Source organism: Dromiciops gliroides, chromosome X (assembly GCF_019393635.1).
Source record: "Dromiciops gliroides isolate mDroGli1 chromosome X, mDroGli1.pri, whole genome shotgun sequence".
Classification (NCBI taxonomy): domain Eukaryota; kingdom Metazoa; phylum Chordata; class Mammalia; order Microbiotheria; family Microbiotheriidae; genus Dromiciops; species Dromiciops gliroides.
This window is the reverse complement of record NC_057867.1, coordinates 5,429,753-5,555,890: the sequence shown is the minus strand read 5'-3', so window position 1 is coordinate 5,555,890 and position 126,138 is coordinate 5,429,753. Positions and strand designations below refer to the sequence as shown.

General features: G+C 50.4%; 2 protein-coding genes across 11 annotated transcripts; one reads left to right on the top strand and one right to left on the bottom strand.

Annotated features, from left to right (window-relative positions):
* The first annotated feature begins 9,271 nt into the window (after positions 1–9,271).
* On the top strand, positions 9,272–34,714 carry CAPN6 (calpain 6). The gene is made up of 13 exons (XM_043974397.1): positions 9,272–9,386; positions 16,899–17,078; positions 22,995–23,126; positions 23,740–23,948; positions 24,487–24,679; positions 25,576–25,769; positions 26,445–26,522; positions 28,476–28,671; positions 32,131–32,253; positions 32,342–32,544; positions 32,860–32,981; positions 34,231–34,367; positions 34,482–34,714. Exons 2-13 carry the CDS (start codon positions 16,914–16,916, stop codon positions 34,662–34,664), a joined length of 1,935 nt encoding a protein of 644 aa, XP_043830332.1. The 5' UTR covers positions 9,272–9,386; positions 16,899–16,913; the 3' UTR covers positions 34,665–34,714.
* A 9,306-nt stretch (positions 34,715–44,020) lies between these two features.
* On the bottom strand, positions 44,021–123,550 carry PAK3 (p21 (RAC1) activated kinase 3). 10 transcript variants are annotated; one of them, XM_043974070.1, is made up of 19 exons: positions 123,354–123,550; positions 81,932–82,135; positions 71,593–71,693; positions 66,750–66,788; positions 66,497–66,601; positions 65,808–65,961; positions 63,699–63,736; positions 62,344–62,415; positions 60,507–60,641; positions 59,194–59,356; positions 58,558–58,581; positions 57,840–57,903; positions 55,302–55,350; positions 55,026–55,138; positions 53,137–53,254; positions 52,759–52,858; positions 51,506–51,702; positions 49,891–50,028; positions 44,021–47,691 (listed from the first exon to the last, which is right to left on the bottom strand). In XM_043974070.1, the coding sequence occupies exons 2-19, from the start codon at positions 82,104–82,106 to the stop codon at positions 47,602–47,604; spliced, it is 1,875 nt and encodes a 624-aa protein (XP_043830005.1). In that variant the 5' UTR covers positions 82,107–82,135; positions 123,354–123,550; the 3' UTR covers positions 44,021–47,601. The 10 variants fall into 10 exon arrangements, with proteins under 10 accessions (XP_043830005.1, XP_043829998.1, XP_043829997.1 ...); XM_043974063.1 differs by having other exon boundaries at positions 62,344–62,412; positions 123,354–123,480; XM_043974062.1 differs by lacking the exon at positions 123,354–123,550 and adding an exon at positions 84,484–84,604.
* Between the last annotated feature and the right edge of the window lie 2,588 nt (positions 123,551–126,138).

Genomic DNA, 126,138 nt, shown 5'->3' with positions numbered 1-126,138 from the left:
CTCTTTGTGCTTTTAGCCTCCTCCCTATACCTGCAAGGTTCTGTATAGTCCCATCAACCATGTTCTCTCTGTGGTCCTGTCCTCTATCCACTCTTCTTCCTGTGACTGCCCACTCTCTCTGGACCCCCATTCTCTGGGCCCTGCTTTCTCTGCACCCCAGCTTCCCCCTCTCTCTCCATCTACCCCATTCTCTCTGTGCCTTCAATTTTGGGTACTGACCACATCATATGCACTCTCTACTGTACCCACATTCTCTTTGCTTCTGGGTTCTCTTTGTACCCTGTGACTACCACTCTCTCTGAGCCCCCACTAGATTCTCTGGGCTGTCACTCTCTGTATCCACTACTTGCTGTCCCTCCCTCCCTTTATGTCCCCCTGTGGCTCACACGCCCCCTCTCTCTGGATCCCTACTCTGCACACATCCCTCTCTTTGTCCTCCCTGCCCCCATTCTCTCTGCATTGCCCTCATTACCATGACCCTCTCTGAGTTCCCCTCCTAGAGGAGCCCTCTGCTTGCCTGTGTCTCTTCTCGGGCTTTGGACTTGGAAGCCTCTAAGGCTAGTCCTGGACTCCTTCCTCTCTGTCTGCCTCCCTCTCAGTCACCCAGGAGCACTTCTGCTCCCTGGGGTCCTGGTGAAGGTGCCCCCTCCTTCTCTTCTCCCTGACCCCGGGATCTGGTACAGGTGCACACCTGTATGGCTCTATCTCACCAATACTTCCTCCTGGTCAAAGAACCAGGTCAAAGGTCCCTTGAGGACCTGTAATATGCACCTGCCTCCTTGGCAGTCAGGAAGGCTGGCCTAAGACCTCCTCGGACAAACCTGCAGGCCTCAGCCTCCCCCAGCTCACAACCAGAGAGAGGTCTAGGGATGGCTGGGAAAGGCCCAGAGCTGGAGATAGCAACATGAGATGGTCCCCCTAAGCCTTCCCTCCAGGCTTCTAACAGAAGGTTCCAGTGCAAGGACCATGAGGAGTAGCTGCAGAGTGCATTGCACACTCTTGTTACAATTCCTGCCCCTGTGTCTTCCTGTTCCCAGCCCAACTGGGCAGAAGGAGGAATGGCTTAAGCCAGAACTCAAAATCCCAGCTGCTGCAGCAGCACGAGGTCCAATGTGACCTGTGACCTCTTCTTAAACTCCTTCCGGCATCCTTCTCTGGCCCAGCACTGCCTGGCTATCCACCCCCAAGCATCTGAGCTCAGCATCTCCCAGGCTCAAGACTGGCCCTTCGGAGGCCGTTCTCTGCTTGGAGAGCCCTGGAGAGCATAGCATTCCCACCAGGGCCAAGAGCACCGGGCCGTTTGTGATCCAGGGGACACCAGGGGTTCAGGAGAGCCTGGGCAGAATAGAATCCCTTCCCTGGCCAAAACAGGTCATCTTCTCCCCATGCTTCACAACTCCCAAATTAGAGGGCCTGTGAGGCATCTGATGGTCCCCTGCCACACCCTGCCTCGCCCCAGACACCCCAACATACACACACACGCACACACACACACGGGGGCGCAGACATCTGCCCCCCTTTCCTCCGCCACAATTTTCTCTGTTTACTCATCCTCATTCTCATCCAGCTAGCTCAGGAACAGCCTCTTCCTTCCCTGTCGGCCCTTGGGCCTGCGCACATCCCTCCTGGCTGACCAGGCCGGTCCACCATTTTGTGGAACAGAGAAGTGTGCAAACAGCTGAACAGAAAGCCCATCCATGGATCCTTACCATCTTCTCACAGCCCCTTGGTCTTTTTCAATTTGCTCATAGTTAACAAAGCTGCAATATGATATACCTGAGAGCCCATAGTGTGTATTTGATTGTCATTTGGGGGGGGGGAGGGAGGGGGGGCAGGGAACAGAGGGAGGGGATTGGGTTGGGGGATGAGGTTTAAAGTTTAGCTGGCATACTTTAAGCCATCTGTACAGAGCCACATTGCGGGTGGGGCGGGGTGGGAGGGGCACGCCAAGTGTAAGAATTGAGTTGTATTTAGGGTTCAATAGGATTTGGGGGTTGATTGCAATGCAAAAAGTATTTAACAAAGTACACTTTGTATAAAGACATTAATTTAAAAATTAATTAAATTAAGACTACTTGTAGGCCCACAGTCTCCGAGCCGGCCATGTGTGGCCGGTGGAGAGGCAAGTCGAGGGGCCTGCCCTTTTGTATGCCTCTCCTGTGTCCGTTTGTGTCATCAAGGGAGGTGGGCAAGCAGGAGATGGTGGTACCAAGATGGCGTGCTCTTGCCCTGTCTCAAATGGCAGCTCGAAGATGGTGACCCCAGCTTCCCTGGAAGCAGCTGCTTCATGGGGGGGCCACAAAGCCACGTTCTGGATGTCTCGCATGTGGCGAGGTCTTTGAAGCATTCTGGTCACCTCCTCCTTGCACCAGTCAGCTTGTACAGAAACCGTCTCTGTGGCCATTTTAAAGGGGGTGGGTGGGTGGAATTAAGGGCAGTAGGGAGCCCCAGCACCATTAGAGATACTGGGGCTGTAAAGTTAGTGTTAGAGACTGTAGCTTTGGAGAGTCAGTGCATGGTACCATACATCTCATTCCTCAGCGACCTTGTTGGTGACTTCTGAAAAAGAAGTCTTCTCTTTTTCTCTTGTCCCTCTCCCCTCCTCCCCCTTCCTTAGCCCCAGGCTGTCTCTGGCCATAAATTACGGATCTGAGATCAATCTATGTGGGCAAAAAAAGAAAACAAAACAAAAGATCGTCCTCACTGCCATTGGACTCTTCACCAGGAACCCTGGGATTGATGGTAAAACCTTGGGCGAGCTGAGCCACCTTTCACCTTTTGATAAGATTGGAGGACTGTGCGTGGTCCCCGGATGTCATCGCTCTCAGCCTCCCCGCCAGACTGTGAGGGGCCCTGGGGGGACATCAGAGCTTCCAGACCTTTCCAACAGCTTCAGAGGATCAGCTTGGCCTCAGGTTCTTCACCGCTAGGTATTAGGAAAGCAGATGGATGCCGACAACAAGGACCTTGGGGGTGGGGGGTGGGGGGCCTGCTAGCTCTATACCAAACAGAACTGCAACTGGATGCAGATTTGCTTTCAAACATAGCCATTAGGAGGGGCTGATCCTCGCTTTGGGCCCCCCCCACTTCTCTCTACAGAAGACCCCTGGGACTGGTCACTTTCTGCTTCCTGTGGCCAAAGGCCTCTGTCTCTCTGTTTCACTAGAGGATGAGGGGTGTTTGGGGCCGGGGGCCTTCAAGGTCTAGAGTAGCTCCCTCCATCCAGTCAATGTTGTGTTCAGATGCCTGTGGCCAAAAGGTAAACTTGAAGACCGACCAACATGGCGTCTTCTACCCTGAAAGAACAGCCAGACGTTGCTCGGATGCGGGCTTTTGCTCACGATGTCTGTTCCTCCTCGTTTTCTCATTTCCGTGTACATTGGCAAGGTGTGTGTAATGTCATTTTCCAAAAATAAAACTTGGTTTCCAGAGTTCTGGCTGATCCCCCCCTTTTTCATCACTGGGGCCATCCTGGGGGCTGGAGAGTCTAACCCTTCCCCCCTCCATGGAGGAAGATGCTGAAGGCCGGTGAATACTGTGCCCCCCACTGAGCAAGGTGCTATGTTTGGCAGCCCCTGGGCTCCAGGTGTGCCCAGTGAGAGCTGGGCAGAGATTCAATGGCTGTCTCTTTCCGTGGTTAAGACGCTGACTCCCCACCAGGGCCAGTCTTAGCCACGGCAAGATTTGAAGGCTCTGAGAAGGCCCCCTCTGCTCCCAATCCTTCCTCTAACCTCCCCAGTTGCTGGCTGGGAGTTGCAATGCCCTTCCACAGAGCCAGGGCCTCCCTTCCCAAGGGAACACTCTCGTTTAAGCCCTAGATGCCCCTAAGTTGGAGAGAGAGCCCAGGCCAACACCGCTGCTCCCTCATGTTGAGAGGGAGGGAGAGAGGGAGGGAGGGAGGGACTGACAGAAGAGCCTGGCCTTGGAACTAGAGGAGGTATTTTTTTTAGGGGGGAGAGAGGATGGAGGGAACTTGCTGCGTGATTGCTCAGTACCTGAACCTGGGGCCAGGGAGAGGGAAGGGACCCAGACAAACCCCAAGGACATTGTCATTTTTCTAAAAGCTGGGACAGAGCAGTTGAGTGGCCCTGAATTCTGCCTTGGTAAACAGGGGGGCTGCCTTGTACTCCCTGGAAGCGGCAAGGACTGCCATGGTTTGTTCCTCTAGGCCCAAGGTTTTGTCCCAGGGGCCCCAGGATCAGAGAAGATGGGTTAACGATGGGAGGGATCCTCCCTGGATCATGACTGATGAAAGCAGATGACAGGCAAGGTCGTTTGGGAGTCCGAGGACCTGGCTTTGAAGCCTGCCTCCACTGTTAGCTCACTGGGCACTCGGGGCTCCTCTGTCTGTGCCTCTGTTTCTCCCTCTGTCAAATGAGAGGGTTGGACTCAGTGACCTCCAAGGTTCCTTCTAGGTCTGACCTCTTTGATGGATGTCCAACCCACTCACCTAGACCAGAGCCTCCCCGAGCCTCCCCCTGTCTCCCTGGGCCTCCCTGTCTCCTGCCTCCTGCCTCCTCTCCAATCTGTCCTGATAGGGGGTGGAGAAGAGGAAGCTTACTGCCCTGCTCAATGCCCCCATCCCAGAGCAGAGCTCCCCATGGCCTCCCACAGCAAATGAGAGCTGCCAGCCAGAGGCCCCAGGCAGGGAGCTGGATTCTCTTCCTCTTGATCCAGAGGCTGCCTAATTCACTTCTTTGAAGGGCTGCATTGGTGCCATTGATGTTTTTAACCTAAATGTAGGCTGTCTGGGCTGTGAGGCATAGCCCAGTAACCTACACAATTTCTAAGCCTCACTAGAACTACCATCTACTCATGCAGTGAAAAAGGCAGAGGGGCTGCCTCAGGTGCCCCCCTTGCCCAGCATGAAAGAGCAAACTCCAGCCAGGCCCCCAGCCCGGCCCCTGTCCCCCCACATGGCCTTTGGGACCAAGAGCACAGAGGCAGCCAAGCTCCCTTGGGCCCCCTGGCTGACATGGCTTCCCAGGGCCTGGGCCCAGGCCTCAAGAGAAAGAAACCCCTGGCTGCAGCAGCAGGGAAGAGCTGACCAGAAGCTGCTCTCTGCCCACTCCCCTTTTTCTCCCTCTCCTGGGGGCCTGCACAAGCTGCTCTGGGGCTGAGGCCTGGAGCTAGCAGAAGAAGGAGAAGCCCAAGAGAGGGAAGAAGAGTGGGAAGAAGGCCCTCCAGAGCAAACACCCTGATTTTGCAGACAGCTGAGTGACACCCAGCATGCTTAGGGGCCTCACAGTCACATAGACTTAGGTCACACAGAAGTCTCCCTCTTCCTTGCCCCCAGGGGCAGGGGGTCCTTTGCTTAGGTTTACGGGAGCCACAGACAAGCCTCGTGGAAGGGAGAAAGGCACACACCAGTGGAGGAGGCCTCAGGCTGGGAGTGGAAAGAGGGGGACTCACAAAGGTGGGAAAGAGGAGAGGAAGGTGGGAGGGAGGCTCATATATTTTGAGCTGAAAGGGACCTTGGAGGTCGTTTAATTCAATCCCTTCATGTTACAGATAAGAACACAAATAGTTGAAATGACTTGACTAAGGTCACACTGATACTAAGTGTCAGAGTCAGGAATACTCAGAGAGAGGGGCAGCTAGGTGGCACAGTGGATAAAGCACCGGCTTTGGATTCAGGAGGACCTGAGTTCAAATCCGACCTCAGACACTTGACACTTACTAGCTGTGTGACTCTGGGCAAATCATTTAACTCCAACTGCCTCACCAAAAAAAAAAAAGAAAAGAAAAGAAAAGAGAAATACTCAGAGAGAATAAAGAAGGGAAGGGAAGAGGGAAGGAGGAGGGGAGGTCAGGAGAGCTCAAAGGAAGGAGAGAGGAAGAGATGGGGTGGGGCTGAAAGGAGGGGTAAGGGAAGGGTCCCTGGCAATGTCTCCTTTGGAAGCCAACACTTACTAGTCTGGCATGGGCCTTTGAGGTCCCCTAGCATTGGTAGGTTCATAGGATCAGAACACCCTTGTTCAGAGCTGGAAGGGACCTCAGAGTCCAGCTAACATTTTACAGATGAGGAAACTGAGTCAAGGGAAGTGAAAGGATTTTGTTGTTGTTTAGTTGATCAGTCATGTCAGAGATACTGGAGTGATTGGCCACTTCCTTCTCCAGGTCTTTTTACAGATGAGGAAACTGAGGCAAGGGACTTGCTTGCAGTTATTAAGTATAAAAGGTGGGAATTGAACTCAAGTCCTCAGACTCCTATAAATCTGCTCTGCCTTCACACAATCATGGAATCTCAGGGCTGGGTTGGGAGCGCAACCCTATTTAGTCCAACCTATACTTGGACAAGAATCCCTTAGGAATCCTTAAGGGATGACCACCCAACTTCCACTTGGAGACCCCCAGGGAATGAGGGAAAGCTGACTGCATCCCAAGGTAGTCCAGTCCACTCCTGGGTCCCTCTGGGTTTCTGACACTAGGCCTAAATCTGTCTCTTTGAGGGGCAGCTAAGTGGTGCAGTGGATAGAGCACTGGCCCTGGATTCAGGAGGACCTGAGTTCAAATCCAGCCTCAGACACTTAACACTTACTAGCTGTGTGGCCCTGGGCAAGTCAATTAACCCTCATTGCCCCACAAAAAATAGATAGATAGATAGATAGATAAATAGATAAATGAGTGAATGAGTAAATGAATCAATGAATCAATGAATAGATAGATAGATAGGTAAATAAATAAAAATAAAATATTTGGGGGCAGCTAGGTGGCACAGTAGATAAAGCACTGGCCCTGGATTCAGGAGGACCTGAGTTCAAATCTGGCCTCAGACACTTGACACTTACTAGCTGTGTGAACCTGGGCAAGTCACTTAACCCTCATTAACCTGCCAAAAAAAATTTTTTTTTAATCTGTCTCTTTGCCATGCTTCTCCTCCACCCCACCTCCACCCCAGAACTCCTAGTCCTGCCCTCTGGGGCCAAGCACGAGGCTAACCCCACATGACAGTCCTCAAAAACTTGAAGACCATGGGCAGGTCCCCCCTGAGTCTTTCCCAGGCTCCCCAGTCACAATCCATCATCTGATCACAAGACCACACAAGGGGCAGCCAGGTGGCACAGTAGCCCTGGAGTCAGGGGGACCTGAGTTCAAATCCAGCCTCAGACACTTAACACTTACTAGCTGTGTGACCCTAGGCAAGTCACTTAATCTCAATTGTCCCGCAAAAAAACCAAACAAACAAAAAAACCCAAGACCACACAAAAATCAACTAAAGGCATGGGGACCCCCAACCAGGGACTCATCCAAGGTCATTCAGGCCAGGTGTGGAACAGTCTGGTGTGGGACCTGGATTCCAGGACCAGCTCTACTGCTGACTTCTGGTATAGCCTGGGGAAGATCCCTCCCCATTTCAAGGCCTCAGTTTCCCTCTTTGTACATTGAAAGGGATGGGTGAGATAGTCTTTGAGCCCTTCAGGTCTGAGGTCCAGCTAACTGGTCACTACACTGCCACCTAGTGAAAAGAGACCTTACTGTCCCTAGTGGCCAAATGCCAACAGTCCTTTGAAGCAATTGGAGGACTGAGTGGGCAAGGGGCTTTGGTCCCAGTCCCTTCCAGGCCACATGAGCTTGGCTCAGAGGGTCTGCAATCAGGGCTCAACCTGAGCTAGCAAAGCGCGATTTGAACTCTGGTCTTCTGCCTTGAAACCTCCTACTCTTTCCCGTTTACCATGCAGACATTCCAGACAAGACTATGTTGTCTAGGGAATTGACAGCAAGCCAGGAAAAGATCCCCAGCTGAAGGAATGAGGGAAATCAACCCAATTCCAGACCACATGGCCCAAAGATTCCCAAGGTGCTCTGTCTCTCTGTCTCTCTGTCTCTGTCTGTCTCTGTCTCTCTCTGACTCTGTCTCTATGTCTGTCTTTCTGTCTCTGTCTCTCTGTCTCTCTCTGTTTCCATCTATCTCTGTCTGTCTCTGTCTGTCTCTCTGTCTCTCTGTCTCTCACTCTCTGTCTCTGTCTGTCTCTGTGTCTCTGTCTCTTTCTCTCTCTGTCTCTGTCTGTCTCTGTGTCTCTGTCTCTGTCTCTCTCTGTCTCTGTCTTTCTCTCTCTGTCTCTGTCTGTCTCTGTGTCTCTGTCTCTGTCTCTGTCTGTCTCTGTCTTTCTCTCTGTCTCTCTGTCTCTGTCTCTCTCTGTGTCTCTCTCTCCCCGCCCCCCCACCAGCCTAGCTTAACCCATGATTCCCCTCAGGACCTCAGAAATGAATCCTTCCTTCTCTCTCAGACCATCCCTGGGCCCCTTTCGGTATTTGCCCAATCCTTGTCTTGCTTTCAGCCACTGAGGACGCCTTCTGAGGACTTGGTGGCCTGGTAGGCTGTGGGGCCTCTTTTCCTCTCATCCCAACCAAGAGCCCAAATTGAGTCCACAAACAGGTAAATAAGACAGGGCTCTTAGCCCCCAGACCCAAGGGATGCAACCTGACACCACCAAAGGTCCTCGAGTCCTTGTCATAGGAGGAACACTTAGAGAAGAGACTGGAAATGTTGAGCCTGGAGAAGAGAAGACTCCCTTCTTATCCTATCCTGTGCTCCCATGGCAAAGGACGGGAGAAATCCCCATTGGTCCCTGTCTTTCTTTCTTGAAAAGAAGCATGCCCCAAGCTAGAGTAGGAAGAGCTAGCTGTTTAGCTTATCTCTGCCCCCATACTAGCAGCAGGGCCTCAGTTTCTGAGACCAACTCCTAGGGCCACCCTATCACCAACCACCATTCTCTCCTATCATGAGCTTTAGAGTGTGATGGTCCCATGCAGTCCAATGCCCCCCATTCTCATTTTATAGATTTATAAAGCAGGTCCAGAGGACAAGGGGATTGGAGCCCCTCACTAGCTGTATGACCCTGGACAAGTCACTTCTCTCTGAACCTCAGTTTCCTGCTCTGTAATATGGGGATACTAATGGCTGTCACACCAACCTCCTCAAGTCATTGGGAGGCTGACATTAGGATTTTATTTGTTATGTGAATGCCAGTTATCACTCTTTCTTTCTTCCTGCCTTTTCTTTCTTTCCTTCTTTCTTTCTTTTTCTTTCTCTCTTTCTATCTCTTTTTCTTGCTCTCTTAGCAGATCTCAGTCCCCAAAGCAGCTGGCCCAGCCCTGCCCCCAGCCAGGGGGGCATCCCAGTTGGCCCAATGTCAAGAATGCAAGGAGGCAGGGACACGGGAACACGGGAACGCCTTCCCCCTCTCCCTTATGACTCAAGATCAATTCCTGGCTGCCTGCGCTGGACAACGTTCCCAAAGTTGCTGAGCAGAGCTTCCCCCTGCACTGAGAGCTTGGTACAGCCCAAAGAGTTGTCAAGCTCACAGCAGCAATCCCTGCCTCAACGGGGGAAGTTTCCTGTGACTTTGCAGACTGTCCAGACCAGAGGGTTCCGAAACCAGGTAAGTCCTGAGGACCCTGGGCAAAGGGCTCTCCCCATGCCATCCCGGCTCTCCAGGGAAGTGCCAGGCTCAGATGGTAGTCAGGCAGCTGCTGGTTGGACAGGGCAAGGCTGGACAGCATTGCTGAGATCGGCACCGCTGCTAGGACCAGCCGAAAGAAGCCAATCTCTGGACTGTGCTTCTGTGGCAGACAGGTAGTGAGGGTGATCTCTGGGCCCCAGGCCAGCCGCTGGTCAATACTGCAGCGCGCTGCCAAGGGCTAGGAGGCGGGAGGCACTCCAGGGTCAAGTCCCTACTCTGCAATTGACCGTTTGGGCGACTAGAACCAAATGAAGAGATTCCATTAGCTGGCTCCTCCTGGCTCTCCATCTAGGAGCCTGTGGAGGTTTCCTCTGGGGGAGCGAGCAGACAAGAAGATGCCTCCACAGGCTCTTAGGAGCAGGGACTTGAAGCTGGCAGGGACCCAGGCAGTCCAACTCCCTCAGTTTGCAGGTGAGGAAACTGAGGCCCAGAGAGAGGAAGTGATTTGCCCAAGGGCGCCCCGGTGGTAAGCAGCAGAACCCCGGGGATGGAAGCTAGATTCAACACTCCCCGATGCATTAAGAGAGAGGCAGGGAACTTGCAGCCCCATCAACTGCCTCTCCTGAGTAGCCTGTGGCCGTGCTCCTGAGAACTAGGGAGCCCCAACAAACGCGACTGGATCCTCCCCGCCTCCCCCCCCACACCTCCCAGGGCCACCTCATCGCCACCTTCCGTGCGCTCCCAGCACGAGGTTTAGAGGGTGAAGGACCCGTAGAAATCCCATCGGGTCCAATGCCCCCATTCTTATTGTATAGATTCCTAAAGCAGGTCCAGAGAGAACAAGGGAATTGGAGCCTCCTACATTCCGATTCCAAAGCCGGCGGCGGCAGCGACGGCAGCGGCGGGGCTCCCTGATTCCCAAGTGTGAGCTCGCTCTGTCTCTCTCTGTCTCTCTGTCTCTCTCTCTCTCTGTTTTTGTCTGTCTCTCTGTTTTTGTCTCTGTCTGTTTCTGTCTTTCTCTGTTTCTATCTCTGTCTCTCTGTCTCTCTATCTCTGTTTTTGTCTCTCTCTCTCTGTTTTTGTCTGTCTCTGTTTCTGTTTCTATCTCTGTCTCTCTCTCTGTCCCTGTCTCTATCTCTCTCTCTGCTTCTCTCTGTCTCTCTCTCTGTTTCTCTCAGTCTTTCTGTTTCTATCTCTCTGTCTCTCTCTGTCCCTGTCTCCATCTCTGTCTCTCTGTTTCTCTCTGTCTCTCTTTGTGTCTCTGTAGCCCTCTCTCTGCTTCTCTCTGTCTCTTTCTCTATCTCTGTCTCTGTTTCTCTATCTCTGTCTCTGTTTCTCTGTCTCTCTCTCTGTTTTTGTCTGTCTCTCTGTTTCTCTGTCTTTCTGTTTCTATCTCTGTCTCTCTCTGTTCCTGTCTCTATCTCTCTGTCTCTGTTTCTCTCTGTCTCTCTGCTTCTCTCTGTCTCTATCTCTCTCTGTCTCTCTCTGTTTCTCTGTCTCTGTCTCTCTGTTTTTGTCTGTCTCTCTGTTTCTCTCTGTCTTTCTCTGTTTCTATCTCTCTGTCTCTCTCTGTGTTCCTGTTTCTATCTCTCTGTCTCTCTCTGTCTCTGTCTCTCTGCTTCTGTCTTTACCTCTCTCTGTCTCTGTCTCTCTGTTTCTCTGTCTCTCTCTATGTCTGTCTCTCTGTCTCTGTCTCTCTCTCTGGTTTTTGTCTCTGTTTCTCTATCTTTCTCTGTTTCTATCTCTCTGTCTCTCTCTCTCTGTGTTCCTGTCTCTATCTCTCTGTCTCTATGTCTCTCTGTTTCTGTCTATCTGTCTCTCTCTTTGTGTCTTTGTCTCTGTCTCTATCTCTGTCTCTGTCTCTCTCTGTTTCTCTGTCTCTGTCTCTGTCTCTGTCTCTCTGTATGTCTCTCTCTGTTTTTGTCTGTCTCTGTCTTTCTCTGTTTCTATCTCTCTGTCTTTCTCTGTGTCCCTGTCTCTATCTCTCTGTCTTTCTATATATCCCTCTCTTTGTGTCTCTGTCTCTCTGCTTCTCTCTGTCTCTCTCTCTCTCTGTCTCTGTCTCTCTCCCTCTGTCTCTGTCTCTGTCTCTCTCTATGTCTCTCTGTCTGTCTGTGTGTCTCTGTTTTTGTCTGTCTCTGTCTCTCTCTGTCTTTCTCTGTGTCCCTGTCTCTATCTCTCTGTCTCTCTCTCTGTCTCCATCTCTGTCTCTGTCTCTGTCTCTTTCTCTGTCTCTCTCTCTCTCTCTCTCTCTCTCTCTCTCTCTCTGTCCCTCTCTCTCTCTCTCTGTCCCTCTCTCTCTCTCTCTCCCATCTTCATCTTGTGCTGCTGCTGCCAGGGCTGGACTCCTGCTCCCTACTGAGTGTCCCCCTCTGCATCCAAGACACCCCAGCCCACTCTCCCCATCCCTAACCAGCTGGGAAGTGCAGAGCCGAGCAGAGCTCGCGGCATGGCAGGAGCTCAGGGCTTAGGAGGTAGCATCTAGAAGCTAAGGTCCCAGAGAAGTCAGGAATCCGGGATCTCCTTAGTGTCTGGTGTTTGGGAAGTGTGTCAAAACATGCTTCAGGAGAAAGAGCTTTGGCCCCAGAGCCAGGCGCCCTGGGTTCCACTCCTGGCCCTGCCAACATTCCTCTCTGTGCCTCAGTTTCTCCATCTCTAAACGAGGGGGCGGGCCTCTCTCTAGGGCTCAGTCATGCCTGCCTGGAGCCTCAGCCTCTCTTCCCTCCCGCCTCTATTTCCATCCCGGAGAAAGCCAAAATTGGGCAGAGGGATCTCAGTGGCTTCAAGCTCTGGTCACAGCATAGGGCTTGTCGCCCTTCCGTTCCCCTAGTTCAGTGCCCAGGCAGCCGGCTCCCTAGGCAGGCCCCCCATAGGAGCTTTGAGGCATCTCGGGGGGTGCGCTCCACTCCCACCCCCCGTCCCCCACCCCCCAAGGACCTTGTGTTCCAAGGACCAAGGTCTCTTTTCGAGGTCTCTTCCTCCCCTCCTCTTCCCCCCCTCCCATTTGTTTTCTCTGTCATGGCTTTGAGGGCCCTGTAGGGGCTATTCTCCCCAGCTAGATTCCCAGTTGGGGGAGTGGCACGATTAACCCCTGGGGGCAATCAACTCCCCTTAGGAAAAGCCTTGGGTCCAACGGAACCTCTCTGGGCCATTCCTGGAGGGGAAAGCAAGGAAACTATGAAAGAGAACATCTAGGAATGCTTTCGAGGAGAGAGAAACCACCCCCAGAGGAAGGCGGGTGAGCCCTGGATGGCACACTGGGGACTTGATTCCAGTCCCAGCTCTGCCACACCCTAGCTGTGTGACCTGGGCAAGTCCCATCCCCCTCTAGGGGCCTCAGTTTCCTCATCTGTAAAATGAGATGTGAAGAAAGCCCCTTGCAGCTCTAAACTCTATGAAGCCCCATCAGGCCCTCAGCTTACAGATGAAGAAACTGAGGCGCAAGGAGGGGAAGTCCTTTATTCAAGAGCTCACAGATTTAGAGAAAACATCTGGTCCAGTCCCTTCCTTTTTTACCCAGGGGAAGCACAAGAGGCCCCAAATCAGCCAGTTACCAAGTGGCTGAGGCCACATTCTGAGCCAAACCCTCTGACCTCCATTGTCTGTGGTCCCTTGGGCTCCCACACTATCAAGAAGCCCAGCCTCGCCTGGTTTTGGCAGGGACTGAGGCCAATGCTGGGGCTCCCTCTGGGATGGGTAGGCACTGGGCTCCACATGCAGCACATGGGACACACACAGCACACACGCAGCACACACGCAGCACACACGCAGCACATGGGACATATACACCGCACACAGGACACACACACGCTACATGTACACCACACACACTACACAGACACACCCCATGTAGGATACACACACACATAGTATACACACACCACGCACCACAGACACACACACACACACATACACACTCCACACCACATCACACACGTATACACTTGTTTTTTGTTTTATTTTGTTTTGTTTTGTTTTGTTTTGGGCAGGCAATGGGGGTTAAGTGACTTGCCCAGGGTCACACAGCTAGTAAGTGTCAAGTGTCTGAGGCCAGATTTGAACTCATGTCCTCCTGAATCCAGGGCCGGTGCTTTACCCACTGCGCCACCTAGCTGCCCCCCCCCCCCCCCGTATATACTTGTATCCCAGCTCAGTGGTGTGAAGAAACAAGCATCTGTGTCGAAGAGCTAGCTCAGCAGGAGAAGTGGGGAAGCAGGGCAGCCATCAACCAGCTGGCAGCAGAGGGAAGGCTTTTTTTTTTTTCAGGGCAATGAGGGTTAAGTGACTTGCCCAGGGTCACACAACTAGTGTCAAGCGTCTAAGGCTGGATTTGAACTCAGGTCCTCCTGAGTCCAAGGCCAGTGCTTTATCTACTGCACCACCTAGCTGCCCTCAGAGGGAAGGCTTTTGAAGCCCCTCTGGAGTCCCGGCTAGAGGGCTTTTCCCAGGGGTCAACACGGTGTAGCTCCAGAGTCATCTTCCCAGCAGCCTCTTGAGCTCCCTCAAAGTGCTGGGTCTTGGCAACATTGCCAAGTAAAAGAAGGGCCTGGTTAGCCCGAAGGGTCAGGATAAGGAGTGTTGGAGGCAATCGGCTCTTCTGCTTGTACTGGGTCAGCAGTGGTAAATATAATCTGGTTTCCCCCACAAGTCATTAAGCACCCTTCCATAATGATCATCAGCTTGCCCCAAGCATCTCCCTGAGACTATAAATTGTAGAGAAGGTACCTGGCACATAGTAAGCGCTTAATAAATGTTTGCTGAGATTGAACGAGACTGTTTCTACTTTTTGGCTGGTTTTTTTCGTTTTTGAGGTTTTCCCCTTGTACTCTGATTCTTCTTTCACAGCATGACTAATGCAGAAATATGTCTGATGTGATTGTACATATATAACCTCTATCAGATTGCTTTCTGTCTTGGGAAGGGGGGAGGAAAGGGAGGGAGGGAGAAAAATTTGAAACTTAAAAACCCTATGAAAACAAATGTTGAAAACTATCTTTACATGTAACTGGAAAAGAATAAAATACTTAAAAATAATAATAAATGTTTGCTGAATGAATGAACATGCTTTAAATGCAATATTATTATCCCTGTTCTTTAAAGAAACTGAGGCAAACACATTAAGTGACTTGCCCAGGGTCATGCAGCTAGGAAGTATCTGAGGCCAGATTTTGAATTCAGGTCTGCCAGACTACAGGTCTGGTGCTCTCTCCACTCTGCCGCACCAGGCAAAGCAAGGGGTTGGAAGGATCTGTTACCCCTCCTCCCCCATCATGTCATGTTGGGGGGGGGGGGCGGAATTAGGTCAGAGAGATTAGGAAGGAGGAAGGGCAGGGAGGGGTGGGACCTATATGTCCCCTGCCCCCTTCATGGTTGGCTCTGGCTAGTCCCCAAGCCTCAAGAGTGGAGTCAAGGGAGAGAGGCCATGTGGTCTGGTGCTGGTCACTGGCCATATCTCGGAGACCAGCTCAGAGATAACTCACTTCAGCTACGTTGGAACCAGGTGAGAAGGCTTGGAACGGGACTTTGGGTGAGTGGCTAGAGGCTTTCTAACCCTTCTTTTATGGAGAGTTGCCACTAATAATCTATGCATTAGCAGTTATCTAAGAATATAAATTCAACAATACACATGAGAAAATCATAGACTTGCATCTACCCTTCCTATGTGTCTAGTGCATGAAGATTTGACAGGTTTGCCAGAAATGGGTCTCAGTACAAGTCTCAATCTGAACCAATATTGAGATCATCCAGCAAATATGAATAGTAGCTGGAATGATCTGCTTATTGGAAAATCTCATGCCTAATAGAGAAGGTTCACTCATTCAAATGGCTGCCCTTGACACATGGTAATTTAGCAGGAAGACCATTGCCCATTTCTATCAGCTCCGAAAGGATTTATAGCAATATTAAGTAAAACTAAGCTCTCTATTAGCAAGCTTGTCTCAACATTAAGCAGTTTCTGGACAAGGATATATATCCCTGAATTTATATTACCATGTTGTGAGCCCACATAATGGGAGACATTCCTAGGGAATGTGTAAATTTCACCTGATTGTGTGTCCAGTGGGGATGAATGACCATTGGCAGCCTATTTTTGGGAAGCGAGCACTGGCTCCAAAGAGCCTTATTATCACTCCAAAGCTGTTTAAAAATAAGACACCTTGCAGACTGACATCCTCAAAAGTTGTGAAAGAGCTTCCCTAATAACTGTGGGCCAGTTGTTTACGCAGAACAGTTCCATACTCTATGGGCCAGCCATATAGGAATTCTGGAGTCCATGAGATAGACAGTGGCTGTGCTTGCATGCCTAAAACATAAGACTCCATCTTCCCTACAATTTGCTCATTTCGTTTTCATGCCCTCCCTCTTATTGGGAAAAAAGGATTGCTCGACTGACCTTGGCGGGCTAGTTCTAGCCATCTGTCCTGCTCTTTTTGTGTGTGTTTTTTTGCGGGGCAATGGGGGTTAAGTGACTTGCCCAGGGTCACACAGCTAGTAAGTGTCAAGTGTCTGAGGCTGGATTTGAACTCAGATCCTCCTGAATCCAGGGCCGGTGCTTTATCCACTTCGCCAGCTGGCTGCCCCTCTCCTACTCTTTTGAGGCTAATTGCTAGTCTGTTTCTAACTAGCACATGCACAGTCATTCAGAAGATGCCCTTTACGCTCATCTGTTAAATGGGGATGAATAATATCTCTACTATGGGAGATGTAGCTTCCCATGTAAATGGAAGGACTGTGCCCCATCACAGCTCCCGACCAGCACTGGCCTGACATGCATTTGAGGCTGCCTGATAATAGCTGACCAGCATTTCTGTAGCACTTTAGAGGCATCTCAAATGAGCTTCTGAAGAGCTCTGTGAGTTAACCACCTCCCCTGCTGGGTTTTTTTTTTTAGTGAGGCAATTGGGGTTAAGTGACTTGCCCAGGGTCACACAGCTAGTAAGTGTTAAGTGTCTGAGGCCGGATTTGAACTCAGGTACTCCTGACTCCAGGGCCAGTGCTCTATCCATTGCGCCATCTAGCTGCCCCCCCCCCGCTTTTTTTTTAACCTGGTCCTATGATTTTTCCCACAAAGTCCCTCTACCAGTGCACATCGACACCTGCTCTGAAACTTTGAGTCTTAGAGGACTGTCCAGGGCACTCAGAGGTAAAAATGAATTTTCCAGGGGCAGCTAGGTGGTGCAGTGGGTAGAGCACTGGCCCTGGAGTCATGAGGACCTGAGTTCCAATCCGGCCTCAGACACTTAACACTTACTAGCTGTGTGACCCTGGGCAAGTCACTTAACCCCCATTGCCTCACCAAAAACAAACAAACAAAAAAACACATAAAATGAATCATCCAAGGTCACACAGCCAAGTATACACCAGGAGATGAGTTAGCATCTCTTCAGCCCAGTATTGTATGAGTCTTGTGTGTCCTGGCTTCCAGCATCTTCTGTTCAGTCTCAGCCCAGCCTACTCACTAAGTGTCTGCACATGTTGCTTTCTTTCTAGCTAGAAATCAAAGTCATGCTTGCTGTGGTGAAGCCTTTTAAAGGCCAGAAGTACCATGATATCAAGCAGGAGTGCCTTCGAGAGCGCCGGCTCTTCGAGGACCCAGAATTCCTCGCTGGGAATGAGTCTCTCTTCTTCAGTCGCCGCCTGCCAGGCCCAGTGGAATGGAAGCGTCCCAAGGTAATCATTCAGAGAAGGTGGCATGTTAGCGAGCCGCAGCTAACAACCTGTGGCCAGGAGGTGCCAAGGTCAGGCCGTGGCAAAGATAGGAAAGAAAAGAAGCTACTTCTGCTTTGCCAGGAGACAGGGTCGTAGTCCCCAAAATGAATTTCTGTTCACTGCCCAGTCCTCAAAGAGCTTACTTCTAGTGGAGGGAGGGGGTGATCAAGCAATGGGGTCCTGTTAAAAATGGCTGTCAGGAGGGGGCAGCTAGATGGCGCTGCAGTGGATAAACACAGGCCCGGGAGTCAGGAGGACCTGAGTTCAAATCTGCCCTCAGACACTTGACACTTACTAGCTGTGTGACCCTGGGCGAGGCACTTAACCCTCATTGCCCCGAAAAAAAAATGGCTGACAGGAAACCCAACCCCCCCCCTTTCTGGAGATACAAATACATGATCATTGACCTTGAAACTCCAAGGACCGGAACAAAGATGACGGCAGAGCCTGGACCAAATCCACTTGGCCCCTTGGCCCCTTTAATTCAGTAACACTTAGGGTCTCAGTATGGGAGAATGTACAGAGGACCAATCTTTGGATCCTGGCTACAACTGTGGGCCTCACTTTTCTCCTCTGTCAAATAAGGGCATTGGGCCCAATGACTTCTGGGGTCCCTTCTAGCTTTTTTATGAGATCTGATGAGATAGGATCCAAGCTGATGAGAGAAGTCAGCACCAAAAAGAAATAAGTGGATGGACTGGTAGAAATTTCCAGGGGGCCACCACCTCGAGTTGACGCCATTGGAGGGTTGGCTGAAGAAGCTGCCACCCTCCCCAGGGAATCCCCAGCCTAGGGAGAGAGATGACAAGAGCCCAAGATTCCACAAGCTAGAGCACAGTCCTGGGCCAGAGGGCCAAAAAACATTGGTGACTTATTGGTGGCAATGACAATAGCAATGATGGGCGGTAGTGTGGTGTTCATGGGACCAGCCTTTTAAGTCCTTTGCATACAGTATCTCACCAACACCTGGTGCTGACTACATTGCCTGAGAGAAAGGCCAGAGAGGGAGATATAGGCAATGCCCCTAGGGGGCAGCTAGGTGGTGCAGTGGATTAAGCACTGGCCCTGGATTCAGGAGGACTTGAGTTCAAATATGGCCTCAGACACTTGATACTTACTAGCCGTGTGACTCTGGGCAAGTCACTTAACCCTCATTGCCCCACAAAAAAAAATCCTACCCCTGACCTCCCTGGAAGTCCAAAGGGAAAAAATGGAGACTTTATTGCCCAGGTGGCCAGCACATGCGCAGGGACAGTGAAGAGTAGATGTAATGAGTGATAGGGCCTTGGGGAGGGGGCAGGGCCAGGTTCCCCCCAGAGGTGAGGGCCCAGCTTCAGGGCAGGGCAGCCTTGGCCCAAAGGGGACAGAATGTGGCCTTGCTTCCTAGTAGGGCAGTGGGTCTACAGGGCTTGCTTCCCTTGGCCACGCCCCCATCCAGCCCTGACTTCCCCAGGACCCCAGGGGCTGAGAAGAGATGAGTAAGTGCTTGGCTCCCACACTGCTGCTGGCTCTGCTCAGTGTCTAGGGGGCCCAGGCAGGAGCTCTGCTAACCCAGGTCAAGGCTGAGTTAAAGCACATTGCTTAAGCCTGGGCCCAGATGTGAAAGGCGCAGACCCAGGCCCAGGCTCCCCTCCTGACTGCCTGCAGCTGGGCCCAGGGATCAGTGGGGGCTGCTGCCCTCTGGCACAGACCAGGCAGGGGACAGTCATGGCCAATCAGAGCTCTCCCTGGGGGACTGTGGTGTGATGAGAGATTCAGGCTCCCCCCAAGACTTTGGGGCCCAAAGCTATTCTTTGTCCTGGGGTCAGAGTGCAAGTCCCCAACTAGGAGGGACTGCAGAAGCCATGGAATCTGACTCTCTCATTTCACAGAGGAGGAAACTGAGGCAACCCTGAGAGGGCAAGAGATTTATCCAGGTCACCCAGCTAGCTCAGAAGTCCCTAGGAGTAGGGCCCTTTTCACTCTACCTTTACTGGGAATGCAGAGGCCAGAGCCCAGGCCCCAGCAAGGTAGCTGATGGCTCTCTGAGGCTGTCCTTAGGGCTGGCCAGGGCCCACCTCTCTCCACAAAACGTGAGCCACAGGGGGGCGGCTAGGTGGCGCAGTGGATAAAGCACCGGCCCTGGATTCAGGAGTACCTGAGTTCAAATCTAGACTCAGACACTTGACACTTACTAGCTGTGTGACCCTGGGCAAGTCACTTAACCCCCATTGCCTGTAAAAACAACAACAAAAAAAACCCAAAAAACAAAACGTGAGCCACAAAGAATCCATTCCCCCAAGCAAAAGCAGAGCCTGCTTCCCAGCCCTTCCTCTGCTCCCCCTCCTTCTTCCAAACCCCTCCCTCTATCTTGGCATCATCACCCAGAGGCAAAGAGGACTTTGGCATCCTGTCAGGGGTCCAAAAGTCCCCACCACCTTCCACCAACAGACACTGGTGACTCATCAGCACCTCCGCTCAGGGCCCCATACCTAGTGAGTGTTCGTGGGGGGGGGGGCGGATTGGACCCAGGCCTTCTGGTTCCAAGGCTGACATTCCATCCACTACACCATGCTGCCGCTCATTTGAACAACAATAATACTAACAACAGGAAGCAGTGAGAATGAGAGGCATAATATTAATAACAATAATGCTTGAGGGCTGCCTGCATTGAAATGTTTGGAGCTTGGCTTGGCCCCCACGTCCTTGGACACTGCTGAAGGCTGAGGCCTAGGGGCCCTGGACAGGGCGAGGCTCTGCTGAAGAGGCCGACTCCAAGGCCAGGCCAGGCCAGGCCAGACCAGAGGGAGAACACTCATTTCAGGGAGGAGCAGGGAAGAGAACATTTTGGAGTTGAGGGGGGATGCAAAGAGCTACTTTCTCTGCTTAGCTAATAGGTCATCTTGTTTCCCTCCCTCTCCCCCTCCCCACTACGAACTCCAAGAGGACAGGGATCCTGACTAGCTTAACTTTGGTTAAGCACACAGTGGGTGCTTTACATATATATATATATATATATAATATCATATTTTTAACATTAATCAGACAAGAGAATAATAATAATAATAATAATTTTAACATTTCCATAACTTTACAAATATTATCTCATTTGATCCTCACCAACAACCCTAGGAGGTAGCCGTTATTATGATCCTCATTTTACAGATGAGGAAACTGAGACAGACAACAGTTCAGTGACTTGTCATGGGGTTCACAGCTAGTAAGGCAAGATTTGAATTTGTTTTCCTGAATGAATGAATGACCCAGTCTGTCATGGTCTGTCACAGAATGAATTCCCACAGAGGCCTCCTGCTCTCATCTGAACCCCTTTCCTGCTGCTTCCTGTGTCCCCTCTCTCAGACAGGCCCCATGCTAATGCTCCTAGAGATCAGAGGATTCAGATTCAGATCCCAGACATCAGGCCTTCATTTGAGAGAGAAGAAAACCAAGGGCCAGAGAGGGAAAGGCCTTGGCCAAGGCCCCATCATGGGAAGTTTGCAGCTCCCTGACTCAGATGCATTCTGCCCCATTCACCTGGAAGGAAGTTGGAAGGGAATGTGAACTGGGGACTTCTTGAAGGCATGAATCATGGAGAGGGAGTCCAGGAGGGGAAGAGAGAGTCTCCCCTAGGGAGGAACAGCTGGTTGCCTTAGAAAATGAGGGGGAAGGGGATGGAGCCAAGATGGCAGAGAAAAGACAGTGACTTCCCTAGATCTCTCTCCAGACCCCTCCAAATAGCTTCAAATAATGCCAGAAGAAAATGAGGGGGATTGGCCTTGATGAGCTCTAAAAACCCAAGCTCCTTCCCCTGCTGAGCCTTAGTTTCCCCATATGTAAAAACAAGGGGCTAGAGTCAGACCTCTAATGTCCTTTCCAGTTCTGAAATCCTATCATTCTCCACCTCTCTCAACTGGATGGGAGCCTCACTTCCAAGAGAAAAGGTCACATTCTCAGTCTGGGATCTCATCACTCCCACCCAAGTGGGACCAAACCCACAGGGTTGGCAGAGCCCCAGACTCTGGGTGTCCTCCCTCCTTCCCCTATCAGCTACTTCTTGAACGTTGCCTCAGGTTTGGCCCCAGATGCTGTTTACAGGCTCTGGGCTGGGGCTACCAGTGCCCATCCTCTTCATGGCTCTGGGCATAGAAGAACTCTGTGGTGTGAGTGGGCAAGTGGGTATGTGTGAGAGTGCAGAGGTGGAAGCACATGTGTGTGTGTATGAATGTGCATGTGGATGAGTGAGTAGGGACAGATTGAGCGTGAGTGACTGGGTGTGAAAATATCTGTGTGTGTGTGTGCATGAATGTGGGGGAGTGTACAGGGGTCCTCAAACGGCCCTTCTAGTTCTTATTTTATGATTCTCTAACCCAATGAGCCTATGTGAGTGTGTGAGAGAGAGAGACAGAGACCATTCAATACAAGAGTCAGTGCCAGGGTCCGACTCAAGAACAGAGATTGACTGAGCTCCCTGGCAGCGCCCAAGCTCCCACCCAGGGCCCCTTCTGCTCAGCCCTTGAAAACAGTGATGGGATGAGAAAGATCACCTGGATGGAAGGGAGGCAGACACATGGTTGAGTGTATCTGTGCCTAGCTGCCTGTGAGAAGAGGCTCAAGGCTCCATCAGGGAAGCTCCCTCCCAAACCCAGCCCCTGTCTGTCTACCCTCACTTCCTCAAGCCAGGCCAAGCCACCTGCCGATAATGGCCGAGGCTGGGCCTGTTCCCAGAAGGGCCTTCCAGGGCAAGTCTGGCCCCCGTCTGAGCCCCAGCTCCTGCCTCTCTCAAACAGAATCCCAGAATGTCAGCCCCGGAAAGACTCACGGGGTCATTAAGTCCAGCACCCTTGTTTTCCCAATCAGCAAAGTGAAGCCTCCCAACACTCTCCCCTGGCCCACTGACCACTTCTGCCCCCCAGTGGTCCCTGGAACGCCTCTCACTTCTATTCTGAGGCTATCTCCAGAAGAGAGTGGCCAGGCCAGCCCAGTGGCCCCAGTTTTCTGTCTAAAGGAGGGCTTGGCTCAGTCTGCTCACTAATATACTTTTGGATTCTTGTAACTTCCCGCCATCCCCGGAAGCCATTTGACAAACAGTCTGGCTCTGGAGCACCACAGCTGGGCCAGCATAACTGGCAGGCTCGAAGGGCCTCCCTTCCGTAGCCCTGACTAACCGAGCCATGGAAATATATGAGGGTGATCTGTGTCCCTTGACCCCCAGTCTGGGAAGGTGGGTGGCCCCCAGTGAAATGACCCATCTGTGTTCTGGGGCCCTGATGCTCTGCTGTCAAGAGCCACCCACTGTCAAAGGCCACCCGCCACCGAAGGCCACCCGCCACCAAGGGCCACATGCTGCCACTGCCTACTGCCCACTGCCACCGCCTGCCCCCACCACATTCCTCCCCAAGCCCACACAGAAGCATAGCCAAAAAGACCAGAAGAAGAGAAGGGAGGAAGGAGGAAAAGGTAGAGGCAGTGGCCCCACTTGATCCTTTGAAAAATTTAGCCACCGAGGGGCCATTTTGTGTCCTGGGTGGCATTAGCTATTTACCCACTTCCCACAACTTGTGCCCTGCCCCCATCCACCTAGCCAGCTATGCAGCCTCAGAAGCAAGAATGTGGGCCTAGGGTTCATAACTGACCGCTGGGTGCCCTTGGGCAAGTCTGTTCCCCAGGCCTCAGTTTCCCCAGGTGAACTCTCTAACTCATCTTGTTGCTCCCCCACTCACACACGCTCATTTCCTCCTCCATTCACTCATTCACACTCATGCAGCCACTCACTCATGAAGCTACTCATCTGTTTCCTCATTCACTTCCTCCCTCCTCTGCACACTTCTGAAGGCGTGAAAGGAGGTGAGGGAGGCTCGCTGCCTCTCCTGCCCCCTCACAGAGCTGCTTTTGTTCTAGGACATCTGCGACAACCCACACCTGTTTGTGGGGGGGATCAGCTCCCATGACTTACATCAAGGGAAGCTGGGAAATTGCTGGTTCGTAGCAGCCTGCTCTTGTCTGGCCCTCCAAGAATGTCTCTGGAAAAAGGTAATTAAGAGCCTTGGCCATGGAACGGCATGCACATGTTGTCAGAGCCCCTTCCAGCCCATGATGGGCTTTGCCCCGTGATGGGGACCAGCTGCTCTCTTGCTCTCGCCAAGGCCGAAGCCAAGGGGTCCAGGAGGAGGCTGCATCCACACTGTCCCCAGGGGGGCTGGGAGGAGAAACTGGGAGAGAAGTTGGGGGAGTGCCACAGCCCAGAGGCTGAGGGGCAGACTAATCTAGAGCCCTCGGCACATATATGGTAGTGAGTTAAGGAAAAAATGAGCCAGTGAATAAGCGAAGAAATGAGTAAGTGAATGAATGGGTGAGCCAGTAAGGGGCCTAGATGCACAGGGACCCTTGCAGCCATGGGCCTGTCTCTGTCCTCGGGTGCCCAGCAGTACCAGTGCTCAGGATTATGTCCTCACGTTCGGCACAGCCCTTCCCTGTCTCTGGCTGGGAGTCATTTCTTGGCATCCTGGTCAGTGGTGCCTGGGGCCACAGCCAAGGCAGCCCAAGGATGGCTATGGTGCCCAGGGGTGGCTGTAGTCTCCTCACAGGTATATTGGCATGACAGGAGGGGTACCAGCTGTTGTTTTTGCCAATCTTTTGTGCCCAGGTGATTCCTGAGGCGAAGGAACAGGACTGGGACTCCCGAAAGCCTGAGAAATATGCCGGAATATTCCACTTCCGCTTCTGGCATTTTGGCGACTGGACTGATGTGGTGATTGATGACCGTCTGCCCACCATCAATGGGGAGCTGATCTTCTGCCACTCCAATGTTCCCAATGAATTCTGGAGTGCCCTGCTAGAGAAGGCCTACGCCAAGTAAGCCCTTCTGGGAGGCTAGACAGGGGAGAGCAGAGGCTGAGGAGGCTTGCCAAGCACATGGGAGCCCCCCTGTACCCTAGGTTTCATTCTTGCTCAAACACCTGCATGTGAGCAGAAGCTGGGCAGGAGCTAAGACACAAACTTCCAGATGTTCAGCACTGACCTCTCCCCGGGTCCCTAATGCCTTCATTGTATGCAAGGGGAAACTGAGGCTCAATCAGGGCAAGACGCTCTATGTCATAGACCATGTGAGCTGGAAAGAGCCCTCAGATAGCATGGGGTTCCATCCCTCAACAAACAAAGGACAAGGCAGAGGGCAGACAGGGTTTAGCAGCTTGAACTGTGCTGGGAGTGCCACAGCCTGGGCTATCCTATAAGGATGTGGGGTCTGGCCTCTGAGGCCTCCAATTCACACATCCTGGCACCTTAGGGCACAATTACCCAGGCCTCCCTGTGGAGGAAGGGGCCTGTCACCAATCAATCGTCTCCTTTCCTCTGCTTGTGTCTCCCCTCGGCCTCCAACTTCTGCTCCCAGGCTGGCTGGCTGTTACGAGGCTCTGGACGGTGGGAGTACCGCAGACGCCATCACAGACTTCACTGGAGCCGTGTCGGAATCCATCGACCTGAGGAAGGGCAACTACGGCAAGCACCTCCTGGAGCAGACCAAACTCTTTGAGGACCTGCTCAAGGCCCACAATCGAGGGGGCCTCATCAGCTGCTCCATCCTGGTACATTGTTCCACGGGCACTGCCAGGCACGGATGACCTCCAGTCCTGGCCTGCTTCGATGAATGTGTGCATGAGTGAATGACCACAAGGACCCAAATAGGGAAGGGGCAGCTGGTCAATCGGTGGGACCTTGTTCTTGCCAAATGTGGCCTCCTAGGAATGCCAGGATGAGGGGCAGGGCTGACCCCAGCCAGGGCCTGGGCATCAAGGGTGCTGCGCCAGGCTCACCCACCCCTAGATCCACTGAGATAAGTCTGGCCACCACCCCCTTCCTTGGCACAAGGTAAGCAGCGGCATAAGGCTGGCCTGAAAGCCAGATGTTTGCTCGTGCCAGGCTTCTGGATGCAGCCCAGACCCAGAGCAGTGACCATCCCAGAATGAGACTGACCAGCCCAGAAGAGCCATTCTTTCTCTCAGATTCTGGCCCCTCCTGTGAGGAGGCATCCCAGAGCCCTTTGGGAAGGTTTCCGTATAGCAAGCCTAGCTCGGCCTGGGACCTCTATTCTCCAGGCTTCCCTGGTCCCAGCAGAGGCTCCTGCCCTACCACCATGACACAACAGAGGTGCTGGATAGAGAATAGAGATCAGAGCGGGAGGGGTGTGTGTGTGTGTGTGTGTGTGTGAGCATGAGCATGTCTGTATGTGCATGTGTGTGAGCATGTGTGTGAGCATGTGTGTGTATATAAGCAAGTGTTTGAGCGTGTGTGGGTGTGAGTGTGATCGTCTGTGTCTGTGGGTGTGAGTGTGATCGTATGTGGGTGTGAGTGTGATCGTGTGTGTGTGTGTGTGTGTGTGTGTGTGTGGTGGGGTGGGGTGGGGGAGGTGGTCAGGGATGGAGGGCGGACTGTCAGGATGAGGCCTAACTCCCTGTGCCCTTCTGGGTTCTCTGGCTTGTAGCCTGACATTGCCAGTGAGCGTCAAGGGACCACGGAGCAGGGCCTTGTGAGAGGCCACGCATACTCAGTCACTGATATCCGCAAGCTGCGTCTTGGAGAGCGACTCCTGGCTTTCTTCAAGGCTGAAAAGCTGTTCATGATCCGGATGAGGAACCCATGGGGAAAGCGGGAGTGGACCGGGCCCTGGAGTGACAGGTGAGCCTCTGCCCAGAGCCCTCTGCCCTGGGCCTCCATGTGGCCCCAGACAGTCAAATTGCTCCCGTTTCTCCACCATTTTCCACATTACACTCTCCTCACAACACCCCTAGGATCCATTTACAAAAAAGGTTAACTGAGGCCCAGAGAAGTGATATGATTTGCCCACAGTCACACTGCTAGCACTTGACTCCAGTGCTCTTTCTCAACCTCTTCAGCTTGACTCCCAAAGCGGCCCATGAAGTACCCTAGGCCCATCATTTCTTCCCCTGGTGACTATGGACTCCCTGAGAGCAGAAGCTCTAGTTGACCTACGTTCTCATCCCCTCCTAGGCCCAGGGTCAATGCCTTGGGTTCCACAGGGTCTCACTTGCACTCTGTGGAATTCAAAACAGGTCCATCATCTGAAAAAGGAACTACATGCTCACTGGGGCTCCCTCCAGCACTGAAAACTGAGGCTCCATTTTGAGGGAAGCTGTCAGGTCCAGCATCCTCAGTGTTATGTCCTAAGGCCCCTTCTGGCTCTGACATTCTAGGTGGTAAGGCATGGAGACAGCCAGGTCCCTTTGCGAGAAATGCATCAGGCCTTCCTGGGGATGAGTGGGCCCATCCCCTCTGCCATGGGCTGATGCCAGAGCCCCCACAAACCTAATCCCTCCATTCTCTGTCCTTCAGCTCTGAGGAGTGGCAAAGAGTGAGTGAAGTGGAGAGGAAGAACATGGGACTCAATGTGACGGATGATGGAGAGTTCTGGTGAGGAATGGGGCCTTCCGGAAGGCAACAACATGGCTCAGTGGACAGAGCTCTGGGCCTAGAGTCAGGAAGACCTGAGTTCGAATTCAACCTCAGATACTTACTAGCTGTGTGACCCTGGGCAAGTCACCTAACCTCTGTTTGGTGGCTCTGTGTGCCTCAAGTCTCCCCCTGACTCCAGTCCATCAACCATCAAAACACAGGTCAACCCCTTACTCAATAAACTTCAGTGGCTCCCTATTGCTTTCAAGATCAAATCAAAATGCTCTGTTTGGCATTCAAAGTCCTTCATAACCCGGCCCCCTCCTCCCTTTCCAGTCTTCTTGCACCTCCCTCCCTGACACATACTCTTCAATCCAGGGATCTCTACATGTTTCTAGTCTCCACACCTTTGCACTGGCTGTGTCCCAGGCCTGAAAGGTTCTCCCTTCTCATCTTTGCCCCTTATTTTCCTTGACTTCCTTCAAATCTCCCCACTGCTAGTGCCTTCCACTCTGAGATTACCTTTCATCTGTTTATATATATATATATATATATATATATATATATATCTTGTATATGTCTAATTGTCTGTATGTTGTTTCTGCTATTGGGCTGTGAACTCCTTGAAATAGAAACTGGTTTTGCCTTTCCTTGTATCCTCAGGGCTTAGCACAGTGTCTGACACATAGTAGGTGCTTAATAAATGCTCATTGAATGACTGACTGACTGGGGTAGGTGCTCTTTTTATCCTTCTTTTTAAGATGAAGAAGCCAAGGCAAAGAGGGTAAATGACTTGCCCAGGATCACACAGCTAGGGTGTATCTGAGGAACAATTTGAACTTGGGACTTTCTGACTCCCAGCCCCACCTCTAGCCACTATCCTACATTTCTGTGGAGCTTAGAGATGTTCCCTCACTTGATCTTGCCATACCGCAGTGTGCCAGACATAGGGATTTGCTGATGGTACCGTAGCTAGTGGGCATCTGAGGTAGGACTCAAGCCCAAGGCTTCCTGACTCAGAGTCCAGGACCCTCTAGCCATTGTACTCTGTGCCACTCAGGGAAAACCTTCTGGCCAAGTTCAGAAAGGAGGGCTCTGAAAGGTGGGCAGGAAGCAGCCTGTGATGGGCCTTAGAAAGGAGTATCTTCAATCCCAAGGCTGTGGGTAGGGGGTTGGGGTGCCTTCTCAGGATTGGTGGGATCAGGGAAGACTGGGGAAAGACTGGAGGCAAGGTCAGCAGTCGGGCCCAGGAGAGTGGGGATGATGGCATCAGCTCTGAGGCCAAGGTAGAAGGAAAAGCTGAGGTCCCCAGGCCCTATCCCAGACCCCAGAACCACTAAACTGTCCTAGCCCCCTCAAGGCACCCCTAGACAGGAAGTGGGTAAGGATTACTATTCTAGACACAGCACCCTCTGAGTGCCTGTGGTCCAAGCTCATCCCCTTACAGAGGATGAGGCTGAGTCCCAGCATGGAGAAGGGCCTGGGCCCAAGGTCACAGAGCCAGTGAATGCCAGGGTGTGCACCCAAGGCACTTCCTCCTACCTCCTGCTAGTGGATGCTGATTTAGCCTTAGGGCCATCCCCCACAGCTCAGCAAAGGAAAGAGTGTTAGATTGGAAGTCAAAGGGCTTGGGTTGTAATCCCCACTCTCTCTGATGCCATAAGACAAGCCCCTTCCCATCCCTAGGCCTCAGTTTCTTTCTCTATAAAATGAACTAGTCATGCTGGGTACTTCTAATGGTCTATCTTGGCTCTAGAGAATAAATAAGGAAATGCATGTCACTGGTCCATAAAAGTGGAGCACTATGGGTATAGAATGAGGCATGCATTCTTTAAGTGGGTGGCAACAGGAGCTGATTGGACTAGACAGTTTGTAAGATCCCTCCCAGGCCTAAATCCTCTGGTGCTCTGATTTGCTGAGCCGCTGAGCCAGCCAGCATCATCACTCCCATCCCACGGCTCTCCCCCTTAGGATGGCCTTTGATGACTGGTGCAACAATTTCACCGATGTGGACGTCTGCCGCAATCTGAACACCTCCATCTTCAGCATCCATAAGACCTGGGAGAAGGCCACCGTGCGAGGGGCTTGGCTGCACGATGAGGACCCTCTGATCAATCGTGCTGGAGGCTGCTTCAACAACCGTGCTACTTTCCTGCAGAACCCCCAGGTTGGAGCCCCTTGCCTAACCCAGCATCATGGCCCCCTTCTCGGGCCCTCAGCCATCCTGACAGGCATAATGGGCACACCCTTCCTCTTCTGTGTGGCCCCCGGTGGCCTTTACGGTGGGCTGCCCTCCTTTGCTCTCTGCTCTCGGGCCTGCTTCAGGCAGCCTGGGGACAGGGGGATCACTTGGAAAGACCCACTGCTATTCCACTTGGGCTGACCAAGGAGTCTTATAGAAAATAGTCAGTTGTATCCCAGGACCTTGCAAGTTCTAAAGCAGAATGTCATACTTCTAAGGCTAGGCCAACCACCTAGGGGCCTGGACACTTTCATGCCCAAAACTCCAGTGTATTTGCAGGCTGGTTTTCTATATTCCAGTGACCTGATGGAGTAAAGCCTCTTAAGTGGGGTGCCACTTTACCTGGAGGTATTCACATTCCAGTGGAGAAAGATCTAGGGGGTCCCAGTGGACCACAAGCTCAATATGAGCCAATCGTATGACCACAACAGCCAAAAAACAAATGTGATGTGAAGCTATGTTGTAAGAGGCAGGGTGTCCAGAATGGGGAAGGGGCAGGCTCACCATCCTCTGCCTCACCAGGTTCCCCATGAAGTGCTACAGTCAACTCTGAGGAAGGCCATGACAGAGGTAGAGGAGATTCAGAGGAGTATGACCAGGATGGAGAGGGGACCAGAGACCAAGCCCTGGGGTGGGGGGTGGGGCATTGCTGCTTAGCACCAGCCCATGGAGGAGGGATTGGGTCCAGGGACAGAACCAGGAGCCACAGTGGAAGAGGGGAGGACAGGTAAATGGTAGGAAAGCCAATTAACAGCAGTCCAATGGCCTGCCTTGTGATGGTGGCCAAGCTAAGCTCATGGCTGGGTAGCTTTCCACTCTCTAAAATGGACGGAGGGCAGGAGCGGCCTGTTCTGAGCTCAGAGAACTCAGAGCTGGAAGAGCCTTTGTTTGCCAAAGAAGGAAACCAAAGCCCAGGGAAGGGAAGCAGCTTGGCCCAGGTGACACACGTAGCCCATGAAGGGGCCCCTCCCCCACTCCCGGCTGCCTCTGTACCCTGAGCAGCTGCACACATAGATCTAGCAGGGACTGACGCAGCCAAGAAGGCCCCGGCCAAGCTGGGATCAGCCCATCAGACCCCTTGGAGTACAGGCTGTCCACAAAGGCCCTTCTGCCTGCCCTCTACTCCCCCACACACATACCAGAGGGAGCAGAGAAGATAGAGGCCAGGTGACATGGCCCTAGTGGCATCCTCCAGCTTGCGCTGAGGCAGCTGGGGCCTTTGAAATGCAGTCAGCTCCCTCCAGAGCTCATTGGCGGGCCCAGGACTTGGGGGCAGCAGAGCCCAAAGAAGAGATGCTGGCTAGCTTCGAGGATCCCAAGGGGTGACATGGGGAGGAGAGGTTAGACTCTGTTAGGCCCCAGCAGGCTGAGCCAGGAGCAAGGGGGGAGGGGTGGGGGGAAGAGGCAGCTCTGGGAAGGACACCAGGAAGAACTTGCTAATGGTGAAAGCTGGCCTCAAGTGGGAGAGGCTCCCCATGCTGGGAGGTCCTTAAGCAGAGGCTGGTAAAGGGGGATTCTTGGGTGGGGCCTAGCTGACTTAGACTCTGAAATGCTGTGACTGTGTCGTTGTGAATGTGTTCATCAAGGCATATATGTAGCCGTGTGTATGAGTGTCCTAGGCTGTGGGCGTCTGTGTGCATCTGTGTGTATGCACCTGTGTGTGTGTGTGTGTGCGCGCGCGCACGCGCACATGCACACGTGCCTGTCCTTGTAGGTCCTGGGGACAGAGAGGAGTAGACAGCTCATTTTCCAGCAGGCAGGGTGCAGGGGTGGAGGGGCAGGACACAAAGCATCCTGGAAGGATGATCTAGGCCGGATACCCCCCTCCCCAACCCCCTGCTTGGTTTGTTTACAAACTGCCCCCTGATCTTTTCCCACGTTTTTGAAACTAGCCCAAGAGACTGTGGCTCTACTCCGGTTCCCTTCATCTCAACCTTTCTCTCCCCTCTTTCCCCCTTGGGAGGTCTCAAATCTGCTCCTGCCTTGGCATTGTTTGCCCACTCAACCTACTAACACCCAGCAGGCCTGTCTGCTTGTCCCCTGTCCAAGAGCCATCTTCACCATTATGCATTTCAAGTTGGCTGTGGACCTTGGCAGAGGGCCTGGCCCTCTCTGAACCTCCATGCTCTTCTCACTAAAAAGAATGCTTTGGACTGGATGCTCTTGGGAGGAACTCTCAGCTCTGACACTCTTTGTTCTAAAGATTTGGCCCTCTCTGGAAAACAAGGGGTTCCCACTAAATAATCTCTGAGATTCCTACAGCTCTGACAGTTTTTGTTCTAAACAATCTTCCTATCTCTGGGCCTCAGTTTCCCCCTGCTCCCATCAAATGTCATTGGCAACAGCTGGAGAGGAGGGGCTATGGGGATAACTGATCATCTTTGGCTCTTCCTCCCATCCCTTCGGTTCCAGGAGTGCCCATCGGAAAGCACAGTGCCCTGGGCTCTGGGAATGCTTGGGCTGCTGGAGATATATGGCCTCTGGCTGTCTTTGCCATCTTGGCCTATACATAGGATTGGCCCACTTGGCCACAGCTAGGCAAGCTGGCTATCCAAGAGCACCACACTAGGTTTTTCCTAAGAGAAATCAGGTTTGGACTGGTTCTGTTTGCCAGGAAGCCCCTGCCATCCATGCAGGCAGTCTGAGCCAGTAAGCCCTTCCTGGTCCTGTGGGTATGGACTGATGTCCTCCCCCCAATACCTTGCCATTGGCATAAGGGCACCCCAGGCTCTAGCAACTCCTTGCAAGCTAGACAGGCCTTGAGTGCAGGCCAAATGATGGGCCATCTGCCCACTGGCCAAGAGCCAGCCTGACTCAGTTTGGAGAGGCTTGTGGCTAGAGGACCCTAAGGGGGCCACCTTTTTCAGCCACTGTGACTCACAGACACCATCTGATGAGCTAACTGATTTCCTTGGGGTCCTGTGATCTCTGCCTGTTTTCCTGTTCTCCTGGGGCCAGAGCAGAGTGGGGGGAGAGGGCGTGATAACACTCTCCTCTCACCGTGGCCCAGTGTTTAACCGGAGATTCCACAGCCAGTTCGCTGGCGTTGAGAGCCTGCCTGGCCCCAAATCTAAACCACAGAATGTCAGACTGGGAGGGACTTTAGAGGCCATATTGTCCAAACTCTTCCCATGACAGAGGAAGAAACCGAGGCCCGGGAAGGAGAAAGAGATGATTGCCCACTCCCATAGGTCCACTGAGGCCCACTGGTCCCAGAGCACTTTGCTCCCAGCAAGCCCTGTGAGAGAAGGGTAGCCCCGAGAGAGAAAGTGCCTGGCCCAGGGACACACAGGAAGTCAGCTGAGGAGCTGCCCCTGTGCCAGGCCGCTTTGGACTTGGCTCGGCAACCACTGACCAAGGTGCCTCTTCTTCATCTCCCCTTAGTACGTCTTCAACGTCAATAAGGAAGAGGACAAAGTTCTCATCTCCCTGCAGCAGCGTGACCAGCGTCCTTACCGCAAGGATGGCAGAGGAGACAACTACATCATTGGCTTTGAGATCTTCCGGGTAAGGGCGCCTGGGGCCCTCCCTCAGCCAGGCTTCTTTCCCCGTTCCTGTGCGCACTGGGCCTGACGCTTTCTGTCCCTCTCCCCAGGTGGAGCTCAATCGCGAGTACCGTCTCCATCAGCTGCAGGTCCAGGAGAGGGTGGCAGGCTCCACCTATGTGGACACGCGCACCGTGTTTCTGAGAACCATCTTGAAGAAGGGCCGTTACGTCATCATCCCCACCCTGTTCCAGCCCGGAGACATCAGCGAGTTCATGCTAAGACTGTTCACCGACGTGCCCTCGGAGCTCAGGTGCCCTTCCAACCCCCTTGGTCCAACCCTAAGGCCCAGAGACAGTAAGTAAGTGGGCAGAGGAGGACGCAAAGCCAGGGCATGAGCCTCTGAAAATGAGAGGGGTGGTAGAAGAGCCACGGGAGAGATGGGAGCTCAGGTCCAGAGCCAGGGAATGTCCCCTTCCTGAGCCTCAGTAAAAGGGCAGGATTCGATGACTTCAGCAGTCCCTTGGAGCTCGGAGCTTGGAGCTGCCAGTCTAGGAGATCAGGCCTTGCAAAGGCCAGTGAGCCTCAGAGTGGCAAGATTTTAACCCGGCTTCTCATTCCCTTGTAGGGAGCTCGCTCTGGACAAGCCCGAGCTCGGGTGTGAGAGCTTTCTGTGCGGCTATCCCCAGCGTGTCACCCAGCTGAGCATTCACAGCGTGGAGGGACTAGCTAGACAGAGTGGCTCAAGAAGTACGGGGTGACGGGCAACGGGGCGGTGGGCAACAGGGTGGCAGGCAACACGGGCCCTGGGGATGGCCTTTGAATTGGGGCCCCGTTCTGCCAGCAGCCTGGGCAGGAGCAGGGTTTGGTCATTGGCCCCAGGCCTCAGCAGCAGAGGAAGGGGGTGGGGGTGGGGGGCAGCATCAGAGAGGAGGCTATACTGGCCTGCATGTGGTAGCTTTGCTTCTTAATGATAGTGGCAGCTGACTTCTGCAGAGCATCCCAAAAAGGTATCCTTTATCACATTTGAATCTCACAAAAGCCCAGTGACATAGGTGCTACAAGATTATACCCATTTCCTGGATGAGAAAACTGAGGGTCCAAAAGGTTAAATGACTTGAGCATGGTCTCAAAGCGAGTATGTGTCAGAGGCAGGATTAGAACCCAGATCTTTATTATATCCCATCTGCCTCCTACTTAGGAACTCTATGAACCTGGGTAAGTCAGAGCCTGTTTCTTCCTCTGTACAATGAGGGGGTTGGGTTAGAGTGTCTCAACAATTCCTTCCAGCTCTGGCAGTCTAGGAATCTGGGGCCAGGCTGGGGAGGGGAGGAAGCAGTTGGCATCAGAAGCCATGGGTAGGTGGGTGGCTGGATGGCTGACCAGCAGTGCCCTGCCTCTGGCCGAGATCCAGCCAAGGGCAGCACCCACTTTTGGGAGGTTGGGCTCTCTGCCCAGCCTTTGCCTCAAGGCCTCTGGAGCAGCTGCCAATAACTGTGGCTGGAGCTGCTGCTGTCTGTCCCCAGCTCCCTGGGGACCGTGCACAATGGCCACCAGCGGCAGCTGCCCACGTGCTGCCCAGGGCTAGCAGCTCCTTCCCTGCCAACAAGCGACTCCTTCTAGCCAGGCTGCTGCCAGCAGCTGGGGCAGCTTTGTTCTGGCTTGTGCCCAAGAATGGGAAAGTCCGGGGCCCATGGAGGGCCCAATGTGAACCTATGGGAAGTGGGGACTGCAGGGAAGCTTACGGTGTCACCAAAACGTCCTGATCTGACACTCTGATGTTACGATGGAGAACACTGAGGCCCAGAGAGGGAGAGGGCCTTGGCCAAATCACACAGCAAGTTCATGGCAAAACTAAAACTCAAATGCAGGCTTGCGGCCAGAGCTGGGGCATAGACAAGGCCAGAGGCCAAAGTAGGGAGGTGCCCCCCCACTATGGCTGCCCCCCCCCAGTGATACCAGGCCCCAGGACAGACAGATCACATGAGCTTTGTTTCAGGTGCTAACCCCTACCTCATCATCAAGTGTGGGAAGGAAAGCGTCTGCACTCCCGTCCAGAAAGAAACCATCGATGCCATTTTTGATGCCCAGGCTATATTCTACCGCAAGAATATCAAAGAGCCCATCATAGTACAGGTGAGAAGGGAGGGCAGGGGCGGCAGCCAAGGCATCCCATCATGCCCGAGTGCCCCGTGACAGAACGAGGTCCAAGCGCCAAGGCCTCACATGCCTCCATCCTCACGCCTTCAGGTCTGGAGCAAAAACCTCCTGTGTGACCGATTCCTGGGGCAAGTGACCCTGGTAGGGGAGCCCAGCGACTCCCGGGAGCTGAGGACCCTCCAGCTTCGGGATAAGGGTGCTCCAGATGCCCCACCTGTGAGTGGGCACCTCAGCCTCAAGGTGGTGTCCACCGATGACCTCTTGGAGCTCTGAAAGCCTGGCCCCAGCCTCCCTCTGGCATCTTCCCAGGCAGAGTCTTTGGTTTTCTCTGTGCAGGGCCAGGGGGAGGAGAGATAGGGTGGGGAGACGGGGGAGGGAGAGGGGGGAGGGGGGAGGGGAGAAGACTCCAGGCTGCTTCTGCTCAGCTGGGCTGGAGAGATGAGCAGGTGATAACCCACCTGAGCCACGCTTGCTGATCAGCCCCAAATCTTTTGAAAAGCCCCCAGTGCCAAGCAGCCCACCTGGCCTTGTCCTGGTGATTGTGGCAGCTACCAGGGCAGGGCGGGCCTGGGCCACCCCATGAGCTTGGGGGCTGGGCAAAGCGCTTACACCCGTACTAACAAAGCTAGCTTTGAAACCGCCTTGCAAGGTAGTGAACCAGGGAGTACTACTGTGGCCATTCACTGGAAGAAAGAAAAGGGTGGCCCTCGTGCCAAGGCACCGTGGACCGCAGATGGCAGGAGTTCCTCCAAGGCTTGGGGGGCACATAGGAAGGAGGGGGATGGGAAATAATAGTAATAACTGACATTTACATAGGGCTTACACTGCACAGTGACAGGGCTTATCACTACCCCCATGTCATCACCATTTCACAGATGAGGCTGCTGAGGCCTAGAAAGGCCCTCGCCAGGCCTCGCCAGGCCTTCCTGGCTCCCACTTGGGTCCTCTGGCCTCTGGGGCGGCTGTCACCCAGGAGCTGATCCCAGTTGGGTCTCACTAGAGTAGTAATCTTTCAGCTGGTCTTTGGAGGCAATACTGGGAGGCAGGAAAGAGGCTGGAACCGGGAGTCTGGAGGCCACCTATTTTCTGTGTGACATCAGGCAAGTCATTAGTTGGGAGGCAAACACTGGTCCCAGAGTAGGAAGCCCTGGGGTAAATCTGGCTTTCTCATATCTGACCAGCGGCAAGGGCCCAGTTCTTTCCCCTCTGGGGACCTCAGTTTCACACCTCCGTGAAATGGTTTAGACCCCATGACTGAGCTCCAGCATCCCTTGAGTGAGAAAAGTGGAGGCACAAGCAGCGATGCCCAGAGATCACCTGGGCAGTATAGAAGGCAGGCATTGCCACAGAGAGGGCAAGCTGGCACTGCTGGGCCCAAAGCCATGCCAAGTGGGTCACCTGGGAAGGGGGGGTTGCCCTGTCTTTGCAAAATAGCTTTAATCTCTCTTTGTCTTGCAGGCCTGGGTTGTAGAAGGGGAGGGGGAACAATGGGGACCAGTCACTGGCAGCAGTTGGGATGGGTATATAGGGTCTGCTATCTAGTCCTGCATTGCCCAGTGTCCATCCATCACACACCACGTGCCCTGGGCTCTGAGGCTTTGGAGACACAAGGGTCAACGTGGAAGGCAGCCCAGCTGGACCGTCCCTTGTCCTGCCATCCCTGCTCCCCTCTTCCTTCTCAACCCCAGGCAATGCTTCCCCACACTATCCTGCTCTGCTTTCAATAAAAACCTATGAATTCACTCATTTTGCTCTGTCAATGAACACTAATTAAGCGCCACTTCCCACATCAAGAATCTGGCCCTTTATTTGGTTTTGCGCTTCTGGGGATGGGGGAAAGGGGAAAGGAAAAGCTAGTCCTTGAGCCTGGGGGCAGAAGGGGACATGAAGTAAGCATTTAAGAAATGTGTCTAGAGCAGCTGGGTGGCACAGTGGATAGAGCACCGGCCCTGGAGTCAGGAGGACCTGAGTTCAAATCCGGCCTCAGACCCTTGACACTTACTAGCTGTGTGACCCTGGGTAAGTCACTTAACCCCAACTGCCTCACCAAAAAAAAAAAAAAAAAAAAAAGAAATGCATCTAAGAACAGGAATTTGGACCTCTTTGCAGAATGCCGCCCCCCCCCAAGCTTCTCCAGGCTAAACAGCCCTAATTACTTCAACATGGACTCCAGACCCTTACCCACTCTGGTCGCTTTCTTCCTCCAAATGTGGCCCCCAGAACTGAGCACCATCAACCAACCAGTAAATGCTTGTGCCAGGCACTGTGCCACTGGGGATCCAGAGACCATGGTCTGACCAGAGCAGAAGATGAAGGGAGTATTTGTCTTTCCCCAAGTATCATTCTCCACCTCCATGCCTTTGTCCGTGAGCTTCTGCAGTTGTGAGCCACTACCAGATGCACACAACTGAGCCATGCCAATTCCTGTTCCCCTCTTTGGAGGCAGGACCTTAGATGGTGGCCACAGAAAGGAGGGGGACAGATGAGGTAACTGAGTCATACAGGAAAGAAGGGAGGGAACTGTGACAGGACCTCAGATCCATATTGAGTATCCTTTCCACTGCCTCCCACATCCCTCCCCACCTTGGCCATTGGCCAAAGGGACAAACCATTCCCACCAGGCAGAGGCCTTACATGATGCCTGCTTTGGATAAGGGCCCGTTACGGCCGGCCGAGTCGAGGCATTCAGTCGGCCCAGACCCTATGAGCAAGGAGGAATAAGTGAATGGGCAGAGATGGATTGGGGCCCCAAAATGAAGAAGCTTCCCAACAGTTTAAGTGTTAAAAAGTGGAATGGGAGGATTTGAAATGGAGTGAGCCCCTCAACTGCCAAAAGTGTCTGTTAGGGGCCACTGAGGACTAGCCAATCTCAGTGATTTTGTACAAAGGGCAAGTGCAGAAAGGCCCCCAAACCCAAGCTGGGCCTCAGCCTCCACTGGTTCGAGGACTAAGCAAACTGGGCAAAGCTCTGCTGGGAAATAGCGGGCTTGGAGCAGGTGATCCCCAGGGACCCTTCCAACTCAGCCATTCCATAAGCCTGCCTTTGATTTTTTTCAACAATTTAAAAAAATAATTTGATTTTTCAGTGAGTGGGTAGGGATGCAACTCCCTGATTTGGCCTGAAGATGGCAGTGTTGTCACGCACCTGAGAGCCCTGCGGTGGGGGAAGAGCAGCAGGCTGGTTCTTGGTCTCTGGCAGCCACCCCCACCCCAGTAGCCACGGGCTCAGCACCCCTCGGCTGTGGGCAGACTCTCTCGGGCCTCCCTCCCCCAACCCCCAGCCCACTGAATTTCTGGAGGGCAGTGCGCGTACAGGACCTTGGAGAAGGTCACAGGATACTGACTGGGGAAAAGAGTTCTTGCTTATTACCCTTGCTGGGCTTTCAGGGCCTATCTGTGCTGGCCTCCCCCTCCAGCCTTCCAACCCTCCCCGCTCTGGGCCTCCTATGGCCTTCTCTCCCTTCCAGTTCTCCGAAGCAGAGACACCTAGTGTGTGTGTGTGTGTGTGTGTGTGTGTGTCTCTCGGGGAAAGGTACATATAACCCCTCAGCTGACCACAATTCCCTACCCCACCCCCTCCTCGAGGGGCTGCCCTGGAAAGAATTCTGGATTTAGAGGGAGGAGACCTGAGGCAGCTGGCTGGCTGGCATGGTAGGGAGAGTGTGAACCTGGAATCAGGAAGACCTGGGGTCATATTGCCTCTTAAGTTCCCCCCCCCATTAGTTTACCTTAGTTTCTTCATCTGTAAAGTGATAACACTAGCATGGGGTTGTTGGAAGAATTCAGCTGAGATGATCTGTGTAATGTGCTTCAGCAGCTTTAAAACCTCATAGAAAGGCTAGCTAATTATCATAAACAGACAATTTCAATAACATAAAAATAAAGATGGGAGGGTTGCCATCGGTCAAGGATTCTAGAGAAGAAATTCAATTCAACAAACATTTGTTAAGTCATTTCTTTAGGGACCAAAGATACAAATGCAGAAATTAACCAATCAATGCCTGCCCTGAAGGAGTTTACATTGGCTGGAGTGGGGAGGTGATGCAACATGTAGGTAGATGAGTAATTTAGTGTCTTTCTGGGATACCTGCCCACCTCTACCTCTCCCCCTCCCCATCTCACACTCACAGTAGGGTCCTCAAGAGGACCATTACCCCAGGTTCAAAGTTCTCACCAGCCCCCAACTGGTACCATCTGCAGTCAGCCAGAGGTCACAATTAGCTCAAAGTCAAGGAATTGACTGGAATGGCATAGTAAAAACAGTAGCCAACATCTCCCCCCATCAACCTTGAGTGTGCTTTACCACAAACACATACAGCATCAGTGAGAAGAGTGGACACACAGCACTCACAAGTGGAAACACACGGGTGGGGAACACGTGGCCAAGGTCTGGGTGAGCAGTCACAACTCACTTCTGACTGCAGAGCTCAAGGGCCACTAATTTTGGCCTCTGCTCCACTGGTTGATGGTAAATGAATGTGACCGTGTGAACCCTGCTGGTTCCTGTGCCACTGAACGTCACTCTGATGCAGGGTGTTTGTTCTGTTCCCACCTCTACCTTTGAGCTCATCTGACATCCTCACCTAGAGTGCTGGGATCCACTTTCAGAATGGACTGGGGCCTATTCCCTGGGATCAGCAGGAGTCTCAGGCCTCCTTGGGCCTATCAGATCTGAGTTCCAGTGGACAGACTCGGACTCCTGGCCTCTCTCGAAGACAGACTCAACCCCACAGGGTAATGCCATGTACTTCTGCCAATGGGAAGCGGGATGGGGAGAGAAACTGCTTCCCTGAAGAATGGGAACTTCACTGATAAGACCTTCAAGAGCTGGGTTCTTGCTCTTTCATCATGGGCTCCAGTGCCAGCAGAGTCCTCCACATTCCAATCCTCAGTCCCCCCGCCCCCCATCCCCCTCCCTCTAGCCCGAGGTAGAGGAAAGGGCACCTGGCAGGCCCAGAGTCTGGTGTTCAGAGATTGTAAAGGGCGTTCAAGTTTGAGTGGTTCATTTGCATATGAAAGGGAAAGGAACCCCACTGAGGATCGCCAAGACTAGGGGCCTTGTGAATAAACTCAAGCTTTGAAAAGGGCAGTTTTCCGCCTGACCAGTGCAAGCACCCAAGATCTGAAAGGGGCCACACCTTTACATCTCATTGTCTCTGTTACTTGCCCCTTACAGTCCATTTCAAAATGTGGAGGGGGAGGGACTCAGTTGATCAGGGGTCAAACTCTCACAGTATAAACAAGATCAGCAGAAGAGGACTTGAACAAAGTGACAAATACAGGCCACCCGAGCCTGAACTAGAGCTTCTCAGAGGCAGGGTAAGGAGGGAGCACACTCCTGGCATGGGGGGCAGCCTGTGCAAAGGCCTCTGGGTAGACAGGGGTGGGGAATGGAAGAGTTGAGGATGACTGGGAGATCCCAAACCTAGGAGGCTGGAAGGATGGTAGTGTCTCAGAACAATAATTACAATCGATGATTTGATAGCACCTTAAAGTTTGCAGAGCACCTGCATCATTTCATTACCATTTCTTAACCACTCTATGAGATCAGAACTACAAATATTTTCCCCATTTTCCAGATGGAGAAACTGAGACTCAGAGAGGGGAAGCAACTTGCCTGTCAGCGATGGAATTCAAACCCAGGTCTTCCCGCCTGCACATCTAGCACTCTAGCCACTGGGCTACACTACCATCACCTTGGGCGGCGGCAGGGGAGGGGGACGGCTTCTATGTTGGGCATGTCAAGTTGGAGGTACTGATGGCATGTCCAAGTGAAGCTGGTGCGCCACAAACATGGAAGCTCTCTCTCCAGCCACGTGCACACACTGGAGGCACTTCACACGGGCCACGGGGCTGAGGCAAGCCATGGATACCCCTTGGCCGGCCCGGGGAGGTGGCATCACCTTTGCCGGTGGGAACCAGGGCAGGGGCAAGGCCAAGGCAGGGGCAAGGGGAGGAGGCAGCCCAGGAGCAACAGAGAAGACAACACGTAGCGAGCAGTTGCAGTTCAGGTCATTTTTATTCACAGGACTGGAGGTCCAAGCTTCAAACGGCAATATTTGTTACACGCAAGATACAGTCATGCACGAGCCAGTCAACCTCCAGTGCTTCAAGCACAACGTCAAAGTTCACATTGGGCCCCGTCCCCTGCTCCCCAGCCCCGCCCACCCCACCCGCCCGGCATCGCCTGGCATGGGAAGAGGGAGAGCGGGGCTTCATGGGACAGGACAAGACAGGACAGGACAGGACGGGACAGGACACTTGTGGATGAAGTTGATCCCTAGCTAGGCCAACCAACGGCCCCTTCAAGCCCCGGGCCAAGGCAGGGCTGGGCACTGCTCACGTGGCCCTGCGTGGGGCTTGGGAGAGTTAGGCCAGGAGCCCACCAAGGAGGGCTGAGATTACAATGTATGCTCAAACCACTAACAAGTCACAGGATTCTGACGGAGCACATGGATTGGGAATCTGAGGACTGGGGCTCAGCCTGTCCCTTCCCCTCTCTGGGCCCTTGGTTTTCTCCTCTATAAAATGAAGGAATTGAACTAGATCTTCTCTGAGGTCCCTTCCAGCTCTGACATCCCATGATCCTCTGTTCCCCACACCCTTCCCTCCCCCCTCCCCCCAGGGGCCACTGAGCCCAGGGCAGGCAGGTACTCAGAGATCTGTGGCACAGGTGGCCTGGGTGATGGCTCCCTGTGGGCATCCCCCACAGACTGAGCACCTTCTTTCCCAAGTCATGCCAGCCTAGAAGCCAAAGCGGGCAGAGCCTGGGCTGGGAGGGGTCATGCGTAGAATCTGGACAAGCCTCCCCAGCCCAGGGCAGAAGCAGCCTATAGCCAGCTCCAAGCCAGCCCCTCCCCCCCCACACATACCCCCAAGAAAAGCGAGGCCCCTCACCCAACTGATAACCAGCTAACCAGGCCAACTATCAGCAGATCAGCCCATCTGGACTGTAACTCCTCCCCCCACCCCCCACTCCCTCCACCCCCACTCCCAGCCCCACCCCCCACCCCCCACCCCCACCCCTGGAGGGTTTGTTTTTACCAGCCTTACCAGGCCTGTGGCTCACTAGCAAACAGAAAGTGGGACTTCAGGTGGGGATGGCTACTGGCCTTCACTCACTTTGAGGCTACATTGCAAGCTTAACCCTCTAGACCAGAAGGTGTGGAGCGCCTAGGCTCTGGCCTTGCCAATCTGTGCCCTGGAGCAATTGCTTGGGCTGAAGGAGCCGCCATCCAACATCTCCAGGTGCCAGCAGATGGTGCCCGAGCGTGGAAGAGGCCCACTGAAACGGACTGCCGAAGGGCATTGTCTATGGACAAGCTTCCCAGTCACCAAGGCTGGCCCCACTGAGGATGATGGGATCATAAGCTTGGGAGGGAGGGAGAGTTCCAACAGAAGGGGCATTCTCATCAAGGAACCTCTTTTTCAAGGCCTTGCCCTTTGGGGAAAGTCATCCTAAAGCACCAAAAGGGGCACCTCCCTGATGGAGTGACCAGACCCATTCCCTTCCCCAGCCACTCTGCAGTGCATGCTGGGAGGGGTCTACTTTGGGCCTGAAGCCTGCCAGGCTCAGAATCTCTGCTTTTCCTGCTCATCTCGGCCTGCTCTGCAGCTCATGCTGGCTCTCCTCACAACGTGAACCCCTGCCTCCTTTGCCTCATCACCTGCCCCTGCCAGGCCAGCCATGGGGCAGCCACTGCTGGCTGAGCCTTGAGGGATGGAGCCTAGCCAGGGGACAGGGCACAGCCGGGGAGAGGGCCCGTCACATACACATCGCTGGAACCCTACTAAGAGGGTGTGCAGTGTTCTCCAGGGAGTGTTCGTTCCCACTGAAGCCCTGCCAAGATGAAATCTTCTTCCAAAGAAGCTCCTCACTGATGCAAAAGCCCAAAGTCCTCCTGGGAGGCGAAACCCCATGTTCTCAAAAGAATGCAAACAGTGGATGACCCAAAGGTCAGGGGCCACAGAGGAACGGAATCAGCATTGACTTGCACGTGAGCAGTAGGCTGAACGGCCAAGGATCCCAAAAAAGGCCAAGAAAGAGAATGGGCCAGTCACATCGCGAGCGCCAAGGCTCCCAGATGGGCAGCCGCAACACCAGCTCGGGGCCTGGCAGACGAGAAGAGACTCCAGAAGGTTGGGGACGTTGCCCTACGGGGGCTTTTCAGAAAGTCATGGCTAGGAATCAGCCAGGATGACAAGGCATGGAGGGGCAGATTTGTGCTGCTGGGGAAACAAGCCATCCCACCGCCAAGCCTACAACCATTTTGGTGAGTGAGCAGGGAGCGAGCATACATGCATACACGTGCGCACGCGCGCGCGTACACACACAGTCTTTCTAGAAATTCTGCCTGCTGTGCTAAGCCAGGAGAACTGCCAGCCCATGGCGGGCACCTCAAAGCAACCCCAGCCAAACATGCTGGAGTGCCAGCAAGCTCCCTCTGCCAGTGTCATTTGCCATCTGCCAATGTTTATCCACTCAGCCTGCAGTCCCATGCCTTCACTTCTGACTTGACTATCTGGGATGAAGGGAAGTACCCTGCCTGGATGAATAAGAAATGGGAGCTCTTGGCTGCAGGGACAGGAGGGGCCAGTAACCTTGGCACTGCCCCTTAGCATTGCAGATGGATGGCAGAACCCCCCACATCATTTGTCCTCTCAGGCCCCAGGATCGTCACTTGGACTGATGGTCCCTTCTGTCCCGTGCCTCTGAGAACCCAAGCCCCTCTGCCCTCCAACCTCAGGGCCCAGTTTCTGAAGAGCCAACAAGCCTGGGCTCATCGTCCCTCAGTGGCCAATGATGGGCACAACATGTGTGCCTCTCAGGGTGCAGCCCACACCACCAAGCCACCTGCTGAATAGAGCATTCCAGAAGCTTGGTCTAGCGGGCTGCACTGTGGACCTCTTGTCTACACCTCTGAAAAGAGCTTCGGCAGTGTCTGGAAGGGAAGAATGGTGTGAGAGAGCCCTGGACTGGGGGTCAGAAGGCCTGGGTTCAAGTCTCTGACTCTGCCACTAACTTGCTGTGCGTCCTTGGACCTCAGTTTCCTCCTCTGTAAAATGGTGGGGCTGGACTAGATGAGCTCTCTAATCCCCTCTATCTCTAATGTTCTCTGACTCCCTGACTCAGGCAGAATGAACAACCCAATGGGCAAAGAAATTGGCTTGTTACAGGCTCATCGAATTCCAAAGATCCTCCTGCAAAATAAGAAGCTCTCCAATTCTCAGGAAACTTGGGCGACAAGAAGTTCATCCCTAATAGAGAGGGATGGGTGTGAAGACCCAATGGTAAAGTAGAATAAGCTCACCAGAAAGGAATCTAAATTAGACAATCAAAGAATAAATATTTGACTCAAGTCTTCATATACGGCCAGTCAGCGGCCAGTGAAAGAGCACAGACACACAGAAATTGACAAGGACGAACAGGCAGGGCCCGCGAGCGTAGCCGTTGTCCACCATGATGGCCGACACCAGACATCATGATGGCCAACCTGTGACCACTGCAGGGAAGCAACAACTCACTAATTCACAGGAAAACATCAAGGTTCTTTTTTTCTCTCCAGTCATCTCTATTGTGCTCCTCGCCCCTCTCTGCCCCTCCTGCTTCTGCCCACCCCCTGGCTGATTCAGGATCCCCCCAAGGCACCCGGATGGGAGAGGCCCTGGCATCACAGGAAAGAGCCCGGCAGATTCAGAAGGGATTTAAGGAACTATTGAAAGAGGTGGGGAAAGGGGAAAAGGTCTTTGCCCTATAGAGGAATGGATGGTCAAACGTTTCATACACTAGTCCTTCAGCAGACTTTTGGCAAGAGAAACAGCTTAGCAGTAATACTTCTTCAAAGTCTAAGTAGCTGTCCAACATCATGGAAGAGGGGTCTGAGCAAATGGCTGATCAGCATGGTATCTTCATTAGTCTGCTGGGAGAGCATGCCTACAGGCCTCAGTGGCCCAGCAGGGGTCAGAAAGGACCTGGGAGAACCCAGAAGAAGAGCCATTTCTCTACATGCAGTGACCCTAAGGAAAGGCCCCGAAGGCACACAAAGGACATGAATTATTCTTTCTGGTCAACCCAGGTCAGGGCTCCCCACTGCCCCCCCAAGGATAGCACACCCACCCCTCCACTGCAAACTAACAGTGACTTCTGCCTCTGGAAACAACTGACATCTATCACTGAGGAATACAAATACATATTGTCAACTGAAAGAAAAATTAAGGCCTCTCATTAGCTCAAACAGCTGTCTGGAAAAGCCCTGGCCCAGCCATCTTATCCCCCAGGGCCCAGCATACACATAGGCTGCTCCACACAAGGGACTGGCCTTGTATGTTGCTTCTCTCCTTTGTATGTTTCCTGGGAGGTCAAAGTCCCCCTAACTTTATATTCACGTGGGAAATTAGGGAACCAAAATCACCTCCCCAGTGGGACAACTGAGCCCATGGGCTTAGGCTACACTCCCCACAGGCAGTGTTTTCATTTCAGGGGGATAGCGGGAGTGTGTGGGTAGAGGAATGAATGGATGGATGAAGGGTCAGTCAGAGATAATGATATGGATGGGTGGATGGATGGATGGATATGTGGGTGGATCAATGAATGGATGAGTGAATGGGTCAGTGGATAGATGGGTGGATAGATAGATCATGGACAGATTAGTAGAGGGATAGGTGAGTGGACATACGAATGGAGAATAGATGGGACAGACAAATTAATAGATAAACAGATGGGTAGGATAGACAGAAGAATGAGTGAATGGGAGATTGGATGGGTGGATGAATGGATAAAAGTGCAGCAGAGCCCAGCCGTGCATCACATTCGAAGTCAGGAAGAAGGCTGAAAGAATAAGTAAACAAAAAAAGAATTCCACTATAATGAGCTATCATGGTGGCAAGAATGCTCGAGATACAAATGCAGAAGAGGAGAGTGACTCCAAAACATCTATAGGCAAAGGCTCAGAGAAAAACACAGTATGGACACAAACTAGAATTCCTGGAAGAAGCAAGAGTTTAAAGCAGAGTCTTAAAAATATTTTTATAAATGGAATGAGATTGCTTAAGGAAAAAGTGGAAAAGAAATGAGAACATTGGAAGAGAGAATTGGAAAGGGAATGAATGGATCAGTGGTTGGGTGGATCATGGATGGGACTTATGAATGGATGGATGGATGGATGGATGGATGAGTAGGTAGGTGAGTGAGCCAGGTGAACAGATAGATGGATAGATAGCTGAATGGAAGATTGGGTTAAATGGGTGAGTAGGTACGTGGTTGGATTGACAAATGGATAGATGGATTTTTTTTTTTGTCTTTGTATCCCCACTGCCTAGCACAGAGCCCTGCACATAGTAGGTACTTAATAAATGTTTATTTGTGTTGTTAATGGATGACATGTCAGGTATGTTACAGTGGGGATTCCTTTTGGGTATAGGTTGAGCTAGATGACCACTAAGTAGTCTACTCTGAGTCTGTGATTCTGTGAGTAGATGGAAGGAAGGCTGGATAAATGGATAGATGGTGGAGTAGATGAATGGGTACATGAGTAAATGGAAGAACGGATTGATGGGTGACTGGATGGATAGATGGGTAGATGAGTGGGTAAGTGGATGAATGGAAAGATGGGTAGACCTTCATAATGACAGGAAGAGGTTCACAGACTAAGAAACCCTCACTTACCCCTTTACTTCCTAGCCTGAATTCAGACACATTTTCTTCCCATGCCTGACCTACTACAACAAAAACCATGCGTTTTTCAAGGACTCAGAAAGCCAACTGTCCAAATCTTTTCAAGATGCCAATGAGCTCAAAAAAAGTAGCAAAGCCTTTCCTTTCTCTCCTTTCTTCCTCCTCTCTTCACTCCTTCCATCCCTTCCTTCCAGGAAAGCAAAAAGTACCAGTAGCTGAGTCTTTGGGGAGAGCCCGTGAAAGAGTGTCACCCATGCCTCAGTGGGCTTCTCAAGTGAAATTGTTTAACAGATTCCCTCCGAGGCATGTGGGCAGGTTCTTAGAATTCAAAGTTGCCAAATGGTCAACATGGCACACACCCTAACTGAAACCTGCCTGTGGAGATCCTGGAGTAGGGGAGCAGCACCCACATTCTCCCTAGCTGATGGCCAGTTCTCAAAGGGACACGAAGCCAGCAGCAAAGATGCTGCCCCAGCTCACTAGCACAGCGAGTGCTAACCAGTTCTCTCCTCACCAGATCTTTTTATTATTTAAAAAAATCACAATTATTGTCAGAATAAAAACGATTCAGCCCCATCAGGAGGGTGGGCAGAGGCTAGGTCCCTAAGTGCCACCACACATGGAAGGAGTCAAGAGGTAGCATGGAGATCTTTCTGGTAGCCCCGGGAGCAGCTTTCCAGGGATAAATTTGGGGGGGCAGCAGGAACAAGTTCTGCCATGTGACTCTCTGCAACCTTTTCCAGGCATCTGGGAGCATGGGAAGCCACGGGGTAGGGGTGGGGGAAGCAAGCAGAAAATGCAACCCCCAAACCAGACCTTCCTGAACACACTTACTTATCTTTTGCCTTTAAAAAATAAAATAAATGCGACAAGCTAACTTTCCCAAGGCAAATGCAGACCAAGAGTAAGACACACTGAGTTGACCCAAGGGAGGAGGCCCCAAACTTGGAGGGGCTGAGGGGAGGAGAAGAGGAAGGAGAAGGGAAGCCGGGTTCAAGGGCTGAGGTCATTCACAACACACTCATTCTGCCTCATGGAGGACAGACAGCCAAGCCATGACTTTCTGTCTATTCTACCACAGGGAAACTGAATGTGGGAATGAGAGCCAGGTGGGCAGATGGGCAGGAGCCATTAGAGAACCGGAGGGACTCTTTCTTCCTTCTCTAATGCCCAAGCAGACCAGACACTGGGAAAAGCGACAAGCCAGGCATTTGACAAGGAAGTGCACGGGCAGCCGGCCCGTGGTGGAAAGCGGCTCCTGGCTACTGGGCAGCTGGAGGCAACAGCCAGGAGCTGCTTCCCCCAGAGCCCCCTGCAGCCTTGAACTGGCTCCAGATGCTAAAGGGATGTGACTGGGGTGGGGGGAGAAGGCTCCATTCCCAGGAAGGCAGGCTCAGCCCCCAAGCCTTACGCCCCTTACACTGGGGACATCCAAAGTAGGTTTGTTGTGTGTCTGTCTGTCTGTCCTACAGAGTCTCGGGGGTCCGGCTCTACACACGCCAGGGCTGGGGCGGGTGAAGGCCCTCCCTCTCCTCACTAGCGGCTGCTGTTCTTAATTGCTTCTTTCGCAGCAAGGATCAGAGGAGTCAGACTGGAGAGAGGCTTGGCTAGTTTTAAAAATGGATGCTGCAATAAAAAAGGAAAAGATTGAGTATTACTGGGACGCCACAGGCCATTCTGCTAGGTTCCATTCTGTTCCATTTGGAACACTCTGGAACATTCTGTTCTGTGCCGGGACATGATGATGCATTAATGCACCTGGGTCCTCAGCTGATGCAAAGCCATAGGAGCAGAGACTGAGAGCTGGGGGGGACCTAGGAGGCTATCTGGTCCAACCCCCTCATTTAACAGATGGGGAAACTGAGATCCAGGGAGGGTAAGGGACTTGGCCAAGATCATGTAGGTAGAAAGAGACAGCAGCAGGATTTGAACGTGTCTCCTCTGACTCCAAAGTCAGTGTTCTGGGGATTTGCCCTTGAGATTTCTATGGCTTCCCAGAAGTTAACACCAACTCTGCGCTGGAACCCCAGGGCAAAGGTCTGGACCAGTCAGACCCTAATTTTCACTGACTTGTGAGTTGAGTTTACCTGGGAGGAGTCACCCTCATGGCTGCCAAACTCAGTGGCCGGTCTAGTCTTCCTACCTCGTTGGCGCCTCAGCAGCTTGGGGCACTGCTGACTGAGAACTCTCTTCTCTGCTGCCAGTTTACCTCCTATGCCTAAGCCCTGCTTTTCACAGACATCCCCCAAAGGTCAACTGACAGGACTCTGCTCTTCTCTCTCCACCCTCTCTCTACTCTCAGACTACAAGGATCCCATCCATATGGACAGCCCCCAAATCTGTCTCTAGTTCCAGTGAGTTATTTCTGGGTTCGACATCTCTACTTGGAAGGCCATTGGTGCCCTAACTCTATGTGATCCAAACCTGACATCAATTTCCCCTTGCTGCTGCTGCTACACACACACACACACACACACACACACACACACACCTCTGACTGACTCCTTATCCTGCTTTCTTCAGTTCTGACCCTTTTGCCTGGGCTAGAACCCTTGAAGTCAGCCTATGTACTCTCACCATTGAAGGCAGCTGGCTGGCCTGGGAGATGATGGCAGCAAAGCCGTCAGTTACTAGGCCCCAAACTATGTGTTGGCCACATGGGTGTGACTTCTGAGAGAAGACTCCAGGAGCCCTCTGTGGGAACCCAGGGGTGCCAGTCTAACCAGATATAGAGACTTTGTCCTCTCGCTTGGTCTAACTGACCAAAGGCTAAAGGCTCAGCGAGGCCGGGGCCGTGGCCTGTTGGCACTGAAAAACAAACGGCTGGCTAGCTGGTGGCTAAATCTGGTAGCAGCAGGTCCCCCGAAATCTGAACACGGGAGTCTCAACACATTCCCTAAAGTCCCGGAATTAAAAAACCATGGCTTCAGAACCTCTGAGACAAAGACTTGCCACTGCAAGGCCTCACTCCCACAGATGAACTTGGACATCAGTGCACTTTCTCTGAGTCCATAGGGATGTCGGGCACTCAAGACACCAAGCCCTGCATGAGTCTCCTTGGGAAGATTTTTTTAAATGGGGACCAAGAAGACAGAACACATGACTGGGAGTCAGGAAGCCTGGATCCTCAGGATGGCTCTCCCAGCCCCAGCTCCAGGATCCCATTGAGAGGGTACAGTGGAGTACAGTGGGAGCCAAAGAGGCTGGGGCCAAAGCCCTCCTTCCTACACATGTGACTTTGAGCCAATCAGGTCTCCTTTTGGGGCCTCAGTTTCTTCCTCTATGAAATGAGGGGGCTGGACTTGCTGAACACTAAAGACATTGTTAAGTCTAACTCGATGTTCCTGTGACCCTTTGATATTTTCTGGACCTCAATTTGCCCATCTCAGAAATGGGAGGCAGAGGAATGCCTCGAAGGTACCTTTCAGCTCTTGGGTCCTTCAGCTCTAGTCACTAGCCAAGCTTAGAACAGCCAAAGCAGAAGTTGAGGCCGCTGAGTCACTACAAAATGGGATGACGGCATTTAGGGCTGGACAGATCACACATGGCATCACAGCTATTGGAGAAAAAGCAGTCTGCCACCTTCCCTTTACAGAGTGGGAAACTGCTGCCTGCCCACTGAGGGCAAGGGACGTGGCCACAGTCACATAGGCCAAAGGACTTTGCCGCCCAAAGCTTTTCTAGAACCAAGACCCCACTTTGCAAACAGAGCCTCCCCGGATCAATCCCTTGAGCTACAAGTGTCTGCCAGGAACAGATCTGGCCAGCGAGAAGGCAGCCAAGGGGGCCCTGCCATCCTTCCCATCATCCTTCTCTTTGTTCTACCTGCAAAAGCTCCTTGGCAGAGCCTCGCCGGTCCACATCCATCTCCAGGCAGCGGTTTAAAAAGTCTCGGAACACAGGAGACAGTCTCTCAGGATTCTGGAGCTCCGGGGTGCCATTAGTAGCTATGAGGTACAAGGCCTGGGCAGAGACAGGAGACAGTTAGGCCAAGGAGCCAGTCCCTCTGAGTGAGCCCAACCCCAGTGAGGAAAGCAAGGGAGAAGGCCCGACATGATTGGCCCAAGGGCCTCCAGTTTGCAAAGGGTACCGAAGGCAGGCTCCACTGCTGGCTTCCACCATATCGGTCCAATCCACCAACGGCTCAGCAAGTACTAGCCGTGTGCAGAGCACCACAGTGGGGGCTGGGAATGCAAACAAACAGGCCCTTCTCCACTACCCAGAAGGATCTGGAAGGGACCTCAGAAGCCAGCTAGGCCAAGCTCCTCCTTTTACATAGAAGGAAACTGAGATTCAGGGAGGAAAAGGGGTATGTCTAAGGTCATGTGATCCATAGCAGAGCCAGAATCGAAACTGAGGCCCAGCACTTAGAAGAGCCAGGGGATTGAGATGGGGTGGGGGTGTGTGGGGGTGTGTGGGGGGGAGGTTCCATTTCTCTTAGAGCTGCCCTTCCACCCCTTCCCATCTTCTCTCTAATTGCCTCCCCCCCAACATGAGCCTGCTTGAGGTGTTCCATCCTAGGAGAGTTGGCTTCCCCTTCGGGCCTGCTTGGCCTGATCTAGGTGAGAGATTTGGTCTGGTCCTCTCGTCTCTAGCAGTTGGCAGGGGGGCACTAAGCATCCTGGGGCACGATGCTCCACAGGAAACCTCCTACCTGTCCCTGCTTCAGTTCCCAGGTTGGGACCAAAGGGAACCATCTGACTCAGGAGGCAGTCATGGGAACAGGGTCTCGAGGGAGCCTCCCTGAGCTGCATCCCTGTGGGCACAGGAGCTTGCAAACACCAAGGCAAAGTCCCACACAGGGAGCCTGAATCTCTGGGCACAGGCTGAGCCTGGGGCCTGCCCCTCTCCCCAGAGCAGGAGGCTGTGACCCATTGACCCCAGACTGGACTCTCTCTCTCTCTCTCCGACTAAGGCCAGAGTCTGCAAAATGTCCAAGGGGCTGTGGCTCCACTGCCGTAAGCCTCCCCTCCAACAGCCTCTCAGACTGAAAAAGATCATCCTCCCCCAGGCGCTGGCCAGTCCCTTGGACACCAGAGCTCTCTGCCCTCACTGAGCCCAGACTCCAGGGCTTAGCCGACTGGCTGAGCTGCCAGGCCCGTAGAAGCCAGCTCATCCAGGCCACTCAACTTAACAGGGGAGAAAACTGAGGCCAAGAGAAGGCCAAGAACCGGACCCTGGTTCCACAGGCAGTTAGGGCTAGGCCAGGGAGAGTATATGTGCTAGCTCTGAGGTACCTTCTGGACCTGAAATACATGGAGTCAAATAATGATGTTGTTCAGGGGACCCCAGTCTGACCTACGGCGAAGAAATGCTGCTCAGGGCTTTAGGAAAAGGTACAGGGAGCCCTTGTGGGGGAAGCAGCCTTAGTCATCCAGGGCCCTGCCCAACCCCTGAGCTGGGGGTGGGGTGGCAGAAGGGGGATCCTTATCCCTCTTACCCGGAGCGGATTTTCATTCAGGTATGGGGGTTCACCCTCCACCATTTCTATGGCCATGATCCCAAGGGACCAGATATCCACTTTAGGGCCATAGGCCTTCCTTGTCACCACTTCAGGAGCCATCCAGTAGGGGGTCCCCACCATGGTACTCCTTTTGCTTTGTTCGGGGGTGATCTGGGCACAAAACCCAAAATCCGCTGTGGAGAAGAGGACAGTGTTAGACCCAGGCCTGGCTGTGAAAGGGTCCCTCCCCTACCCATGCACTCAAAGGAAAACTTCCAGAACATGATAGGGATGCCCCTCAGCAGGCAGCAGGCAGGAAAGGGAGCTCACTCTGGGCTCAGGTGGAGGCTGTTTGTAATGATCCTCTACCCAGGAGAAGCATGGTGGCCCAGTGGAGAAAAAGCCACCAAGGGGTGAGTTCAAATCCTACTTGTGACACACACTGACTAGGAGGGATGAACGAGCTGGCAGACTTTGGCCCATCGTTTCCATGAGCGGCCATTTCGAGGGCTCACTACTCCCTTTCCTTGGGATCCTCTTGGAGTTTGGATGCCCCCCCACCCAGCCATTTAGTGGCTTCTGCCAGTGTTTCCTGAGCAGGCCTAGGAATGAACTCAACACCAACAACTCTCCAAGAGGCTGGGCCACAAAGGAAGCCCTTGGCTATGCCACCCTTCCTTGGAAGGGGAAGGTTCCTCACCGAGAGTTTCCTCTACCTCGCTGGGAGGTGGACATACAATTATTCCTATTTACAGATGAGGAAACTGAGGCCGGGAAAAGTGAAGGCTTCCCCTCTTGTCCCCTCTCCTCTGCTCTGGGCCACTGAGGGCCCCTTCTGAGGTCGCCTGGCCAAAGGGAGCTGAGGAAGACCCCCGACTTTCCTGCACAAGGGGAGCTGCCTGAGGGACCCCAGTACAGAGTGGTGGGGAGATTCTCTGGGCAATATGAGGAGGGTTTCCCAGTACCGTGGGCTCGATCATGGCTCATCCAGGACTACCGTGCTGGCCTACTACAGAAGCACATGGAGCAACAGAAGCTGGCCAGTCCTATATTTCGTGAGCAGAAGCTCCCTGAGGGCAGGCTCTGTTCCATTTTTGTCTCTGTATCTATCTGCCTCCTGAATGGAAGTGCCTTAGAGTGGGATGCCTGGACACGGAACGACGCGATGCCCTCGCCGAGGCCCCAGAGCCGCCAGCTTCTCCACTCTGGCTCCTCCCATTGAGGGAGGCCCACACCCCCTGGGCACCTACTCAGTTTGACGGAGCCATCCATCCCGAGAAGAATGTTGTCACTCTTAATGTCTCTGTGGATGACTTGGTTGGAATGCAAGAAATCCAAGGCCTGGAGACACTGAACCAAAAGCATCCTGTTAGTCAGAGGGCTCAAAGCATGTTCTGGGTTGGACCCAATCCCGACCATCCCCAGCTGGGTACACCACTGGCACCCAAAAAGCCCGGCCAAGGGGATGGTAAGAATCAGGGTGAGAAGTGGGGGTGGGGCCCAGATACCCTGGAGGAGACTCCACGCTCTGGTGTCCATGGTCGGTCCGTTGGCCTGCAAGGTCCTCAGAGGCCAGCACTTCCAAGGCCGAGGACTCCCCTCCCTTGGGGCATGTCTTAACCTCTTACCTCTCGGCAGACGGCTGCTATCTGGCCTTCATCCATACAAGTCTCCGTGACGACGTCAGTCAGAGAACCACCAGCCAGGTACTCCATCACTACCCACAGCTCATCACCCACTAAGTAGCTGTGAGGAGCAAAGGAAGGGACGGAGCTAAGGGAACGCCCCCCCAACTCCCACCCCATGAGGCCAGGACAACTGGATCGAGGCTCAAAGAACCTGGATCTAAATCTCCTATCTGATACTTAACTGGCCTCAATTTCCTCATCTGTAAAAGGGACTAAATGACCTCGAAGGTCCTTTTACAGTCTGACAACTCAGGTCTTATGCTCTAGAATGATGCTACGGACAAGCTGGAAAGCCACATGGCCCCAGTGGTTAAGAGAGCAGAGGAAACGGGAAGGAGGGAAGGTCAGGACAATGAATCCCCGGAAGCAGGCAGTGAACCGTGGTAGTGTAATTCCAGCTCAGTCTGAATTCTTCATATGGGCATGTTACACATGAAGAGCATCTAGCGATATCCTGGGGCAAATACAGGTATTGGGCCTGGAGTCCAAAGAGCTGCTGTGAATTGATGGGCAGGTCCCTCTCCCACTGTTACCAACATCAAGGAGGCTGAGGTGGGCACTGGCCTCCCTTCTCTTGTAGGACCTGGCAGCAGCCAGCTTTCTGAATCCAGCCTTTAAACTAGTGAACTGACTACATGATCATGAGGGAGAGTTGGAGATACAGGCAAGGCCTGGATGTGGTGCAAAGATATGGCTGGGCCTAGCTTCCCAGCTATGTTTGTCCCAGACCACCCCAGGCCATTCTGAGGCCTTCTCACTTCTCTTGGAGCAGCTGTATGAGTGGGTGCCCACAGGCTGAGCACAGAGCCTCCAACTCCCACTGTGTCATAAGAAAGGGTTGGCCTAATGGTCTCGGGGCTCCCTTCCCATGCTGGGCTCGTGCCTAACTGATAAACCAGTACAAGACCCCATCCTCTCATACAGAAGGTAAGCGAAAGGGTAGCTAGTTGGCACAGTGGATAAAGCACCAGCCCTGGATTCAGGAGGACCTGAGTTCAAATCCAGCCTCAGACACTTGACACTATTTGTGTGACCCTGGGCAAGTCAATTAACCCTCATTGCCCGCCCCCCCCCCAAAAAAAAGGTAAGTGAAGCCTGGAGGAAGAAGGACCCACAGCCAATGAGAAGCACTGAGCTCAAAACTGGCAGATTCTCCCCAGCTGATAACCACGATATTGTCAGGATAGGAGGCGCTAAATGGAGAGCCTCAGGCCCAGGAAGCAGGGGTGGCCTGTAGAGTGCTTTGCTGCTAGACGGCAGATGCCCCACCCCCTTCATCTTTAAGGGCTTCCCAGCCAGGAACTTACCTGGGTCACTAAAGCAAAGGCCACTTGGGCCCTCCCCATCATGGCCCACACTACCAGTGGCCATGGGGGAACACTAGCTGAGCAGGGGGCCAAGCCTTAGCCTAACCGTATGGGAAATTTGCCCACTTAGGACACGGAGCCTTGCAGCTGTGCCCGTGGGCAACAAACCTCCTCCCCAGGATGATTTTCACTTCCCCTGGGCCCTTCCCTGGGGCTGCCCATCTCCTGACCCAATCCGAGAGAGCCCCTGGCTGTGATGCCAAGTGTGGAGAGAGCACTACCAGGAGCTAAGCAGCCTCCTCATGAGCATATAGGTTTGGGGCCAAGGCCTCTCCACATGTGGGGCGCTGGTTCACTGAACTGTAGGTGCCAAAATGAGAGCCTACGTGACCCAGGGACTGGAGGTACCACCACTAGCTGTGATGCCCTACGGCAAGTGACTTGACCTGCTGGAGCCTCACCTTGAGGGCTCTCTACAAAGGGCCCGCCCACCACCACAGCCCCCAGCAGAGAAGTGCTTACCTGTCTAAATAATTCACAATGTTGGGGTTCTTATTTTCCCTCATGACCAGAATCTCGTTAATAATTAATTCCTTCTTGGGCTGTTGCTGGAGGTTCATCTGCTTTATGGCCACCTGAGAGGACATCGGAGACCCAAGCATGAATGTGATCCAGGAGGGCCCCCCCTCCCCATCAGCTTCCAAAACAATCCCAACATCTCTGGAGAGAGGGCTGGCATGGGGGCCTTGGCCAGGCGGGCCTGGGCTCCTTGCAGACTAGTTTGATGGTAGCACTTACCTCTTGTCCTGTGGCGATATCCAATGCAGTATAGACAGTACCTGATGCCCTGGGGATTGGAGAGAATGGAGAAAAGGGCTTAATTAGTGACCAAGGAGACTGGGCCCAATTGTTGGCATTTCTGCCTCTTGGAAGGAAAAGGAGTGATGGAGAGTGCTTGGGGCAAAGCCCTGTTCACAAGTCCTTCTTTCTCCTCTGTAATTGAAGGGATAAGAAGGAGCAAAGCTGGGACCACAGCTTCTCCAACCCTGCTATCTCTACCCTTCACCCCTCACCTCTCACCCCTCCAGTGGTGGAGGGAGTTCTCACACCAGGAGTGATTTCCCAAAGCTGCTATGTGAGTGTCTTAAACTGTGAGCCTCCTGAAGGCAGGCTCCTCATCTTAGCTAAGCTCTCTCTCTCTCTCCCTGCACACAGTAGATGTTCAATCAGAACTTTCTTTGCCTCCTAATATCCCTCTGGCTGGCAAGACAGGCACTAGTGGAGTGTGCTGGAGCCAGCTCAGTCCACTGTTCAGTTTTCTGGGTGAACACTTACACTTCTGTAGTCTGTACAACCCAGGGCTGGACTTCCTGTTTTGTCAGTGATCACGACTTAAGAACATGTTAACTATTCTGCCTAGGAGAGTGCTCGGAGTGAAGTCAGCAGCAGCCTGGAGGCCTGGCCACTGGGGGCTTTATTAGTAGTGAGTGTGGGGCAGCTAGGTGGCACAGTGGATAAAGCACTGGTCCTGGATTCAGGAGGACCTGAGTTCAAATCCAGCCTCAGACACTTGGCACTTACTAGCTGTTGTGACCCTGGGCAAGTCACTTAACCCTCATTGCCCCACAAAAAACCTCCACAAAAACAGCAAGCAAGCGATCAATCGCTGACATTTACAGAGCACCGCCGTCATTCAGGGTCTCAGTCCTGGGGTTCACGTTCTTCCTCCTCCCTCACTCCCCCACATCTAGTCAGTCGCCAAGTCACAAGACCAGTGAGTCCAAGCTGGAAGGGGCCTCAGAAGGTGAAGGAAGGGAGGCCCAGGACAGCCAGCCAAGGTCGGCCATACATGGGGTGCCTTGGGCTTCTCCCTCTAGGTTATCTCCTATGTCCACATTCATCCCCTCCACACGGAGGCACCTCTCCCTAGACTACTCCAAGGGTCTCTCTCCTCGCTATTCTGCCAAAGTGATCATCCAACTGAAACACTCCTCTGTTCAAGAAGCTTCAGGGGCTCCCTAGTGCATGCGGGATGAATATAAAGTCCTCCGTCTGGCTCCCCCCAGACTTTCCGGGCTGATCCCACATTGTTACACCTGACGCTCTCAATTCCCCAGCCAACGTGGTGAGACACAAGATTCCATCTTTCCCAGCCCTGCCACGGTATCTCTCCTCACCTCTGCCCCTTGGAACTCCCAATTTCCTTCAAGGCCCAGCTGAGGGGCCACTTCCCTCATCCCTCTAGTGCTCAGAAATCATGCTCAAGTGACTTCCCTGTGTATGTGGTGTTTTCTGCAGATAGAATGTGATTTCTTTTAAGGTAGACATGATTTGGGTCTTTGTCTGTGTCCAGTGCCTGGGATAGTGCCTGGCACATAGGATGTACTTAATGAATGCTTATGGGAGTGACCTAGATTGACTCTGCCTGCTGAGTGCCCATTCTCAGGACAGTACCACTGACTTCCCACACCCTCCCTTTGTCTGCTTGGGAGGAAGGAGGAATATGGACAGGGATTCCATAGGAAGGGGAGAGGAAGGAAGTACTGAGCTCTTTCATCTCGGCAGATCAGGAAAGGAGGAAGCGTCTCCACCAGGCCCCAAAGCATGGCGAGGCTGCAGCAGTGGAAACAGTGGATGGGGAGGGGAGAGGGCCCCAGGAGACAGGAGAGGGGCAAGCCAAGAAAAGCGCAGGGTGGCTGGAGGCCAGATGCCGCCAGCAGGGGCCTGCCCAGGGAAGGGGGCCAGACACCTGTGTGGCCAGTCTGAAACCATCCCGGGACTTAGGGTGGGTGGGATCTTGGAGATCATCTTTTGACAGCTCAGGAAGCCCATGCTGGCCACAAGGGGAGGTTCGGAGCAATGGGCCCATGGTGATGAAGTGATCTGCCCATGGTCTCCCAGCTAATAAGTGACAGACCTGGCCTGGGTCCTCCTGGCTGGCTCTGTTCTCAGCACCTGCTCTGATGCCCAGGCACTCAGACAACCACCCCACATCCCAACCTCCCTCAGAGCCTGCTCATCCCTTTGCCCCAAATAGCCTCGAGTGAGTTCCATGTGCATGGATCGCCTGTTCCTCCAGCCTGCCTGCCCAACCCTGTCACACACACAGACACACACGAACGTATACACACAGAGACACAGACATACACATACACATGCAAACGCATACACAAACACACACGAACTTATACATACATACACGCACAGACACAGACACATACAAACATACACAGACATACATGCACACAGAGACACACGTGAACATACAGACAGAGACACACACACACACACACACACACACACACACTCCCCACAGGATCGCAGGGATTCACTCACCCTTGGCCAATTTTTTCAAACCTCGTGTATTTCTTCTTGGGATCCCCAATGCTCACAATGCTTCCTAGGAGGGAGACAAAGGACGAAGGCCAAAGGCTGGTCAACAGCACAGGGGAATGAGGCCCCGAAACCCCTAAGGGGTCACTGCCTGGCTGGGGGACCACCCGGGGGAATGAGTGCCTTGTTCAGGGCCTCAGGCTGCTCCTCTGGGAAATGGGAGCAGTTGCAACGGCTGGTCTACACTGGAGAGCAAAAGGCAGGAGTCTCGGGCTCTGGGTTTGGCTCAGGACGGCCTCATTTCGATCCTGTCACTCGAGGTCCATTGATTTGCTTGGCCCCAAGGGGAAGCACAGGGAGCAATGGGGTTAAAGACTTGGGCTCCATAGAAGGAAAAACTTCCTCTCAGCTGGAGCCATCCCAAAGTGGAATGGACTTCCTAGAAGGGTAGTGAGTTCCCCGTCCCTGAAGTCTGCAAGTAGAGGCTGAATGAGCATTTGTTGGGAATGTTACAGAGGATTCCTATTTGGACTATGGGTTGGAATAGAGGAGGGCTAGCGGAAAGAGCATTGAATTTGGAGTCCATCCCAGCTCTGCTATTCACTAGCTGTGTGACCTTGGGCAAGAGCGTTGGGGTAGCTGGATAAGGAGTCGAAGGACCTGGGTTCAAATCCTGGCTCTGCTGCTTACTACCTGTATGAGCATGGACAAGTCACTCTACCTCTCTGAGACTCAGTTTCCTCATCTGTAAAATAAGAGGGTTAGAATAAATCAGGGGTCAGCAAACGACTTCCCATGGGCCAAGTGTGGCCGGTGCCTGTTTTTGCACATCACCAGCTAAGAATGGTTTTGACATTTTTAAATTCAGTTTTCTTGGATTTAAAAATCTCCAAACCATCCTCAGCTTGCAGGCTGTTCAAAAACAGACAATGGAGGGGGGCGAGGGCGGGGGGGGGGGGGGGAAACAGGGGCAGGGACAGGGACAGGGGAGGGGCCAGATCAGTTTGCTGACCCCTGAACTACACGATCTCCGAAGTCCCCTCTGTAGACTTCAGCTTCCTTGTCTGGGACGTAAGGGAGGGGACCTCAAGCAAACGAACTCTGAGGTCCCCTCCGACACAATCGCTGGCCCTACGACCTCCTTTGGGCCTCGGTTTCCTCCTTCGTCTCTAAATCCCATGACCCTATGGCCCCTCTGGGGTCCCTCTCAGCTCCAAAGAGGAGGAGGTTGGGACTCTCAGGCCAGCAGGTTACAACCTGAGTGACAAACGTCTGTTCCTCCCCACCCCCTCCAAAAGAGCCAGCCAGACCGAGAGAGAGCCAGAGAGCCGGGGGGGATGGGGGGGCAAGCACTCACTCAGCTTTTCCAGGATCTCCTCATCTGTCATCTTAGACTTCTTCCTCTGCCGGTCAGCATTCCGATACAGAGTGTTGGAGGGTGAGTTCTCTGCTGTGGGGGCAGAAGCCTCCTTGGGGGTAGCCACGGGCAGAGCAGCATCCATCACAGAACGTGTATAAATCTGCAAGACGTGTGGAACCACCATGATAAGAGGCGTTTCCTGGGGAAGTGACTACACAATCCCAGGGCTGGACAAAGGGGGGGGGGCTTTCTAAAGACACGATTGGTATCAAGTGGTCTGGCTTTGGAAAAATCTGCTGCCAACCAAGGTGCTCTGAGGTCCCTTCTAACCAGTGACCTAGGAGCCCATCGGCCTTCCTCCCCCGTCTCATCAGAGAGGTGGTGGACTATAAGTACAGAATAAGGCATGCGTTACCCGACCTAGATTTTGCTAAACTGTACTTGGGAAGATTTTTTTTGGCGGGGGGGGGGGGGGGGATAACTACGTTTAAAAAAACACTAAGAAAACTTTTTTTAAAGAAAGGTATGCTGGGGGGCAGCTAGGTGGCACAGTGGATAAAGCGCCAGCTCTGGATTCAGGAAAACCTGAGTTCAAATCCAGCCTCAGACACTTGACACTTACTAGCTGTCATTTAACCCTCATTGTCCCGCAAAAAAAAGGAAAAAGAAAGATATGCTGGGTCAAAAGAACCCCCTCCCAACTCCCTTCCCCCAGGCCCTTGTTCCTACCTCTCTCCTTTGGTCTGTTCTCTAGGAAATCCCCAAGTTCCAACCTCTCTGCCTCTCCCAAGCCTCCCTGACCTGACCTGGCTCACAACTCCAACCCTCCAGAATTCCTCCTAGCCTGCTCCAGCCCATGCTGACCGCTTCCCTTCTCTGAACATCAACACCTGTTGGCTGTGTGACCTTAGCAAAGTCACTTAACATCTCTTGTCCAGCATTTCCTCACATATTAACAGGGCATTTTACATGCCATCTCTCATTTGTGTCCTACAACGACCCCAGGGAATAGGTGGCCCAGACACTACTCTCTCCACAGCTCCAGTGAGGAAACCCACATTTGAGTGTGGCAGTGACCCTGAGGTCTCACTCTCTTCTATTAGCTCCTACCAGACCAGAAAACTTCCGAGGACAGGCCTGGCATGGGATCGGGTCATCCAAGGACCAGGCTAACCAAGGGCAAAGAGGAGCTGGGGGAAGAACCAGAAAGGGTCACACATTGATCTCTAGAGGACCTCCCACAGGCCTGGGTACATGGGAGGTGTCCAATCAGGGCTCAAGGAGGGGAAACATCTGTCAGGACAACTTACAGATTTTGTGTGCTCGGGGCGGGGCGCGATTACTGGTGGGGGCTCATTCTCCTCCTCTTCTTCCTCTTCCTCATCTTCATCTTCTTCTTCGGACACCGGGGGAGCCAAGGGAGGTTCGGATGCTGTTTTTGTACTCTACCAATGCAAACGTCATCTAAGTGCTCAGTGTGAAACCATTCCCTATCTTTCTTCTTCTAATGGGGGCAATTATACATTTCAACAGACATGCTGGCCCATAGGCATTAATTTTTGCAAGTGGATTGACATGTCATTTTAACATTGGATTCAAAATATAGAATTAAAAAACATCTGAGCCAGAAGGGGCCTTAGAGACCCCCAAGTCCACCCCCTTCCCAATGGATGAATCCCATTCACCAATATGAGACACAATCTAGAGCAAGATTAAAAGAACTACAAATACCTAAGTACGATGAGGTACACCTGGCCTTTCACAGTTCATAGAATGAGAGATTGTCAGAACTGTCAGAGACCCTTTAGTCCAACCACCTCATGTTACAGAGGGGGCAAACTGAGGCCTTCAAAAGGAAGAGATCTGTCCAAGGACACAGAGCAAGTCAGTGCCAGAGCTTGGGCATCCAGGTCTCCTAACTCCTACTTCATGGTTTGTTCCACTGCAACATGTGCCCAAACGGGACTTGCCCAAAGTATGGAGAGAGGCTAAACACAGAGCTTAGAAACAACAGGGTGCTTAGAGCAATTACATAAAACAAGCATGGGAAGTTAAAAGGGAATTTTTTTCCCCAAAAGGAACTAGCATGACTAATTCTCTTTGAGTTTAAAAACAGCAAAGCCATTTAATATGGGAGGCAGCACCAAGAAAGAGAAGAGAGTCCTGGCCTGAAAGTCAGAAGACTTGGGTTTCTAATCCCACATCTACAACTACAGAAATGACTGGATGATAACTGTGATAAGAAGCATTTTTATAGCACGTTCAGGTTTGCAAAATGCTTTACAAATGTGATCTCATTTTCCCTCCCTTGGCCTCAGTTTCCCCCTCTGTAATATGAGGGGGGTTGGACTCAAGGGTCTCTCAGGGCCCCTCTACCTCTGCCAGGCATTCAAGGCCCTCCCTCTCCCTTAGATGCATGGTGTGATCCAACTAGACTTAGTCCCTCTCTGTTCCCAAGGCCACCCTGGGCTCTCCCATCTCTGTGCCCTCTATTCCCCTCAAAGGCCATGCTCTCCAAGAAGCTGTCACTGATCTCCCTGGGTGCTCATGCCCTTCTCCTCCAGAGCCCTTGTGGTTTTCCATCCCTCAGACACACGTATTTAATATTGGGTTTGTGTTGAAGCTCCAAGCCTTACCTCAGGAGAGCCCCTGAAGGTTTTACATGCACTCTCAAAATTGACCCTTTCAACAACGCCCTGAGGTGAGTGCTATGGGCATCGCTAGCCCTATTTTACAGATGAGGAAACTGAGGCTCTGAGAGATTGAACGATTTGCCCAAGGACACACTCCTTGTTAGTCAGGAGTGGGATTTGAACTCAGGTCTCCCCTGACTCCTGGTCCAGCGATCTTGCCTCCACCATCACACTGCCTCAAGATTTGGCCTCTCACCCAGCTTGGAGTCTGCATAGAGTAGGCACATTGTTGTACTGGCTGAATGAATGAATGAATGAATGACATTCTGTCATTCTATGAACCACGAAAGGTCAGTGAGTGGGGGTACCTTGCCATACTTAGGTGTTTTGAGTTCTTTCAATCTTGCTCTAGATTGTGTCTCATATTAGTGAGCAAGAAAGTGAACGAGATGGTCTCTCGAGTCCCTTCTAGCTTAGCCATCCTCGGGCTATATGGTTTGATTCCAATGTTTACCTGAGCCTTCACTCCCTCGGCAGCTGAGGTATCCAGGTAACAGAGGGAAGCTGGTCTTGGAATCAAAGTCTGCTGTGGATCATTGACAATAGCATCTTACCCCAGAGTGGCTGTCAGCCGCGGTTAACACACATTCGCCTCCTTAATATGGGCCCTGCTACGTGAATCCTGATTCACCCCTAAGAACTGAGTTATTGCCATGCACTGGGGCTGTGAGGTTCACAATGGAAATCAAACACATGCAAAGATGTGAAGGGCTGGCATGGGGAAGAGGAATCAGGCCCAAAGTGGGCAGGGGCAGCTACGGGGGAGAGACTGCGACTGAACATCAGGAAAAGTTTCCTAGCAATCGGGGATGTCCAGAAATGGGACAGGCTATGCCAGGAGGTAGAGACTTCCCCTTCACGGCCGGCCAGCTGACCGCCTATTGGAAAGTTTCAGCCCTAGGTAGGAGGTTAGACTGGATGACCTCTGAGGTCCGTTCCAACTCTCAGGGTCCTGGGTCCTATGATAAACAATGCAATAGAAATGTGAAACAAGAAACGTGAATTTGTCACACTGATTTACAAATGCGCTCAAGTACACGGGCTTCACTCTAGTGAAGGCTTACTAGGCAGCCGTGGTAAGCCAGTGGTTGCAGCTATAACAGGCCAGAGCATCAGGATGAATCAAGGCACATCTCTAAGATGCTGAAGTGGAATCTCCAAGGGGGCTCTGGCCATGGGATGACCATGGCCAAGCAGAGCTCAGCCTCAACCAGCCCCCTGTGAGGTCAGCATTCTAGCTAGCTCCATGGAAGAGCTTCTGAGTACACTAAGTTGGGCTCAAGGAGACGTGGCCTCCAGCCTAGATCTACCAGATTCAGTGTGTAACTTTGTCTCTGAGCCCCTCAATAAAAGGGGTTGGTCATCTCGGGAGACAGATGGGGCATCATGGTTGTGCTATGGCGGACAGGCCCATTTGTTTGGTCCAAGTGCTTCCCTTTGTAATGGTGGGGCGAGGAGGCGGGGGCAGGGGGAGGTGCTATTGCAGGCTGGATATGAAAACATCAACCCAAAGCCCCCCTAAAATATTACAAGATAAAATAAGGGAGCTGGACTAGACAGTCCCTAAGGGCCCTTCCAGCTCCACCATTGGAGGCCTCAGGCATGGCGGGTCTACAAGGTGGTCAACCCCTGGCTGAGAAATCTGGCCGCTCCCAGGATACATGCCCCTGTCTGGGCCTCACGGACTCCCGAATCGCTAAGGGTTTTCCAACCCCAGCCCTAAGGTCTTTGTGGTTCTACACCTAAATTCTTTTGTACCCATCCCAGCAGAAATGAAGATAAGGTGGAACAGTCCCAGTGGTTGCTTACCGAAGGATGGGCTGCTAAGTACCCATGAGCACTTCTATCTGCAAGGAGCAAAAACAAAGCAGAGACATCACTCAGCCCTGCCCGCCCAGGGGAAACTGAGGAAAGCTGCCTCCTTATCTGGGGGGGCGGAGCAGGACCCACAACAGGTGCTTGCTAAGTGCTTTTTGAATGTTGAGCCCCAGAGGGAAAACCAGAAGCCGTGGAGGGAAGGTACAGAGGGGGCAGATCTGTGCTGGATGTCAGCAGGATGTTCTCTGCAGTGAGAGTCATCCCGGAGTGGCCTGGGCAGGAGCTTCCCTACCTCTCCCCCAAGGAGAAGCTGTCTGCCACATAAGGGGACTAAGGAATTGATTGGGACTTGAAGGTCTCACATGTCTCCTTCAGCTTTCAAAGACTCCTGGGTCTGCTTGGCCCACCAGGAGGCCAGGCCACCTCAAAGCTTCCTTCACTGCACTGAGTGTGCTGAGAGGGGAGGGAACGGGCGCATTCTCCCTCCTTGGGGCCATTCACAAAGAAGCTTGGACTAGGGCCCAAGGCCAGCCAGCACAATCCCCAGCTGAACACACAGGGCACCTGGCAGGGGTCAAACCCCAGCCCACTCTGCCTTCTGAGCTCAGCCCTACTTAGGAGGGAATGGTCCTATTTTCTAATATCGAACCACTGGGCGGCTTCCCCCTATTCTTTACTCCTGGTTATCTCGAGGGCCGAGCAGAGCCAACCAGCTGAATCCCTCCTCCACAGGAGAGGGCCTCTGAGCACTCCCTTCTCCAAGCTCACCAGCCTGCTCTCCTCTTTCCTTCTCTAGTCACCCACAAGGGTGAGAGGGATGTGGAGGTCTGCAACAGCAGGCAGAGACAGAGAGAGAAACAGACACCCCAGGCTGGGAGCCAAGAAGGCTGCTCCATCCCAGATTCGGGAATAAGCTAGGGCCCCTAAGGATGGAAGAGCTGGATAGGAGAGGGTGTAAAAAGGGTGTGGTCCCATACAAGTTTAGAGGAAGCCAAAGCAGTGAGCAGCTATGAATTCAGGGGGCTGATGCTCAATCAGAATTCCTGCCTCTCAGCAAACAGGCTTTGGATCAGAGGTGTTGGCCAAGGCCAAAGTGTCAGCTTCTTTCACTTCGTGAGGATTGTATTGGGGAATGACATTGACATTGTGGGGAAGGAAGAATCAATAAAACCTTTTTTCAAAAGTTCCAAGAGCTGCTTGGTACCCCGGACCTTGCCCCCTTGGGGTATCCTCCCTGGTCAGGAGAAGCTAATGAAAGGGCCTTAGGAGAGACTGTGGGGGAAGGGCATCTGTTCTCTGGAGAGAGACCAGAAGAGGCTGGACCCAGGCCATCCTTACTTTGGAGGCAATGAGAGTAGGCTGGAGACCTTGCCCCACCTACATCTGCACTGTAGGCATGGGGAGAGGGCTCAGCGCCCTGTGCCAGCCTTGCTCACTGCATCACAGAAGCTCAGGATTGGTCCTCAGCATTGCCCAAAAGAAATCCCCTTAGTGGTCAGCCAGCCTCTGCTTGAAGTCACCTGGAGGCAGAGAACTCTCCTCCCCATTCCACACACATGGGCAGTTCAGCTCACACCTGACACTGAGCCCCAAATTTGCCTCAGCAACTTTCCCCATTTCTTCTGGTTTGGCCCCCAGGGCCCAAAAGGGGAGCCATAGAGAGGTAGGTAGACCCAGCCGTAAGCCCAACTAGTAGGTCCCAGGCCTTCTGAACCTGCTCCCAGGAAGCGGATGGGAAGCTGGGAGCCCTACACCCATGGAGACAGGGAAAAGGGGAGGTCCCCAGCCTGAAGGCATGGCCTTATGGGAGCCAGTGGAGGTAAGAGAAAGTTTACTGAGCTCAGGAGAGGACACTGAGGGGACCAAAGGCAGGCCTGTCTTACTTTGGAGGAAAGGAGACTGAGAACCCCACCCCCACCCCCACCTAGCCACCCAAGGCATGTCCTCATGGTAGGATTGGGAAGAGAACCCATGACTTCCCCTTCTTCTACCTCCCCCTCTATTTCTGTCTTTCTCTGCCCCACCCCCAGGGTCCTCTGGCATCCCACACCCTGACCGTCCGCCATGGCTCCCCAGACTCACCCAGGACGGGCTGCTCACCTCCAGAAGTAAAGCTCATGTATTTCTGATTGTTGACGGTCTCCTTAGAGTCGTAGAACTTGAGGACGTCCAGCACAGCCTGCGGGTTTCTCTTCTGTTCCAGCTTGGTGATGTTGGATGTCTGGAGAAGCCTTGCCCACTGCTCAGGGATTCCCTGCAGAGCAACCAGGGGGACTCACCGTTGCCGTCATCATCGTCATCACTGTTGCCATGGTTCTCCTCATTGTGACCCCCACCAACGGCAGCGGCAGCAGTAGCGGCAGCGGTAGCGGCAGCGGTAGCGGCAGCGGTAACAGCAGCAGCAGCAGCAGCAGCCATTCCGAGAGAAAAAGAGAGCTCTGGGCTCCCAGAGGGTGGCCCAACTCCGGGCACCTTGGCTCGGTTGGCTTGGGGATGGGGGCACAGGGAAGCCAGGGGGCAAAGGGGAAGCAAAGGGAGGCCCAGGGCAGGGGCAGGGAGTTCCATGGTGGCCCTGAACCCATTCCGGTACTGCTCTTTGGCCAGAGAGCCCAACCCCAACTTCCCCCCACCCCGCTCCCGGTCCCCCCCCCCTCCTCTGACTCCTGCCTCAGGGCGATGACGGGGTGGGTGGGTGGGTGGGGCCCCAGGCAGCTCTGAGCTTAGAGTTAGAACCAGTACAGCCAAGATCAAAGCCATACTGAAAGCCACTTCAGGGGACAGATGCTGACCCGTGCCTCGAGCCCCTCGGCACACTGGATGAGGCCTACACCGGCAGCCCCGGCAAACGGAAGGATTGCTTTGCCTTGATGTACTTTGTTACAAGGGAGGGCTCTCTGGGTGGGAAGGGGGAGGAAGGGAGTGGTTATTGGGGAGTGACAGCACTTTGGTTGGAAAAGAGCATCAATAAAACAGGTTTGTAAAAAAATTCTAGCTGCAAAGCAACTCAATTCAATTCAATAAAGATAATTATCAAGCACCTACTATGTGCAGTGCCCTGGGCTCAGTGCTCGGTCTCCCCATCTGTAAAATGAGGGGTTCACACTCAATCAGAATCAGTGAGGTCATCTAGTCCAAACCTGTCATCTTACAGAGGAAGAAACTGAGGCCCAGAGAGGGAAAGTGTTGCCCAGGATCATGGGAGTAAGTGACAGAGCTGGAATCGGAACCCAGGCCCTGACTCCAAGCCTGGCCCACACGCTACTGCACCGCTTGGATCGAGAAGCCTAAGGCTTAGTCCTCCTCCTCTGGGCTGCCTCCATGTCCTCCCCTGTAACATGACGGGGTTGGACTGGATCTTCTCTGAGGCTCCCTTCAACTCCACCATGCAGTGACCTCTGACCCTGGAGCACAAGGAGAATCCAACCAAGCAGCTGTGTGCTTCTCCCAAGTCTGAGACCACGTGAGCCAGACAGGTGCCTGGAAATCATCGAGCCTGGCCCCTTCATGTGGCCCAGAACAGAAAAATGACCTCACAAACTCCCCTGACCCTCCTCTCAGGCCCAGGGAGCAGAGAAAGGACCAGTGCCTCTTGTGCCTAGCCTGATGAAGACCTCCTCTGCCAGGAGGGCCCTGAAGCCCAAATCCCCCAGCCGGGAAGCCTGGCTCTCTGCCCATCGAGCCTCTCCAGCCTCCTTTCCAGCTGGAAGATGAAAAGAAGACAAGCAATGCCCACAGAGACAGAGTCCATTCACACACACCGTGGGCCAAATCCTGCTTCACGCCAGTGGTGTGAATGGATGGTCAAAGGGGAACTGTCTCCCTGGCAGGTGGCACATGGACACAAATATTTCCAAAAGCATAGACATTTGGCACTGGCACTGGCCCACCCTCAGCTAAGCAACAACCTCCTCCCCAGCAAACCTGCCCTAGCCTCCACTTGGATATCTCCAGGGACGGAGAACTTACTACCTCTCACTTGTGGACTGGGCCTTCTGATGGTTTGAAAGTTTCTCCTCACAGCATGCTGAAGTTCACCTCTCTGTCTGTCTCAGTCTCTCCTACCTGTTGCTCCTAGCCTCAGCTCAAAAAAGCAAAAGCCGTCAAATCTTCCTTCTGTGTGGTATGGCTCCAAATACTTGAACACTGCTCTAAGCCTTCTCTTCCCCAGACTAAACAGGCCCTCCCCCAGCCTGGCCACCCTCCTCTGGACCCTCTTCCATCTCCTAAATTGAACAGTGACTTCCAGCTCTGACCTTCCCTGGGCAGAGGATACCGGGCCTCTGGCTCCCTGGGAGCCAGGCCTCTCGATGTGGCCCAAGATCCCATTAGCTCACACACCTGGCTACCACATCACATGCTTCTGACTCACATTCAGCATACCAAGGCCCCACGGCCAAATCTGTCTGGACCCCTTATCAAGGTAGGCTGGGGACGGGAAAGTCCTTGGCACTTAAAAGCTCATCTCGACACAACAGCAGCTCATTTCCCCAATGGGAAGACCAGTGAGAAGAAGGCATCGGCACAACCCTGAAAGGCCCAGAAGCCTCCTGCCGCCCAATCCATGGTGCGAACCTGGCCTGGCCACCTCATCCTGGAATTCAAGGCCTCTCTCAGTGGGGTGCTGATCCAACTGGGTGGCCTGCCCACCACTCCAGTTCAAGGAAGTCTGTTCTCACACCACTGCATTCCACAGAATCCCCTAATTCACCCTCCCATCTCTGGGCCTGTGTCACCCTGCCTGGCAGAAGGCCTCTCCTCCTTCCCTTGCCCTCTGCTCCCTCCTCAGAAGCTCCTCTGATACTTTGTCTAGAGCTCTCCTTAGCCCAGTCAGACCTTCCATATTGTAGCACCCCTACCAGACTGCAAACTCCCTGAGGGCAGGCACTCTCTCAGTCCCCATCTTTGCAACCCCAGCGCTGAGTACAGGGGCTTACACACAACAGGAGCTTCCTCAAGATTTGTTGACTTGAATTGAGTTGAGCCTTAAGGCCAGCACAGCCCCCCACCCTGGCCACCCCCACAAGCCCCTCTCTGGGCACAAGAAAATGATTTTTTGGCTAGGCACCAAGCACTCCTTTGGACTCTAAGGTCAGAAAAGCCAGAACCCAAACCTAGGATCCATACAGGGCCCCAAGTGAGGTTCTAATCTGCCACATTCTCAGCCTAAGGCGGGGCAGCTCTTAGGGCCCTGGGGCGCAGCCACACAGTTTGGAGGGAAACCCAAGAGTACATGTGACCCGCAATAAGGGCAGCCATTTCTAGGGGCCTTTAGAGTTCACCAAGTACTTTCCAAACATGACCTCATGTGAGCCTCCTGATATCACTATCATTCTCCCCATTTCAAAGAGAAGAACTAAGGCTGAGAGGAGAAGTAATTGGCCCAGAGTCACACACTACGTGGGTTCTGAAGCTTAGGCCTTCCTAGACCTACACTCTAGCTGCCAGAGCCCACTGCTGCTGATCCAAGCCTGCTCCTCACTTGAGAAGCCTGACCCTTAGAACTGCCCACAGGAGATGGGTTTGGGTCTACAAAATCACTGGGTTTCTCCCAATGGGGCTCCTGATCCCCAAATTAGGATGGCCAATGGGAAGCTGGGCTTAAAAGCAACAACATGGCATCATGGAAAAACTTTTGGTCGAGTCTCTGATTCAAATCTTAGCTCTGACCCTTACTTGCTAGGGAACTCTGGGCAAGTCATTCTTCCTCTCTGCACCTCAGTTTGCTCATCCATAAAAGGGAAAATTCTAAATTTACTCTCCTTGCTTAAGCTGTGGTTCAGACATCATACTTTCAAAATCTCCCAGGGCCAAAGAAATAGATAGAATACTGTCCAAACCTCCCAGGGCCAAAGAAATAAGAGGTCTTCCAGCGACCTCTGGGACAGTCAGAATCATTACAAAAGTGAGTACCCTAAGAAAGCAGATAGTAATAAGCAAGCTGGGGGGGCCAGGAGCACCATCACCCAGTGAGGGGGGTGGGCATCTTAGCACTCTGATATCAACCCCAAGGAACCTGGGAAAGCCTGGGAAGGTCTATCAAGTGCTGTGCCCACTGCAGTCGACTGAGGCAGGCAGTACAGGAATTGTCATGCTTATTTTTCAGAGGAAGAACTGAGGCCAAGGCAAGGGAAGTGACTTGCTCAGGGATCACCCAGCCAGAAAATGGCAAAGGCCAGAGTGAAAACCAGGCCCCCTGACTCCAGGTGGGTGATCAAGCTGCCATGAAGGCTCTGGGCCCTGGATTGCAAGTCGGGGCCCTGGGTTTCAGTCCTGTTCTGTCAGTTATTGGCTGAGGGGCCTGGAGCAAGGTTCGTGCCCTCTCTGGGCCTGTTTTCTGTTTTTAAAGGAAAGGAGTTAAACTAGATGAACTCCAAGGCCCCTTCTGGCACTAAATCTATGATTCCCATGATCCCTTCTGATTCATTCACTCCTACTGACAGGAAGGTACCTGGAAAGGCCTAAAGATTTGGATAAGCATAATTATACTATTATATTGCTTCCTCACAACACCTCCAGGAGGTAGGTGGTATGGGTACTATCCTTCTCTAATAGATGAGGAAAGGAAGGGACCGAGCATCCCAGACTCTCCGGGCTAGAAAGAACCTTCACAATCACCCCAAGCAATTCTCAGGTTATGGGCATCTTCTCCTGTGTGGGGGATGGACGTCGAGGCCGCCACCTCTGCCACTGAAATCCTCCCCTTCCTGCACAGCCCAGTGTGGGTGCCTCCTCTTCCATAAAGCTCTCCCTGATAGCACCTCCAGCAAGCTCCAACATCCAGGCTACTCGGGCAACTCCTCCTCACTTACTAACTTGGCTTATCCTTGCAGCCATGTCTCCGCTTTCTCTCCCCTCAGGGTTTTAAACAGAAACTATGTCTCCTCAGCTCTGTTTTCCCTTGCTAGCCCTGGCACAGGGTGTTGCACATAATAAGCACTTAATAAATGTGAATTGAATTGACCTCAGTTTATCCATCTGCAAAATCAGGGGCTTGGCCACTAAGGTCCCTTCTAGCTCTAAGTCTGGGATAATATGAACTAGACACAGCAATCCAGGTGCTCAGTGGTATGTTGCCCTGGGGACCCTCTGTAGGCCTGCCACCCACCAGGTCCAAAAGTCATGCAGCCTCTCTGATGTCCTGTTCTGTTTGAGCCCTGACATTTCCAGGGAGGGGCCAAGAGAGGTCAGCCAACTCTGGCCCACGAGCCCAATCCAGCCTACTACCTGCTTTTGTCTGGCCTGGGAGTTAAGAATGGCTCTTCCATTTGGGTATGGTCCACAGGCCGCATTTGCCAACCCCTGGTCTAGAGTGTTGTGGGCCATAGAAGAGAGTGGGCAGAAAGAGCAAGGGATGATGGGGGAGAGTTGTATGAAAATGGAATGGGATCCCTCTGTGGGTCCTTGGAAAACTTGAGCTCCCTTTGGGCCCAGAGGAGCCTCCAAGCTACACTGGCAGAACATCCGAAGGGCTCCAAAGAGGTAGCCTTTTTCCTTACCAAGGCCAAGCCTTGGCGCTGTCTCCTCCATCCCATCCTTTCTCATCTATGGATGTATATGGTATCTGGTTTCTCCCTATCTCCTGGCACCTTCCCTGCTGCCCACAAGCCTGCAAAGGTCTCTTCCATCCTGGGGGGGCGGGGAGAACCCTCCTCTTAGCCCTGCACCCCCAAGATATTTTCTTATATCTTTCCTCTCTTGCCCTGCCAACTTCTTAGCGTTTGACTATGCCCCCTGCCTCCACTTCCCCGTGTCCCATTCACTTCTCGACCCCTTTTCAACAAGGTCCCTGGCATTATGCATCCTGGAGTATTATGGGGACTCAAGTACACAACAATATGTGCTCTGAGAAGGGAGGGGAGCAGGAAGATGGGAAGGAATTACTTACAGTGAATTCTCCAGTGACGGCATCAAACCCCACGTGAATCGTATGCTCAAAATCAGAAGGAAGAGAGATCTCCGGCCGTTCCTTTTCTTTCTTCTTATTGGCTAGAGGAAGGAAAAAGAGAATGGCGGGGGGGGGGGGTGCTGATTGTTGGCCATGATCAAGAATAATCACAAACTCACAGGAATAGAGACCATGGACTAAAGGGGGCCTGGGAATATCACATGATAGAACTTGGCATGCGGAAAGTGCGAATGCCATGACAGGAAGGAATCTAACTAGGAAACCAAAGCCCCAAGTGGGAAAGGACTCGCACAAGGTCACCCAAGAAACAACTTTCTCTTGCTGGAGTCTGATGACATCTCTGCTCAGGAGGCTTCACCTTTACCCAAGCCAAGTGGTCTTGCTGTGAAAAATCACTAGAAATAAGAAGTTGGATTTCCAGCAATCAAGCCAGGTCTGTCTAGGGCTTGCAATAATAACAATCACAGCCTCTCCAAGTTGAAGGGGAGTTCAGAGGGCACCTCTGATGACCCCCACCCTAACCAAGATCCCCAGACTGATATCAATAACTGACAAGCAGTCAGCCAGCCTCTGCATGAAGCACTCCAGGACTTCTGGGGTGGCCATCCCAGTGTGGGGACAGTCCATCCCAGTGTGGGGGTGGCCCTCAATGTTAGGAAGGTTTTCATGACATCAAACCTAAATCTTTGACTTCCATCTATTGAACCTCCTTTTGTCCTAGGGACAAATAGACACAGGTTCGATCCATCTCCCAAATACTGCCACCCCAGGACGGGAAACTACCCTGCCTTGAGCCCCCTCCCACCACCACCACCACCTTGTTCTTCTGCCCGAGGCTGTCCCAGAACCCATGTGGGTCAGATGAGTGCTAGGAAGAGCTGCTAACATCAAGGGGCCCTCCTGCCTTGTCACCTGCCTTCACCAAGGCTGCCTGACTGCTCACAAGGTTTGGATGAGTCAACAATTCAATTCCTTCTGGTGCCTTCCCATCCACCATTAGGGTCATCTTAACTGCCACTATGATCCAAGGCCCTCTCCAAAAGCTTGTTCCCTTCTCTTCCCCCAATTAGAGTGTGGCTTCCTTGAGGGCAGGGACTGTTAGACCTTTTCTGTTGTAGCCCCTGTATCTGGCACCGTCCTTGGCACACAGTGAGCACCTAATAAATGGGCTTTGCATTCCTTCATTCTGCTACTCCCTTCCCCAGGCTAAGTATACCAGGGACAGCAACTCATCCCATGCCAAGCCCCTTCGGCTAAGAACCTCCTCCTGTTCTCTAGGTCTTGTGCCAAGATACTGACCAGCAGCCTTGGGCCACCTTCCTTCACAACGGCCCCTTCTGGCCAATCCAATTTTCTATTTGATTCAGCCCAACCTCCTGTTCTGGGTCCTGATTCTGTGGTCCAGCTTTTCATCACTCCCACATGTGGTGGGCACGTACTCTCTGCCTTCCGCCAAAGCCCAGCTAAAAAGACTAAACCCTAACAAAGCAAGCACAGTCCCTGGGGTACTCCACGGCAGCTGCTGATGGGGGGAGAAAGCAAGAGAGAGGCCATGGGAGTTTTAGTAGCAGAAGCAGCAACAGTATTAGTTTGGGAGGCACTGCAAAATTAAGATCCCAAGCAGAACCAACTATAATCACGCTAATATATGTCCATGTGGGTCTTGGTTTCTCTCTCTCTCTCTCTCTGGGTGTCTGGGTGTCTGTCTGTCTGTCTGTCTGTCTGTCTGTCTGTCTCTCTCTCTTGTTACAAAGTGATTTGCATCCAGCCTCAAGGGACTGTTCACACACAGTAGGCATTTAATTGTATTTTCACATTTAATTCACCCAATCACCCTGGGAAGGAGGTGGGGATGATTCTCAGATTTATGGGCAGGAAGGGACAGGGAGAAAGGGACCATCGTGGGGTAGCTGTATTCTACTAATTATCACCACATTATCCCAGCCATGTCTTCTTGTCTGTCCCTTAGAGATGTCATGGAGGGCCAGGACTGTCTTTTTGCCTTTCTTTGTATCCCCAGTTCTTAACACAGTGCCTGACATGTAGTAAGTGCTTAAATTTTGTTAGTGGCACACAGTAACTCTTTTTGACCAAGATGGGTAATTTACCCTTGTTCTTAAATCTCCTAATACATCTACAATATTCCATTTCCCATTGTGTTCATCTGGGTCCATGCCTTCTTCCCCTGCCCAACTAGATGGGGAATTCACTGAATGCAAGGCCTATGCCTTATTTATCTTCGTCTTTCCCTTATGGTCTAGCAGAATAAAATGCATGGTTATTGAACTGCCCACTTTGGGAAGATGGAAGGTGGAAGGTTAGAGTAGATGAACCTGAGGCCCCCCCGTCCAAGCGCTGACATTCTAAGGCCCCACATCCTCTCCTTTCTAGGAGATGAGGACATCCGGCTCCATGGTCTCGAATGACTCTAGTTCCATTGGCAATGCTGCCATTATACCAAGCAGAGGGGAGGGGCATTGAAAACAAGACTCACAATCCTGGGGAGGCTTTTCAACAACTTCCCTGCAGCACTTTCGTTAATAATGATGACGGGGAGGAGGAGGAGGAGGAAGAAAATACCAACCACTTATATTTCTTTAGTATCTATGGGTTCACAAGACAGAAAAGGATAAGTCTGTACCAATGAATGGGGTGACATTGTATTTAGCCAAGTCGCTAATGATCCCTTAGTTGCTGAATCCAATGGCCTTTTCCTCCTTGACCTCCCTTCTCTGTAACCTGTGACACTGCTGGTTACTCTCTCCTCGATACGCTCTTGTCTATGGGTTTTCAGGACATCCCATTCTCCTCCCCCCTCTCTGAGCACCCCTTCTCTGTCTCCTTTGCTGGATCCTCCTCTACATCATGCCCTCTTAACCACAGGTGTCCCTCCAGGCTCTGTCCTAGGCCCTTTGCTCTTCTCCCTCTGTCCTACTTCATGAGGGATCTCCTCAGCTCCCATGGTTTTAATGACTGTCTCTATGCTGATGATTCTCAAATCTACCCATCCTGCCCCAACCTCTCTACAGCCTTCCAGTCTTTCATCTCCAAATGCGAAATGGGCGTCCAGCAGGCATCTTAAACTCAACATGTCCGAAAGAAAACTTGTGATCTTCCTCTCCAAACCCTCTTCCCACTCCCATCCCCACCTCCCCTATTACCGTCAGGGATGTCCCCAGCCTCTTCTCAGACCCTCAGACTCACACTCTAGGAATCATCCCAGAGTCCTCACTCTCTCTAGCTCTGCCCCCCATCCAAGCTGTGGCCAAGGCCCGTGTCTGTCAAACATGTCCCCTTCTCTCCTCTGACACTGCCATCCCCTCGATACAGGCCCTTACTACCTCATGCCTAGGTTATTTCCATAGCTGCTGGGTGGGTGGGGGGAATCCACCTACATCAAATCACTCCCCCTTCCAATCCATTTTACATTCTGCCACTAAAGTGATTTTCCTAAAGTTCAGGTGATCATGTAATCTCCCCTCTAGTCAATAACCTCCAGGAACAAATTCCAAATGCTTTGTTTAGCATTCAATGCCCACTCCTCCCATTCCAGTCTTCTCACACCCTGCCAAGTTCTCCTCAATCCAGTGACACTGGTCCCTGGGCTGTCCCATGAACAAGACCCTCCAGATCTCAGCTCTGTCTTCCTTCCTTCGGTTAGTTATTTCCTATTTATCCTGTGTAGAGCTTGCTTTGTATATATTTGTATGCATGTTGTCTCTTCCATTAGATTATAAACTCCTTGAGGGCAGGGATTATCTTTTAACTCTTCTTGTATGCCTGGCATTTAGTAGGTACTTAATTATTGATTGATTGATTGATTGAAATGTCTAAGAATGACAAAGAACAATAACTCTCTACCCACAGTGGAGAAAACAGCTCACTCAACCACTCCATAGTCCGTTGCCCAATGTCCAAAGTCCAAGGCATCACTTAGCAGCTCTCCACCCAAGCACCACTTCACCCATCAGTCCCCCTTGTTTCTTTCCTGTTCCACTCCTCCTCCTCTCAGAGCCAGGCTTTCCCCGCCTTTCAAGGTGCCAATTCAATACTCTAAGTCAAATCTTGGGCCAACGGGAGAGGGCTATAGGCACTCCTCAAGGCCTTGCTTCCCCTAATTCCTATGCCACACACATGCATTTGAAAACAGGAGACAAGCAATTCTACCCATGGGGTCTTTCTGTTATACCATACACTCTGGTATCATCTAGATTCAATTACATAAATGTACATCCCATAGTCTGGTATCGAGTAGAAAAAAAAAAGTGACTTGCAAAGGGTCTCCCGGCCACTAAGTATCCAACTTGAGATTTAAACTCAAGTCTTCTGACTTGAATATAAGATGGGTCCACAAATAAGGTGCCCTTCCCAGACACCCCTTGCTCCCTGCCAAATGTGGCATCTCTAAAAGCTAATTTGAGGTCTAAAGTGGGAACTTAAATCTTATGAATTTTCAAGAAAGCAATGATGATAAGGAACAAGCCATCTTTATCTGAAATGAAAGAGATGTTCTCTCAAGTTTCACAGTAAAGATACAAGCATATATGTGTGTGTGTGTGTGTGTGTGTGTGTGTATGTGTGTGTGTGTGTGTGTGTGATAGATCATCCACTGGAGTCCTCCCTTTCCTTCTAATTCAAGTGGGGCTTGAGCTAACCAAGCTTTGAAAACAGCCCAGCAATGGTGACTAGTAAACCAGCCTAGCTCAGGCCTGAGAGGCCCACCACTAGAAGCCTGGGCACAGAGGACAGATTGTCTTGGAACTGTTTTGGAACTACTGAGTCCTGGAGGTCCAGCAATCTAGGCCAATGCCTAGACTGTTGAAAGGACCCATGCCATGGATCTTTTGAGATATGGAAACATGTAACTAATATGGTAAATGTTAAGTTCTACAATGGAATCGAAAAGATCAGCTCAGGGGCTGCCCCCTATAAGAAGCCTGCCCTGAGCAACCCCCACCGTACCTGAAAGTGTGCTCTCCCTCAGGCTTGGCTACTTACCTCCTGTGTGATTTCAAATACGTCCCTCTCTGGCCAAGTCTCTTATCCATAAAAGAAGGGCTTGGGGATTCTCCTAGCACTAAGAACATAGGCTTTTCCTGGTACGTTTGGTCTGGAATTTGCCTTTGTCCGTGACATTCTCTTCTGGCCAACTTATTTGTTCCTTTGTTCATTCATTCATTCATTCATTCATTCATTCATTCATTCACTCATCAAACACTTATTAAACACTCCCTCTGGGTGGAGCACTGAACTGGACTCCAGGAGGGGTAAAAAGATTATTTCATTTCTGCCCTTGAGAAAGTAGTCTAGAATGTGGGGGGAGGGGTTTCATTCATCAAAATCACCTCCGTGCTAACCACACACAGAGCCCTAGGAGTTTCCTGAAAGAGACACAAAGCATAGAAAAGCCTCAGTCCTGGTGTTCATGGGCCTAGCAGCGGGTGGGAGGCAGCGCCAACATGGCTGGCTAGTGAGCACAACCAAAATTACATGATAAAATGGGGCCAGCACAATGACCAAGCCCAACCCCAGAGGCCTGATGCTGAGGTGTTCCTTCCAGGGAACAAGAGGGACTGAATGCAGCACGCATTGCAAGATGTGCCCTATCTGTGGATGGGTTTGGAATAACTCTTGGTCTTTGTTACTCTCTGTTACAAGAAAGCATTTAGTTGGGGGGGTGGTCATTGAGAAATAAGATAATATAAATAGGGGGCATGAAGAAAACACTATGCATTTGGGAGGTGCAAACAACATTCTATGTGTAGTCCAAAAGGAAAGGTTGTTACTGGCCAGGGGCAATCAGGACAGGCTTTCTGGAGGAGGCAGCATTGGAGTTGGGTTTGAAAGGATGTGTAGGAATTCCAAGGTAAAGAAAGGATGAAGGACATTCTGTGCATAAGGAAGAGTGGAAGAAAAGACAAGCAAATGGGGGCCCACAGGCCAGAGTACTCTAGTGGAGTGAGAGAGCTTGGAGCCCATGGAGCAAAGGGATCTAAGGCAGTAAAGCTAGGGATATGAAAGCACTAGACTGTGGAGGAGGTGACTCTGGGCAACAAGACGCTGCTCAAGGGTTTGGAGTGTCATGCTGCCTCTCTGCCAAAAGGAGGGAAGACCTAACTCACTCACATGTATATACAATGATGTGTTCAATTGTAAGCTGGAGTGAGATTGGTTTGCATCTTTGCAGAGCTTTTCCACAATCATTTTGGTCCAAACCTATCCGTTCATTGATGTAGGGAACCCCTCAATAGATGTAGATTAGCAACTATTCAGCAGTGTCAAGTGTCTTTTTTTACACCTAGTAGATAATTAATAAGTGTTGGTGGAAATGGAATGAACTCTGGGCATGACCTTGATCCACCATCTTGTTTTTGGGGAAAGACTTTTGCTGTTTTCTCCCCAGGGGCCACCTAGGCCCAACTTCTCCTCCCCTACCGTCACCAGTAGGGGGTCTGAGCTCCCAAAGGCCATCAGCCAACCATATTCCCAAGGCTCCAACCAGATTGGTGCATCTTGGCAAAGAAGATTAATCATTTCTGACCTACTGAGCTTACAAAGAAGAGAAGACTTGATGCGTCCAGGAAATCACAGACTTAGGAGATGGAGGGTCTTGTTCAAGTAGCAGCAAAGGTGTTAGAGTCACTGGGTGGAAGTGTGCTTGGGGGGGGGGGGAAGAGGGAAAGAAGTTGTAAGAAGACTGGAATGGGGGGAGGGTACCAGATCATGAAGAGATTTCAAAGTCAGACAGAGGACATTATACTTGTGAGGAGTTGAATAATGAATCAATTAGGGAGGTATAAAAGGCCTGCCTTGCTGCAGTGAGGGCCCAGTTGAGATTATATATACAATAAATTTTTAGTGGACCCAGAGCTGGGTTCAGCAGCACATGAGTAGAAGTAAAAGGTGTAGCTGGCAGAAGAAATCAAAGGTTGGGTCTTGACCAGATATTATCAGCAACAGAGCAAGGCGGCACAAAGGACTTGGATGTAGAGGACAGTATAGAGTTAAACTGGTGCATCAAGATAGGGAAAGGATGAGAGTATAGCCAGTGAAGGGGTGAGGACCTAGGAAAAAATGGGATAGAGGAAATGGAGGTCATGGGGAGGATAAAGAAGAGAAGGAAAGATGGAATGATCTGATAAAAGACTTTCATGAACATGGAGGGGGAACATTGTGAGTGATGGCAAAATTAAGGGTATGACCATCTTTGGGTGTAGTTGAGGTGGGGTGGAGGAGGAGGTCATGGGAAATGAGCAAGTTGAGCAACTGTAAAGTTAGGACAGAACTAGAAGAATGAGGGAATGACAGAGAAATGCCACCTCCATCTAAGGAAAACCCTCCTAATGAGAGCTTCCCCAAAGGAGCATGGGCCACCTTGGAGGTGGTAGGGTGCCCATCGCTGGAGTCTCAATGACTCTGGTTATGGTATGGGTCGCCCATCTAACCTTCCTTTCTCCTTTGAACTTCTGAGGGGTGACAGGGGGCAGGTTTGGGCTTGAAAGAAGAAAGACCTTACTAATGATTGAAGCTGTCCCACAATGCAATGGGCTGCCTTTGGCGGGAGGGAGTCCCCTGTAATTGGAGGTGTTCAAGCAGGCCCTGAATCCGAATGACAGGCTGGACTAGGCATCTCTGAGCTCCCCTCCTACTCAGAGAGTCTGGGGTTTGAAGACTCCCACCTACCTGTTCCTGGTCAGGGAAACTCATTTCTCTCATTTCTCCAGTTACCATCACATCACTGACAGCAGCAGCCCAAACAGGAAGGGGGACCAATCTCCTGTCCTCCCATGAACTCCCACTCCCTAAGTGACCAGCACTCCTCTCAGATGTGACATAGTCATTTACATCATAGTTACTCGTTTCCTTGTCTGGTCTTGTTTACAAGATTATAAACTTGAGGGCAGGGACTACGTCTTATGCCCCTTTGTGTCTCCCCCTCAGCTAATAAAGAGTCATTGAACAAAAGAACAAATTGGGGGTATTTAGCTTAGAGAAGAGATGACTTAGAGTTTGGGAATGAGGGATGTGATCTCTGCAGTCAATATCTGGGGAACTGGCACCAAGACAGGGATTAGGCTTTTTGCACACAGTAAGCATTTAATAAATATTTGTTGAATTAATGAGTAAATGCATGGAGAGTGTTTAGCCTAGAGAAGGCAAGGAGGGTGGGGCACAGTGTATCTGAAGGGCTATAACGGGGAAGAGAAAGTAGACTTTGCATTATAGGACCAAGGGTCCAGAACTCAAAAGGCCCAGTGTTTACAAAGAAGGAAACTGAGGCCCACGGTGGAGTAACAGCCCAAACGAGACATACGTTCTAAGCAGCAGAGCCAGGAGTCAATTTCAGGTGTCAGACGTCAAAGCCATCCCTGTCACACCCCTTCCCACTGTAACAATATCTAAAGAACGTGCCTACTTGCATACACAGCCCAGGGCTGAATCCCTGACCATCACAAACTATCTTAGAGGTATAAGGGAATAAGTATTGATACAGTACTTGCTACGTGGCAGGCCCTGTGCTAAGCACTTTTACATATCATCTCATTCGATCCTCACAATAACCCTGGAGGTAGAGGCTGCTGCTACCCATTTTACAATTGAGTACACTGAGGCAGACAGAGGTTAAGTGACTCAGTCCAAGATCATGAAGCCAAAGAAGTGTCTGAGGCTGGATTTGAACAAAGGTCTTCCTGACTAGGCCCAGTGCTCTACTGATCCACAGCTTCACCAAGGCACCACCTACCCACCCACCTTATACTTAACACCCTCTGGCAAAACTGATGGAACACCCAGGGCATGAGCCCAGACACTGAGAAAATTCACCAGCCCCTCATGGGCCCAGTTCTCCAGTGCCAATCCTCCCACTCACTCTCCTCCCGAAACAGCATTCACGCTGGAGAAGGAGGGTGAGACTTTGCAGTCACTAGCTGCTGAATTCATGTTTGTTGAATGAATGAAGGAAGGAATGAACAATCCCTGGGGGTTCCGGCACCCTTGTTCACCCTCCATTTCCCCAGCTCCCTGTACCCCATCCTAACAGGATTCCCTGTTTATTCGGGAGTTGTGTCATGAAGAATCTAAAAGAGCCCTGGATGGGAAGTAAGGCTCCCTGGGTTTGAGGGACCTCACTTGCTGTGTAACCAAGGGAAAATCTCTTCCTTTCCCTGAGCCTCAGTTTACTCCTTCTGCCCTGATGAGCCATGTGACCTGGGGCAAGCCCCTTCCCTAGCCCCTGGGTCTCAGCTTCCCCACAAATGAAATTAGCTCTAGGTTCCTATCCAGATCTGACATTTTGAGAGTTGGAAGGAGAAACAATCATTATTCTTTAAGCAATATTTGTTGAAATGAATTCTCTCATTTAACCCTTATAACAGGAAGAGAGAGGTCAATTACAAACTTGAGGGCAGTGGCTTAAATGGTGGACAAAACCATGCTGATGAATGGCAAGGGGCTGCCTTAGGACCACCTGTCTGTGGCTGGATGGGAGCTTAGGAGGGGTGGGGCCTGATGGTCCAAGGTCCCTTTCAGTTCTCTCAAGAGCCTGTGAGTGGTCAGCCTTGAAAGCACCCACTGAATATGCACAATGAACATCTAATCACCAAGGCCAAGCTTGGCCCTGGAGAAGAGCCTCACTCCCTCCACTGAAAAAGTTGGGGACTATGGGTATAGAACGTTGTATGTATCAGCAAGCACAGCTGATGTATGGGTTCAGTTTGCTTTGTTACTTTCTATTGAAATGTTTCTTGCAGGGGATGGTTGGGGGAAGGGAGGGGAAGAAATATATTCAGAAATGAGCATGGTGAAAAAAAGGTTTTTAATAAAAATAAGATAATTTTTTAAAATTATGTTATGGAGGGACCCCAGGATTTTGAACTAGAAGAAATCTTCAATCCCAACCCTTCAGTTTGTACAGAAGGAAACTGGCCCAAGGTAAGGAAGTGACATGCCCAAGGTCACACAGGTAATGAATCACAGAGGCAGCATTCAAACCTAGCTCTCTGGACTCCAAACCCAGAGCACTTCACACTATGCTTATTCTTTCTGTAATGATAATCTCCATTTCACATTTGATGGAAACTGAGGCCCTGTGAACAAGGTCACCTGGATAGTGTTGGAGACCAAACTGGTACTCAAGGCCAGACCTCTTTTGTTCCCTGTGCCGGTCCTCCTCTCACAAAATGACAGCTCAAAGCCCAGCCTTCCCACCCTAGGAAACCCTGAACACTCTCACAAAGACAAGAGAACCTCAGCCTAAAGACCATTTCCTAGGAGCCCACAGAGAAACCCAGAGAGAAGGGACAAGCCCCCAATACATTACTTTTGTCCCCTCCTCCAGGGAAGATGGAGCGGAGACGAGCTTTCTTGTTCTTCTCCTCGGGGGCCACGGGCAGGGGCTTGGAGGTGTGGTTGAGGGCTGAGGAGTCACGGTTGTTGCTGTTCATTCTCAGCGGAGGGGCTGGGGGCTTCTCCTCACTATCTGCACTGTCAGACATGGTCAGCGGGAGTGGTATGTCACAGCCTCCTGAAGGAAGAGGGAACAGAGTGAGTTAGCCATAGCCGACTGCAGCACAGAATGCCAGAGCTGGGAGCTAGCTTAGTTGGTAGGGATACCAAGTCATAAAATGGCAATGCTGCAGGGAGGGGCCCCAAGAACTCTGACCTGCCAATGTCACACCTTGGAAAGGCCCCTACAGCTCCTGGAGTCCAACCTGATTACTTTACAGATGAGGCAAAGGAGCCACCTAGACGGAAACGTTCAAGGTGGCACCCGGGTGGGTAGCGGGTGGGTGGTGAGACTCCGAGCTGGGAATGCACTCTGTAGGGCCTTCTGTGTCCAAGCCCGTCTTGGCTGGCGTTTCTTTAGCACTTGACAATTGCCCAAGCAGTATCTGCAACCCCAGCAGAAGCGAAGAGAGGAGACCTTCCTGCTGAGCTTGGATCCAAGCCTAGACACCCATAATCCTAATAAGAGCTCCCGCTTTGACAGTTTACAAAGCACTTGACTCAAAATGAGCCTGCAAAGGAAGGGGGGCAGGCCAGGTCCTGCAGGAAAACCTGATGGAAGAGCCTTGCCCAAGGTCATGCAGAAAGTAAGCGCCAATGCCAGGATCAGAACCCACACAGCCCTAACTATAAGACTGAGGCCTGTTCCACCAAATGAGAAAAGCAGAGGACTGCAGAGCAGGGAGTGAGCTCAGAAACCCAGCCTCCAACGGGAATTTCCTCCCTCTACAAAGCCCTACCTGAAAAGCTCCACTGAGGAGGGATGCCCTTTACCAGCTCCCAGGATAGCGCTGTCATCCCTCTGAGCAACTCAGATTATTGGAAAGTTCTTCCTGACATCCAGCTATAATCTGTAGCTTTACAATTCCCACCCCCCTACCCACCATGCTCATGGATCTACCAAGCAAAACAAGGCTGGTTCCTCTTCGATCTGACAAACTTTTGAATACTTGAAGACAAAGTCCATAATCACAGACACTGGTGTGCACACAAGTGCAAACCCCGTCATGTACATGTGCATATACACACATCCACGTACACACATATGCACGTGCACACACACATCATCTTCTCTCCAGACTGCTCCTCATGTGGCTAGGCCTCTAGTCCCCTCCCTGTCCGCACTGCAGCTTGTCGGTGTCTCCAAAAAAAATGTGACATGCAAACTAGGCCCACTCTTCCAGCTGGGCTCTGACCAGGCCCAGGAAACAACAAAAAGCAATTCTTGCTGATTACAAGGATTGCAAAGCACTTTCCACACATCATCTCATTTGCTCATGGAGGGAGGGAGACATTGGCCTGATGCAAGGAGATGCTCCCTGGCCCTCACGGCTGCCCACCCCAGAGCGCTTCCTGCTCAGGTACAAGTTGGCGCAGATGCCCTTGGAGGCTGCAGAGGGGCGAGAGAGATTCTTGCCTTTCCCACTGTGGGCATGAATCATGTGCCTGTGAATGCAGCCTAGGGTCAGGCTAGGTTTTTAGCTGCTGAGTCTGGGGGTCCCAAAGGGCCCCAGGAGGAAATGCTGCAAGGCTGAAGCATTTGTGTGGCCTCCTGCCTTCCAATTCCACCCCTTGATCCCACAAGCCTTCTCTACATATCTTCTCTTTTCCATGTACTGTGTGAGAGAGACCAAAGCAGAAGCCAGTCCCCACCCTTAAAGGGCTGCCATTCCACAAGACATCAGCACATGCAAGGCACTTTGCACCTTCCCCTTATCACAGAGCAGGGACTAAGAAGAGAGGGCCTGGCCCCCAATCCTTCCCCCTTTCCTGAGCCCCCCCCCCACTCTTGCTCACTACTACACACATCCTTGGCCTTCGGATCAGCATCTACTCAGCTTAACCACCTGTTCTTTTTGGCTGTCTGAATCACCTTCTTTGTGGTAAGGTCTCTGGAGAGAGCTACCGGCCCCCAGGGGCCCACATCTCAGAGCCTGAACTCATCTGCATGTGGACAAGGGTGTAATTCCACCCCCTGGCTCACTCCCCAGGAATGTCATGGAGTCATCATTTTTAGTGCTAGAAGGGACCTCAGGGACCATCTAGTCTCTCTAAGCTCTTCTTTTCTAAAGAAGGAACCCGAGACCCAGGCAGATCACACAGACAGTGAGCAACAGTCTGGTTGGGACCAGAGGCAAAGCTTCCAGGGCTCCTGAGCACCCAACTGGTACTCTGTCAGTCTCATCTATCAAAGAGCCAGAAGGGTCTCTGGCATCATCTCGTCCTCTTTCTCCAGATGTCACAGATGAGAGAGAAGACCCCCCCATTGTCCCCACTCTCCAGGCTCCCGAACTCCTTGGCCCCCCAGGCCCCAAGCAAGGCAGGATGGGTCCCTACCTCCAGGCAAAGGGTGTGGGCATCACCTACCTCTTCTCCAGCAGTGGCAGAAAAGAGAGAGTCCAGGGCCGCCTCCTTCCTTCTCACCTCCTCCCAGGAGCCCCCACCGTCCCCAGCTGCCTCCATCCTTGGCTGTCCCCAGCGATGCTGATGTCACTGCCTCTCCACCCCATCATTGGCCACGAGCCCAGAGCCCAACAGGGGAGCCAAGCTGGGCCAAGGGAGAAGAACAGAGGAGGACAGAGGAGGAGGGAGGAAATCTAGGGTTGGTCAGGCCAAGCTACATGGGCCAAAACCATGAAGCAGCACTGCAGAGCAGGCCTGCAAACCACTCCTGGAATGCCTAAAGTGCTGCCACCCAACAGGAGCCTGTGCATACAGTAGGTACTTGTGTTCTGCTGGCTGACGGGCCTGCCAGGAAGTAGTGTTGCCTTTCTTCCACCTCCCCACCACCCCCTGCCACTTACCCCCAGCACAGGGTCCTACATACAATAGGGACTGACTGAAGAGCCAATGGGGCAAGAGGGCAGTGAGTGGGAAAAGTGAGTGGACGAGTGATTGAGTAAATGAGAGAATCTCCTTAGATGAGAGGCAGGGAAGCAAGAGAAAGAACCCTGTGTTGAGGCAGGAAACACGAATGGGAGGTCTGCCATCCATTCTTGCTGTGACCTTAGGCCTCATCCCTTCCCAGATCTGGGTTTCCTTGGTTTCTCGCTCTGTAAAATGAGGGAATTGGACTCAGTGAGCTCTAACCATAGTCCTAGTCTTTAAGTCTGTGTTCACTTTCCTTTTGTTTTGTTTTGTGGGGCAATGAAGGTTAAGTGACTTGCCCAGGGTCACACAGCTAGTAAATGTCAAGTATCTGAGGCCAGATTTGAATTCAGGTCCTCCTGAATTCAGGGCCGGTGCTTTATCCACTGCGCCACCTAGATGCCCCACCATGTTCACTTTCATCCTTCTAAAATGTTGCTTTCTCCACCAGTCCTACCCCACCCAAGAAGCTCTTCATGGTTCTTCATGACCCACAGGATTGAATTCAAACAACTCAGTCCTCCGAGGACCCTCCATAGACTGGACCCAACCAACCACTCAAGCCATGTCTTCTCATGCCTGCCCTGCCCAGCTCCCCAACATATCATAAGAAGATTCCTCTCCACCTATACTGATGCTGTCTATCAGGGCTCAGCTCTGTTGTCATCTTCTATGAGACATCCTCAACCATCCACAATGCCCTCTACAACTCACCGAACCCTCCAATGTTTACAAATCTCTTCATTATTTACATCACCCCCTACCCTATCATTACAGTTTACAAATATCTCCAGATATTACAAAACGTTTTGCAATGAACTCAACAGCTTAAAATGAATGCTCTCTACTGTCCTCTGCCCTGGAAAATAAAGACAAGTAACACAAGGTGTGGCAAGATCCTATAAGAATGAAGCCATAGAGGGCAGCTAGGTGATGCAGTGGATAAAGCACCAGCCCTGGATTCAGGAGGACCTGTGTTCAAATCTAGCCTCAGACACTTGATACTTACTAGCTGTGTGACCCTGGGCAAGTCACTTAACCCTCATTGCCCTGAGGGGGGAAAAATAAATAACTAAAAATAATTTTTAAAAAAGGGGGGCAGCTAGGTGGCACAGTGGATAAAGCACTGGCCCTGGATTCACAAGGACCTGAGTTCAAATCCAGTCTCAGACACTTGACACTTACTAGCTGTGTGACCCTGGGCAAGTCACTTAACCCCCACTGCCCCACAAAAAAGAAAAAAAAAGAACGAAGCCATAACTGCCAAAGCACAGAATGAGCTGAGACTGGGCATGCACAGGGTCTGTCTTAGTGCTCAGTGGGGGTGAGGGTGGGGCTGATGAGAGCAACAGCAGAGAGAGGCTCCAGCTCTTATACCACACGTTGGTTCTACCAAGGAACATGATCTTTGGAATGAAAAGAATAGTTAGAAAATAGTTCAGTGGGAGCTGGCATCTAGTTAGTTGTGCTGAGTTCATGTCACGGGGCTCAATGAACTCAATCCCAGGGTGCTAAAAGAACGGGCATATGGAATCACTGGGCCCATCAGTGATCTGTGAAAGAGTATGGAGAATGGAAGAGGGGGTATGGGCTGGGCAGAGGGAAAATGTCCTGATCCATAAAAGGGGGAAGACAAGGGAAACCAGTGGGTTTGGCTGATTCTGGAAAAACTGGAGAAGGTATTCATCCATTTACTGAATGAGCATATGTTATCAAAGAGATAATAGAACACCTAGAAAAGGAAGCGATGAGCCCAAAGAGGCATTGTGGCTTCACGCTACATTGACCTTATTTCCTTTTTGAGACAAGATTCCTAGAGCAAGGGAATGCTGTGAATTTTAGCAAAGCATCTGATTGAGTCTCTCAGGTTATTCTTGTGGAAAAAATGGAAAGAATAATGAGGTGGAATCGGGACTGGTTAAATGATGAAATCCAAAGGGTCAGCGTTAATGGTTCCAGGGAAGGGAGATCTGTGTCAGGCCCAGCACTCTTTGGCGTTGGTATCAATGACTTGGTCAAAGGCAGATGACACAAAGCTCAACTCAGGGAAAAGATGGGATCCAGATTTTCAAGGTGATTGACTTCCTTGAACATGAAGCCAAATCTAAGAAGATCAAATTGAATACGGATAACTCTCCAGAGGTCATGTGGAGAGAGGAAGAGAGCCTTGAAACTGCTGCTTCTTGGACAGAAGACATGCCACCTCCCTAGTCTGGGCCTTTTCCCTGGCTGTGCTCTCCCTCCTCCCCACTGCCTCCTGACCACCCTGGCTGCCTTCAAAGCTCAGCTAAAATGCCACCTTGTGAGAGAAGCCTTTCCTGACCCCCCCCTTCATTCCATTGCTTTTCTTGACTCTGCTGATTATCTCCCATAGATCATATGCATCATCTACATCTAGATGGAGATAAAATATAGATTATATAGAATAAATCTCGAAACTCTATATATTTTGTATATATAAAATCTCTTTAAGGGGCAGCTAGGTGGTACAGTGGATAGGGTAATGGCCCTGGAGTCAGAAGTACCTGAGTTCAAATCTGGCCTTAGACAATTGACACTAGCTGTGTGACCCTGGGCAAGTCACTTAACCCCAACTGCCTCACCAAAAAAACAAAAACAAAACAAAATAAAACAAATAAAATCTATTTATATAAATATTCATTTATGTAAATATAAACATACATTTATACAATTAATGTGTTTCGATATTTAATCAATATGTATTATATAAACATATGTATATATAAATCGATATCTATTATTTTGTTCGCATACTTTTTTACATGTTGTCTCCCTTGTTAGACTGTGAGCCACTTGAGGGCAGAGGCAAACAGCCAGAAGGGTGCTCCAGACTCATACAAGAGTGAGGTGAGAAGATTCAGAGAGGGCCTGACAGGCATCTTCCCATAGTTACAGGAATTTATGGCATTGTCAAGTAGAAGCAGGATTATACATTCCCTGCTTAGCCAAAGACTGTAGGATTAGGAACAGTGAGTGGAAGTTGAAGAGAGGAAAAATGGGGCTTAATGTAAAGTCAGTGAAGTCACTGGGCTAAGCCCTGGGGATACAAAGGAAGGCAAAAAATTATCCCTGCCCTTAAGGAGCTCACAGTCTAGGGGGGGGGGAGACAACATGCAAACAACAAGGTACAAACAAGCTCTAGAAGGATAAATTTCAGATCATCAGAGAGAAGGCACAAGCACAAAGGTTAAAGGGCTCCATGCAGGAAGTGGGAGTTTAGCTGAGACCTGAAGGAAGCCAGAGAAGCCAGGAGCCGGAGATGAGGAACATGAAAATTCCAGGCATAGGCACAGCCAGGGAAACACCTAGAATCAGGAGATGGAGGAACAGCAAGAAGGTCAGTGTCCCTGGATCCCAGAGGAAACAGAGGGGAACAAGGCAGGGGAAGGCAAGTTGAGAAGGGCTTTCAATGCCAACCAGAGCATTTTCTACTTGATCCTGGAGGGGATAAGGAGTTTAAGGTGGGGGTGGGAGGTGATATGGGTTAGGGGTTGTGAGGCCGAGAGAAAGATATAGCGGTCAAAGACTAAGATCAGAGAATGGAACTTCAGATGGCAAGGGTCAAAGACATAAAGAGTTTGTGTGTGTGCGTGCACATGTGTGTGCACAGCCTACCTTTAGAGTGCTACAGAAAGGCTATTATTATTTTTATCATTGGCATTCTCATCATCAAGGATATGACCATCTCTATGTATGGTAGAGTTAAGATGGAGGAGTATGTTGTAGGAAATAAGTAAACTGAGGAACTCAGAGGTTGGAACCTGAGGGAGGTTGAGGAGGAGAGAAAGACTGTGACCCACACATTGCGCCCGTCTATTGAGGAAAAAGCAGAGTATGCTGAATGTCAACAGACAACAGCTACCAGATTTTTGATTGAGAGATAAATATGGATGAAATGAACCTCTAAGGAGGAGGTTGCTGAATGATAACGGTAGAGGGAGAGCTTGGAAACAACAATGGGGAGCGGGAAATGGCAGCCAAGGATACCATGTCAAGAGGATGGAGCCAGGACTCAGTGAGTCTCAGAAAATGGAAAAAATGAGAAAGGAAAAGGCTGAAGATGAAAGTTAAGTGTGTCACCCATGGGGAAGGTATTCCAGAGAATAGGCAAGGATATATGAGGTAAAGAGAAGCTTCCTGACAATTGGTGCTACCCTAAAGGGAAATGGGCTGACTCAGAAGCTGGCAGGGCTCCTTTTATTAGGGGGGGATGGATGAGCACATTCCAGGTATGTTGTAAAGGATATCCTTTTTCAGGAAAAGACTAACTTAGGTAGCCTTTTACACTTTTAATCATTTACACTGCCTTCTATAGGTGTCAAAGTTGGTTGTCATTTACAAGTTGCTCTGTAGCCCTCTACTGATTACAAAACCCTGTACCATTTACAAGGCTATCTATTATTACTCCATCCTCTACAGTTTACAAAGCTTGTTCTCTCTCTCTCTCTCTCCTCTCTCTCTCCCTTTCTCTCTTCCTCTCAATCACTCTCATTCTCTCTCTCTCCTGCTTATAAAACCTACCATTTACAAAGCCTTTGATTTACAACTCACTCTGTACCAATGTGCTTTTTAATGTCAAAAATGAAAGAGAAACAGAGGTAAAGTAATCTGCTCCATCCATCCAGGCCAGAACTTCACAAAATGAAGCCAATACACCAGTGTGAACACCAGTAAATAGGCCCAAAGCTTCCAATTGCCAGGAAAGGGTCATACCAAGGAAGCTAAGCCTGAGCTCTGATAAACTAACCCAAAGCCTGCAGTAGCTCGAAATGAGGGTATTCATTAGAACTGAAATAAGAGCTCTGGAGGAGAGAAGTAGAAGGAAAATTAACAGCTTAGAAGAGAAAGCAGAAAACCTGAGCCTATTAGTAGACTCCACAAAAAAACAGAAATATTAGCTCAGTCAAAAGATTGAAAAAATGGGTGGAAATGGGAGGTATCTACTTTCAAAAACAGGTGAGGGGCAGCTAGATGGCGCAGTGGATAAAGCACTGGCCCTGGATTCAGGAGTACCTGAGTTCAAATCCAGCCTCAGACACTTGACACTAGCTGTGTGACCCTGGGCAAGTCACTTAACCCCCATTGCCTCTCAAAAAAAAAAAGACAAAAGAAAAAACAGGTGACCCAGAAGACAGATCCATGAGAGAGAATTTAAGAATCACTGTACTCCCTGAAAACTAAGACCAAACAAAAAACCTGGATACCATATGTCAAGAAATCATAAAAGAAATCTGCCCAGATCTATTAGAAGCAGAAGGCAAAGTAAAAATATTAAGAATCCACCAATCACCTCCTGAAATAAACCCCAAACTAAAAAAAAAAGAAAACAAGGAATACCATAGACAAAATCCAGAGCTTTCAACTCTTTTTCTTTTCTTTTCTTTTTTTTTTTTTTTTTGCAGGGCAAGGAGGGCTAAGTGACTTCCCCAGGGTCACACAGCTAGTAAGTGTCAAGTATCTGAGGCCAGATTTGAACTCAGGTCCTCCTGAATCCAGGGCTGGTGCTTTATCCACTGCACCACCTAGCTGCCCCTCAACTCTTTTTCAAAGAACAAATATGGCACAGTCGAAAATCACATCTCTACTACAAAGGAAGAAAATTCTTAGGATGATATTTTTAATTCAAAATAAATCACCCTCACAAACTGAGTATAAAACTATAAGGAAGGAAAGGGCTCTTTAATAGAATGGAGGACTTTCAAGCATTCCTGATGAAAGAGCCAGAAACTTTGAAATGCAAACACAGGAGTCAAGGGAGGGTAATGAAACACATTCTAATAGTACATTCTAATTAAGGGAGAAGAGATAAAAGTCTCTTCAGATTCCCACTGTCTTCAAGGGTCACAGAGAGAGTTAAGAAAAATAAGGAGGCGGGCAGCTAGGTGGCATAGTGGCACTGGCCACTAGGAAGACCTGAGTTCAAATCCAGATTCAGACACTTGACACTTACTAGCTGTGTGACCCTGGGCAAGTCACTTAACCCTCATTGCTCTGCTTAGGAAGAAAGAAAGAAAAAAAGAAAAGAAAAGAAAGAAGAAAAATAAGGAGGCCCCAGTGTGGTTCTGTTCTGTTTTGTTGGTTTTCGTAGAGAAAATTTGCTGAAGACAAGGGAAGAACCCACTATGTCTTATAATTGGAGTGTGCAAGAGTTTGCAAACATGTAGGAAAGGATGGGAGGAGTGACCGTGTCATGAACTTATCTGAACTGAACGAAGGAGGACCAAACATATGTGCATGAGTGTGTACACAAATGCACACACACAGGCAAAGAATTTGGGGTAGAAATACATTATGTTCCACAGGGAAACAGGAGGAAACCAGGGGAAGGTTGAAACAGTATACAGTCATAAGCAAGATAAACTTTACTTTTGAAGGGTGGATGGGAAGAGAAGGAAGGAAGGAAGGAAGGAAGGAAGGAAGGAAGGAAGGAAGGAAGGAAGGAAGGAAGGAAGGAAGGAAGGAAGGAAGGAAGGAAGGAGGGAAGAAAGGGTGGAAGGGAGGAAGGAAAGGTGGAAAAGAAGAAGGAATAGAGGAAGGAAGGAAGAGAGGGATGGAGGGAGGGAGGGAGGAAGGGAGGGAGGAAGCAAGGAAGGAAGATAAACAAATATTACTATGTGTCGGGTAATTATTGGATGGGAATAGGAAAGAATATCTCATCTGTGCATGCACCTTTATGAAAATTAACTATGAACAGTCATTTGGGCACAAATCAGGCCTAGTTCTGAAACAAAGGGTTTCGTGAAAACTGATTGTTCATTTCTGTAATGCTTTCTATCTGAATTAATCTATTAGTAGCCACTAGAAAACATCTCATCATCATTTGTAAAACATACAGCACGAAGGACCTGAGCTCCCTTGCTAAAAACCTCATAAAGAAATGCAGAAAAGTAGAAACATTAAACACATCCTTTTACTGACCACCATGCACCAAAAATTATACTCAGTAGAAGACCATTAAGGAAATGATTAAAAATTCAAAGACTATTTAGTCTCCAAGAATGAGAGACTAAATTACATAATCCTATAGACTTGGTAGAGCAAAGAACAAATCATAGAAACAATTGATAATTTCATCAAATAAAATAACAATAAAATAACATACTAAACCTTGGAGGATGTAGCCAAACAGATCCTTTGGGGAAAATGTAGATCTCTTAAACATTTTTTCATCCGCAAAAGAGAGAAAGAACACATGAATTGGACATAGAACTAAAACAGAACAAAAAAAGAATTTTAAAAATCAACAAAGAGAAAAATCCAAACTAAACATGAAATAAAAATTCTAAAATATCAAAGGGATAAAAATGAAAAAAAAGGATTGATTAAAATAGAAGCTATTTTAAAAGCTAATAAAATAAAGCTATTAATCTGATTTTTTTTTCTTGGTTTTTTTGTTTTTGTTTTTGTTTTAGTGAGGCAATTGGGGTTAAGTGACTTGCCCAGGGTCACACAGCTAGTAAGTGTTAAGTGTCTGAGGCCGGATTTGAACTCAGGTACTCCTGACTCCAGGGCCGGTGCTCTATCCACTGTGCCACCTAGCTGCCCCAATCTGATTTTTTTAAAGAGAGGAAAATCAAATTTCAAATATAAAAATAAGAAAAAGAATTCACAACAACAAATGAAGAGAAAATTACTAGAAACTGTTATCTAATTATTTGCCAACACAGTTGATGACAACTGAAATAGATGAATATTTATAAAAATAAAAAATATTCATAATAACAGAAAAATAGAGAATTTAAACTATCTTATCTCAGAAAAACAAATAGAACAAACCACAAAGGAATTTCCAAAGCAGGAAAAAACCAGAACCAGATGTATTTGGAAGTGAATTCTATGGGGCAGCTAGATGGCACAGTGGTTAAAGCGCTGGCCCTGGATTCAGGAGGACCTGAGTTCAAATCCGGCCTCAGACACTTGACACTTACTAGCTGTGTGACCCTGGGCAAGTCACTTAACCCCCATTGCCTTGCAAAAACAAAAAACAAAAGGAAGTGAATTCTACCAAACTTTTTTTTTTTTGGGGGGGGGGGGCAATGAGGGTTAAGTGACTTGCCCAGGGTCACACAGCTGGTAAGTGACAAGTGTCTGAGGCCGGATTTGAATTCAGGTACTCCTGAATCCAGGACCAGTGCTTTATCCACTGCGCCACCTAGCTGCCCCTAGCAAACTTTTAAAAGAACAACTAATTAGAATATTACAGAAATTGTTTGCAAAAGCAGGCAAAGTAGGGATTCTACCAAATTCCTTCTAGGTGCTGAGGCCTAAACCAGGGAGAAAGAAATGTAAGAAAATAATAGACCAATATTTTAAATGAGTATTAATGCAAAAATATTGAAGAAAATGTTAGTTAACAGGGTAAGCAACATAGTAAAAAATTCTATACTATGACCAGGTTGGATTTATACTAGGAATGTAGGGCTGGTTCAGTATTATGAAAGCTATAAACACAATAGGTCATGTGACAACTTTTCCAATCAATGCAGAACAATTATTAAATGATTAAGACATTCTCAAGAAGAAAATCATTTTTGAAAACCGCACCTCGGATGGGCACGCCAACCGATCGGGTCTTGAGAGGATGATGATGGCACAGGGTGCCTACCCCTTGGCATATAGATGATAATGGCCTAGAATGTAAAAGGAGAGGTTTTCAGATATGAGCACCATGGGGATTTGTTGGAGCTGCCCCTGTATGTTTGTTAGAGAGGTTTTTGTCCATCTGTTTCTGTAGCTGAGGTAGTGATAAAGCCACGCTAATGTTGAAATTACTGTGTTATATTTAATATAGAGACTTTGAAAAATGAAGGCTGTCTATAATGGTTTTATTTCATATACAATCCTTTTATATGTTCTTTCTATGTGAAAATGCTCATGTTTACTGTTGTCTGTTATATACATATATAGACAAGGCTTGTGAGAGGCAGAGCTGAGGAGGCAGGGCCTGTGGACATTGACAAAGCCTTCTGTGGCAGGTCATCAATGCCCTTTATAATTGATTTGTCTATTCTTCAGTTATCCCCAAAGCCTGTGACAGTACACGAACTGTTGAGAGGGGCCTATACAGTTTAGGGGCTGCTAAGTGGTACAGTGGATAGAGTGGACAGAGCACTGGGCCTGGAGTCAGAAAGATTTTTAGACACTTACTAGCTGTGTGACCCTGGACAAGTCACTTCACCCTGTTTGCCTCAGTTTCCTCATTTGTAAAATGAGCTGGAGAAGGAAATGACCAACAGCTCCAGGATCTTTGCCAAGAAAATCCCAAATGGGGTCACAGAAGGTCGGACATGACTGAAAAATAACTGAACAAGAACAAAATACAGTTTAGAGAGCCAACCAATCAATGCTCTGGAGGCACTGTGTGCGGTGCTGTGATTCCAACTATGACAGGCCTCGGTTTCCCTTTGTATAGAATGACAGGGATTGGATCCTGTAGTTGCTAAGTCTGTGATACTAAGAGTCTCTACTTTCTGGGCCTCAGAGGCAAGAACTGGACTTCAATGTGTACTCCAATTAGGGCACTAACTACAGCCCTGACACCCTGTGTGATAAAAGCCTTCTTTATTTATTTGTCTGAGCACTTTGAGACAGCCCTAACCTATAGTATCCTTTTTCTAAAGGAAGACTACTTTTACTTCGCATTTATAGGCCACTTTAAAGTCCACAAAGCACTGTAAAGTACTGGATCCTCACAGCTACAGTCATAGGTAGATGCTGTTATTGTCACCCTCGGTTTACAGTTCAGGGAGCTGAAATAGGCAGAGATAAGGTGACTTGCCCAGGGTCACGTGGTTAGAAAATGTCTAATGCAGGATTTGAACTCAGGTCATCTTGACTCCAGACCCAAAGCTCTAGGCACTGTAATCTTCAATGCCCCCATGCTAGAACCTTCTCTGACTCAGGTTTATTAATCTAGTACCTCCCCAGTCAATTGCATTATGTTTCTTCCTATGAAGTCACAGAAAAGAAAGCATGAGCCCACACCTCGCTATGAAAGGCCTTGTGACTATAGCTTGACTTTAAGCAAGCCTCTTACAGTGACCTTGCTCATCCTGCTCCGCCGAGCCCACCCTGATCCCACCAGAATGGCTGGCACCTTTAGTGTGAGCCCCTTGATTTCCATGCTCTTCCCCCATCTGGTTCTTGCTTCCAAGCTTGACTCCCAGGGGCCCTATGGACCTTCGCCCATCTGGAGCTCTAGAACCTCATCTTTTTACCCATGAGGCTCAAATGGCTATGATATTTTCCCCAAGATTCTTTATTTCTAATGTCTGTTCTCTGGGCTTCAGTCTCAGTCTTTATAACCAGTCTCTGGCTTGGAGCTTGCCCTTCTTTAAAATGATGGGGTCAGGGGGCAGCTAGGTGGCACAGTGGATAAAGCACTGGCCCTGGATTCAGGAGGACCTGAGTTCAAATCCGGCCTCAGACACTTGACACTAGCTGTGTGACCCTGGGCAAGTCACTTAACCCTCATTGCCCCAACCCTAAAGAATTAAATAAATAAATGATGGGATTGGATTTGATGGTCTCAAAGGGCTCTGCTACTGGCCCTTCCAGGTGATGAGCCTAAACACCTTCCCTCATCTGCACTGGAAGTACCCTTCTTATTGAATAACTGGGTTGGTTTCTTTGGAGAGGTGGGGGAGTATGGGGGCAGAATGTTGCATAAGCTGGCAGATGAGAGCCACTTGGTTGGTTGCTTTTGCTTAAGTATTTTTCTTTGTTAAGAGGGAATGTTTACAGGGTTGGGGAGAGAGGTTGTGTATATCCAGAAATGCCTCTGATGCAAAAGCAAATCCTTTCATTTGAAAACAAATATTTTAATGAAAAAACCACATTGGAGCAGATGATCTCTTAAAATCCGGGATTCCTGCCCTGGAAGTCTGGAAGCCTAAGCACCTTTCCCATTTGGAGCTGACTTCGGGCCTCCTAATAATACACAAACTGGGTCGTTCAGAATACTGCATAAGCTGGCAGCAAGGGACACTGGGCTCTGTTTTCTTTGTTACAAGTGAAGCCTTGGGGAGGGGGGAGAAGGGCCCAGAAATGACTGTGCCAGAAAAACAAAAGGCATTAATTAATACAGCTTTAATTTCCAAAGAACTGGGTTGAAACCCTTTAATCCTAATTGCCTCCAACTCTCTGGGACTCACTTTTTCTTCAGCTGTAAAAGAAACCCAGTAGGCCTTGACTTCCCCAGATCTTCAGACCCTCATCTACTGAATAAGAAAATGTTTTGCCCAATTGGTCTCTAAGAGCCCTGATACTTTATCTAAGATCATTTGTTCCTAATGTCCCCACATACTCTTTCTAGGACTCAGTTTTCTCTCATTTTCTTTTTTTGTTTGTTTTTGATTTTTGGGGGGGGTTTGTGGGGCAATGAGGGTTAAATGACTTGCCCAGGGTCACACAACTAGTAAGTGTCGAGTGTCTGTGGCTGGATTTGAACTCAGGTCCTTTTGAATCCAGGGCTGGTGCTTTATCCACTGCACCACCTAGCTGCCCCATCACTTTCTTTCTTTTTTTTGTTTTTTCAGTGAGGCGATTGGGGTTAAGTGACTTGCCCAGGGTCACACAGCTAGTAAGTGTTAAGTGTCTGAGGCCGGATTTGAACTCAGGTCCTCCTGACTCTAGGGCCGGTGTTCTATCCACTGCGCCACCTAGCTGCCCCCATCACTTTCTAGTAAAGGATTAAAATGTAAGTGCAAAGAACTAAGACCATTAAAAAAACCCCAGAGATTGTAATTAGGGCTATCTATTATTATTATTATTATCTTCTACTGGGTAAATTTTCTAAGTTGCTTTTTTTTCTACGCTCACGTGGGATGAATCTCTGGGTAGGGGAGAGGGAAGATATATTCAGAAATGACAATGATCTGAAAACAAAATCTATCAATAAATTTCAGTATTAAAAATAATTTAAAATGTGTATTGATATCATGATCTCTCTAATAGCTGTGAAATTCCTTTACATTCATGTAATACAATTTGTTTAGTGTCTCCCCAGTTGATGCATCCAGCTCTCTGCTACCAAATTGTATTGCTATAAATATCTTGGTGTATATGGAGCCTTGTTTTGCTACTGAGCTTGGGGAATACACCCAAGAAGTAGATTCTCTAGGTCAAAGGGTATGGAAGGTTTTTGTCAAATTCATAGCAAATTTCCAAATTATTTTCCTGAATGATTGTATCGATTCACAGCTACACCAACAATGCATTAATACATCTATTTTCCCATCACTACTAGCCGATGTGCATGACGTGAGGTGGAACCCCAGGATTGTTTGGATTTGCATTCTCTTACTATTAGTGATTTGAAGCATTTCTCCATGTGATTGTTAGTACTTTGCAGTTTTTCTTTTTAGAACTATTTGCTCATATCCTTGGACCACCTATTATGAGGAATGGATTTTGGTCACTTCTGCTAGTCGCCTATCTATCTAGGAAGGGAGATGCTTACCAGAAATATATAAGACTTTTTTCCCAGTCAGTCACTTCCTTTCTGAATGGACTTGCATTATTTTTTTTATGCAAAAAGCTTTTCACTTTCAGGTAATCAAAATGAGGACCACTTATTTAAAATGTATATTCTCTATATTGGTTTATTTAAATACAAGTGATAGACCATAGTCTTCAAAGGTCCTGAACTGAAATATTCATCTGAGTTCAGGCCCAAGAATCACTTCCAGCAAGGAGCCACCTGGATCCCAGTTTCCCAAAAGGATTACTGCCCAAACTCAGGACCTCAGTGTGACTTGGTTTAAAGTAATGGAAGAGGGGGCAGCTAGGTGGCACAGTGGGAAAAGTACCAGCCCTGTATTCAGGTGAGTTCAAATCCAGCTTCAGACACTTGTGTGACCCTGGGCAAGTCACTTAACCCTCATTGCCTGGCCCAACAAGCAAACAAACAAATAAAAACAAAAAATCTCAAACACTCAGGGGCCTCAGTTTCACTCCCTTTAGAGGATAAGGTTTGAAATGGGATCGTGAAAAGTCCTGAGTGGAACCCAAGGGTCTCCTTGAATTCATAGAGGAGCTAGACTGACAAACCATGGTTTCCTGTATATTACCTTTCTCAGAACCACAGTTTCATTCTACAGGAAATGAAGCATTTGAAAATGACAGTTTAAAATGACTTGATCCTTGCCATAGGGTTATTTATTTTTTGCCAAGGTCTAAAGAGGTAGAGCCACCATTTCCCTCCTTTGAGAAGACTGAAGACTCCAGGGGAAACTTGTGGCCCACTCCTAGCCCCAGTTTACCTGTGTGGGTATGAAAAATACAACCTAGCCCTGAGGACCTTGTATTACACTGAGAACCCAGGATGCCAAATACTCTTCCTGGGATCATTTCCTTTTTTGTGGCTCTGGTTAAATGCAGTGGAGGCAGTGGGGCCTGAAGCCAGCTCTTACTGGATGCAAGAGTGCTAAATTTTCAGTGTGACTAGGTGGTTCAGTGGATAAAACACTGGCCCTGGATTCAGGAGGACCTGAGTTCAAATCTGACCCCAGACACGTGACACTTACTAGCTGTGTGACCCTGGGCAAGTCACTTAACCCTCATTGCCCTGCCAAAAAAAAATCAGGGTAAGCATCTACACATTGGAAATGCTACAAATCAGAGCTTGATATATTGTTTGGATGATTGTCTAAACTGAGGAAAGTAATGGAGAAAATGCTGATGATGCCGAATAACCTTAAAGATGTGCCCTCTAGACATTTTCCTTTAAGGGAGCTGGTTGTTAAACATTTACCAACATGCCTCCAAACAGAGGGAACCTATGGTCACTAAAGGCCTGGATTCCCAACCTGATAATCATTTCTCTTTGCTGATTGTCTTCCTCTGAGCTATAGATTTATCCTTTGGGGACTGAGGCCTTTGGAAACCAGAGTTACTGAATTACTTGATCCTTTCCTTGGGGTCCTTCCTTCCCAAACCCTAATCACCCCAGACCTCACTTAGCGACATTATGGTCTCTAAAACCTTTGATTCCAGGCCATAAGGATAAGGGGTACAGGTGGTTGGCTCCACTCCTTTCTACACAACGGTTCTAACCATGATAGCCAATATTCTCTCTTTGTTCAAGCCTCTGGGAATCCAGGATCACTTCAAGGAAGGCTCCATACAGGTCCTTTGGTTGCTTGAACTTTTATTAATACAAAGTCTGCCAACATTTCTTCCTAAATGTCACCAGCCCAAACAGAGGAACTGAGTTTCATTATGTTTGGAAGGGATTCCTTCCCACAGTCAGTAAAGGCCTTTATCCCCAGACAAACAGTCAAAGGTCTATAGTAATTGTGAGTCTCTTTTTAAAAAATTTTTTGTGGTGGGGGGGTGAGGCAATTGGGGTTAAGTGACTTGCCCAGGGTCACACAGCTAGTATCAAGTGTCTGAGGCCACATTTGAACTCAGGTCCTCCTGAATCCAGGGCTGGTGCTCAATCCACCACTGCACCACCTCGCTGCCCCCAGATTGTCAGTCTCTTAACCACCGGTTTTCCCATTTGCAAATGAAGCTTCTGAGTTATTTGATCCTTTACCTGGCATCATTTCATCCCTTTCCTCAGTTTGCTTCTCCTTAAATGAGGAGGATGGAGCCCATGATACTTCAGTCCTGAATGTCTGTAATCCTCCTCCTTCAAACGAGGAGAGGTCTGTACCCCATAGTGTCTAAGGGCCCAGATTCATTCCCTGTGATGATCCGGCCAGGCTCTCCCCTCTGCCTCACCATGTTTGTTTCTCTGTCTTTAAATAACTGAGAGGACCCAGGGGTTTGTAAAGACCCTGATTTGCACCTCCTTTTTGGCTCCTCATCCTTTGTTTGCTCCACCGAGTAGAACGCCCACCAGGCTGGGGCCTGTGTCTTCCCCTGCAGTTTCCTACCATCAGTAGGAAAATAGGAAAAGCAAATAGTCCATTTCAAGGAGAAGCAGTTGTCTATGGTCACTTTAAGGAAGATGTTTGAAAAGCCAGTGACTCTGCTTTCTGAAGAAGACACCAGAAGACGTCTCCTTACTCATTCCCTCTTCTCCTTAGGTCCTTGCTTCCTTCTTGTTGCTAGTTAGATGCCCTGCTCTCCCCTCCTTACCTTCCTCCTTCTCAAGAGGACAGTAGTCAAACACTCCAGACACCTTGTGACCAGTGTGGGGTTTGTCTAACACTGCTGGTTACAAGGACACTCGAGAACCCCTGAATAAAGGCAGCAAGGGGCAGTCATTATAGGCATGGCCAGACGTTGGGAGGGGAATGTAGGGAACTGGACCTTTTAGCTCCCTAGACCTTTTAGCTCGGAGACCATAAATGATTAGGAGCCAATCAGTCTTTTACCAATATGGCCTCTGGAGGCACTGAGGAAACATCGGAGACAGCACAGTGAGTTGTTGGAGTATTGAAGATTGCAGACCTCACTGGGAACAGTGGGTAACCCACAGGTCAAAGACGGCACCTTTCATTTCATGGTCATTGTATTGGAAAAGTCCATTCTAAATGACTGATCCTTTTTGGTCATGCAAAATGGTGAAAGAGATTTGAGTCTTAGAGCTCTGGGAGAATGAATTAAGCTCATTATGAACCATGATAGGAATTTTCATACCTCTTAGACTAGAAAGGAACCCCAACAAGGTAACCAAGGACATGCTTTGTTGGTGTCGAGCTGGTGGCTCAAGACCAGAAACTCCATGCTACTTCCAGCTGCCCAATGTGAGAAAATAATGGGGTTTGGGGACTCCCAGAGGCCCCTGCTCAAGGGCCTCACTCCAGAGCCTTGCCTAATCTGTTTCAGAGCCAGCCCAGAGTCAGTAAAGTTGGACCTAAGATTCTAAATACAGACAATAGAGGTTAAAACTACACCTACCTGAAAGCCTTTCTCTCCAGAGCGTCTGTCCCCTGGATGCTAACCTTAGCAGTACTGCTCATGGACCACCCTCAAGTCCAGTAAACCAGTAGATTTGAATGATGCTAAGCCAATTAGTTTGGAGCGGTGTGTGAGGGACTGCCTCTCCTCCGGACCCCACAGGGATCTTACACTCTCTCACAGATCTCTTGGCCTGGGACTCTGAAGGAAGCAGGTGTGCTTTGACTCTCTCTCTCCTTCTGAACTTTCAGAGCCACGTGCTCCCTCTTTACTAATATTTAATAAGCTTTAATAAATGCTTAATGCCCCAAACTGGTGCTATAGCCTCTCATTTCTAAGTAACAACATATTAGAAACCCCAGCTAAATTCCCTAAAACTTGGGAAAGAGATAAGCACCCCAATTCATTTTTTTTTGCTGGGCAATGAGGGTTAAGTGACTTGCCCAGGGTCACACAGCTAGTGTCAAGTATCTTAGGCCAGATTTGAACTCAGGTACTCCTGAATCCAGGGCCAGTGCTTTATCCACTGCGCCACCTAGCTGCCCCCCATTCATTTTCAAATGACACACCCCACCACTGGACTACTGAAGCCTCCCTCGAGAGAGCACCATCTCGCACTTACCCAGATATTCTGGCAAGCTTGAGCCCCACTTGTCCTCTACTCCAAAGCCAAAGTGAAGCACTGACAGCTGCCCAGGTCATGGATTTCCTTGGAAACTTTTTTCTTTTCCTTCACTGGCTAAGTTTTCTTTTTTCCCATTAGGACTCCCTCTCTGTGACCCACTCCGCAGTGATGATTAAGGTATTATCATCTGGTGGCAACTAGAGCAGCTGGGACTGCTCTGCATCCCAATGGCAAACAGCCCCGGGCCAGTGGAGCGAGGGACCATCTCATCACTGTTGCAGGTTTTCTCTTACGTAGGGTACACTGAGTTCCTGATATGTTTCTGGCTTCAGAGTTTATCATTATTGCATCATACTGTATGTGGATGTGGGATGCTATTCGTGCCACTTCTTGCTGAGCCAGCTTTCATTAAAATTGAACAAAATGAAGGTCAAACCCTGAGAAATGTTACATAGAACAATGTCCCTAGAAACATGTAGGAGATTTCTAAACCTGGGAATAGACTCAATGTAAAAAAAAAGACATGGTAAGCGTGTCAAAGGATAATGTGAATGATTGGGGGAAATGGAAAGGGATTGTTAACAGGTGAGAGGAGGCATCCAAGACCTGGTCCGTTTTCTGTAGATTGTCCCCAAAGCTGATCATTCAAAACTTCCTGCTGTAATGAAAAGTGAGTAGAGTACTTGGGAACTGATCACTTCCTTTCTCTCTGAAGTGGAGGGCTTTTTCAAAGAGGGCAAAACTGTCATGGGTAGGAAAGGTTTGCCACTGGATAAACTGAAGTGTCTCAAAAGATTCCATGCCCACAGATGCTGCTTGGCCTAGGTTCCCCCTCCCCCAGGGCTATCTCTGGTCCAAGTTAAGAATCTTTTTAAGAAATGACCCTTTTGAAAAAAAAAGAAATGACTCTTTTGGGGGGCAGCTAGGTGGCACAGTGGTAAAAGCACTGGCCCTGGATTCAGGAAGACCTGAGTTCAAATCTGGCCTCAGACATTTGACACTTACTAGCTGTGTGACCCTGGGCAAGTCACTTAACCCTCATTGCCCCATCAAAAAAAAAAAAAAAGAAATGACCCTTTTTCCCCAGGGAAAGGAACGGTTAGAAGCTTTGATTGGGCCATAGGGTAAGGGGATGCATGAGGCCTCCTGGCTAGGATGGGCAGCTTTCCAGTTATCAGCACAAAAGGGAGGGGTGCCCTGACTTTGTAATGCAAGTGGCTAACCCACAATCAAGGCTGGTAGAGTGAAGAGCAAAAGAGCAGGCAAGGTCCGACTGATTCAAGCGGACAGAAGTCTGCTCTACACAGGGAGCTGGTACTGAAAGAGTAAAGAAATAACTGAATTCTAAGCAAGTGCTAGAAAGAGTAAGATTTATGGCAGGACTGGGCCTGCAAAGAGTGTGTGACGCAGAGAATTTACTCCTACCATGGACCACAGAAGCAAGGCAAAAGACCACCCACCATCTGTTGCCCAGAGTCAAGGGATTACGGGAAGTCTGGGGAGAGATGAACGGGGCATAAAATCATTGCTCTTGGAGAAGCAAAGACTCAGGAGATCACATCCGCCGATAGCAGAGGCAGATCTACCTTCAGAGCTAGCCATATATAGCTGAAATAGAGCCCTATAGAGCATCCTTGCTCTACAGAGAGGAATGCAGAGTTACTGGCTCTGAAACCTCTGGAAATGAGGACAAGGCAAGGGACAGAAGTCACAGTGCACCTATTGCTGATGTGGGCCCATTCTGTCTGGTCTCACATGATTTTAAGCAGTAGTATCTATGCAGGCCACAAATGCAAAGCGTCTAGCTGTGCGGACCATTTCCCAAGAGACCATTGTATTCCAGTCATGTGACATTTGAGAAAGGTAACTCTATAGCTTCAAAAGAAGCTAGGACTCCGAGCTGAATGACAAGAACTGTCCATACTTGCACTCCATTAGAGTGACCCAAAAGTTTACTAAGGAACTCTGGGGTTGACATTGCACATCTCTGGAGAGTCCAAATGGATTGGGACTCTCTCCAACCTACCCAAAGTAGCTCCAGAATGCTGCAAAGAGAAGGAGGAGGCTAGGACATGCTACCCGGACACCCTGACTACTATCCATGCAGCCAATACAGGAGCTCACAAGAAGATCCAAATAAATGGTAGCAGAGCCCATCACACAAACACAGATTCTTCCAGGCAAGTTGGCCTTTGGTGACTCCTGAAGGTTGGAGAAGCTAAGCAAGAGAATGAGCGTGCTCCTGGCATGAGTGGGATGTACCAGAGGAACAACTCACAAAACCTACCTCTCTCTCTGACTCCCAACTTTCTCAGGAGATGGCAAGGAAGATTCCCACATCTGCCATGGTAGATCTCAGAAACCAGAGAAGGAACGTAGGAAGGGCATACTGAGGGATGGGGGGAGAAAGAAAACTACTGGACTGTGAACAAGAGAACTAAAATGACCCCAGATACCCTGGACTGTCCTCTAGACAGCCAGTGGGATGACAAGAAGACAGTTTTCATCTCCCAGTCTGACTGTGGACCCAGAGGCATCTGTCTTTGGAAAAACGCTGGGAGAAGTGAGCGATGATATAAGCAGTGTGTTGGCTTGAAGCAGTGTCTGAAATGGTCAATCGACAAACTCTTTTGTCAAACAGAAAGGCCACATAGTGGGCCATCAAGGTGTGAGCGCTGCCTTAAAGTAAGGAGAAGTACTCAGCTGGCTACCTAACAAACTTTTGAGACTTGAGGAATTTCGTTTTTGACAGGGATTATTGCAAATTTTTAAAGAACTCAATCATCTCACTCATGGATAAATGATGGAGGAGAATCAGGAGCACAAGGGTAAGAAAGGTCTCTTTGATATAAATCACTCTTTTTGAAACTTTTCAGATAGCCTTGTAATGAAAAACACAAACAAGCCTTTAAAGACCTGGTCCGTTGCCTCTCTCACAGGCACCAGTGTTGCTGGCTTATGCAGACCCAAGCAAGTCCTTTGTCCTTTGCACAGACGCTGGCCGTGTTTGCAAGCAATCTTGTACAACAAGAGTGTTGGTAAGTTGAAACTGATTGCATTTGCCAGTACAAGATTTAGTGCCAGTAGCAGACCAACGGGAAGCTATTTCATACCAAGTAGGGGAGTGAGTGAACAACTTGCCTGGATTACAAAAAAGCCCTACAGAACTTGGACTGGAAGCACCTATCATTACCGTGTGGGACTGAGTTGGACTCCACAGTGAAGCAAGAAGAAAGAAATGATAGACAGATCAGATTCTGAAGAAAAGAGACTACTCACCGATTGCAAAGAGATTGTCAAAGTTAGATGATAACTGAAAATGTGATCATTCGGGTGAGAGAGACACTGAGTACTGTCATCTCCCTGCAAGTCAACCTCAGCCTAAAGGAGACCCCAACCAGACCACAGGTGAAACCTGAACTTCCAGACAGCTCCTTTCCTGCCCAGTGTTTCCTTCAGCTGAGGGGACAGTGTCCAAAAAAGCCAATAGCATGCCAGAACCAGGCTCAGGTTTAAGGTTGCATGCCTGTAGATTTGAGGATGTTGATCATCAGCCTACAAAAAATATCAGCACAGAGAGGTATAGATCACACACAAAGGTCTCAAACCACCCAGCCAACAACCAGGATAAGTTAGGGTGATGCCAGAGAAGTGGCAATGAGGAGAATGTGTTTTCTGATTTCCTTTTTTTGCCCTTTTATATTTCCTTGTTTATACACCAATGGCATGAATGTACTGTTGCTATGTGTGCATGTAACATGTTATGAATGTAATGAAGACACTGAATCACTAAAGGAGATCTAGCAAATGAAGCCCTGCACATGGTGTTGCTGTGGTTCTTATACAACTGGTAGCATGTGCTAAGTATATGTGATGTTGGGGTCATGAGACATCTCTACAGGTGTTCAAGTAGACCTCTAGTGATTTTGTCAGGATTGCAAAGTCTTTCACTAAGGGGAAAAGTATTACCTCTGCTTGGCCAGGCAGTTTTCTTCTCTTCTACATTTTCCTTCCCCATCTCTAGGCCAGAGAAAACCAGGAAATATAGACAGAGGTGAGTTACTGAGGTCATTTGAAGTAAAAACAGCTGGCTAAGGACATTCTTATGTCACGCTTTATGGAGAAGGCACCAGAAAAGGACTCCTGAGAAACATTCCAGAAATCTGCCAAAGACACCAAGACCGTGCCCATCTGGAGACCCTTCACAAGGAGGGGGAAGCCCCCCACCTACCTCTTGAGGAAGCCCATTCCCCTTGGGCCCAGCTCTCCTTCTTGGGTGATTTTTACTGACATTTGGCCTAAACTGGCCTGCCTCTCTACAGTTTCCACTCAGTGGGCCTGGTTCTGACCTCCAGAGCCAAGCAGGCCAAGGCTACCCCAGTTGTCACTCAGAGATCATCTAGCCTACCTTGTCACAGATCTACTTCCCTGGAACTACAAGCAAAGAGTCAAAATTTTTTTAATTAAAAAATTAAATTAAATTTAAAAAACCAAGTAAAGAGTCAAAATCTGCATTGCTTTAGGACGCAGTGTTAGCTCATCAAACTAACCACAGTTTATGATTGGATGACTGAAGAAGTTGATATGCTCCAGAGTCTGAGCAATTTGGTCACAATTTGTCCTTCACACAACAGTCGTTCAGATACTTGAGTCTTCTCCAGGCTAAATTTGCCCAATTCCTTCAACCAATCCTGTTATGACATGAACTCAAGTTCCTCCAGTATCCTGGTTGATGTTCTAGAAACTCTCCAACTTCTCAGTCAGTCAAAAAGCATTTATTAGGCAACAACTATGTACCAGTCCCTGAGCTAAGCAGTGGAGACACGAAGACAAACAAAAGATGGGCCTTCATTTCAAGGAGCTCCCAGTCCAATGGGGAAAACAAATGAACAACTATGTACAAACAAGATGTATACAGGATAAATTGGAGGTGGCCTCAGAGAGAAGGCACTAATGAGACTGGCAAAAGCTTTTTGTAGAAGGTGACATTTGAAGGAAGCCAGTGAAAATGTCTGGAGCTGGGAGACAGAGGATTGGTTTTTGAGGAACAGTAAGGACGCCACTGTCACTGGATCAAAGAGGATGGGACGAGGGGCAGGGAACAAAGGTAGAAGCTGTAGGAAACCAATGTCCTTCTTAAAGCATGGAAAGAGGCCCGAGAACAGTGGATTACCTCTGTGTCCCAGGAAGACCTGCCCCTCTCCACGCAGCCCAATGAGCTTGCAGGTCTTTTCCAGAACAACTGTTGCCTAATCATGGCTCCTCCATCTTGTATTTGGGAAGTAGTACAAAGAAACAAGAGTAAAAATCTCACCCACCATGGACAGTAGGGAAGTTGGGCAGTGCCCTGCAGCAAGCGTGATGTTTGTGATTGTGTCACAGCCAAACGAGTGAGTGGAGGCAGATCACCCTCCTAGAGAGGAAAATGAAGAGGCTGGAACACTTCTTCATACTCCAGGTTGTTAGGGAGAATGAAGGACTCCTAAAGAAAACAGACATGCGGCTTCAAATGGGGGGAAAATGGATGGGAGGTGGAAGAAGAGACACTTGATCCTTGTCAGGATGTTGAAAGAGTGGGCCAGAATGAGCCAGAGAAGAAAGGACAGGCAAAGCACAGCTGGAGCTGCAGATCTTCCTGGAGAGGAGGGAGCCACTTGTCCTCCCAAGAATGTTACAGAGGAAGGCACAGAGAAGCAAGTGGAGAGTAGTTGGTGAGTCCCTGCTGCTGCTCAGGGGTTCTGAGGGACGGATCCAAGACATGGCAGAGAACCTCCCAAGACTTAGCCAAAGAGAGGGCAGCTACCTGCTGCAGGTAAGCCATGTGGGCTTCATCTAATTATAGGCTCCAAAGCCACCAAGGAGGCCATGAATGAGTACGGTAAGCAACAGTTGTTAAGGCTTCAGCCAGATGGTTGAAGGTGAAAGTGATGAGACAGAAGCCATCCCACATCCATGCCCTTTCCGTTTGAGACGAAAACTGAGGGAGGCGGGCATTCCCTACCTTTGGTCTTTGGGTGTACCTGGGAAATGCCAGGAACAGAAGAAGGGTGAGGGAATTAAGAGTTCAGAACCCACTAGTTTTCAAGTTAACATTCTAAATTTCATTTCCCCTGTATTAAAGAGTCCATGTGAATGCATGTGAATGAACCATCCTTTCTTGTCAGGCAAAGTTTGAAAAGCGATTCAAATCCTGCAGGAAGGAGGGCATGAACCAGGTTAATTATGAATTAGGATGCCCCTTAAACCAGACCAAAACCCAGGCAAGGCGGCTATCAATGGGGCTGGTCTGGATATGTGTTGTGCCCAAACAACCCACGCCTGCTTCCTGGAAATGAATGGAAGCGCTCTCCTTTCGAGAGCCACCTTGCGGTTTGCCCAGAGAGAGATCTTGGAGTAACCCAGCCTTCTATTCATGTTAATGTAAGGGGCAGTTAGGTGATGCAGTGGATAAAGCACTAGCCCTGGATTCAGAAGGACCTGAGTTCAAATCTGACCTCAGACAGTTGACACTTACTAGCTGTGTGACCCTAGCTAAGTCACTTAACCCCAATTGCCTCACCAAAAAGAAAAGTTAATGTAAGAAATACACAGCATTCCATGACCAATCAGGCACTTGGAGTCCATTCTCTCTGATAACCCCAATTCTTCATCTGAGAGCATTTCTTCCCAAATGTTCCTTCTCTCCAGGCCTCAGTTTCCCTCTCTTTAAATTGTAGGGTTAAGGGGCAGCTAGGTGGTGCAATGGATAGAGCATCAACCCTGGATTCAGGAGGACCTGAGTTCAAATCCAACCTCAGACACTTAACACGTACTAGCTGTGTGACCCTGGACAAGTCACTTAACCCCAATTGCCTCACTAAGAAAAAAAATTGTAGGGTTAGAACCAATGACCTTGATGTGTTCTGCTTCCATTCCTTATACCCTTTGAGCCTTAGTTTCTTCATTTGAACAATCGCCCCAGTAGTCTCTAGGGGCTCTGATTCCTTCTCTGAGGTTTGTTTCTAAAGGTCTGCCTCTCTAGATCTCATTTCCCCTCTCTTTAAATGATCAAGTTGGACCTGACAGACTCTTTTTTTTTGGCACAACAATGAAGGTTAAGTGACTTGCCCAGGGTCACACAGCTAGTAAGTGTCAAATGTCTGAGGCCAAATTTGAACTCAGGTCTTCCTGAATCCAGGGCCCGTGCTTTATCCACTGCGCCACCTAGCTGCCCCCCATAGACTCTTAAGGGTTCTGCATCCAAGCCTGATATCCCAGGATCCTCAGTGTCGCCCTCTCTCTGCACCAGTCTTGCTCTTTATAAAATGACAGCATTAGACCACAAGCCTCTTAGGACCCTGATTCCACCCTGATGGTGGTTAAGACTCTTGGTTTCTGGAAAATGACAGCGTTACATTTGAGGGCGTTTAAAGACCTGATTCCTGCTCTTCAATCCCATAATATGTCTGTGTGTGTGTGTGTGTGTGTGTGTGTGTGTGTGTGTCTGTCTGTCTGTCTGTCTGTCTGTCTCTCTCTCTCTCTCTCTCTCTCCCCCCGCCTCAGTTCTCCCCTCTATAAAATGAAGAAATTGGGCTCAATTGTCTCCCCGAGTGCCTCCAGCTCTGACACCCCTCTCTGGGCCTCAGTCAGACCCTCCCCCCCCACACAATTGGCTTGGCTCAGCTTTGTCAAGAGCCAAGCCTGAGGATTGGCTAGGCTAGTGATGGGAGCGCTACACAGAAACGCCTGGAGTTTTGGTTGTCCTGACAACCCCTCAGCAGGACCTAACGTGTGTGCGTGGGGATGTGTGTGCGAATGTGTGTTCGCACGCACGCGCGCATGTCTCCAGTCCTCAGAACCACCTAGAGCTTATCAGAGACAAGCAGCAGGGTCCCTTCCCCAACTCCATGCTCTTCATGGGAAAGCAGTCACTCTACAGGGTGGGTCCAGGCAAGGGCAAGAGGCAGAAGAATCAGGACCTTGGAGACCACACAGTGGAACAAACTCAGGCCCAGAGAGGCAGAGCCAGAATCGGGGACCTGTGGGGAGAAACTAAGGCCCAGTGTGAATGAAGTCACATAACTGAGGTTAGCATTAGGTAATGGACAAGGCTCCTGACTCCCAACTTGAGCATTCCCCAGTTGGGTCAAGAAGAGGGTAGGGTGCTTCCAGAGTCACCCCAAGCTCCCTTGGTCAAGGAAAGAAAGCAAGTCCGGGCCAGGCTAAAGCCAATTCCCTTGCCCTGAGGCTAGGACAATAGCCATGATGGAGGAAATGGCCAAGGACTAGTTCCCAGGGGCCCTGAAAGGGCTTTGAAGGAGAGGCCAGAGGATATGATGGGCAGCAGATGACCTCTTCCCGAGACTCGGCCAGGACGGGTCCCTCTACTTTCTCTCACGGCGAATCTCTGCTGCCCACGTGGGGAGCCCCTGGCATTCAGCTATCGATTTACTTGAACAGGGCATTGGACCCAACATTCCTCACCCCTCCACCTCAGCCTTTTGTGCAGAGAGCTCAGCTTCCCCACTCGCCAGCCCAGCCTCTCTAGGCTGGGAAAGAACCTTCAACTTCACCTACTTTCAGTGCTGCCCATTTTAAAGACAGGAAACCTGAGACCCAAAGAAATTCTAGAAGAGACAGCAGAGCTCATGGGGTGGCTCAGAGAGGGCTAGATTGGGTGTTCAGGAGACACAAGTTCAAATCCGGCTTCAGATACTTAGTGTGACCGGAGGCAAGTCTCTTCGGTTTGGGTTTTTGTTGTTGTTGTTTTGTTTGTTTGTTTGTTTGTTTTTGTTGAGGCAATTGGGGTTAAGTGACTTGCCCAGGGTCACACAGCTAGTGTCAAGTGTCTGAGGCCGGGTTTGAACTCAGGTCCTCCTGAATCCAGGGCCAGTGCTCTATCCACTGCGCCACCTAGCTGCTCCTGTTGTTGTTTTTGTGAGGCAATTGGTTGGTTAAGTGACTTGCCCAGGATCACACAGCTAGTAAGTGTTAAGTGTCTGAGGCCAGATTTGAACTCAGGTCCCCCTGACTCCAGGGCCGACGCTCTATCCACTGCGCCACCTAGCTGCCCTCGAGGCAAGTCTCTTGACCTCAGTTTCCTCATCTGTAAAATAGTCCCTACCTCACGGGGTTGCTGTCAGGATCAAATGAAAGAACATTTACAGCCCTTGGCAAACCTTAAAGTTCTTATTATTTTAGAAATGGAGAAGAAGCAGAGACCCAGGGAAGGGAAAGGACCCGGCTGCTCAGAGCATCAGAGCTCGAGTGGATCTTCCAACTCCTCCCATTTTAGAGATGGAAAAAGGGCAGCCCAAAGATGGGAAGGGACCCAGGGCCCAGAGATGGAGCAGTGTGCCCAGAGGGCCCAGCCCAGAGCTCCTTCCAGGGAGGCTTCAAACCTGTCTTCCATTCCTCAGAGGGATTAAGTCACTTGCCTCCGGCTGATGGCCAGCCTGCAAACCCAGGCCCTTCCAGCAATGACGCCTGCAATCCCATGACTTTCAGGAATTCACTGCTGCCCACAGACACATACAGGGTCTGTCTCTCCCTCCCTCCCTCTTTCTCTCTCTCGGTCTCTCTGTCTCCGTCTCCCCTTCTCTCTCTCTCTGTCCCTGTCTGTCTCTGTCTCTCTCCCCCTGTCTCTGTCTCTCTCTCCCTGTCTCTCTCCCCCTCTGTCTCTCTCTTTCTGTCTCCCCTTCTCTCTCTGTCTCTCCCTTTGTCTCCTTCTCTTTCTCTCTCTCTCTCTCTCTCTCTCTCTCTCTCTCTGTCCCTGTCTCTCTCTTTCTCTCTCTCCCTCTGTCTCTGTCTCTTTCTGTTTCCCCTTCTCTCCCTCTCTCTCTGTCTCTGTCTGTCTCCCCTTCTCTTTCTCTCTCTGTCCCCGTTTGTCTCTGTCTCTCTCCCCCTCTGTCTCTTTCTATCTCCCCTTCTCTCTCTCCCTCTGTCTCTGTCTCTTTCTGTCTCCCCTTCTTTCTCCCTGTCTCTCTCTGTCTCTGTGTCTCTCCCCCTGTCACTCTCCCCCCTCTCTCTTTCTATCTCTCCCCCCATTGCTTTCTGAGCCGATTTTAAAAACCTTTCCTCTTTGATTCAAAGACAAGAATTCCCCATCTGACCAGCCCCAGCCCCAGCACCCTCTGTAGGATACACCTCCACAGCAGCTTGACTTCTCACTCCTCCCCCTCCAGCACCCAGTGGGGGCAGCCACAGTGAATTGTCCAGGCCCCCAGCCCTGGGGCAAGTCACTCCCCAACTTAGAGCTTCAGTTTCCCTCCCCTCCCCCTCAGGTTTGTACTACCCTTGCTCCTCTCTCCTCCATGTTGAAGCCCTTTAGCCTAAGCATCACCTACGTTAGAAAGCGCTCTCCGAGCTTCCCAGATGAAAGCACCCAGTTTGCAGCCATCCTGACCCCATGAGCCACTTCTCCTGGCATCCACTGTCTCCCAGTTGGCAGAATGTAAGTTTCTTATGGACAAAGGTGAAGCTGGGTTTTTTCACCTCCCTGGCACCATATATGTGTCCAAAACGGAGCAAGCCCTGAGGGAAAGCTGGTGGGACTGAATGAAGCCATCCCCTAGCCCCAGCAATGGCACAGTGAGGCAAGGGGGCCAAATGACAGAGCATCCAAATGGGTTGTAAAAATCCTTTGACTCAAGGACCAGTTCTGTCACTTGGCACTGTGTGACTTTCCTCTCTGACTCAGTTTCCTCCCCTTCGTGACCTCTAAGGACCCTTGCATCTCTGACACTCCATGATCCTAAGTTCCTTTTGCCTACCTAGGCCTCAGTTTCCCCATCTGTGAAAGAGGAAAGCTAGGCTAGATCAATAGGTTTCAAACTCACTAACAGGTAGGCCTCCAAATCACTGTTGGAACCTTATTAAAATGCAATTGGGGGACAGCTATATGGTGCCATGGATAGAGCACCAGCCCTGGAGTCAGGAGTACCTGAGTTCAAATCCGGCCTCAGACACTTAACACTTACTAGCTGTGTGACCCTGGGCAAGTCACTTAACCCCAACCGCCTCACAAAAACAAAAACAAAAAAAAAACCAAAAAAAATGCAATTGAGAAATGTCTTAAGAAAATAAATAAAAATGCAATACAATATAGGTAATGTTAATTTGTGTTTTTCTAAGTCAATATGCTACCAGAGTTTGACCTCACTGGGTTAGTTTTTCTATCTCTGCCAATGTATATATTCATTTATTCAATTATTTGTTCAACAAGTATTTCTTAAGCAGTAACCATGTGCTTACTGAAGCTTGTGGTCAGTGGTACTGGGGGAGGTGGGGAGACAAAGTATAGATCTGAACCTATGGCCACCAAGAAGGGATCAGGTGCTATGCTAAGCACTTTTTACAAGAGTATCCTTGGTCCTCATAGCAACCTTGAGAGGCAGATGTTGTTATTATCACCATTTTAGAGATGAGGAAACTGAGGCAAATAGTGGTTACATAAGTTGCCCAAGGTCACACGGCTAGTGTCTTGAGGTCAGATCTGAACTCAGGTCTGCCTGACTCCGGGCCCAGAGCTGTATTCGCCGTACCCGCAGCAACCTACCAGCAATAATAAAATGTCCGAATCCGCCGGCCCACCATTACAGGCTATCTGAGCTGCCACCATACCATCTTCATATTACTTTTCTGTACAATGTAACCAAAGTGGACAAGTTGACATTGAACCAGAGCGTCTCTGTCAGTTACGGGGAGTTGAGGAACAGGAACAGAGAAGTTTGCAGGAGGAGAATGGAATGGAATAATCAGTCCCGCTTTGGAGGCCTATGAGACACACAGATCGCAATACTGGGCAGCCAGCTGTCAACGTGAGCCAGTTAGGGAAAGAGAAGAGGGCACCTGCGTACCAATAATTGACCCCTTGGGAATTGGGAAGGTCACCAAGAAAGAGAATACAAAGTGAGAAGGGAAGAGGTCCCAGGCCTGAGCCTTGGGGAACAATCACACCTGGGGGGAGATGTTGGTGGGGAGGGGAGAGAAAGGTGATTAGGCAGCAGAAGAGACAGGCAAGGGGCAGGCAGGCAGGGAAGAGGGCAGTCAAGAGAGACAAGGAAGAAGAGAGCATCCAGGTGGAGGGGAAGACTGGCAAAGGAGCCAAGTGGGATGAGGAGGGACCCAAAGTGAAATGGAGCGAGACTGACCACCTTGGAGAGAGCAGCAGCTTCAGTCAAGTGGGTTAGAGGCAGGGACTGTTTCAATTTGGGCTTCTATATTCTTTTTTTGGGGGGGGGGCAATGAGGGTTACATGACTTGCCCAGGGTCACACAGCTAGTAAGTGTCAAGTGTATGAAGCTGGATTTGAATTCAGGTCCTCCTGAATCCAGGGCCAGTGCTTTATCTACTGTAGTGCCACCTAGCTGCCCCATGGCCTTCTATATTCTTATCACCTAGCACAGTGCCTGGCACACAGGTGGTGCTTAATAAGTGCTTCCTGACTGACAAATTGATTGAATGATTGATGGAGTCGTGAATAAGTTATGAGTAAACAGAAGCCTTCCTAGGAGTTTGGCTGGGCATAGGAGCCCAGTACTGGAGGATGCATCTAGATGAATAAAAGGGCCTTAAGGATGAGGAAAGACCAGACAAGTCAAGGGACCAACCATTCATTAAGGGCTCCCTCTGGTGCACCCAAATACAACCCAAAAGAAAGATGGCACCCATTGTAATGGAGAAAGACAACACTGAAAAGGGAGGGAGGGGGCATTAGGTAGGGCCCAAGTGGAGAAAGAAAACCTGAGGGCCCTTGGGCACAGGGATCTCACAGGTTGCTGGGCCATGGTGCAGAGTCAGGAGGGGAGCATGAAGAGGAATGAAGGAGTAGGCATGGCTGGCCTGGGCATTTCCTCAACATGGAGGTTCTGGTTGGGTATCATCGCACATGCTTGTTTTTTTTTAGTGAGGCAATTGGGGTTAAGTGACTTGCCCAGGGTCACACAGCTAGTAAGTGTTAAGTGTCTGAGGTCGGATTTGAACTCAGGTCCTCCTGACTCCAGGGCCGGTGCTCTATCCACTGAGCCACCTAGCTGCCCCTATCGCACATGCTTATAATCCCCGTTCCTAGGGAGGCTGCTTTTGGTGGATTGCTTGAGCTCAGGCATTCTGAACTATAATGGGCTGAGCTGATGGGGTGTCTGCTCCAAGCTTGGCACCAGTATGGTAAGCCCCTAGAAGCAGGGGGCCATCAGGCTGCCGAAAGAGAAGCAAAGCAACCAATGTTGGAAATGGAGAAGCTCAAGACTTCCATGCTGATCAGTCTATTATCAGGCCTTAGGTCTATTCCAGGCCAGTGACTTCCAGGCTGAGTGAGATGGGGAGACTCGGTCTCAAAAAAAAAGAGAGATTCCAGAACTAACCAAGCAATCCAAAGAAGGGACCACAGGGGTGGAGTGATCTTCCAAGGGGAGAAGGTTGCTGAGACGTGGCGATCTTCTAGGGTGAGAAGGCTTTGGGATCATGGTGACCAAAAATGTGCAGAAGGTAGGAAACAGAATCCAGAAAGGAATGAGGGAGAGAGCACATTTGTAGGCAGCTATAAAGGAAGCAGGCCATAAAGAGCGCTTTAAAAGAGAAAGGGGGGGGGCATCTAGGTGGCGCAGTAGCTAAAGCACCAGCTCTGGATTCAGGAGGACCTAAGTTCAAATCTGCCTTAGACACTTGACAGTAGCTGTGTAGTAGCTGTGTGACCCTGGGCAAGTCACTTAACCCTCATTGCCCCACAAAAAAAAATAAATAAATAAAACAAAATAAAAGAGAGAGGGTGCCTGAGGGAGCGAGCTCTCAAAGCAGGTAGGGAGGGATGGGCTCAAGGAGAGGCACCGGCCTTGACACAGTGAAGGGCCTTCTCTTTCTCAACCTGGAGTAAAGGTCAGAATGGGAGATGATGGAAAAGGGTTGAAAGGGGTAAAGTGGTGGACAGCAGGGAGCTTGTGGCCAGTGTCCTCTATTTTTTTTCTAGTACAGCATGAAGGGAAGTTTCTTTGCTGAGAGGGAGGGAGGAAAGAAAGGGGGTGGAAAAACTGGAGGAAAGAAGAGTAAGTTTGTAGTATATACCACAGGGAGTGTGATACAGTGGCGATAATGGAAGAAGAAAAGCACTCCATAGGACTGGAGATGGATTTGTCTCCATTTTTTTTAAAGGGATGGGGAAAATCTAACAGAATCAACAAACTATAGCCCAGCCAGCTTGACTTCCATGGCTTGCAAAATTCTGGAATACTCCTGTGAGCATTTGGAAGAGCTAGCCTGGCTTCATCAAGAATAGGTTATGCAGGGGCAGCTAGGTGGCGCAGTGGATAAAGCACTGGCCCCGGATTCAGGAGGACCTGAGTTCAAATCCGGCCTCAGACGCTTGACACTAGCTGTGTGACCCTGGGCAACTCACTTAACCCTCATTTAATCTTACATATGCTTGAGTACAAAGTTATTAGCCTGGAAGATCTGGAGAACGCAGTGGACATAGTAAACCAAGACTTTAGCCAAGCATCTGACAAAGTTTCTCATCATGTGCCTGGGAAAAAGACGGTGAGATGTGGACCAGAAGATAGATAGTACAGAAGATTCAGAAGTGGTGAAATCTATCCCTTATGAAATTTAATAAGTATTAATTAAAAGATCTGCCCTTAGAGTCAAAAAACAAATCAACATGTGGAAGAAAGGGTAACATGGCAAGACAATGATTTACCTAAAAAAGATTTTCAGGTCTTAGTGAACTTCAAGCTCTATCTGAGTCAAAGGAATGATTTGGCAGCTAACAAAAGACAATGTTAGCCTAAGCTCTACTGAGAAGCATAATGTTCAGAACAAACGAGGGGATACTTTTATTAGAGTCAACCATTATCAGGCCACAATGGAATACTGTGCTCAGGTCCAGGTACCACATTTTAGGATGACCAGAAAGATGCGAGAAATGGAAAGCACACCATATGGGATGTTTAGCTTAGATAAAAGAAGACTGAAGGGAGATGTGATGGCTAGAGGTTTTAAAGGAAAGGCAGCATGACTACTCAGTAAGGATACTCTTGGTCACAGATACTTTGGACAAAAACTGATGGGACAACTGGAAAGCAAACTGGCAGAAACTAGGCAAGACCATCATTGCAGCTAAAACTAGAAGGGAAGCAGGTAAAGGAGGGGGGGGTTTGCAGCAAATTTCACTGATGAAGTCTCATTTATAAGGGAACTAAAATGTAAAAGAATAAGAGCCATTTCTCTAATTGATAAATGGTCAAAAGATATAAACAGGCAGTTTTCTTTTCTTTTTTTTTAACAGGCAGTTTTCAAAGGAAGAAATGAAGCTAAATGAAAAAATTCTCTCTTGACATTCCACCTCATACTCAACAGAAAGAGAAAATGACAAATATTGGAGGGGCTATAGGGAAATGGATACATTAATGCATTGTTGGTGGAGCTGTGAATTGCAGAATTCCATTCTGGAAAACAATTTGGAATTATGCCCCTCAAGTTACTAAATTGTGCATCGCCTCTAACCTAGCAATAATTACTAATAATTACTCAAAGAAATAAGGGAAGTATTCACATGTACAAAACTGTTTATAGCTGTTCTTTTCATGGTGGCAAATAACTGGAAATGAAGGAGGCAATCATCAACTGGGGTATGACTGAACAAATTCTGGCATACGCATGTGATGGAATGCTATTGTGCTGTAAGAAATGATGATGGGACATAGTAAAAACAAACAACTATGGAAAGTCTCGGGAACCCTAATTCCTGCAAGGACCAAGCACAATTCCTTGAGGACTCATGCCAAAGTGTGCTACTCACCTGCTGCCAGAGAGGTGATGGACTCAGTGCGTATAGAGACACTTTTGTTTTTGCGGGGCAATGAGGGTTAAGTGACTAGCCCAGGATCACACAGCTAGTAAGTATTAAGTGTCTGAGGTCGGATTTGAACTCAGGTCCTCCTGACTCCAGGGCCGGGGCTCTATCCACTGCGCCATCTAGCCTCAGACACTCTTTTTTAGACACAGACAATGCAGGAATTTGTTTTGCTTGAGTTTGTTTCAAGGGTTTGGTTTTTCTTTTTTTTCCCAGTGGGGGTGGGAAGAAGAGAAAAGGTGAATTTTTCTTCACAGAAAGTTCCCCCCCCCCTCAAAGAGATGGGTTAGGTCGCTGAGGTCCCTCCCAACTCAGAGCTTCAGGCACTTGCCCACGGTCACGTGGCTAAGAAGCATTAGAATGGGTATTTGTACCCAGGTATTTGAACCTCTGCCTTCAGGGGCAGGGTATTTTCAGCCACTGTTATGCTACTTATTTACATTACACATACATATCTCCAACAGCTGGAGACCAAAAGAACATCAACCCATTCGTTGGGGTACTATTTGGCTCAACCCCATTTCCGCCCAGCCCCACAGAAGCCCAAACCTAAAGAGTCTCAAGGATTCGGCCCTTCCTTCCCCCCCCCCCCAGCCACCCCAGCCCCCAGCTAGGGCCTCCATTCTGGTGACAATCAGCAGCACAGCCACGGGGCCTCCCAGGACAATTAGAAACAAGGGGGCTGGGGGGGAGGGGCTGGGCAGCCCGAACGAGCAGATGGCGGGCTTAGCATAAGAATACAGCTAGCAGGGAGCCCCCAGTTCAGTCTCCCCCAGGGCTCCTCCCAGTCGGCCCCTCCCCTTCCCTCACAGGCTCCATTGGCCACCTGCTGAACTAGGCTTTCTTAGCCCCATTGAGCTCATCAATTTTTCATTCTAGGCAAAGGAACCATACTCCTTTCTCCCCAAGAAAAAGCAGTGAAGATGGCCCAAGCAGCCGTTACAATTGTTGGGATGGCCAATAAGGGTGGTGCCAGTCTCAGTCCCAATCCCAGGATTTAGAGTTGCAACGGGCCCTCCCTTGGAGACCATTCAGTATACCTTGTTTTATACAGAGGGAAACTGAGGCCCAGAATTTAGGATCGTGGAATGTTAGAGTTAGGAGGGATCACAAAGTCAACCTAGTCCAAGTTCTAGACCCCCAACCTGCATCTCTCTCTCTCTCTCTCTCTCTCTCTCTCTCTCTCTCTCATCCCAGAATGTCAGAAATGGAAAGGCTTAGACACCATCAAGTTTACTAGAACTGCCCATTTTACAAATGAGATAACTGGGCCCCTAGAGGGGAAGAGGGTCCTCACTGACTCAAAACCCTTCTCCAGGGCTCGTCACAACTCCAGCCTCCCAGATGGTGATGACAACAACAACAAAAACATTTCTGTACTGGAACGGATCCATCGGATCCTCCTGCCAAAGACACAGGACCCCCCCACACAAACACCCTCCATTCACCTCAACCTGTACTGCTCTTGTACAGGGCCTCCCATCAGTTCCCCTTGGAGGAAGCACCCTCCCAGTGTGCTGAAGACCTTCCCCTGGGTCTTCTAGCATTTTGTAATGAGGAAGTGGCACTTTAAAGTTTACAAAGTACTTTTCTCCCAATGGTGCAAGGATTATACCCATTTTCTAGTGGAGAAAAATAAGACTGAAAGGAGAAGGGACTTGCTCTGGGTGACACAGCAAGTCAGAAAATCTCTTGCATAGCTATACAAATGTTCCTTCTACTAAATCACAAAGAGCCTTGGCTTGGCTAGGGAACAAAGACTTCTCACCCCCAGCCCGGGGTGGATAGTAGTTGGGTAGGATGATCAGGGTACAAGTCCCAGCCCTACTGATTAAGCAGGAAGTCTTGACAAGGGAGCAAAGGAGAGAAAACTGAGGGCCCACCTCTCTGGCAGGATGTGTTAGAAGAAGTCCAGACATGAATCCATCCCGTTTGAGATAGATGAGCAAACTAAAGTCCAGAGGGGGCAAAGATTTATCCAAGGTTACCTAATGGGCAGGTGGCAGAGCCAAGAGAAACCTGCTCCCCCTCTCTACCCAATTGTCCCCAGCCTAGTTCACTGGGGCCTTCCTCTGTCATACGTCTATGGGCTCCTGGCTCATCTTTCAACAATACAAGCTTACTTACATAGTTGTCTCCCTAAAACCCAGCACCGTCCACATCCTTCAATGACTTTATTACCCACTGAATGAAGTCTCCTTCTCCAGCCTTCTCTGCCACTTCTCAACATCATGCTAAAGCCCAGCCAAGATGGATCAGCCCATTTCTACCTCGTGACCCCTCACCCCTCACCTTCTCAGCCAGAAGCAACCTCTGGCCCCTTCCTAAGTCCTGGAAATATGTACCATCTGGAATAGAACAGAGTTAACCCCAGGTACCAACTCAACTGTGAGATCTCCCCAGTAAGGAACCCAGTCTTAAGACTTGGAACTCTATACAGAGTGGGCATTGAAAAGTTGTTGAGTGAATGAGTGAAAATAAGGAAGCAGGAGTGACAGTGAGTGAGCGAATGAGTTTATGAGTGAAGGAATGAATGAATGAATGAGTGAATGAATAAATGAGTGAGTGAATGGATGGATGAATGAACAAGTTTACAAGCCAGTGAATAAAAAGAATAAGTGAATGAGGGAGGGAATGAGTGAATGAATGAACAAATGCCTAAGTGAATGAATGAAGGAGTAAGTGAATGAGTAAATGAATGAGTGAGCAAGTGAGTGAATGAGTAAATGAATGAGTGAGCAAGTGAGTGAATGAGTAAATGAATGACTCAAAGCAGGAGTTGTTTGTGGCTCCAATCTGAGCTGTCCAGAGGTAGGTGGGCTATTGTTCCCAGCTGAATGGTTCCCAGTGCCTGAGCCATTAACACTTACAACTTGTGGTTTTGCTAAGACCTCAGATCTCCGTGCCTGGACCATAAATGGCTCTGGTCTTAGCCAGCATCAGGGTTTCCTCTCTGGTCTGCGGGGAGCCCTCAATGGAGATGATACTCGAGTCATGTCACTCTTAAACTTTAGACCTTGTAAACCTCCCAGTGCTATAGGAATGCCTACACTCTGAGGACTCATTCTTAGGCCAGGAGTCAGGCTCAATGTTGGCTTCACGTGGCAAACAAGCAGCAACTTCTTTTCCCAAGGATAGCTCCCTCCTTCAGCCCTGGAACCACCGATGGGGCTGGTCTCTACCAGAAAAAAAAGCCTAGAAAGCTCAGAGGAGATCATCTAATCGAACACTTTCATTTGACAGAAAGTGAACTTGGAGCCTGGAGAGGGAAAAGAATTTGGGACAACTCCCTAATTTTACAGATGGGTTAACTGGTGCCTGTCTGAGGAGTGGCGAGTTGGAGGGTTCGATTTAGCTCCTCTTCTCTCTCCCCTGCCACTGACTCTCTCTGGGCCTCAGTTTCCTCTTGAGTACTAAGTAAAATAAAAGGCTTGGAATGCACTGATAGGAAAGACTGAGGAAATAAAAGCCCTACTTCTCATTCCTCTAAATCTTTTCCCAACATTACTCTGCATGGATGGTAAGAGCTTTATAACTCCCATTTTATAGAGAAGAAAGCTGAGGCCCCTTAAGGGCAGTTGACTTGCTCCAGGTCACAGAGCTGGCAAATACCAAAGGTGCCGTTTGAATTCAGGCCTTCAGCCTTCAAGGCCACAACTTTGCCAATATCTACTGTCGCCTGCCCCCTGACATCAAATATTGGTGAATTGTTAGCCCACACAGTAACCCACAAATTCATATTCGTGAAGCTACATGGGCCCTTAGAGAGCAAATCCAATCTTTTAAAATTTTTTTTTTTAAAAGGAGAAAATCATAGCACAAGAGGGACAGAGAATTGCTCGAGGTGGACCGGTGAGTCAGTGGCTGAGGTAGGCCTGGACCCCAGGTGTTCTGACTCATCCACTCAGTGACTCAGGAACCATGGAGTCCACCCCTGCCCCCACTCCCCCAGCATCACCATACAGAGGCCCAGAGACCGGCCAGCACTTTGTAAGGGCTGATGGATGAAGCTGGGCTTGCAACTGAGGCCTCCTGACTCCAAATGCAAGGCTCTCGCCAGGATGCTGCACAATCAAGTCATACATCCCACAGTTTAATTGGAGGGATGCTCCCATGAGTTGGTCTGAGGTGTAATGGGAAGAGTATGGCATTTGGAGTCACAACTCCTAGGTCTTTTAAAGAGCTGTGTGACCTTGGACAAGTCATATGATCTTCTGAGTCCTTTCCCTCTTCAGGAGTTGGACTAGATAGATGATCCAAAGAGCTAGGTCTGAATCATCTCCCAGCAAGGCTCTCAGTGCATCCCACCCCACCCCCTTCCCAAACCAAGGAGCCTGCCTGGAGAGCCACACACCCCAGCAAGCTCTGTCTTACCCTGGTCTGGAAATCAGTACCCAGATGCCTGGACTGGAGTTGCCCAACACGTGTATGTCAGTGACAAAAACCCTGAGAAATGGAGATAGCCACGAAAAGCTCCAGGAGACATCCAGGCTGAACAGAGCCTTAGTAACGAGCTTGCACCCCAGCATCCCAGAGCTAATACATCCTAAGAGCTTGATTCATATTTTTGAGTTGAATTGCATGTAGCCTGGAGCACTGGGAATCACCTTGGGGGCTAAGCCTGCCTCCACCAATTCCCACCCCTGCGCCTTCGAACAAGTCACCAAACCTCTCTAGGCCTCAGGATCTTCATCTGGAAAAACCAGGGGTTGGACTGCACTGTGCAAGTCTCTTCCATTTCTGCCCACTGCCCCTAGTTCTGCCCTCTGGGGCCAAGCAAAGGAAATTAAGTCAGGGGCCTTTTAGCCAGAAAGGACCTCATCAGTCAGAGAAGAAAAGGGAGGCCCCAATAACTTGCCCAATGGTGCTAAGGAGCAGAGTCGGGACTCAAACTCAGGTCTTGTGACACCCACTCCAGGACCGTTGACTTCTAAACCAAGCTGTTTCCAAGCCCTCTTCCCCAAAAGAGCCCTTCCAATGCTTGAAGACACCTATTCTTCCCCCAAGGGGAGATGTTCTCCTCTTCTCCGGGACAAACTCCCCCAGTTCCAACCCCCCAGCCTGGGATGGCCTGGTCTCCAGGCCTCTCCTCATCCTGCTCGCCCTCCCCTCAAGACTCTCCAGCCCCCAACGTGGCGCCCAGAAGGGGACATGATATTCCAGATGCAGTCAGCAGCTCAGGGCAGGAGCCAGGAGGATTATCGCCCCCACCCCACCCCCCATGTTCTGGACTCTGCTTCTCTCAATGCAGGATTTTGCACAGACACCCAAATCCCCGCCAGCCTGGAGGCTCCGGCTCTCCCTTGTTCATATAAGTCCTGATGTAAAGAGATAAGGGGCTAACGGCTTGGAGCCCCTTGGAAATCCAGACCCCTCTTCCTCCCCATACAAGCAGGACAGCCAGCCTCAGGCCTTTGAAAAGCTCCTGGGTCTCTGGGTCTGGCCACTGGGGGGGGGGGAGATGGGAAGGGGGAGGGTTGGTCCCAGCTCTCTGGGCTCCCTCCCATGCAGCTCAGCCTAGTGCCCCTACACACACACACATACACACGCACACACACACACACACAGAGGCACGGACGCACCAAAATACGGAGCCACATCGACACAGACGGATAGACACACGTACACAGTGACAAAGACACACAATCGGGCACACACAGACACACACACCCTGGCCCTTTCCCTCCCTCCCCTGCCCCCTCCCCGGGCTCTGCGGGGCCGCAGCCGGGCGTGTGTGTGTATGTATTGTGTAAGGGGGGGGGGGAACAAAGCCGGGAGCGTACACACACACACACACACACACACACACACACACACACGCACGCACGCACACACACACACGCCCATCCCTCCCTCGGACCCGGAGCAGGCGGGGAGGGGGGAGGGCGGCCGCGGCCATCTCCATCCCCACCTCGCCCCCCCACCCTACACCCCCCCCCGCCCCGGCCAGCCTCCCCCCCCCAGCCCCTAGGCTCCCCCCCTCCCCCGACGGCCAAGGTCGCGGGCGGACCGCACCTCGCCGGCCCCCAGCGCGCCTGCCCTGACCTGCCGCCGCTGCTGTCGCTGTCGCTGTCGCTGTCCCTCGGCTGCTGCCGCCGCTGCTCTTCGGGGCTGGGGAGGAGAAGCAGCCGCGTCCCCAGGGGCTGTGCCCGGAGCTGGCTCCGCTCGGCAGGAGGAGACTGCTCAAGGGACCGAGGGGAGGGGACCGAGGGGAGGGGGAGAGGAGGAGGAGGAGGAGGAGGAGGGAGGGTGGAGGTGGAGGAGGAGGGAGAGAGGAGGAGGGAGGAGAGAAGAGGAGGAGGGAGGAGAGAAGAGGAGGAGAGGAGCCTGGAGAGAGAAGGGGGGAGGAGTGACGGGGAGGCGGGGGCCAGAGGAGGGGAGGGGGAGAGGGAGAGGGAGATGGATGAGAAAAAGATGGAGAGGAGGCTGGAAAAGGAGAAAAGGAGTGGGGAGAGGGCAGATGAAGGAGGAAGGCACCGTGGGGCTAGGAGGGGAAGCTGCCCCACTGGGCACAGGGAGGATGCTCCACGGCAGTCTGCCAACTGGGCTGGGCAGCAGCAGCTCCGAGCCTTTACTTGGCTGCCCTGGGCAAGTGGTTCAGCTGAACCTCAGTTTCCTCCTCTGTTAAAAAAAAAAGGCGGGGGGTGGGGGGGAGGAAGGGGGCTTCTACTAGCTAATTGTCAACAAGCCTCCAAGCTCTAGTGATCAATAAGAAAAGCTAAGGCCTCTGGGAGTTCCCAGGAAGGATGGATGAGCCCAGTTCTCCCTCCCCCAGCCCCCAAACTTCAGGGTTTGGTGTCTGAGCTCCCCCTGGTGCCACAATGAAGCATTTTCAGACCAATCAAGTCAACATTTATTAAGTGCCTACTATGTGCCAAGCCCTGAATTGCCCTAGCTGTGGCCAAAGGAGACAATCGACTGTCTGTTCTGCTAGGTCCCAGGAGCCATGGTGGGTGGCCGGGGTGCTCATCATCCATTGCCCTAACTCCTGCCTATGACTTTCTATGTGACCTTGGGCACAACCTTTCCCTGAGTGGCAAATGAGGGTCCCTCCCAGCTGCTGTTCTAGGAGTCCATGCTGACTCTCTGTAATGTAAAGGAAACTGAAGGCCTGCTTTGGCACCCTCTTTCCCACAGGACAAGGGCAAAAGGAGGCTAAAATTCCTCCCTGCGGGAAGCACTTTATAAATCGAGGAGCAATAGCTAGGGGGAGATGGGTGAGACCTTCACAGATTTTTACCGCCTGTCTGTGACAGGGTAAGTAGTATATATAGTTTCTTGTCCTCTTTTTACAGATGAAGAAACTGAGGCACCAGGACTGGCCCAAGATCACACATGTAGTAAGGGACAGAGTCAAAATTTGAACCTAGGTCTTTGGAATCCCAAGCCCATTTTCTCTCTACTGCCCACAATGCTTCTGCATTCTGAAGGAGATTATCAAGAAAGCTAGGAAGACCTGAGTTTCAATCCCACCACTCTGTGACCCTAAGCCAGTCAGCTCAGAGAATTTCCTTGAGCTTCCTCACCTGTGAAATAGGGGTAATACTGCCTGTAACACTTCCCTCCCAGGGCCGCTAGGTCAAGGCAACCTTTAGAGCAAACCACGCCAGATGTTTCTATCTTATACAAAGTAGAAGATATGGTCCTCAACCCTGGAAGCAAGTGGTACAGTGGACAGATGACCAGGCCTCAAGTCAGAAAGACATCCATTCCAATCCAGCCTCCGACATTTAATAGCTGTTAGACCTTGGGCAAGTCATTTCACCTCTCTCTGCCTCAGTTTCTTTATTTGTAAAATGGGGATACCGGTAGGACCTCCTTCCTAGGGTTGTTGTGAGTTCAAATGAGATCATCTTTGTAACATGCTCTATACACTGGAGAGTACTCTATGCCATATTGGCTCTTCTTATTATCCTGTCATAGTAATCTTCTTAATGCCTTTCCCAGACCCATTATTCCCACTCAAAAACCTTCAGTGCTTTCCCCTGGCTTCCTAAATAGACCAGAATGGTCTTGGTCCCGGGTGCATGGTCAGGGCCTTGGTCAATCTGGATCCCACCTACCATGCCAGCTCTAGGACCTGAAACTCACACAGACACACACACAGACACACACACACACACACACACTGGGTTCCAGCCAAAGGGAGCTACTCAGCTACTCCCCAATGTCCTGATGAGCTCCCCCCATGAGGGCCCTGCAGCAGGCCATGCATCCCCCCATCAGAATGGGCTTCCCCACCCCCAGCCCCACCTGCTAAAATCCCATCCTTCTTGGCAACCGCCTTCTCTCCCCCAAACCTCCCAGCTGGAAGTGATCTCTTCCTGCTCAATTCTGGAGCCATTGTTGTACTAATGATGGTGATTTGTGCAGAGAGGCCTGAGGGTAAAGACTGTGGTTTGGGGTTTGGTTTTTATTGTTATTGTTGCTGTTTCCATTTCACTGTCCTCTGCCCCTTTCCTACTGCCTGACTTGTGGTAGGTGCTTAATAAAGGATTTTTTTCCATCATTAATTCAATTTAAGCAGAATTTGGTCAAAAATATTATAAACCCAAAGACGCCTTATGAGTATGATTGAAAATCCTGGGGGCAGCTAGGTGGCACAGCGGATAGAGCACCGGCCCTGGAGTCAGGAGGACCTGAGTTCAAATCCGGCCTCAGACACTTAGCACTAGCTGTGTGACCCTGGGAACGTCACTTAACCCCAACTGCCTTGCCAAAAAAAGAAAAAGAAAATCCTGTAGGAAGGCAGTGGACTTCTAGCCGGTGTGGTCTAAAATTTGAGCTGGCTCATGAAGAGCAGCTAGGTACCTAGAGGTAGGAAGAGAGG

Bases quoted from the DNA above. Each gene is read 5' to 3' on its own strand.
- PAK3 (XM_043974070.1), bottom strand. From the start codon at position 82,106: ATGTCTGACAGTGCAGATAGTGAGGAGAAGCCCCCAGCCCCTCCGCTG. The intron at 71,694-81,931 runs GTAATGTATTGG...TCCTTCCTCTAG, and splicing joins CCCTGGAGGAGGGGACAAAA to CCAATAAGAAGAAAGAAAAG. The intron at 62,416-63,698 runs GTAAGCAACCAC...AATGATCCACAG, and splicing joins ACTTAGCAGCCCATCCTTCG to CAGACTTTGATTCCAAGACC.
- CAPN6 (XM_043974397.1), top strand. From the start codon at position 16,914: ATGCTTGCTGTGGTGAAGCCTTTTAAAGGCCAGAAGTACCATGATATC. The intron at 32,545-32,859 runs GTGCCCTTCCAA...ATTCCCTTGTAG, and splicing joins GACGTGCCCTCGGAGCTCAG to GGAGCTCGCTCTGGACAAGC. The intron at 34,368-34,481 runs GTGAGAAGGGAG...TCACGCCTTCAG, and splicing joins AAGAGCCCATCATAGTACAG to GTCTGGAGCAAAAACCTCCT.